Source organism: Vigna umbellata, chromosome 11 (genome assembly GCF_029865625.1).
Source record: "Vigna umbellata cultivar VRB3 chromosome 11, Vumbellata_1.0, whole genome shotgun sequence".
In the NCBI taxonomy this organism is placed as follows: domain Eukaryota; kingdom Viridiplantae; phylum Streptophyta; class Magnoliopsida; order Fabales; family Fabaceae; genus Vigna; species Vigna umbellata.
In genome coordinates, this window is record NC_142175.1 from 19,675,838 (window position 1) to 19,818,972 (window position 143,135).

At 37.7% G+C, this 143,135-nt stretch overlaps 9 protein-coding genes and 2 pseudogenes across 9 annotated transcripts; 5 read left to right on the forward strand and 6 right to left on the reverse strand.

Moving 5' to 3' along the window:
* Nucleotides 1-10,745: 10,745 nt before the first annotated feature.
* Nucleotides 10,746-11,382, reverse strand: LOC148191107 (FCS-Like Zinc finger 8-like). The gene has a single exon (XM_088102471.1). The coding sequence runs from the start codon at nucleotides 11,322-11,324 to the stop codon at nucleotides 10,863-10,865; it is 462 nt and encodes a 153-aa protein (XP_087958597.1). The 5' UTR covers nucleotides 11,325-11,382; the 3' UTR covers nucleotides 10,746-10,862.
* A 13,376-nt stretch (nucleotides 11,383-24,758) lies between these two features.
* LOC124821043 (uncharacterized) lies at nucleotides 24,759-27,462 on the forward strand. Its single transcript, XM_047292848.2, has 2 exons — nucleotides 24,759-26,501; nucleotides 27,076-27,462. Exon 1 carries the CDS (start codon nucleotides 24,822-24,824, stop codon nucleotides 26,493-26,495), a length of 1,674 nt encoding a protein of 557 aa, XP_047148804.2. The 5' UTR covers nucleotides 24,759-24,821; the 3' UTR covers nucleotides 26,496-26,501; nucleotides 27,076-27,462.
* A 6,714-nt stretch (nucleotides 27,463-34,176) lies between these two features.
* Nucleotides 34,177-39,365, forward strand: LOC148191108 (uncharacterized). Its single transcript, XM_088101296.1, has 8 exons — nucleotides 34,177-34,882; nucleotides 34,928-35,344; nucleotides 35,654-36,015; nucleotides 36,103-36,251; nucleotides 36,336-36,835; nucleotides 37,115-37,456; nucleotides 38,150-38,701; nucleotides 39,361-39,365. The coding sequence occupies exons 1-8, from the start codon at nucleotides 34,177-34,179 to the stop codon at nucleotides 39,363-39,365; spliced, it is 3,033 nt and encodes a 1,010-aa protein (XP_087957422.1).
* Nucleotides 39,366-41,588: 2,223 nt separating this feature from the next.
* On the forward strand, nucleotides 41,589-49,975 carry LOC148191109 (uncharacterized). Its single transcript, XM_088101297.1, has 10 exons — nucleotides 41,589-42,294; nucleotides 42,340-42,756; nucleotides 43,066-43,427; nucleotides 43,515-43,663; nucleotides 43,748-44,247; nucleotides 44,527-44,868; nucleotides 45,562-46,113; nucleotides 46,793-46,863; nucleotides 49,786-49,852; nucleotides 49,971-49,975. The coding sequence occupies exons 1-10, from the start codon at nucleotides 41,589-41,591 to the stop codon at nucleotides 49,973-49,975; spliced, it is 3,171 nt and encodes a 1,056-aa protein (XP_087957423.1).
* Nucleotides 49,976-54,913: 4,938 nt separating this feature from the next.
* Nucleotides 54,914-58,020, forward strand: LOC148191110 (uncharacterized). Its single transcript, XM_088101298.1, has 2 exons — nucleotides 54,914-55,529; nucleotides 57,932-58,020. Exons 1-2 carry the CDS (start codon nucleotides 54,914-54,916, stop codon nucleotides 58,018-58,020), a joined length of 705 nt encoding a protein of 234 aa, XP_087957424.1.
* Nucleotides 58,021-67,793: 9,773 nt separating this feature from the next.
* Nucleotides 67,794-69,210, reverse strand: LOC124845586 (protein ANTAGONIST OF LIKE HETEROCHROMATIN PROTEIN 1-like). Its single transcript, XM_088101808.1, has 3 exons — nucleotides 68,626-69,210; nucleotides 68,288-68,533; nucleotides 67,794-68,228 (listed from the first exon to the last, which is right to left on the reverse strand). Exons 1-3 carry the CDS (start codon nucleotides 69,208-69,210, stop codon nucleotides 67,794-67,796), a joined length of 1,266 nt encoding a protein of 421 aa, XP_087957934.1.
* A 5,126-nt stretch (nucleotides 69,211-74,336) lies between these two features.
* LOC148191111 (uncharacterized) lies at nucleotides 74,337-75,785 on the forward strand. The gene has a single exon (XM_088101299.1). It carries the CDS (start codon nucleotides 74,337-74,339, stop codon nucleotides 75,783-75,785), a length of 1,449 nt encoding a protein of 482 aa, XP_087957425.1.
* A 2,732-nt stretch (nucleotides 75,786-78,517) lies between these two features.
* LOC124845585 (uncharacterized) lies at nucleotides 78,518-80,410 on the reverse strand. The gene has a single exon (XM_088102168.1). It carries the CDS (start codon nucleotides 80,402-80,404, stop codon nucleotides 78,779-78,781), a length of 1,626 nt encoding a protein of 541 aa, XP_087958294.1. The 5' UTR covers nucleotides 80,405-80,410; the 3' UTR covers nucleotides 78,518-78,778.
* Nucleotides 80,411-86,878: 6,468 nt separating this feature from the next.
* On the reverse strand, nucleotides 86,879-93,264 carry LOC124845582 (putative protein S-acyltransferase 14). The gene is made up of 7 exons (XM_047322699.2): nucleotides 92,715-93,264; nucleotides 92,097-92,313; nucleotides 91,912-92,003; nucleotides 90,859-90,982; nucleotides 90,699-90,784; nucleotides 90,321-90,386; nucleotides 86,879-87,367 (listed from the first exon to the last, which is right to left on the reverse strand). The coding sequence occupies exons 1-7, from the start codon at nucleotides 92,922-92,924 to the stop codon at nucleotides 87,248-87,250; spliced, it is 915 nt and encodes a 304-aa protein (XP_047178655.1). The 5' UTR covers nucleotides 92,925-93,264; the 3' UTR covers nucleotides 86,879-87,247.
* Nucleotides 93,265-105,995: 12,731 nt separating this feature from the next.
* Nucleotides 105,996-109,081, reverse strand: LOC148191112 (uncharacterized; annotated as a pseudogene).
* LOC148191113 (uncharacterized) lies at nucleotides 106,470-107,974 on the reverse strand (annotated as a pseudogene).
* Nucleotides 109,082-143,135: the final 34,054 nt, after the last annotated feature.

Below are 143,135 nucleotides of genomic sequence, written 5' to 3' on the forward strand. Positions count from 1 at the left end.
GATGGAAATAAAAAAGTTAGAAATATTTCGGTCTTGCAAGAGTTTGAACTTAAGACCATGTATAAACACAACAACCACGATCAAGCTCCATTCATTAATATAATAACACAAATAATTATATTTAACTACTCTTTCCACTTTTTTCGTAAATTAACATTTAAACAATTATTTATTTTATTTTATTCACTTTTTTTTTTCAACACCATTTCACAAAATAATTTATTATTTAACATTCTAAAATAAAATAATTAAATTAAAACATCGTTCTATTTATACAGATCTTACAATGTTTGTCGTTGATGACTCGTTTATAAATACACTGCTTAACTGTTTTTCTCATATAATCTACACGTTAAAATTATTTTGATGATTCATTTTTTAAGTTTTGCTCTAGTTGTTTTTTACAATTAGATTTTAGAGCAAACAGATTCATTGTGAAAAACAACTTGAGCAAAGTTAAAACAAGAATCATCCAAATATACCATTGCAGAGTTTGATCATTTTTGAATGATTCATTTATTAAGTTTTCCTGGAGTTGTTTTCTACTAAACGAAGATATTCACGTCGAATTTGACCATCACTCGCTGTTTACTTTATAAGTTTGTTGGTCATCATAAATCCCTTTTTTCTTTTAAACCACCAATAGTATGTCAAACTCGATAGGAATTCAAAATATTATTTGTCAACCAATTACTCCCTTTTTAATTCTTTTATTATTATTTTTAAACCACCAATTATACGTCGATTTTTGTGGGAATTCGACGTATTATTGGTCAGCCAGAAGACAAAGAGTTACTCCTTTTTTAATTCTTTTTTTTTCTTTTAAACGACCTATAATATGTCAAAGTCTGTGGAGATTCAACGTAAAACACCTTGAACGATTTCTAAAAGAAATTCATTTTTACAGAACATATGTTCATAAATGAAAACAAAAACAAAAGAAAAACATAATAACACTAAACATAGGAAAAAAATGAAAATCAAAGCACGAAAAGATCCACGGTATAGTTAAAATATAGAAATATTTTTGTGAATGAAGGTTGTAGTGTTTTGAAAGGGTGCGAAATCCAAATCTCTCAACCTTTTTCTTTGGATTTGTACCACTCGTTCAAGCTGTTCACCATGACAAAGAACCAAACCACAAGGAAATGACTCGCTTTTGTGAACTTGAAAGAGTTGATAGAAAAACAAAGAAAAATGTTAACATATTGTTACGAGATATTTTATGAATGGAAGTTGTAGCGTTTTGAAAGGGTGCGAAATCCAAATGTATCAACCTCTTTTCTTTGTGTTTCTATCATTCCTTCAAGCTTGTCAACATGACAAAGAATCAAATCACAAAGAAATGACTCATTTTTGTGACCTTGAAGAAGCTAATAGAAACACAAAGAAAAAAGTTAACACAAAAAAACCTTGAAGGAGTTGTTACGAGAAATTTTATAAATAGAGGTGTAGAGGTTATCCAAGTCTCTGAAACTGAATTTATAGAAAATGGAGGTTTTATGGATTGGTTTAAAAGAAAAAAAAAAGAATAACTGCTGGATCCAGAATTAATGGCCCATTACTCCAATGCCTATCACGTCGAAGCCATCAATAGTTGGACGTTTTATGGGTTGGTTTCAAAGAAAAAATAAAAAGAATAATTGCTGGCAAATTAAACATCAAACTCAGAAAGAGTACAAGTTATGTGGTTGGTTTAAAAGAAAAAGAAAGAAATAATAAAAAAGGGATTGAGGCTTTGGCTTCTGGTTGTTCACTAAAACGTCAAAGCCCCAAAAGAGTTCGATGTGTTATGGGGTGACCCTTTGACTTTATGCGCATAATAAAACGTTGAAGCCACCAGTAGTTTGACGTTTTAGGGGTTGGTCTAAAAGAAAAAAATAAAAAGAATAATTGTTGGTTGTTAACTCATTGGCAAGTGTACCAAATCGTATCAACTAATATAAAATTGTAAGACCAGGTATCGATTCCCAAGAGACTCGTGTTACTAAACAATCGTGTAATACCTTAACTAATTAAGAATAAGAACAATTTAAATGATTAAAAGTAAACTGCAATAAAAGTAAACATAAACTTGAATGTAAAGTCTTGATCTTTTGGAACTAAAAGCAAGAATGAATGAATGTGATTGATGATATGAGATGATGATGTTGTTGGGGTTAGATTTCACCTACTGACTTTCATGCATATAAGAACTCGTCTTCTTCATAAGAATGTTAATGTCACTTACAAAATTATTTAAAACCTGATCTCTTGACGTAAAAAGCCTAACCTTAATTATTAGACCTCGATCCCTTGAATCCCTAATAGCCAATTCCGAATTAAGAAAAGAAGCTTAAGACAATCAAATGTTTTATCCCTATCCCTAGGAAATATTCCCTTTGGGTGAAATCCTCCAGATCATGATTCATAAGATATTTCCTAATACTTAAACAAATCAAACATCAAGTCATGAATGGCCATAACAAGACAAGCATTATGAATAGGAGAAAATCATTAACATTTAATGAAAGAAGCATAAATTATTTAAAACATGTTCAAATACATGAAAGTTTAGAGGTTACACCATCCCCAACAACAAATGAGTTTAGCTCTCCATTATCATGGAGAACCTTGGCTTACAATGGAAGAATGAAATTGACATGGAAACCCTAGAAAGAGAAAAGGAAAGCTCCTACATGCCTAATCTTCCTCCAAAGGGTCACAAAATATTGTTTTTGTGCTTCAGCTGCCAAAAGATATAAACCCTAATGTGCAGAGGCCTTTAAATAGATCCAAAATTCCATATGGGCCAACGTCGCCCGCGCTCAACGCCCTAACCAGGGGCAAGCAGGCAAAATTGCGCGAAGAGTGGCGCTCCGCGCCTTGGCTGAGGGCAACCAAGCGTCCTAAATTGTAGCTGACTGGCGCTCAACGCCCCTAGAGGGGGCGCCTAGGCATGCTTGCAAGATCCTTGGCCCTCAGAGCCCTTGTAGAGGGCGTCCAAGCGTTCATGCATGACCACCGGTGCTGAGGGCCCCGAAAAAGGGCAACCAGGCGTGGTTGCGTGACAACCAGCGTTGAGGGCCCCAGAAAAGGGCAACCAGGCGTCCTTGAGCCTTCTGCAGCCTTCTATTCTGGTGCTTTTATTGTCCTTCCTAGGTTCCAACTCCTTGATACTTTACTCTTCTTCCCAAAACATACCAATAACCTACAAAATTGAGGAAAATAGTGATAAAAGTCATTAAGTATAACCTTAATTCACTTATTCCCAAAGTTCAACTAAAACAAGAGTTTAAGCGAGTTTCAAAGTCAAAGAGAGTTGATTTAGTATCAAAATTACATAACAGATAATGGTAAAATCAATCGTTATCACTGGCAAATTAAACGTCGAAGTCCCAATAGAATTTGACGTTTTGTAGTTGGTTTAAAAGAATAAAGAAAAATATAATAAAAAAGGGATTCACCCTTTGGATTTTGGCTGGCATATAAAACGTTCAATATTTGTTATGTTGGACATCAAATGTGGATGGGACTAAAACTATGGGGAAGCAAACCATTGTTTAGTATTTATTTATTTTGAATTGAACGTCAGTTGTTTCCTAAGGTGACGTATGATTCTAAGCTCATTATTTTACATCGATCTAGTTCTTGTGTTGATGTTAATTTATTTTAGATGGCGAGTTGGATTCCAAAATAACGTGGAGCGATTGAATTTGTTTACAAAAATGCCACAAGTTATTGTTAACGTTGGGTGTTCTGTTATTGGATGATGAATGCTTGACGTTATACGAAATTTTTTTACTAGTGCCTTTATTTTAATTCTGATTTATCAAGAACTTAAAATCAGTCAACACTTATCAAAACAAAGTGAAAAAATAATGATTATTGTCGTACTCAAGTTTAGCAATTATTGATAGCCTAAACTAATTCAATCGAACATATATCAACTCATAAATTCCTATAACTATAACACATACTAATTCCTAAAAAAACACAGTATAGCATCAAATATTCTAGTAATGGCTTAATAGCTTATTTTGTCCCCAGTTTTGCTAAATAATGTCAATTCAGTCCCTCGTTTTAAAAGTGTTTGAAATTGTTCCTCACTTATTAAATTTTGCGTCAACGTCGTCCCTTTCGTTAAATAGAAACAAACGGCATTAACTTTTTCTTTCTCTATCTTCTACTCCTCTGAATTCCTCTAAACACAATAGTTTTTTCTAAAGTAACTTTGCAGTACACAAATGAGAAATATCAGCTTTTTTCCTTTCTTTAAATATTGACCACTTGAATCCTTTGTCAGCTATTCCTGTTAGACCCTAGTGCCAGATAAGTTCTGACAAATATGCTCATAGTAAAACTCTTTCATTTTTTTAATCTTGATCAAGCCAAATAAAACTAAATAAACAAAAATAATACTACAAGAAAAGACTTTGCTTTTCCCAGTAATTTTTCCAAGAATTTTACCCTCTCCAAAGTTTCTTTTGCAGTGAAAGAAAACACTCAAAAAGCTTCGAGAGTGATAATTGGTGTGATGAGGAAAACACTCATTTTCCTTAACAGAGCACCCAAGTTTGAAGCAGCTACTCTTGATTATGCAATTATCAAATATGTGAGTGGTTCTCGGGTTTGGCCTGTGCGAAATTGATAACGGTTGAGTTCACCATTATCTGAGATGTAATTTTGATTATAAATGAACTCTTTTTGACTTAGAAACTTGCTAGTTCTCTTGCTTTTAGCTTATTTTTGTGAATAAGAGAGTTGAGGTTATACTTGAGGATTTTATCACTAAATTCCCTTGATTTTGTAGGAAATTGGGATGAATTGGAAGGAGTTACAATATCAAGAAGTTAAAACCCAGAAAGGACAGAAAGAGCACCAAAAGAGAAGACTGTAGAAGGTCGCAGGACGCTTAGGCACCCTTTTCTAGGGCCCTGGGCGCTGGTTGTCTCGTAACCGAGCCCGGAAGCCCTTTTTTGGGGCCCTCGGCGTTGGAGGTCTCACATTCACGCCTGGGCGCCCTTTTAGGGACACTGAGCGCCAGTCTTCGATTATCGTTTCATGCCTGGGCGCCCCTCCTGGGGCATTGGGCGCCACTTCTCCTGGACACCCTAAGTAGGGGCGTTGAGCGCTGACGACGTTGGCCCATGATCCAATTCAGCCTTATTTAAGGACTTGCACGTCCTAGACGGGGTATCTTTTGATAGAAGGGACACAAATTCAGACTATTTCAACTCTCTAGAGGCAGAATTGGATGTGGAAGCTCTCATTTTTGGTTTTTAGGGTTTATCTTACCTTCTCATTCCATTATACATTTAGTTTCTCCTTGACAAGGGGGAACTAAATTCAATTGTTGTTGAGGAAGATGTAATCTCTAAACTCTCATGTATTTGAATTTATTCTGATTTATATATGCTTCTTTCATTAATTATTAGGGTTATTCTCCTATTCTCTATGCTTGTTATGTTTAACTCATTCATGGCATGATTTTTGGTTTTCTTTATTACCGACAAATACCTAGAAACCTAGAACTGGGGAATTTCTCCCAAGAGAACTATTGCCTAGACATAGGGATAGAACGCTTGGTTGTCTTAAGCTTTCCTTCGTAATGCAGAATTAATTATTAGGGATGCAAGACATTGTGGTCTAGTAATTAAGGATAGGCTTCTTTCGCCAAGACATCTGGTTCTAAGTAAATTAGAAAGTGACATTGACATTTAATAAAGAAGAAGAATACTTATATGCATGAGAGTGATTAGGTGAAATCTAAACCCCAACAACATCTTCATCTCATAGTTCAAACATCATCATTCACTTTTCTGTTTATCTTATATTGATAAAAAAATTGCATTCATATTTACTTTCCTCTTTTTACTTTCAAAAACCCTAAATTGTTCTTCAAAGTCCTAATTAGTTAAGTAATTACATGATTGTTTAGTGTCGTGAGTCTCTTGAGAAACGATACTTGGTCTTAGCATTTATTATTACTTGATACGATTTGGTACACTTGTCGAGGTCTTAACAAATTTTTTGCACCGCTGCCGGGGACTCGTGGTTTAAACTATACTTTTGTGTGATTCTTAACTGATTAGATTTTATTTTTTTATTGTTTTTAATTTTTGTTTTTATTAATTTTTTTATCTGTTTGTGCTAATTTGGTGCTCTCGTATTTTGTTCTCTAGTGTATGCAGGGTACAATTCGAACTAGAAGCATGAAAATTTCTGAACCTCATCTTACATGTCTGGACAAAAGTAGAAGAAAAAGGAGGAACAGGACATCCAGAGAACTGTTCCCTTCTCCTGAGACTCTTTTACAGCCTTCACCTCAAAGATCTGACTAGGAAATAGAAGACATGGCTGAAGAATAGAATGGTAGACGTACCTTGGCAGATTATGCAACAGTTAATTGCCCTCATCATTTTAACAGTATTGCAAGGCCGAGGGTTAATGCTGCAAACATGGAGATGAAGCCTGCTTTGATTCAATTGGTGAAGAGCAACCAATTCAATGGATTATCACATGAAAATCCATATGAGCATCTGACCACATTCAATGAGATATGCAATACTATGAAGATCAATGGCGTGCCAGATGAAGCTATTAGACTTAGCTTGTTCCCTTTCTCTTTGGGAGGCAATGCTAAGATGTGGTTGAACTCTTTTCTAGAGAAAAACTTTACTGAGTGGGAAGCAGTAGTTGCAAAGTTTTTGAACAAATATTTCCTACAGTCAAAATTAAACAAAGGTAAACAAGAAATTTCTTCTTTCAGGCAAGGCATGGATGCAACATTAGGTTAAGCGTGGGATAGATTTAAAAGCTTGTTGAGGAAGACGCCTACTCATGGCTTTGATGGACCTATAGTAGTCATTCTATTCCTTGGAGGTCTAAGCTCACAGACTAAATTGATGATGGATGCCTCAGTTGGAGGTAATATCAAGTGCAAGACTCTAGAGGAAGCTTATGAGTTGATTGAAAATTTGGCTACCAATGATAATGAGAGGCGCAGTGAAAGAACTCAACTTCAATAGAAAGGAGTTCTACAACTACGATCTCAAGATGCTTTGTTGGCACAAAACAAGATTATGAATCAACAGTTGGAAACTCTTATGAAGAAAATCTCTCAATTGCCAAAGGAGGTGCAGAATGTTTCACAAGTTCAACAACAACTTTGTGAATTATGTGGTGGAGATCATATTAATGGTCAATGTGCTATGCCAGAAGTTACCCAAGAAGAAGTCAATTTTATGGGTAATCAATTTCGTCTAGGTAATTACAACTAAGGGTGGAAACCTCACTCAAGTATGGGTCAAGGGCAAGTTGGGCAATTCAATAGACCACAACACAATGGAAACAACAACCTTCTTTATCTGAAAGAACTGCAAAGCTAGAAGAGACACTCCAACAGTTCATGCAAGTGTCCATCTTCAATCATAAGAGTACTGAAACTGCCATAAGGAATTTGGAGATACAGGTTGGCCAAGTGGCTAAAACGTTGGAGGAGAAATCTGAAAAGCAGTTTGGGACTAATACTGAAGTTAACCCTAAAGAGGAGTGTAATATTATCATGAGCATAAGTGGTGAGAGGTTAGATGAGAAAAAAATTGAGAGAAAAGAAAAAGTTAAGTTGAGTGAAAAAGAAGAAGAAGTTGAAGAGAGAAAAAGTGAGGTTGAGAGGAAGGAAAAGAAGAAAGAAAAGGGAGAAAGAAAAGAAGAAGAAGAGGGCGAGAGAAAAGAGAGAAAAATTGAGAAATCTCTTTCTTACCCTAAAGATTATGCTAGAAAGGAAAGAGAGAGACAAACAAGGGTGTTTCAAGGATATTTTCAAGAAATTGGGGATTATTATTCCATTGACTGAGGCATTGTACCAAATTCCTGCATATGCGAAATATCTAAAGAAGTTCCTTAAAAAGAAGAAATATATATATGAGGAAAAAATTGAGGTGTAGGGTATTTGCAATGTGATTTTGAAGAAGACGCTTCCTCCTAAAGTCAAAGATCAGGGAAGTTTTACTATTCCTTGCACTATTGGGAATTATGATATAAGGAAAGCCCTAATTGATTTAGGAGCTAGCATCAATTTAATGCCTCTGTCTATGCTGGAAAAATTTGGTGGTCATAAGGTCAAACCCACAAAGATGGTGTTACAAATGGCGGATAGGTCTACCAAGAAATCCTACGGTGTAGTGGAAGATTTAGTGGTTCAAATTGATAAATTGAAATTCCCGGTGGACTTTGTAGTGATGGAGATGGGGCAAAAATCTGAGATGTGTAACAGTTGAGTTTGGGGTTGTGTAACGGTTGAGTTCACCGTTATTTGAGATGTAATTTTGATTATAAATTAACCCTTTTTGACTTAGAAACCTGCTAGTTCTCTTGCTTTTAGCTTATTTTTGTGAATAAGAGAGTTGAGCTTATACTTGAAGAATTTATCACTAAATTACCTTGATTTTGTAGGAAATTGGGATGAATTGGAAGAGCAATTACAATATCAAGAAGTTGGAACCCAAAAAGGACAGAAAGAACACCAAAAGAGAAGGTTGCAGAAGGTTGCAGGACACTTGGGCGCCCTTTTCTAGGGCCCTCAGCGTTGGAGGTCTCGCATTCACGATTGAGCGCCATTTCAGGGACGCTGAATGCTAGTCTTCGAGTACCGTTTCACGCCTGGACACCCCTCCTAGGGCGCTGAGAGCCACTTCTCCTGCAAGCTCGCATGGACGCGCTAAGTAGGGGCGCTGAGCACTGATGACGTTGGCCCATGATCAAATTCAGCCCTATTTAAGGACTTGCAGGTCCTAGACGGGGTATCTTTTGATAGAAGGGACGCAAATTCAGACTATTCCAACTCTCTAGAAGCATAATTGGATGCGAAAGCTCTCATTTTCGATTTTTAGGGTTTATTTGTCATTTTCATTCCATTGTACATCTTGTTTCTCCATGACAAGGGGGAACTAAATTCAATTGTTGTTGGGGAAGATGTAACCTCTAAACTCTCATGTATTTGAATTGATTCCGATTTATATATGCTTCTTTCATTAATTGTTAGAGTTATTCTCCTATGCTCTATGCTTGTTATGTTTAACTCATTCATGGCATGATTTTTGGTTTTCTTTGTTATTGACAAATACCTAGAAACCAAAAACTGGGGAATTTCTCCCAAGAGAACTATTGCCTAGACATAGGGATAAAACGCTTGGTTGTCTTAAGCTTCCGTTCGTAATGCAGAATTAATTATTAGGGAAGCAAGACATTGTGGTCTAGTAATTAAGGATAGGCTTCTTTCGCCGAGACATCAAGTTCTAAGTAAATTAGAAAGTGACATTGACATTTAATAAAGAAGAAGAATTCTTATATCCATGAGAGTGATTAGGTGAAATCTAAACCCCCATCTCATAGTTCAAACATCATCATTCACTTTTGCATTTCTCTTCAATTGATAAAAAATTGCATTCATATTTACTTTCTTGTTTTTACATTCAAAAACCCTAAATTCACTAGTGTAATCAAGGTATACCGCCTCGGTTATTTTCACTTATAGACACCGGTTCTACGACCGGTGCATATTCAGACGAGGTAAAAAGAATGGATTTTTTGGCTCGGTCCTGAACCGAATCAAAAGGATTCAGATTCTGACTCGGTTCACAAACAACCGAGGCAGTAGAGTTTTTTAATTTTTTTATTTTCAACCGAGATCAGTGTTGTTATGTTTGTTTATTCTCTTTGTGGTTAAACTTGTTTCTCTTTTCTGCAATTTTTTTCATCCATGTCTTTGGACAAAATTACTTTGACAAACAAACTCAGATGTCTAAGAAGGGGGAATAGGAAGCAGAGAGAGCAGACGGGAGATCCAAACCAAAATCAGAGATCCAAACCAAAAACAAAAAATCAGAGATCCATTTAGTCATCCACCTGCAAAGAAACAGAACCAAAAACCAAAAATCAAAAACCAAAAAACGCAGAAAAGGGTTTCCGCCATTGCAGCCGCCGTCGCGGGCTGTCTCACCGCACCATCGCGGGCTCTCGCCGCACCGTCCCGAGCTCCCTCGTCGCGCCGTCGCGATCTCTCTCGCCTCGTCGCGCCGTCGCGAGCTCTCTCGCCTCGCCGCACCGTCGCGAGCCGTCTCGCCTCGCCGCACCGTCGCGAGATCTGTCCTCGTCGCACCGTCGCGAGATATGTCCTCGTCGCACTGTCGCCGCACCGTCTCGTGTCGCCTCGTCTCGTCTCGCCTCGCCGCACCGTCGCCGCACCGTCCTGGGGATGCAGAGGGAGAAGCCATCTAGTGAGAGAATGATGGAGTTGAGGGAGAGGGGACTAGAGAATGGGAGGGGTTGCAGGAGAGGTGGGAGGGGTTGCAGGAGAGGAGGGAGGGGATGAGGGAAAGTGAAACGTGAAATGGGAAATGATACATCATATCTAGTTAGGGTAATTTTTTTTTGCACCGGTTCACTCTCCACCGAGGCATATAGTCCTAAAAAAATAAAAAAAAATATGAAATAGCTATACATCTCGGTTCCTGCCTAAACCGAGGCATAAACATGGATTTGCACCGGTTCTTAATGAACCGAAACCATAGGCTCTCTGCAGATTTCAAAATTCAGACGTGTCAGGCAACTTTTAGGCATCGCTTTTGCTATGAACCGAGGTAATATTACTTATATGTTTCGGGTTCCCTTGAACCGAGGCGTATAAGTTCGCCTAAACTACAAAAATGCCACCGCGTTTTGATAGACTTCGGTTTTTCCTAAACTGATGCCTATACCGCGAGTTAAAAAGCATTTTTTACTAGTGATTGTTCTTCAAAGTCTTAATTAGTTAAGTAATTACATGATTGTTTAGTGTCGTGAGTCTTTTGAGAAACGATACTTGGTGTTACCATTTATTATTATTTGATACGATTCCATATACTTGTCGAGGTCTTAACAGAAATCACACGAGTGTATTCCTCAAAGAGTTCCATTTCGCTGGCAGAGAAACATCCCATAAAAATCCGCTGAGAATTAGCACCTCCTGATGCAGATTTTCCCATACACAGACTCCCATGGGAAAAATTTCCCTTCTCTGCTACGAATTTGGATGATTCAGTTGTAGACACTGGAGGAATCTGAATCTTAAGCTGAGATCCAAAATCAACCATTGGACTCTCATGTTTCGAACTCAATTCAATGTGTTTCTCTTCGTCGACAAGAGCATGCACTAGGCCAAGACCAACACCTTTAGAATCCAGTCTGTCCCAGTGACGCTTGTGTTCACTCCCTGGGGTTCTAGGGCTGTTTGTTTCGGACCAAAAAGGGTTCTTGAAACAGGAGAAAGGCTTGCTGTTAAGTATGGAGGTAGGGCTCATCATGGTTTCGGTTTCATGGAAACCTTTCGGAGTGAAATTGGTGAACAACCTCCTCGGATAACTAAAGAAAGAAGACGAAACGGGTTTATACACGTGGGCATATTTTATACACGTGGGTATATTTTATTATAAAAATATGCCTTTAATTATAAAAATATGTTAAATTCAATTCAAACCAGATTTATACACGTGGGCATATTTTATTAATAAATTTATGAAAACATATGCACTTATGTTATTCTGATTGGATTTAATTATTAAAATAAATTTAAAATTGTTTATTGAAAAGTAATTAATTTATGTTACAAATACTCTAACAAAAGGATGTACTGTACAAAAAAATAAAAGAGAAAGAAAGAAAAAGTTAACCCAATTTGTGCATGTTTAACGGAAGGAACGACGTTGATGCAAAATTTATTAAGTGAAGATCAATTCACACACTTTTAAAAACGAGAGACTGAATTGATATTATTCAGTAAAACTGAGAACAAGATAGGCTATTAAACCTTTAGTAATTCTCACAAGCTAGTATTTAGATGCAGTATTTTCAGTCCAACAACAATACTTTTGGTGCAGAAAAATAACTAAAAGAAATTGCAGTACAACAACATTTTTAATGCAGATTTTGCAGTCTAAAAAAACACAAAACAGCAAGAATTCTGGTGTAGATTTTTAAACAAAACAACAAAGCTTCTATTGTACATTTTTAACTAAAACAACAATGATTCTGGTACCGATTTTTAAAGAAAATAGCAAAGCTTCTGGTGCAGATTTTTAAATAAAACAAGGTTTCTGGTACAGATTTTAAAGAAAACAACAAAGTTTTTAAGGCCAAAACAACAAACATTTAGAGCTAAAAACAACAAGCATTTAGAGTTAAAACAACAATGTATTTGGTACAACACTTAATTTCCTTGTAAATATTAACCCTTTAATCCTAACTAGTGTTTTTAGTCTTATTTCATTTATTTTTATTTAATCAACTCTCAATCGCTTGCTCTTTAACCTTCTGAATTAAGCCATGTAACATCATTTTCTACCCACACAACATTTTAGAGACATATTACCAAACACACAAGATCAGTTTTTTTTGTACCACATAATTAAAACATATTATAAATAATAGTCGAGCATACTTGTTCATGGATAACATCCAGTATTGAAAAAACTTCCAATTTCTTTTAAACATTCTCATTTCAATATAATACATAGAACGCTAGATTTCAATTCATGAAGCAACTAAATATGATGCAGTGAACAATGTCTTCATGACTAAACCCAACTATAAACGCAATAAGTCATTTATGAGAAACATAGGATTAACTACTCATACCAATTGATACACTTAATAGAATCAAATCATCAATCCCAAATAATTTCTTTTTCCCTGAACATTTAAATGAATCACATACAAGCAAACAATTAAAGTTATAGTAGCTCCCCATACTTGATTCCAAACTTTTACCAATAAAACCCTTGAATCGAAACCCTTCACACCTCATGTGCTCACAAAACTACGAATAATAAATTTTGAATACGACACATTTACTTACATTATTTTGGCCTTGTTGTCCAATGAAATCCATGATTGCCAAAGAAAATATTGTACAAAAGATATATCAAAATAAATAAACAACAACCACAAACCCGAAAAATTATTTTAAGTGTAAAAAAATAGTAACTTTCCACCCAAAAAACAAAACAACCCCAAAATGATAAAAAAAACAATCCAATATTTAAAAGTGAAAATAAAACCAAAACGAACCACAAAAACTTACAAACGGTGTTTCTTCGTCTTCTGTGGTGGTTTTTTGCCTACAATGATGCTTCCAAACAGCGGTTGCAGAGAAACAAACAGCGAAAAGCTTCAAAATTCACGTCAATGGTATACTTCAAAACAATCGTATGTTCAGCCCGAACGACGATAAAGATAGGTTTTGTCAACGACGACGGTTGAGAGAACATTGTGGGTGAACGACAATTTTTGGACGAAAGGAGTTTTATGGGTGGTAGGAGGCTCTTTCTCACACCTCACAAATCAAAATTTTTGAATCAAAAAATAAACCCACGAGAAGAAAAACCCTCAAATCCCAATTTCATCTAATGCCATGTCATTTTAATTTTTTTTAAATTGTCCACAATGACCAATGACATAAAGACAAGTGTCGGAGGTTTTCAAATTAGAATTAAAATATCATTATCCTTTAAATAATTACAGAATATATAAAGATATGATATGAGAATAAATAAGAAATTTATGTTTATAATATACATATTGTTTCGGTAGATACTTTTAGGGACCGAGAGACTAACCTGCTGACGCGTCTGGGCCGCTCGCTCGCTTCCAAACTCCTCCTGTTGGCCGATCGGTGTTGGCGCAAACCGATCGGTCTCCTTCTTGACGAGGGGGATGTACCTGCAAAAGGTACTCCGACGCCCAAGTTAGGCGTGTGATTTGAAGAGCCTCGGCTCTTGGTTGAATATTTAGTGAATGGTTATCACTATTGAGTATTTGAGAGTCATGTAGAGTAAGTGGAACGTACCTGGCTCTTGGCCCTAGCTTTATATTTATTATTTTCCTCATGGATCTTGAGCTAATATAAGCCCAATAAAATATAAACAGAATAAGATATAAACAGATTACCTAAATATCCGGTTGGTTGTTTGTAACCGCTCGGTTAATATTTCATACTATACATTATGCCCCCCAAGTCCGAGTTAAGCGTTTGGCTTTAGCCGTGGTTAACTATAGGACTTATGAGTTTGAGGGAGGGTGTGTTTGTTGTTCCTCCATGCTCCTCGTGCTCATCATTGGGTTTGACGCTCGGCCCCACGGTGGGCGCCAAAATGTTTCGGTGGATACTTTTAGGGACCGAGAGACTAACCTGCTGACGCGTCTGGGCCGCTCGCTCGCTTCCAAACTCCTCCTGTTGGCCGATCGGTGTTGGCGCAAACCGATCGGTCTCCTTCTTGACGAGGGGGATGTACCTGCAAAAGGTACTCCGACGCCCAAGTTAGGCGTGTGATTTGAAGAGCCTCGGCTCTTGGTTGAATATTTAGTGAATGGTTATCACTATTGAGTATTTGAGAGTCATGTAGAGTAAGTGGAACGTACCTGGCTCTTGGCCCTAGCTTTATATTTATTATTTTCCTCATGGATCTTGAGCTAATATAAGCCCAATAAAATATAAACAGAATAAGATATAAACAGATTACCTAAATATCCGGTTGGTTGTTTGTAACCGCTCGGTTAATATTTCATACTATACACATATATAATATAAATATTCCTCATTATATAGTATTTGCTACTTATATTTTTAATTATACACAAGTTTCTAATTTTTCTAACTTCTAAAAGAAATCCTTGTGTCTACTCTCATTAATGTTGTTTCGAAATCATGTCAAAGATAGTAAAAAACATTTCTTAAATTTGACACTACAAAAAAGGATGTCAGATACACATATATGTATTTGTGTCTCATATGTATCATACACAGGAATGCCATTGAAGAGGAGACGTGCCTGAGCTTCATAACTTTTGAATACTTGTTTGTTTTTGTTTCAGTAGGGATGTGGAGACCGAGATACCAACCTAACAAAACTGGACTGCTTCTTCTTGTGACGCCTATTACGATGCTTCCTCCCTCTCTCTATGCTCTGCTCTCTAGGAGAAGATGGGCTGGGTACCTGCAAAGGCACTCCGACGCTCAAGTCAAGCAAAGGATATCTGATTAATCTTCAGAATAATAATCTCTCTCTTTAATTTCTCTTAGGGGAAAAAGGTACCTTTTTTTCTGTTTGCTTTGCATATTTAAAACAGTAAAATAAACCGTTTACCTGAAAACCCGGTCAGTTACTGGAGTTGACTATTTGGAAGTTATAACTGCTAGGTCGTGTTTGATATTGAGTCAATTATCTCCGCGATTCGTGGTGTTAGCTAATATTTGTAACTGCTTATTCTTAACCGCTTAATCGTATATTTACGATATTGCGCTCTGCACGTCGATCGTCCTGTGTAACGACACAAATGGGCGACTTGTCGCGCGAGCGCTATATGTCGCGACATCACTGTTTGGTTGTCGATCACCAAGTGGTCGACATCAACATTTAAGCGTGCGACCTTACAATCGTGAGAAGGCTCTGCATTGGATATCCTTATTAATTGTCGTCAGGTCGCCTGGGTTATCGGTCGTCCATTGGTGGACTAGGTATCCTATAGTACATGCCCCCCGAGTCCGAGTAAATTAGCATAGCTGTGGCTGGCGAATTGACTAAAGGACGTTGAATGTGAGTTGCCTGGGGAGGCGATGCGCACCGTTTTCCTGCTTGTTTGGGGAAACGAAGAGATGAGAATCGGCAGCCGTTGGATTAAAAAGGATCCTACGGCGTCTGACGATTAAACTGATATTACAATTTTTAGGGTTTCCCGCTTGTTTGGGGAAACGAAGAGATGCGAATTGGCAACCGTTGGATTAAAAAGGATCCTACGGCGCCTGACGATTAAACTCCCTGCTTCCTTCAACACGATTCAGAAAAGGGGTTTTTCACTTTTGCGGAAGAATAGAAGTTGACAGTGTGTGCTGTGAGCGAGATCATCTCTTCTTCATCGTCATCGCTTACGCTGCTACCAGAATTTACCAGGTAACCCTTAAATCTTCTTCGTCTTAGTGTATTGACTGCTGGCAATGGAAGAAAAGGGGCATAATACCGGTGGCGATATGCCGGGGCCGTCCTCGCCAGCGGAATGCCCTGAAGTTACCACCATACCTTATGGTGATGACGCATTTGTGTATGGAAATGTATGTGGTGAGGGTCCAGAGGGACGTGTAATGTCTCCGATTAGCGGGGATGAGTACGCCTGGGTGGCGCGTGAGGTGAAAGAACTTAGAAGTCAGTTTAGGAGTAAGGCAGTTATAGCAAACTGGATTGAGAATAGTTGCATTCTGAGAACCCTAGGGTATCAACCATTTATTAAGTTAATAGCTTGCCGGGATGATGAGAGGGTGTGTTACGGTAGGGAGAATGCTTCCAGTGAATTTTTCTACTGTTATGCTTCGCCGTTCTACGATTTGTATTTGAGATTACCGTTCACAACCTTCCAAATGGATGTGCTGCATACCTTGAATGTCGCGCCTAGTCAGTTGCATCCCAACAGTTGGGGGTATGTGCAGGCGTTTGCTGTGATGTGTCGGGCGTTAGCGATTAGGCCTACCGTAGGATTGTTTCTATATTTCTTTAGATGTCGACCGATCGCGAAGAAAGGGTGGGTATCGTTGATTTCTGAGCCGGGGAATGCGCTTTTAGAACTGTATCTGCAGTCGTATAGGGGTTTCAAGGAAAAGTTTTTTAAGGTGTTGATCACTGAAGTCGGGCAGAGATACTTTTTCAATGGTGAAGGGAACCCCAAGTTCCCATTGTATTGGACGCAGGAACCCTTGAAGTTCACTTCTTGGTCTGAAGATAAGCTGACGATTGAAGAGTTAGAGGCTCTGAGTGTGTTGACCTCGTTGCCACGCCCCTTTTCTTCCCGTTAGCTTATAAACTGCCTTGAGTTCGATGACGCTGAGGCGAGGGTGTTTGGTATGTGTCTATGCTTGTTATTTTTGTAAATTGCTTTGTTGTTGCTGACTGTGCTGGGTTGTCCTTTGTTTTGCAGAGATAATGGGAAGAAAGGGCAGCGGTATAAATTGGTTTCAGTCCATTGGCAATGAAAGGGCGGAAGGTAACCGCCCAGGGCCATCCGCGGGTCGTGCTGGTGGTCAACAACATACACCAGCCCAAACAGCTGAGCCGGCTCCCGTTGTACTGTCGGTGTCGCCTGATGAGACGGTGGTGGTTGAAGAACAATTGAAAAGGAAAAGAAAAGTGAAGGTTGTCGGGACCAGCGGTGAGGTAGCAAAGAAGAGAAAGGAGGGGTTTGGGGAGACAGAGCGTCCCCTCCCACTCGGTGTATGGGATCCCGCCTTTACAATGGGTCACAAGGTTGAGCTGAACATGGACAGCTCGGAAAAGAAGGTTGTGGAGAACATGAGTGAGCAAGAAATAGCCGATACCATGTTGGAAATGACGACACGAGCGCAAATGTTGGCTTGGCACTTGGCCTATGCGTCTGACAGAGGTAAGCTCCGGGTTGAACTAGAGAAGACACGGACTCAGCTGAAAGAACTCACCGAGGTTCATGCGGTATGCGATGCGAAGCAGAAGCGTTCAGAGCAGCTCTTGAGAGAGGCTGAAGTGTTGTTGAATGACTCTCGGGATGCTGGTCTGGCCTTGAGAAAGGAGCGTGATCAGATGTCGAGCGATTTGGATCAGGCCAAGAAGGTAGTGGCGGTAGTGTCCAAAGAGAGGAACGACTGGCGAGCGGAGGCCCTGGATAGTAAAGAGCTAGTGGAAGAGCTGAAGGATGCGATAATGATTGAACATACCAGGGGCTTTCAGAAGGCGCTAAGGCAGGTCGGCCATTTGCTCGAGGTGTCGACTGAGGGGGTGGCGTTCGACATTCAGAAGGATGTGAATGAAGGCCAAATGAAGCCTCTGAATGAGATTCCTGAGGACGCCTTCTTAGAAGCGGAGGAAGATGAAGAGAAGGCCGCCAACGATAAGCAGGGTGAAGTGGCTGTGGAGGCGGTTGGAGATGCTGCTGATGGCACTCCTAACATTGTAATAGATTATGATTTATTATTGGGATGTACATATGAACACAAACTTATGCTTGACTGTGAAACTTTGAAATTTTGAAGTCTTTGAATGTTTGATGTTTAAGCAGGATTTGTCTTTGAATGTTTGACGTTGAAGTAGGATTTGTTGAATTCTTTGAATGTTGAGCGTGTAATTTTGCTGATTTTGCGATTGGTTTATCGTGACGACCGCTAAGTATCAATGTCGAGCGTGTGATAACGCGGTGTATGACCGTCGAGAGTGAGGGTCGAGTAGGGGAATACTGGGTGTTCCAGGGAGAACATCTACCAGAGGGAGTGTATCCCAAGCGGACTGGGTGTTCAAGGGTGAACATCTACCAGTGGGAGTGTATCCTAATTCGTTTATGTGTGAAAGTGCCCGAGACGACGACCCTGGGACTCCACATGAAAGAAGTTATAAATGACACTAAGTAGTAATCAGAATGAAATGTACTCTTTATTTGGAAACGGAACTGAATAATGTTTCAAAAATAATCGACAAAAAATGAATGCTAACTAAAGTAGTATTTAAGGTGAGTGGCATTCCATGTGTTGGGAACTGGTTGTCCATCAAGGAGCTGGAGGCGATATGCACCGTTCGACATGTCTTCTATAATTCGAAATGGTCCTTCCCAGTTGGCTGCAAGCTTGCCGTGCGCTCGGTTCTTCCTGGCCTCTCCCCGCTTTCGCCATACCAGATCTCCACTTTTGAAGACTCTGGGTTTGACCTTGGTGTTGTATCGACGAAATAGCATTCGCTTCTGTGCCTCTGCACGGATGGTGGCGACCTCTCGACGTTCAGGAAGGACGTCGAGATTCATCCGCAACTGTTCTTCATTAAGTGACATATCAGTGATATTCCGCCTTAAGGAAGGCTCACCAACTTCAATTGGGAGCATGGCATCAGTGCCGTAAGTCAGGTTGAATGGCGTGTCCCCTGTAGATCCGTGAGGAGTGCACCTGTACGCCCACAAAACCTCTGGTAACTCTTCCACCCATAAACCTTTAGCTTCACCGAGTCGCTTCTTTAACTCTGTCAGTATGGCTTTGTTCGCGGCCTCTGCTTGGCCGTTTGTTTGAGGATGCTCGACTGAAGAGGTGACATGTTTGATGCCCAAGCTGCTAAGGAAATCTTCTAGCTTGCGCTCGATGAATTGGCGGCCATTGTCGGTAATAATCTTCTGAGGGAGACCGAACCGACAGATGAGGCACCAGATGAACTTCTGCACTCGTTGGGCACTAATGACGGACAACGGCTCGGCTTTTATCCATTTTGTGAAATAGTCGACCGCCACGAGGAGGAACTTGTTTTGCGCTTTGGTGATCGGTAATGGTCCAACTATGTCGATGCCCCACTGAGCGAATGGCCAGGGAGAAACAATACTGTGCAAATCTTCGGGAGGTGCATGGATGTCGTGACCGTGGGCCTGACAGGAGATACATTTCTTGACGAATGTCTCACAATCTTGGTCGAGCGTGGGCCAGTAATATCCTGCGCGAAGAATGCGTGCCCTCAGTGTCCGCTTACCAGAATGAAGTCCGTATATCCCGGTATGCAATTCGCGCAGGACGTAGTCTGCCTCTTCCTATGATATGCATTTCAGCAGAGGAGTGCTATGGCCGCGACGGTATAGGTCGTCGCCTATGTATACAAAACGTGTGATGCGTTTGGAATCGGTCACAATAATACTCTCTCCTTTGTCTTATTTCTCCATAAGATCCTTGATCTTCTGGCGCCAGTCTGTTATGGGTGTCGATACATTGGTGACGAAGGCTTCCACCACAGGACGGTCGAGCGTCATCTTAATGATTGAGGCTAGCTGTGCTCGCTCCTTAGAATGGGTTAACTTAGACAAGAGATCTGCTCTTGCGTTTTGCTCCCTGGGTACATGGATGACGCTAACCTCGACGAAATTTTGGAGCAAGGTCTGAGCCTTGTGGAAATAGCGTAACAGCTGATTATCCTTGACTTGATAGGTTCCGTTCACGTGGCCGACCACCAATTTTGAGTCCATCCTACACTCTAAACGATCGACCGTGAACTCTCTGGCCAGGGATAGGCCAGCAATCAAGGCTTCGTACTCGGCCTGGTTGTTGCTAGCTGGAAATTTGAATGTGATGGCTTGCTCTATGACTAAACCACCCGGTCCTTCCAGGACGACACCGGCTCCTCCCCCCCTTTTGTCGGAGGAACCATCCACACTGAGGAGCCACTTTGTGGTTGAGTCTTCCGGTGCAGGTATTAACTCAGCTGCAAAGTCTGCCAAATGTTGACCTTTGATGGACCCACGTGGCTCGTAACGAAGTCCGAACTCTGACAGTTCCACAGACCAGGAAACCATCCGTCTTGCCAAGTCTGGTTTGCGGAGGATCTTGGCTATGGGATGATCTGTTCGGACTACTACCTGATGGCTCTGGAAATATGGTCGAAGGCGACGTGAAGCTGTGAGCAGGGCCAGGGCAATTTTCTCAATTCGAGAATATCGTTCTTCGGCCCCCTGTAGTGTACGACTGATGAAGTATATCAGCTTGAGGGAGGGTGCCTCCTGTATCAAGGCGGCACTAACAGCGTGGTGGGATGCTGCGATATACAGCTGCAAGTCGGACCCATCGTCCGGTCGAGCCATAATTGGAGGACTGGTGAGAATATGTTTGACAGTGTTGAATGCTATTTCACAATCATCGTCCCAGTGTCGAGTGATGCCCTTTTTCAAATTCTTCAGGATGGGCTTGATATGCTCAGCTAGCTTCGGAATGAATCGGGACAAGGCTGTGAGCCGACCCACTAGACGTTGCACCTCCCTTAAAGTTTTTGGAGCGGTCATGTCGAGTACAGCTTTGCACTTGTCTGGATTAGCTTCAATGCCTCGACGTGTAAGCATGAAGCCTAAGAACTTACCCGTCGGGACACCGAAAGTACACTTGGAAGGATTAAGGCGCACGTTGTACCGTCGGAGTTGGCCAAAAACTTCCTTTAAATCCTGCAGGTGTTGTTCCACAGAATTGCTGCGAATAACCATGTCGTCGACATAGACGTCCATGCATCGTCCTATTTGATGATGGAAGACTTTATCCATGAGGCGTTGATAAGTGGCCCCGGCATTCTTCAATCCGAATGGCATTACTTCATAACAGTAATTAGCGCGTTCGGTAATGAAGGCTGTCTTGCTTTGATCGGGCTCGTACATTGGGATTTGGTTGTATCCCGAGTAGGCGTCGAGAAAGCTGAGTATAACATGACCCGAAGCTCCATCTACCAAACGATCGATGCTAGGTAGGGGATACGAATCTTTGGGACATGCCTTGTTGAGATCGGTGAAGTCGACACACATTCTCCACTGGCCGTTCGGCTTCTTGACCATGACTACGTTTGACAACCACGTAGTGTAAGTTAACTCCCTGATGAACTGGACGTTCAGTAACTTCTCAACCTCGACTTGAATGGCCTTGCGCTTCTCTTCTCCGAACCGTCGCTTTTTCTGAGCGACAGGTCGTGCCTCCCGGAAGATGGACAACTTGTGGGCCATGACCCCGGGATGGATTCCTGGCATGTCGGCGGCCGTCCACGCGAACAAGTCTGCATTGTTCCGCAGTATATGTCCCAGATCATGTTCTTCACTTAAAGTGAGATCCCCGCCAATGCTGGTGGTTTTCGACGCTTCTGCCGTCAATGAAAGGAGTTTGACTTCGCCTTGCGGATGAAGACGTTCGTCTACATTGGTTCGGGGGTCCAAGTCGACCGCCGCTGCCTCTGCTCCTTTCGCCCTTCTAGTTGGTATGAAAGGGGTGACCCTTAGCCCGGCTACATAACACTGTCGAGCTGTTCGCTGATCTGCCCTCACGGTACAAATAGTACCACGTTCTGTCGGAAACTTCATGGCAAGGTGGGGGGTAGACACAATTGCCCCAAACGCATTCAGACAAGGTCGTCCTAGCAAGGCGTTGTACGATGTATTTGCCTCGACCAACAGGAATCGAACTCTAAGTTGAGGTGCCTCCCGACTTGTTCCGAGCCGAGTTCGCAGGTCAAGGTACCCTCTGGTGTCTACTCTTTCTCCTGAGAATCCTACGATTTGTTCGTTAAACGGGGCGATGAGGTCCTCGGATAGGTCCATCTTCTGGAAGGTGGACCAATATAAAATGTTGACCGAACTCCCTTGGTCGACGAGGACCTTGCTGACATCGTACCGAGCTATATTAGCAGTGATGACCATGGGATCATCATGATTAGGGTCGGGTGCATGGAAGTCTGTGTTCGTGAATGTGATGTCAGGGATCGACCTAGATTGTCGATCGACCATATGAACCGACTTCAACTGTCTCAAATGTCTCTTCCTGGCTGAAGATGACACTCCCCCTCCAGCGAAACCGCCAGATATGGTGTCGATTCGGCCTCGGACTGAACGCTCCCTCTCTGTCCGTCGAGGCGGGCTGCGCGATCGCCTGCGGTGTCGATCATCTCTCGGGAGTGATCGTTGGGGACTTCGCCTAGAAGGATCCTTTCGGCGAGGGGTCGCGGCTCTAGTGGAGATTCTATCCTTGATGTAGTTCTGGAGGTAGCCTGCACGGATGAGTCACTCCAGTTCGTCCTTCACCATGTTGCATTCTTCCGTGTCGTGCCCATGGTTCATATGGAACCGGCAGGCTTTGCTATTGTCAGCGTTCTTTGGAGTAGCCTTTCGCCAACGGTCAAGAGTTCGGCGTGCAAGGCCTCTTCAAGCACCCTCGCCCTTGGTGCATTGAGGGTCGTGTAACGATCGTACTTAGACATCCACCCTGACTCCTTTCGGGGTGTTCGGTCTGGCTTGTAGTCGTTGGTGGATCGCTTTGCGGGCTTCTTTGCCTCGTGATTGAAGATATCTTGATGCTGTTTCCTCCTAGAATTACGGTGGTCCTCGATGCGGATGAATTTTGCAATAGTGGATTGCAATTCTTCCATAGATGCTGGAGGGTCAGCATATAATTGTTCTGCAAAATGCCCCGGCCTTAAGCAGGACGGTAGATTGCTGATGATGAAAGTGGGACTGATATCCTTCACGCGCTGGGCCGTCTCGGTGTACCGTTGCATGAAAGCTTTTAGGGTCTCATCTTTTTCCTGCTTGGTATTGACAAGCTCCGCAGCAGTCATCGCCGGTTTTTTATTGGCCGCATACTGCTTTCGGAATAAGGATTCGATTGTTGCGAAACAATCTACCGAATGCCGTGGAAGAGTATGGAACCATTCCAGGGCTTCGTCCTTAAGAGATAAAGAAAAAGCTCTGCAGACCACCGGGTCATTGTCAGTATAGAATGCCATGGCATCTATAAAATTACGTAGATGGTTGTCAGGATCGTCGGAACCACTATAACGTTCTAAGGCTGGGGGAGGTTTATCTGGCATATTCGCTTGCATAATTGCCTCAGTGAACGGAAGCATGTTGGTGAGGCGCATGGAAGTAGGCCCCTTCCTCCCCCCGCCAACAGGATCAGAGGCTTCTCCATGATGGCTTACTTCGTTATCCTCTTGTCTGTTCGAAGCAGACAACTCCGGTGGTGGGCGTTGTGCCCTCAATGCCGCCATCTCCTCCGCCTGTTTGTGCTGGATTTCCTGCTGCTCTCTGATAGTTTGTGCTTGTGCCTCAATCTGAGCCTGCAGCTGCTTGATCAATTCGCGAGTGTTGAAGTCTTCCATTGCTCCGGTGGTCGTTGTTGGGATAGCAAATCTCGGCCCCACGGTGGGCGCCAAAATGTTTCAGTAGGGATGTGGAGACCGAGATACCAACCTAACAAAACTGGACTGCTTCTTCTTGTGACGCCTATTACGATGCTTCCTCCCTCTCTCTATGCTCTGCTCTCTAGGAGAAGATGGGTTGGGTACCTGCAAAGGCACTCCGACGCTCAAGTCAAGCAAAGGATATCTGATTAATCTTCAGAATAATAATCTCTCTCTTTAATTTCTCTTAGGGGAAAAACGTACCTTTTTTTCTGTTTGCTTTGCATATTTAAAACAGTAAAATAAACCGTTTACCTGAAAACCCGGTCAGTTACTGGAGTTGACTATTTGGAAGTTATAACTGCTAGGTCGTGTTTGATACTGAGTCAATTATCTCCACGATTCGTGGTGTTAGCTAATATTCGTAACTGCTTATTCTTAACCGCTTAATCGTATATTTACGATATTGCGCTCTGCATGTCGATCGTCCTGTGTAACGACACAAATGGGCGACTTGTCGCGCGAGCGCTATATGTCGCGACATCACTGTTTGGTTGTCGATCACCAAGTGGTCGACATCAACATTTAAGCGTGCGACCTTACGACCGTGAGAAGGCTCTGCATTGCATATCCTTATTAATTGTCGTCAGGTCGCCTGGGTTATCGGTCGTCCATTGGTGGACTAGGTATCCTATAGTACAGTTTTCTTTTTATATTATCCCTTTGACTTTTTCTAAGATTTAAATTAAATATTTTCTACGTTCTATTTACCTCTAAATATCTAAATTAGTAAATAACTTTGAATTATACTTTTAAAATTTTAAAATAAATCGTGTTATTTGTTATCTTTAAAAATTTCATTTTAAATCAACTTTAACTTAAAATTAAAAATATTTAATAAAAATTAAATATTAATAAAATATTTATATAATACTTATATAAAAGTTAAATATAATCTTAATTTACCGAAGAAACAAATTATTTAGTTTAAAAAAATATGTGAGTAAATTAAACAAAAATAATTAATATAAATATCAAATTAAATATAAAATATTAAGGATGACAGATTATATGTGAGCATTTCATTAAAATTAAAAAAATAAAAAACAAAAAAAAAATCACATTTAAATGTTTAATGTCCATTTGAAGAATTCGATACTATTGTTTGCAGCAAAGATGTGGCTCTCAAGAAGTGTTAGGTTTTCTCTTCTTCCTTCCATTGCCAAGTTTCCTCCTTTTCTTCCAATGCACAATTCCCTCTTTTGCTCTCACTCTCAAACTTCCTTACACGACGACGCCGTCTCACAATTCAATCGCTTGCTTCATCAGCGTCATGTTCCTCCCATCTTCGAATTTGGAAAGATTTTGGGATTTCTTGTGAGGATGAAGCGTTACCCTACTGCTATTTCTCTCATTAAGCAAATGGAGCTCAAGGGAATTCACAATAACCTTGTTACTCTCAATCTCCTCATCAATTGTTTCTGTCACTTAGACAAATTGGCTTTCGCTTTCTCTGTATTTGCCAAGATTCTCAAACGGGGTTATCATTCAGATGCCATAACCTTAAATACACTCATCAGAGGTCTCTGTGATAAGGGTGAGGTCAAGGAAGCCCTCAACCTTCACGACAAAGTAGTAGCACTAGGATTTCCACTCAACCAAATTACTTACGGGACTCTGATCAATGGATTGAGCAAAATAGGAGAAACTGAAGCCGCGATCAAATTGCTCAGAAGTATTCAAGGTCAATCAACAGTAATGTACACTATCATTATTGACTCTCTGTTAAAAGAGAAACGTCCAGAAGAAGCTTATGATTTGTATTCTGAGATGATTATTAAGGGAATTTCTCCTAATGTTGTTACTTATAGTATTCTAATTTATGGCTTTTGCTTACTGGGACAGGTAGAAGTAGCATTTGGTTTCCTAAATGAAATGCTATCAAATAGCATCAGACCAGATGTTTATACCTATACTATATTGATTGATGCATTGTGTAAGGAAAGAAAGCTAGGAGAAGCCAAGAATGTATTAGGTGTGATGGTGAAAGCTTACGTGAAACCTAATGTTGTTAGCTTTAATGCTCTAATGGATGGGTATTACTTAGTTAATAAAGTGAAGAATGCAAAACAAGTATTCAATGCAATGACCCACATGAGAGTGAGTCCTAGTGTTAGGACCTACAATATCATGATAAATGGACTCATAAGGAACGAAAGGGTGGATGAGGCCATAAATCTCTTTCAAGAAATGCACAAAAGGAATATAGTTCCAAATACTGTGACTTACAATACTCTTATTGATGGTTTATGCAAAACTGGAAGAATCTCTCATGCTTGGGATCTTTTTCGTGAGATGCGTGATAGAAATCAACAAGCAGACATAGTCACTCATAATTCCTTGATTGATGGATTATGCAAAAATCATCGTCTAGACAACGCAGTTGAATTATTGAGGGAAATGAGAGAGAATGGAGTTCAGCCCAATATGTACACTGCAACAATACTTATTGACGGCATGTGTAGAGGGGGGAGACTTAAAAATGCACAAGTGATTTTTCAAGATCTATTGAATAAAGGTCACAATCCCAGCATCTGTACTTATAATGTTATGATAAGTGGTCTTTGTAAAAAGGATTTGCTTGATGAGGCATTGACCTTGTGGTCCAAAATGGAAGACAGTGGTTGTTTATCTAATGTTATAACTTTTGAAACAATCATCTCTGCTCTCTTTAAGAAGAACGAGACTGAAAAGGCAGAGAAATTTTTGCACGAAATGATCTCTAGAGACTTGTTGAAATGATGAAAGGTGACACCTTATTTGAATAACAAGTTACATTTGTGTTTGTCATAGAATGTGCATGAATGGTTTGTAAATTTTGTATTAGATGAGTTGGTTTAGGTTGTAACATCTGTTGCTGATGTTTTCCTAGTCAAGGGTTGATGTATTTTTATTTTCTACTCTGCATTTTGATTGCTATGGATCTTCTGTTTCCTTTGACATTACATTTTACTTGTAGAATTTGTTTAACTGATTAGTAAAAAGGTTGAAATCAATGATTTTATTGTATTTTCAAGACCAAAATTGTGATCTCCCTCCTTATGTCTAAAATCTGATGATTTTTTTTTTATTTCCAACTGTTTGATATTCCCCATTCATGTTTGTCAGAGACCAAATATATTTTTTCTTTAGGGCCTTCAGCGTTGCACTTCAAGGAACCATTCACAAAGAATAAGCACACTTACGAAGCTTAGGGATCTTAACCTTGGCAATAATCATCTTCCTGATATGTCTATGCCTAAAGAACTTTTAAGTCTTTCTGAATTCTTGCAATTGCAGAATCTCAAATGTCTATTTCTTACTCTCACTGGATTAATTGCAGGTTCAATACGACCAGAACTTGGTAATTTAGCACAATTGGATACATTGTCTCTCCATAATAATTGCCTAACTGGTTCAATCCATTCTACATTAGGTCTATTAAAGAATGGGGTCAGATTTCATCTTGATTCAAACCAATTTGCAGATATATAACTGGGAAATTTGACATATCTCTTCTCCTTCACTACTGTGTGTTTCTGAGCTAACTTCAGTTTTAATGGTCTCTCAGATAAGCTGTTGCAATTCTCTTCATTGTATTGTTCCCTATAAATCGTGTCAATGGGAGAGGCATAAACAAATGAATTTTTAAGTGGCCTTGAAGAGTTTATGGCTTTTTACTATATATTGAAACGAGAAAATTTTAGCCTCTATCAAAAAGAAGTAAAAAGGGTTTTGTTCTAATTAATGTAATATTATTGTTGATAGGAATTATGCAGTGGGTTATACTAAAATGGAAATTAAAAAGTGAGGGGAAGAAAGAATAGCAGAGTCCATATGCAATAAAGAGTTGAGGTAATTAATTTGATATAATTCGAATTTTTTTGCAAGAAATTACTTGTGAATTTAAAAACACGCAAGAAAATTATTTGTGAAATTTAAATTTGTAAAAAAAAAAGTATATGTTGTTTTTGGATTGATTTTTTGAAACGAAAAACTGCTGTGAATCTTTTTTTGGACGAAAATTCGCTGCGAATATTTTCCATAAACAATTCGCATAAAAAATTTGTAACAAATTTCTAGTGAATTTTTTAATTTCAAGATAATTAATTATCTTTACTTTCCGATTAAAATTCATAAGAAAAATAGAAAAAAAAAACACTTTTCTTAACTTTTGTAAGAAATCTTAAGAAAATATCTATGAAGTGTGGAAAATTCTAGTAGTGATGGAAAGTCATGTGCAAACAAGAACTTGTAATACAAGATTAATTATGTTTTAACTGCAATATTAATATGGATTTTCAATTCATCTTGTTGTAAATTAATAATGACTTTTACTCTTTTTCCTCTTCTTAGCATTGTTAGTGTATGCAATGTCTTATGTACTAAATTCACTTGGTCAACCCATAATTCATGTTAAATCTCTTCTAAAACATTTAATATGTAAAAAGTAATAATATATGACTATTATAATACATTGAATGTAGACCATAACTAATGCGAATTTTCATTGTTATTGGTAATATAATACTACACATTTTCTAAAATAACATATTTATTTAGGTTTCAAATATTCTATTATAAAAAAAAGAATACATATATCATGTTTGTTATAAGTTTTCTTTTATCAATAATCATTGGATATAAGTCTATTGAAGAACTTCATTGTAAATTAATAGTATATTTTTAAGTATTAGAAATTAATGGTGGTTCTCGTTCAGTAACTGTAATATCCCAAAAATATAGCTATAAATTATACTTAAAAGTTCTTACATTTACAATAAAATAAAACACCATTTACAATAAAATAGAACAGTTACAGAAAATAAAGTTAATTCACAGTTATCCTAAAATAACCATAAATTAAAAACTTTACAAAAACATACACTAATACAAATTATAAAAACAGACTGATCGGTCATACAAGAGGTGTATCGACCGAACAGTCCTACAAATAGTGTATTAAACCAAACGGTCCTATACTAACTGCAAAAACAGGTACAAGACCGAATGGTCTTACTCTTAATGAAAATCATCCTCTCCAGCCAGTGCATGCGCTAAAGAACCCTCAATATCTTCTGCTCACACCCACAGGGTGATCATTGTAATGACAAGGACGACCGAACGGATAACATGACAAGACTAGAAAGTAGGGTAAGCTTATGTAATTTAATTAATTCAGTAAAACATATAATTCACATAAATCCGATATAAATCAATAGGTCAATCATGCAACAACCAATCATACATTTCCAACCATAACCATACAGCAATGCATGCAATAACCGACCGCTTTACTCTGACTGTTCGGACTGTATGAATTTTGTGTAGCTACGACGTTTTTACACCCGATGATGTAGTAGTTGGGATGCCCTCAACAGTTGCCACCCGAGGTTAGTCTGTTATACCTCGCCCAAGTTCACCTTATGGACTAGGACCTCCTGTCATTCTCACACATGATTTACTCCTCTCTACTTGAGAATGAGTAATCATAGAATATCACGATAAACGCCAGCTAAGCATAACCACATTCATACTTTACCATTCCATAACCAATCTTGAGATATTCCTCCCTGGAATACTCTTTCATATCCATATTATAAGTATCTCATCATACCTTCACATTACATTAGAATTATCATACCATACTTCAATACCAACATACTTCCTCATCCATCACATTTAAGTATAATCAAACTAAACAGTAAAACAACCACCATTCTTGAACACGACCGAACGAAAAAGATCAACATAACCTATCAACAAGATTGAACGGGATAAACTTTCCCTACATACTAACATGATCAAACGGTCATTTAAGAGTAAGACTCAAGCATGAGTCGAACATAGTTTTAGGGCCGAATATTAGAACAACCGAAATCTAGAGTTAAATCGAACGTTTTCATCTTATGTCGAACACTATCGGCTTAGACTGAACACTTTGTGACTGGTGGAGACCGAACGGTTCATAACAGATAAGACTTAAAGGAGTGGTCGTACACTATTTAGGACCGACCACTAAGAGAGACCGAACGGTCGTTAACAGGTAAGGCCCACCAGAGGCCGAATGTAGTTAAGACCGAACACCAATACCAAACCAAGTACCAGCGCAAGACCGAGCACTACCAAGACCGAGTGCTAGTACAAGACCAAGCACTACCGAGATCGAGTGCTAGTACAAAACAAGCACTACCGAGACCGAGCGCTAGTTCGGAACAAGCACTACCGAGACCGAGCGCTACTAAGGCCGAATGGTCATGACTTGGGAGGACTCCAAAGAGATCGAACCTAGTTAATGACCGAGTGTAGAACAAGGCCGAACGACCAAATCAGTGCATGACCGAGCGGCCAACAGCGAACCCTCAGTTTTATGCATAATTCTGCAAAAACTTAGCTGAATTATGAACACATCAAATTTTACACCTATCCAAGAGTACCTAAATCTTTCTAACATCATTCCAAAGAGTCTCATACCATATTTTAATTCAAATTCTGCATAATCCACAACTCAAAGATCCAAAATATGTTTTCCTACTTCTTACACATTTTAGAAGGACTTAAGGGTTCTAATAGGCCCTAAACAACTTACCTAGATTATCCTTACAAACCGAAACCACTCCTGATACAAATTTCCCCTTTTCACTACTCCACTTCCTCACAATTCATTCGGCACAGTAACTATAATTTTGCAGAACCGAAATCAAACATGGCCACAACAGTTAATAGTCCACAAAACAATACCGAACATACAAACATTCAATTTTCTAATACATACAATCACATCCACCATCATTCTCATATATCATAACCAAATTAATTAAATTAAATAGCTTCCCTTACCTCAAAGCAACTTGACAGATTAAAATTTCTCCACAGTTTTACTAAACCGCAAGTCATCCTAGGACAACCTACAGACTTTGAATCGGTGAAAGGAAACCAACCACCGAACCAGAAACAGAATCAAAACCCAAAAGAAGAGCTGATGAACACATGCAAACAAAATAGTGTTTGCATGTACCAGAAAATACATAAATTCATGAGAATTTGGGAAACAAAACTTACCCACTCTAACCACGAAATTGATCGGTGGAAAAGGAAACCCTTGATCACAGGATCGCCTAGAAAGCTCTGGATCGCCGATTAGACGAACCACTGGTGAGAAATTTTAGAGAGAAGGAGGAGAAAAGATAGAGAATAAAGTTTTTAGAGAAATAGAACGTACTGATATAATGAGCTGAGTGTTTTAAAACTCTATTTATATTGTTAGCTTATTTTAACACTAATTGTTCAATCTCATTATTTTAATACATCTATCTGGTCCTTAGAGTAATCTTTAATATTAGTTGTGTTTATGATTAATTGGATTTTAGTTTAGATGTAATGTAGTTGCAGATAAAGTTATTTGTTAAATTTCGGTAATTATTATTTTAAATAAATATTATAATTTATTGAGCTGTATTCATAATGTTTAGATCTTTTCACTTACATATTTGAAAACGAAAAATATAAAAATAATATTAGAAAAAAATCCACATATTACACTAATTACTGTGAAAACATTGATTTGAAGCCGTTTTACATTAATTACTACTTGAATGGACATATGTAAGACCCTTGATATTTAGCAAAGATAATTTCTGAAATCCTCACCATTAATGCACGCCACATCATTTCTCAGCCATTAAAACCCACTACCTAATCTGATCCCCTCCCTCTCTGTCGTACACGGAAAAGTCGCGCCCATCATTTCTCTGAAACATTAAAAACGTACCAAACACTGCAATGCACACACGCAACCTGTCGCGGGAGAAGCTTCCCATTTCAGAGTTCAGTGTGCAGGTGTCAACTTGGGAGACGTTCGTCGACCGAACGTGAGTTAACACAACTAGAATTTTTGAAAACTCTCTCTCTCAGCTGCACCATTCATCTTCTTCCTCAGAACCCAACCTTTCGTTTTCTCCAACTTCCCTCTAGAAACCTTCACCTTCTCTTTACTGTAACTCATCACCTTCTTCTCCGATCACGTTTCAGAACCGTAGGAACGTTCCTGGCACCGTGAGCTTCAATCCGAACCGAACAGATCCTAGTTCTGTAACCGGTAAGTCACTCGACTCTGGACGTTGATCTGAACGTTTGTTCTGTAGTACATGCAAACTAAGATTCAGTTGCATGCATGGGTTATAGGTCTGAGTTGTTTCTGATTTCTGGTGTTTTAGATTAAGTGAAAGTTGTTGAGTGAAACCTGAGGGTAGAACGCTGTTAGAGGTCGAACAAAACCCTGCTTTTCGGGAGTACACTGCTATCCAGGTAAGGGAAGCTTAGTAATTTAATTTATACTTGTATGTTGTATGTAAACATGATATGAACTGAATGTATGAGATGTATGTCGATTGAGTATGCATGGTCGAACGTTGCTTTACTGAATGAATATGATATATGTTGGTTGAAATGTATGATATGAGTGATACGTATGAATACGAAATATACATGCTTAGGAACGAGAGAATGTAAGTGAAACTTGAATATCAACTTCCCTATGATAACGTATGTCCGACATTAAACGGTTCTCGACCGTTTGGTGTTCTAGTAAACTTCTTTGAATTGGAAGACTTTCATTTGGGAAGGATTTTGGTCGAGCATGAGCTATGTAGGTCTTTTACTTAGAACTTATAATCAACAGTGTCGAGCACCCTTATACAGATCATCCATCTGTGTCGACCGACAGTGTCGAGCATCCTTGAAATACAGATCATTCATCTGTGTCGATCAACAGTGTCGAACACCCTTATACAGATCATCCATCTGTGTCGACCAACAGTGTCGAGCATCCTTGAAATACAGATCATTCATCTGTGTCGATCAATAGTGTCGAACACCCTTATACAGATCATCCATCTGTGTCGACCGACAGTGTCGAACATCCTTGAAATACAGATCATTCATCTGTGTCGATCAACAGTGTCGAGCACCCTTATACAGATCATCCATCTGTGTCGACCGACAGTGTCGAGCATCCTTGAAATACAGATCATTCATCTGTGTCGATCAACAGTGTCGAGCACCCTTATACAGATCATCCATCTGTGTCGACCGACAGTGTCGAGCATCCTTGAAATACAGATCATTCATCTGTGTCGATCAACAATGTCAAGCACCCTTATACAGATCATTCATCTGTAGCGACCGACAGTGTCGAGCACCCTTGATAATACAGATCATTCATTTGTGTCGACCGACAGTGTCGAGCAACCTTCTTAATATAGGTCGTCCATTTGGGTCCACCGACAGTTTCGAGCACCCGTGTTAACACAGGTCGTTCATCTATCTGGTAGTCGGTATTACTTTATTTTGGAACGGGGTAAATTCTTCAGTCTCGTTCCTCACGTTTGTCCTCGTTATAAAGAGGGCTGAAAGTTCAATATTTACGTACTCGGACTGAAAGACAAAAATGAAAATAAAGGTGAAAGATTTTGAATGATGAACATTATATGAGATGATTAAATGTTTATGAATTTTGTACGAGCGTTCCAAGGAGGAACGACTCACATATATTGAATATGGAATTTTGTAAAGTATGACTGTGGGCATGCTAATGCTGGCTTGGTCCATCCTGATATTCCGTGAGACTCATCTTCACGTAGAGGAGAGTAATTCATGCGTGGGAATGGCAGGAGGTCCTTAGTCCATAAGTTAACATGGGCGACGTAAGAAACGGACTAACCTCGAGTGGCAGCTGTCGAGTGTATCCCAGTTACTACACCACTCGGGTGCAAGGACGCCTGTAGCTACACAGATTCATACAGTCCGGACGGTCCGTCTAGAAATAGTTGTTGGATATTTGTTTATTTATTTATGTTGAATCATTCTGGTATGTTTGACTGGATTGAATTGATACTTTAATGTATGAATTAAATTACATAAGCTTACCCTGTGTTCTCTTCTTTGTGTTGTCGATTGTCTTTGTACGTCCGTCTTGTCCTTGCGATGATCATCCATGTGGATGGGAGCAGATGGAAGTGAGCTGCTGGAAGAGGCGCTGGCAGAAGAAATTTCGGAAGATGTTGATCCGGTTGAAGTAGGGATCAAGGTCGAGCCCTAGAGTGCTCGACATGTAGTAGCTGTTAGTGTTTTTGTTTAGTCTTAGAATTTGGATACCGTCGGCTACATTACATTTTGTATTTTAAGCCGTTCGACGTTTTGGACCTCGTATCTTTTTGTAAAGACTGCACTGTTTTAATGATTAATGTAATTAATTCTGATTATGGTTATCACTATATTTTGGGATGTTACATTAGTGGTATCAGAGCAGTTTTGTTCTATAAAAAGGACACTGTAGGATATGAGTGCACTGTGTTTTTGCTGTGTGCTTATTATATGTTTGGTGAGTTATTGTTTTAACTCTTACACATCACTAACGTTCGTTTTTCTCTGGCTCAGAGAACAAATGGCGCCTAGACTTCCTCCTCCTCCACCACCCAATGGATCGGATACGACCGACAGTGCCAGATTGTTGGAAACCGTGATCGAACGGTTGCAACAACAAAATGCTACACTAATGGAGCAGAACGCAGCTGCTTTAAGAAGTCTTGAGGCCGCACGCGAGAACTCCGAAGCTACTCAGAGACAATTAATGGAACTCATTGCCGCCACCAGAGGCACGCCGGGAGCGTCCTCTTCCAATGCTGTTCATCATACCGAGTGGAGTTTGGAAAATTTTCTTCAACACCATCCGGCCAAGTTTAGTGGGAAGGGTCTTCCGGATGAGGCAGATCAGTGGCTGCAGGATATGGAACGAATTTACAATGCTAAGAGGTGTCCAGATGAGAATCGTTTGGCTTTCACGGAGTATTTGCTTACTGGAGAAGCAAGCCATTGGTGGTCGAGCGCGAAAGCTATACTGACGGACGCTCACAGACCTGTTACTTGGGAAGTTTTCAGAAGCAAATTCTATGAGGAGTACTTCCCGGATAGCGTTCGTTTTGCTAAAGAAGTGGAATTTTTGCAACTGGGGCAAGGGGGAATGTCGGTTTCAGAATATACAAATAAGTTCAAGCACTTGGTGAGGTTCAATACTATGGCCACCAGTGAAGAGTGGCAATGTCGGAAGTTTGAGAACGGCCTAAGGAGTGAATTGAAAGTTATGATTTCAAGTTTGTGCATAAGAACGTTTCCTGCCATGGTTGAGAGGGCCAAAGTGTTGGAGAAGAACATGGCGGAAGCTGAACGACATAAGAAACAACAACAAGTGAGTAGGGGACCGATAGTGTCCAGGGGAGGTATGGTTCAGAGGAGGACTCCGTACGCTCGTCCTAGTCAACCATCTCATGCAGGCGGATCACAAGCAATCGTTCCTGTCGGACAGTCTGGACAGGTGAACGTAACTTGTTTCCAGTGTGGGGGACCACACTACCGTTCTTCCTGCCCACAGCTGATGGGAGGAAAATTCTGCACTCGATGTAGAAGAAATGGGCATCTGGAGAGTGAATGCAATATTGGCGGACGCGCTGTTATGAGGCCGCCGAACGCTGGAAGGAACCAACAAGGGAGAGGTGGTCGAGCCCAAGCTGTCGGGCGTGTGTATGCCATTACTGGAGCGGAAGCAGCGAGTTCAGGTACGCTCATCACCAGTACCTGCTTGATTTATGGAAAGCAATGTTGTGTGTTGTTTGATTCGGGGGCGACACACTCCTTCATCTCGAAGGCGTGCGTTGATAAGTTGGGAATAGCTGAGAGCGAGATGCAGTTTGATCTGGTGGTGTCGATCCCAGCAGCTAGTGAGATCAGGACATCTACTGTGTGTGTTAGGTGTCCTATTGAGGTAGAAGGGCATAGATACAAGGTGAACCTCATATGTTTGCCTCTAAAAGAATTAGAGGTAATTTTGGGAATGGATTGGCTGAATACCAATCGCATTCTCATAGATTGTGGAGCGAAGAAATTAATCTTTCCTGGTGAAGTAGAGGAAGTTCTTTCAGTGACGCTCGGTCAACTGAAGGAAGATATTATGGAAGGCGACAGCTGTTTCCTCATCATGACACACGAAGACAGTGAAGTTGTGAACGCGAATGAGGAACGATCGTCCAAGGTAGTGGACGAATTCCCTGATGTTTTTCCGGAAGATATCCCTGGGCTGCCTCCGGTTCGTGAAATTGAATTCACTATTGACTTGGTGACGACAGCAGCACCTATCTCTGTTCAACCATATCGGATGGCGCCTGCAGAACTGGTTGAACTCAAAAAGCAGATTAAAGAGCTAATAGAGAAGAACTTTATCAGGCCGAGCGTATCACCTTGGGGAGCGCCTGTGCTCTTGGTGAAAAAGAAGGATGGCAGCTCTCGGTTATGTATAGACTACAGGCAATTGAACAAGCTGACCATCAAGAATAAGTACCCGCTGCCTAGGATAGATGATTTATTGGATCAACTGCATGGGGCGACGGTGTTTTCTAAGATTGATTTGCGTTCGGGATATCATCAGATCAGGGTGAAGGAGAGCGACATCCAGAAGACTGCTTTCAGGTCTCGTTACGGACACTACGAGTATGTAGTGATGCCGTTTGGTGTGACGAACGCGCCAGCAATCTTCATGGACTACATGAACAGGATATTCCGACCATATCTGGACAAGTTTGTAGTGGTCTTCATTGATGATATCCTGATTTACTCCAAGAGCCATGAAGAGCATGAAGAACACTTGCGGATTGTGCTTGGAGTGTTGAAGGAGAAGGAATTGTACGCCAAGCTGTCGAAGTGTGAATTTTGGATGAAGAGCGTGCAGTTCTTGGGACACGTTGTGTCCGCTGAAGGAATCTCTGTGGACCCGGCAAAGGTACGAGCAGTTATGGAATGGGAAAGTCCGCGTTCGGTCACGGAAGTAAGGAGTTTCGTTGGTCTCGCGGGCTACTATCGACGCTTCATTGAAGGATTTTCCAAGATAGTAGCACCACTAACACAGCTCACGCGCAAGGATCACCCGTTCGCTTGGACCGATCGGTGTGAAGAGAGTTTCCAGGAGCTTAAGCGGAGGTTGACGAGCGCTCCGGTTTTAGCGATTCCAGACACTGCCAAACCATTCGAAGTCTATTGCGATGCCTCTCATCAAGGTTTGGGCTATGTGCTGATGCAAGAGAGACGAGCAGTGGCGTACGCCTCTCGACAACTAAAAATTCACGAGAAGAATTACCCCACACACGACTTAGAGTTGGCAGCAGTCGTGTTTGCACTGAAGATTTGGAGGCATTTCTTGTATGGATCCACGTTCCAAGTTTTCAGTGATCACAAGAGTCTCAAGTACCTCTTTGATCAGAAGGAGTTGAATATGAGGCAGAGGAGGTGGCTTGAGTTCTTGAAGGATTATGATTTCGAGCTACTCTACCATCCAGGAAAGGCGAACGTGGTAGCGGACGCTCTAAGCAGAAAAGTGGTGCATGTGTCGTCCATGATGGTGCGCGAGCTGAGTTTGGTGGAAAGCTTTAGAGATCTAAGGTTACAATTTGAGTTGGAGTCGAACAGTATCAAGTGTTGTAACCTTAGAATATCCAGCGACGTGTTTGAGCGGATCAGAACGAAGCAACGAGAGGATGAAGAGTTAGTGAAGATATTTGATGCCCTCGGTACGGATCAGGCCAAAGAGTTTAACACTGGAACGGACGGTTTCTTACGTTATAAGGGCCGGACGTGCATTCCGAATGATGGAGATCTGAAGAGAATTATTCTGGAGGAAGGTCATCACAGCCGTCTTAGCATGCATCCTGGCATGACCAAGATGTATCAAGACCTCCGGAAATCATTTTGGTGGCCTGGAATGAAGAGTGATGTCGCTCGTTTTGTGGCATCATGTTTAACTTGCCAGCGTGCAAAGGCTGAACACCAACGACCAGGCGGCTTACTTCAGCAGTTGGAGATTCCCGAATGGAAGTGGGATAGCATATCCATGGACTTCGTGACTCACCTACCACGTACGATCAGGAATCATGACTCAATTTGGGTGATCGTGGATCGACTGACGAAGAGCGCCCATTTCCTGGCAGTAAATTTGAAGATGTCGATGACCAATCTGGCCAAGCTCTACATTCAGGAAATTGTTCGTCTGCATGGAGTGCCGTCGAGCATAATTTCTGACCGAGACACGAGGTTCACTTCACGGTTTTGGCAGTCACTTCAAAGCGAGCTCGGTAGTAAGTTGCAAATGAGTTCGGCTTATCACCCTCAGACGGACGGCCAGTCTGAACGGACCATCCAGACGCTTGAAGACTTACTGAGGACGTGTGTCCTAGATCACTTAGGCGCCTGGGATGAGGTCCTGCCGCTAGTGGAGTTCACGTACAACAACAGTTTCCAGGCGAGTATTGGAATGGCACCGTTTGAAGCACTTTATGGGAGGAAGTGTCGAACGCCACTTTGCTGGTTCCTGGAAGGAGAGAACGTGCTAACTGGACCCGAACTGATCCAGCAGACGACAGAAAAAGTGAAGGTAATCCAGGAGAGGTTGAAAACGTCGAGGAGCAGGCAGAAGTCCTATGCCGACAAGAGAAGAAGACCGTTAGAGTTCCAAGCTGGCGATCACGTATTCCTTAGACTGAATCCAACCACGGGAGTCGGCAGAGTTATGCGACCAAAGAAATTATCCCCGAAGTTCGTCGGACCCTATCAAATACTAAGGAAGATTGGCCCAATAGCGTACGAGCTAGCATTACCTCCTCAACTCTCAAATCTTCATCCTGTCTTCCACGTTTCCCAGCTCCGGAAGTACATAGCGAACCCTTCTCATGTTTTGGAGTTGGAAGACGTCCAATTGCGCCCAGATCGAACGTTGGAGTTGCAGCCTGTGCGAATTGAACAAAGCAATACTAGATATTACAAGAAGAAAGCTGTTCGAATGGTGAAAGTGTTATGGGACGCAAGAACTGGTGACTCAACGTGGGAAGTGGAGAGCGCCATGAAGGACTTGTACCCACACTTGTTTACGGGTAAGTTTTTAATTTTCGAGGACGAAAATTTTTGTAGTTAGGGAGAATGTAAGACCCTTGATATTTAGCAAAGATAATTTCTGACATCCTCACCATTAATGCACGCCACATCATTTCTCAGCCATTAAAACCCACTACCTAATCTGATCCCCTCCCTCTCTGTCGTACACGGAAAAGCCGCGCCCATCATTTCTCTGAAACATTAAAAACGTACCAAACACTGCAATGCACACACGCAACCTGTCGCGGGAGAAGCTTCCCATTTCAGAGTTCGGTGTGCAGGTGTCAACTTGGGAGACGTTCGTCGACCGAACGTGAGTTAACACAACTAGAATTTTTGAAAACTCTCTCTCTCACCTGCACCATTCATCTTCTTCCTCAGAACCCAACCTTTCGTTTTCTGCAACTTCCCTCTAGAAACCTTCACCTTCTCTTTACTGTAACTCATCACCTTCTTCTCCGATCACGTTTCAGAACCGTAGGAACGTTCCTGGCACCGTGAGCTTCAATCCGAACCGAACAGATCCTAGTTCTGTAACCGGTAAGTCACTCGAATCTGGACGTTGATCTGAACGTTTGTTCTGTAGTACATGCAAACTAAGATTCAGTTGCATGCATGGGTTATAGGTCTGAGTTGTTTCTGATTTCTGGTGTTTTAGATTAAGTGAAAGTTTTTGAGCAAAACCTGAGGGTAGAACGCTGTTAGAGGTCGAACAAAACCCTGCTTTTCGGGAGTACACTGCTATCCAGGTAAGGGAAGCTTAGTAATTTAATTTATACTTGTATGTTGTATGTAAACATGATATGAACTGAATGTATGAGATGTATGTCGATTGAGTATGCATGGTCGAACGTTGCTTTACTGAATGAATATGATATATGTTGGTTGAAATGTATGATATGAGTGATACGTATGAATACGAAATATACATGCTTAGGAACGAGAGAATGTAAGTGAAACTTGAATATCAACTTCCCTATGATAACGTATGTCCGACATTAAACGGTTCTCGACCGTTTGGTGTTCTAGTAAACTTCTTTGAATTGGAAGACTTTCATTTGGGAAGGATTTTGGTCGAGCATGAGCTATGTAGGTCTTTTACTTAGAACTTATAATCAACAGTGTCGAGCACCCTTATACAGATCATCCATCTGTGTCGACCGACAGTGTCGAGCATCCTTGAAATACAGATCATTCATCTGTGTCGATCAACAGTGTCGAACACCCTTATACAGATCATCCATCTGTGTCGACCAACAGTGTCGAGCATCCTTGAAATACAGATCATTCATCTGTGTCGATCAACAGTGTCGAACACCCTTATACAGATCATCCATCTGTGTCGACCGACAGTGTCGAACATCCTTGAAATACAGATCATTCATCTGTGTCGATCAACAGTGTCGAGCACCCTTATACAGATCATCCATCTGTGTCGACCGACAGTGTCGAGCATCCTTGAAATACAGATCATTCATCTGTGTCGATCAACAGTGTCGAGCACCCTTATACAGATCATCCATCTGTGTCGACCGACAGTGTCGAGCATCCTTGAAATACAGATCATTCATCTGTGTCGATCAACAATGTCAAGCACCCTTATACAGATCATTCATCTGTAGCGACCGACAGTGTCGAGCACCCTTGATAATACAGATCATTCATTTGTGTCGACCGACAGTGTCGAGCAACCTTCTTAATATAGGTCGTCCATTTGGGTCCACCGACAGTTTCGAGCACCCGTGTTAACACAGGTCGTTCATCTATCTGGTAGTCGGTATTACTTTATTTTGGAACGGGGTAAATTCTTCAGTCTCGTTCCTCACGTTTGTCCTCGTTATAAAGAGGGCTGAAAGTTCAATATTTACGTACTCGGACTGAAAGACAAAAATGAAAATAAAGGTGAAAGATTTTGAATGATGAACATTATATGAGATGATTAAATGTTTATGAATTTTGTACGAGCGTTCCAAGGAGGAACGACTCACATATATTGAATATGGAATTTTGTAAAGTATGACTGTGGGCATGCTAATGCTGGCTTGGTCCATCCTGATATTCCGTGAGACTCATCTTCACGTAGAGGAGAGTAATTCATGCGTGGGAATGGCAGGAGGTCCTTAGTCCATAAGTTAACATGGGCGACGTAAGAAACGGACTAACCTCGAGTGGCAGCTGTCGAGTGTATCCCAGTTACTACACCACTCGGGTGCAAGGACGCCTGTAGCTACACAGATTCATACAGTCCGGACGGTCCGTCTAGAAATAGTTGTTGGATATTTGTTTATTTATTTATGTTGAATCATTCTGGTATGTTTGACTGGATTGAATTGATACTTTAATGTATGAATTAAATTACATAAGCTTACCCTGTGTTCTCTTCTTTGTGTTGTCGATTGTCTTTGTACGTCCGTCTTGTCCTTGCGATGATCATCCATGTGGATGGGAGCAGATGGAAGTGAGCTGCTGGAAGAGGCGCTGGCAGAAGAAATTTCGGAAGATGTTGATCCGGTTGAAGTAGGGATCAAGGTCGAGCCCTAGAGTGCTCGACATGTAGTAGCTGTTAGTGTTTTTGTTTAGTCTTAGAATTTGGATACCGTCGGCTACATTACATTTTGTATTTTAAGCCGTTCGACGTTTTGGACCTCGTATCTTTTTGTAAAGACTGCACTGTTTTAATGATTAATGTAATTAATTCTGATTATGGTTATCACTATATTTTGGGATGTTACATTAGTGGTATCAGAGCAGTTTTGTTCTATAAAAAGGACACTGTAGGATATGAGTGCACTGTGTTTTTGCTGTGTGCTTATTATATGTTTGGTGAGTTATTGTTTTAACTCTTACACATCACTAACGTTCGTTTTTCTCTGGCTCAGAGAACAAATGGCGCCTAGACTTCCTCCTCCTCCACCACCCAATGGATCGGATACGACCGACAGTGCCAGATTGTTGGAAACCGTGATCGAACGGTTGCAACAACAAAATGCTACACTAATGGAGCAGAACGCAGCTGCTTTAAGAAGTCTTGAGGCCGCACGCGAGAACTCCGAAGCTACTCAGAGACAATTAATGGAACTCATTGCCGCCACCAGAGGCACGCCGGGAGCGTCCTCTTCCAATGCTGTTCATCATACCGAGTGGAGTTTGGAAAATTTTCTTCAACACCATCCGGCCAAGTTTAGTGGGAAGGGTCTTCCGGATGAGGCAGATCAGTGGCTGCAGGATATGGAACGAATTTACAATGCTAAGAGGTGTCCAGATGAGAATCGTTTGGCTTTCACGGAGTATTTGCTTACTGGAGAAGCAAGCCATTGGTGGTCGAGCGCGAAAGCTATACTGACGGACGCTCACAGACCTGTTACTTGGGAAGTTTTCAGAAGCAAATTCTATGAGGAGTACTTCCCGGATAGCGTCCGTTTTGCTAAAGAAGTGGAATTTTTGCAACTGGGGCAAGGGGGAATGTCGGTTTCAGAATATACAAATAAGTTCAAGCACTTGGTGAGGTTCAATACTATGGCCACCAGTGAAGAGTGGCAATGTCGGAAGTTTGAGAACGGCCTAAGGAGTGAATTGAAAGTTATGATTTCAAGTTTGTGCATAAGAACGTTTCCTGCCATGGTTGAGAGGGCCAAAGTGTTGGAGAAGAACATGGCGGAAGCTGAACGACATAAGAAACAACAACAAGTGAGTAGGGGACCGATAGTGTCCAGGGGAGGTATGGTTCAGAGGAGGACTCCGTACGCTCGTCCTAGTCAACCATCTCATGCAGGCGGATCACAAGCAATCGTTCCTGTCGGACAGTCTGGACAGGTGAACGTAACTTGTTTCCAGTGTGGGGGACCACACTACCGTTCTTCCTGCCCACAGCTGATGGGAGGAAAATTCTGCACTCGATGTAGAAGAAATGGGCATCTGGAGAGTGAATGCAATATTGGCGGACGCGCTGTTATGAGGCCGCCGAACGCTGGAAGGAACCAACAAGGGAGAGGTGGTCGAGCCCAAGCTGTCGGGCGTGTGTATGCCATTACTGGAGCGGAAGCAGCGAGTTCAGGTACGCTCATCACCAGTACCTGCTTGATTTATGGAAAGCAATGTTGTGTGTTGTTTGATTCGGGGGCGACACACTCCTTCATCTCGAAGGCGTGCGTTGATAAGTTGGGAATAGCTGAGAGCGAGATGCAGTTTGATCTGGTGGTGTCGATCCCAGCAGCTGGTGAGATCAGGACATCTACTGTGTGTGTTAGGTGTCCTATTGAGGTAGAAGGGCATAGATACAAGGTGAACCTCATATGTTTGCCTCTAAAAGAATTAGAGGTAATTTTGGGAATGGATTGGCTGAATACCAATCGCATTCTCATAGATTGTGGAGCGAAGAAATTAATCTTTCCTGGTGAAGTAGAGGAAGTTCTTTCAGTGACGCTCGGTCAACTGAAGGAAGATATTATGGAAGGCGACAGCTGTTTCCTCATCATGACACACGAAGACAGTGAAGTTGTGAACGCGAATGAGGAACGATCGTCCAAGGTAGTGGACGAATTCCCTGATGTTTTTCCGGAAGATATCCCTGGGCTGCCTCCGGTTCGTGAAATTGAATTCACTATTGACTTGGTGACGACAGCAGCACCTATCTCTGTTCAACCATATCGGATGGCGCCTGCAGAACTGGTTGAACTCAAAAAGCAGATTGAAGAGCTAATAGAGAAGAACTTTATCAGGCCGAGCGTATCACCTTGGGGAGCGCCTGTGCTCTTGGTGAAAAAGAAGGATGGCAGCTCTCGGTTATGTATAGACTACAGGCAATTGAACAAGCTGACCATCAAGAATAAGTACCCGCTGCCTAGGATAGATGATTTATTGGATCAACTGCATGGGGCGACGGTGTTTTCTAAGATTGATTTGCGTTCGGGATATCATCAGATCAGGGTGAAGGAGAGCGACATCCAGAAGACTGCTTTCAGGTCTCGTTACGGACACTACGAGTATGTAGTGATGCCGTTTGGTGTGACGAACGCGCCAGCAATCTTCATGGACTACATGAACAGGATATTCCGACCATATCTGGACAAGTTTGTAGTGGTCTTCATTGATGATATCCTGATTTACTCCAAGAGCCATGAAGAGCATGAAGAACACTTGCGGATTGTGCTTGGAGTGTTGAAGGAGAAGGAATTGTACGCCAAGCTGTCGAAGTGTGAATTTTGGATGAAGAGCGTGCAGTTCTTGGGACACGTTGTGTCCGCTGAAGGAATCTCTGTGGACCCGGCAAAGGTACGAGCAGTTATGGAATGGGAAAGTCCGCGTTCGGTCACGGAAGTAAGGAGTTTCGTTGGTCTCGCGGGCTACTATCGACGCTTCATTGAAGGATTTTCCAAGATAGTAGCACCACTAACACAGCTCACGCGCAAGGATCACCCGTTCGCTTGGACCGATCGGTGTGAAGAGAGTTTCCAGGAGCTTAAGCGGAGGTTGACGAGCGCTCCGGTTTTAGCGATTCCAGACACTGCCAAACCATTCGAAGTCTATTGCGATGCCTCTCATCAAGGTTTGGGCTATGTGCTGATGCAAGAGAGACGAGCAGTGGCGTACGCCTCTCGACAACTAAAAATTCACGAGAAGAATTACCCCACACACGACTTAGAGTTGGCAGCAGTCGTGTTTGCACTGAAGATTTGGAGGCATTTCTTGTATGGATCCACGTTCCAAGTTTTCAGTGATCACAAGAGTCTCAAGTACCTCTTTGATCAGAAGGAGTTGAATATGAGGCAGAGGAGGTGGCTTGAGTTCTTGAAGGATTATGATTTCGAGCTACTCTACCATCCAGGAAAGGCGAACGTGGTAGCGGACGCTCTAAGCAGAAAAGTGGTGCATGTGTCGTCCATGATGGTGCGCGAGCTGAGTTTGGTGGAAAGCTTTAGAGATCTAAGGTTACAATTTGAGTTGGAGTCGAACAGTATCAAGTGTTGTAACCTTAGAATATCCAGCGACGTGTTTGAGCGGATCAGAACGAAGCAACGAGAGGATGAAGAGTTAGTGAAGATATTTGATGCCCTCGGTACGGATCAGGCCAAAGAGTTTAACACTGGAACGGACGGTTTCTTACGTTATAAGGGCCGGACGTGCATTCCGAATGATGGAGATCTGAAGAGAATTATTCTGGAGGAAGGTCATCACAGCCGTCTTAGCATGCATCCTGGCATGACCAAGATGTATCAAGACCTCCGGAAATCATTTTGGTGGCCTGGAATGAAGAGTGATGTCGCTCGTTTTGTGGCATCATGTTTAACTTGCCAGCGTGCAAAGGCTGAACACCAACGACCAGGCGGCTTACTTCAGCAGTTGGAGATTCCCGAATGGAAGTGGGATAGCATATCCATGGACTTCGTGACTCACCTACCACGTACGATCAGGAATCATGACTCAATTTGGGTGATCGTGGATCGACTGACGAAGAGCGCCCATTTCCTGGCAGTAAATTTGAAGATGTCGATGACCAATCTGGCCAAGCTCTACATTCAGGAAATTGTTCGTCTGCATGGAGTGCCGTCGAGCATAATTTCTGACCGAGACACGAGGTTCACTTCACGGTTTTGGCAGTCACTTCAAAGCGAGCTCGGTAGTAAGTTGCAAATGAGTTCGGCTTATCACCCTCAGACGGACGGCCAGTCTGAACGGACCATCCAGACGCTTGAAGACTTACTGAGGACGTGTGTCCTAGATCACTTAGGCGCCTGGGATGAGGTCCTGCCGCTAGTGGAGTTCACGTACAACAACAGTTTCCAGGCGAGTATTGGAATGGCACCGTTTGAAGCACTTTGTGGGAGGAAGTGTCGAACGCCACTTTGCTGGTTCCTGGAAGGAGAGAACGTGCTAACTGGACCCGAACTGATCCAGCAGACGACAGAAAAAGTGAAGTTAATCCAGGAGAGGTTGAAAACGTCGAGGAGCAGGCAGAAGTCCTATGCCGACAAGAGAAGAAGACCGTTAGAGTTCCAAGCTGGCGATCACGTATTCCTTAGACTGAATCCAACCACGGGAGTCGGCAGAGTTATGCGACCAAAGAAATTATCCCCGAAGTTCGTCGGACCCTATCAAATACTAAGGAAGATTGGCCCAATAGCGTACGAGCTAGCATTACCTCCTCAACTCTCAAATCTTCATCCTGTCTTCCACGTTTCCCAGCTCCGGAAGTACATAGCGAACCCTTCTCATGTTTTGGAGTTGGAAGACGTCCAATTGCGCCCAGATCGAACGTTGGAGTTGCAGCCTGTGCGAATTGAACAAAGCAATACTAGATATTACAAGAAGAAAGTTGTTCGAATGGTGAAAGTGTTATGGGACGCAAGAACTGGTGACTCAACGTGGGAAGTGGAGAGCGCCATGAAGGACTTGTACCCACACTTGTTTACGGGTAAGTTTTTAATTTTCGAGGACGAAAATTTTTGTAGTTAGGGAGAATGTAAGACCCTTGATATTTAGCAAAGATAATTTCTGACATCCTCACCATTAATGCACGCCACATCATTTCTCAGCCATTAAAACCCACTACCTAATCTGATCCCCTCCCTCTCTGTCGTACACGGAAAAGCCGCGCCCATCATTTCTCTGAAACATTAAAAACGTACCAAACACTGCAATGCACACACGCAACCTGTCGCGGGAGAAGCTTCCCATTTCAGAGTTCGGTGTGCAGGTGTCAACTTGGGAGACGTTCGTCGACCGAACGTGAGTTAACACAACTAGAATTTTTGAAAACTCTCTCTCTCACCTGCACCATTCATCTTCTTCCTCAGAACCCAACCTTTCGTTTTCTGCAACTTCCCTCTAGAAACCTTCACCTTCTCTTTACTGTAACTCATCACCTTCTTCTCCGATCACGTTTCAGAACCGTAGGAACGTTCCTGGCACCGTGAGCTTCAATCCGAACCGAACAGATCCTAGTTCTGTAACCGGTAAGTCACTCGAATCTGGACGTTGATCTGAACGTTTGTTCTGTAGTACATGCAAACTAAGATTCAGTTGCATGCATGGGTTATAGGTCTGAGTTGTTTCTGATTTCTGGTGTTTTAGATTAAGTGAAAGTTTTTGAGCGAAACCTGAGGGTAGAACGCTGTTAGAGGTCGAACAAAACCCTGCTTTTCGGGAGTACACTGCTATCCAGGTAAGGGAAGCTTAGTAATTTAATTTATACTTGTATGTTGTATGTAAACATGATATGAACTGAATGTATGAGATGTATGTCGATTGAGTATGCATGGTCGAACGTTGCTTTACTGAATGAATATGATATATGTTGGTTGAAATGTATGATATGAGTGATCGTATGAATACGAAATATACATGCTTAGGAACGAGAGAATGTAAGTGAAACTTGAATATCAACTTCCCTATGATAACGTATGTCCGACATTAAACGGTTCTCGACCGTTTGGTGTTCTAGTAAACTTCTTTGAATTGGAAGACTTTCATTTGGGAAGGATTTTGGTCGAGCATGAGCTATGTAGGTCTTTTACTTAGAACTTATAATCAACAGTGTCGAGCACCCTTATACAGATCATCCATCTGTGTCGACCGACAGTGTCGAGCATCCTTGAAATACAGATCATTCATCTGTGTCGATCAACAGTGTCGAACACCCTTATACAGATCATCCATCTGTGTCGACCAACAGTGTCGAGCATCCTTGAAATACAGATCATTCATCTGTGTCGATCAATAGTGTCGAACACCCTTATACAGATCATCCATCTGTGTCGACCGACAGTGTCGAACATCCTTGAAATACAGATCATTCATCTGTGTCGATCAACAGTGTCGAGCACCCTTATACAGATCATCCATCTGTGTCGACCGACAGTGTCGAGCATCCTTGAAATACAGATCATTCATCTGTGTCGATCAACAGTGTCGAGCACCCTTATACAGATCATCCATCTGTGTCGACCGACAGTGTCGAGCATCCTTGAAATACAGATCATTCATCTGTGTCGATCAACAATGTCAAGCACCCTTATACAGATCATTCATCTGTAGCGACCGACAGTGTCGAGCACCCTTGATAATACAGATCATTCATTTGTGTCGACCGACAGTGTCGAGCAACCTTCTTAATATAGGTCGTCCATTTGGGTCCACCGACAGTTTCGAGCACCCGTGTTAACACAGGTCGTTCATCTATCTGGTAGTCGGTATTACTTTATTTTGGAACGGGGTAAATTCTTCAGTCTCGTTCCTCACGTTTGTCCTCGTTATAAAGAGGGCTGAAAGTTCAATATTTACGTACTCGGACTGAAAGACAAAAATGAAAATAAAGGTGAAAGATTTTGAATGATGAACATTATATGAGATGATTAAATGTTTATGAATTTTGTACGAGCGTTCCAAGGAGGAACGACTCACATATATTGAATATGGAATTTTGTAAAGTATGACTGTGGGCATGCTAATGCTGGCTTGGTCCATCCTGATATTCCGTGATACTCATCTTCACGTAGAGGAGAGTAATTCATGCGTGGGAATGGCAGGAGGTCCTTAGTCCATAAGTTAACATGGGCGACGTAAGAAACGGACTAACCTCGAGTGGCAGCTGTCGAGTGTATCCCAGTTACTACACCACTCGGGTGCAAGGACGCCTGTAGCTACACAGATTCATACAGTCCGGACGGTCCGTCTAGAAATAGTTGTTGGATATTTGTTTATTTATTTATGTTGAATCATTCTGGTATGTTTGACTGGATTGAATTGTTACTTTAATGTATGAATTAAATTACATAAGCTTACCCTGTGTTCTCTTCTTTGTGTTGTCGATTGTCTTTGTACGTCCGTCTTGTCCTTGCGATGATCATCCATGTGGATGGGAGCAGATGGAAGTGAGCTGCTGGAAGAGGCGCTGGCAGAAGAAATTTCGGAAGATGTTGATCCGGTTGAAGTAGGGATCAAGGTCGAGCCCTAGAGTGCTCGACATGTAGTAGCTGTTAGTGTTTTTGTTTAGTCTTAGAATTTGGATACCGTCGGCTACATTACATTTTGTATTTTAAGCCGTTCGACGTTTTGGACCTCGTATCTTTTTGTAAAGACTGCACTGTTTTAATGATTAATGTAATTAATTCTGATTATGGTTATCACTATATTTTGGGATGTTACAACATATATTGAAACATATAAAGTGCAATACTTATAGTAGTTGATAGTAGCATTATATACCTTCTTATGCAACAATTTATAACATGTTTACATAATAATATAAAATTAGAGTTTACACTTTTACTAAATTTTATGTAATTTGTGATTCAGTTTTATTACCTTATTTTAATATTTATAAACACTAATTAAATTTATTTTGATAAAATTTAATCGGTCACAATTTTTCCATGCATGTAATATGTAGACTAATATATTTATAGTTCAACATTATTATTTAAATAATGAATTACATTGAAGTCAGTTGACCCTTGTCTATCTTGTGTATATAAACCCGTTTAAAATTTTTATATCTAATTGGTTCAAATTTTAATAACTAAGTTTAATAAATATTATATTTAATAACAGAATAATCAAAACTAAATATAAATATTTATTGTTATATTTATGTAGTAGTATTTAATTTGATCCTTTCGAAAATTAGGATAAGTTTTTGAATAAAATTGATACACTAATTGTAAGACCCTTGATATTTAGCAAAGATAATTTCTGACATCCTCACCATTAATGCACGCCACATCATTTCTCAGCCATTAAAACCCACTACCTAATCTGATCCCCTCCCTCTCTGTCGTACACGGAAAAGCCGCGCCCATCATTTCTCTGAAACATTAAAAACGTACCAAACACTGCAATGCACACACGCAACCTGTCGCGGGAGAAGCTTCCCATTTCAGAGTTCGGTGTGCAGGTGTCAACTTGGGAGACGTTCGTCGACCGAACGTGAGTTAACACAACTAGAATTTTTGAAAACTCTCTCTCTCACCTGCACCATTCATCTTCTTCCTCAGAACCCAACCTTTCGTTTTCTGCAACTTCCCTCTAGAAACCTTCACCTTCTCTTTACTGTAACTCATCACCTTCTTCTCCGATCACGTTTCAGAACCGTAGGAACGTTCCTGGCACCGTGAGCTTCAATCCGAACCGAACAGATCCTAGTTCTGTAACCGGTAAGTCACTCGAATCTGGACGTTGATCTGAACGTTTGTTCTGTAGTACATGCAAACTAAGATTCAGTTGCATGCATGGGTTATAGGTCTGAGTTGTTTCTGATTTCTGGTGTTTTAGATTAAGTGAAAGTTTTTGAGCGAAACCTGAGGGTAGAACGCTGTTAGAGGTCGAACAAAACCCTGCTTTTCGGGAGTACACTGCTATCCAGGTAAGGGAAGCTTAGTAATTTAATTTATACTTGTATGTTGTATGTAAACATGATATGAACTGAATGTATGAGATGTATGTCGATTGAGTATGCATGGTCGAACGTTGCTTTACTGAATGAATATGATATATGTTGGTTGAAATGTATGATATGAGTGATACGTATGAATACGAAATATACATGCTTAGGAACGAGAGAATGTAAGTGAAACTTGAATATCAACTTCCCTATGATAACGTATGTCCGACATTAAACGGTTCTCGACCGTTTGGTGTTCTAGTAAACTTCTTTGAATTGGAAGACTTTCATTTGGGAAGGATTTTGGTCGAGCATGAGCTATGTAGGTCTTTTACTTAGAACTTATAATCAACAGTGTCGAGCACCCTTATACAGATCATCCATCTGTGTCGACCGACAATGTCGAGCATCCTTGAAATACAGATCATTCATCTGTGTCGATCAACAGTGTCGAACACCCTTATACAGATCATCCATCTGTGTCGACCGACAGTGTCGAGCATCCTTGAAATACAGATCATTCATATGTGTCGATCAACAGTGTCGAGCACCCTTATACAGATCATCCATCTGTGTCGACCGACAGTGTCGAGCAACCTTCTTAATACAGGTCGTCCATTTGGGTCGACCGACAGTGTCGAGCACCCGTGTTAACACAGGTCGTTCATCTATCGTGTAGTCGGTATTACTTTATTTTGGAACGGGGTAAATTCTTCAGTCTCGTTCCTCACGGTTGTCCTCGTTATAAAGAGGGCTGAAAGTTCAATATTTACGTACTCGGACTGAAAGACAAAAATGAAAATAAAAGTGAAAGATTTTGAATGATGAACATTATATGAGATGATTAAACGTTTATGAATGTTGTACGAGCGTTCCAGGGAGGAACGACTCACATATGTTGAATGTGGAATTTGGTAAAGTATGACTGTGGGCATGCTAATGCTGGCTTGGTCCATCCTGATATTCCGTGACACTCGTCTTCACGTAGAAGAGAGTAGTTCATGTGTGGGAATGGCAGGAGGTCCTTAGTCCATAAGTTAACATGGGCGACGTAAGAAACGGACTAACCTCGAGTGGCAGCTGTCGAGTATAATACAGTTACTACATCACTCGGGTGCAAGGACGCCTGTAGCTACACAGATTCATACAGTCCGGACGGTCCGTCTAGAAATAGTTGTTGGATATTTATTTATTTATGTTGAATCATTCTGGTATGTTTGACTTGATTGAATTGATACTTTAAGGTATGAATTAAATTACATAAGCTTACCCTGTGTTCTCTTCTTTGTGTTGTCGATTGTCTTTGTACGTCCGTCTTGTCCTTGCGATGATCATCCATGTGGATGGGAGCAGATGGAAGTGAGCTGCTGGATGAGGCGCTGGCAGAAGAAATTTTGGAAGACGTCGATCCGGTTGAAGTAGGGGTTAAGGTCGAGCCCTAGAGTGCTCGACATGTGGTAGCCTTTAGTGTTTTTGTTTAGTCTCAGATTTTGGAATACCGCGGGCTACATTACGTTTTGTACTTTCAGTCGTTCAACGATTTGAATCTCGTATCTTTTTGTAAAGACTGCACTGTTTTAATGATTAATGTAATTAATTCTGATTATGGTTATCACTATATTTTGGGATGTTACATTAGTGGTATCAGAGCAGTTTTGTTCCTTAAAGGAACACTGTAGGTTATGAGCATACTATACTTTTGCTGTGTGCTCAACGTCCGTTTGATGAATGATTCAAACTCCTTAAATTTGCTAATAATGGTTTTCTCTGCTTCTCAGAGAACTAATGGCACCAATACCTCCTTCTCAACCAACCGAGAGTGATGCATCTGATCACATTAGGCTATTGAAATCAGTAATAGGAGTACTTCAACAACAGAACGCTGCATTAATGCAGCAGATTACGATCGTTTTACAAAGTTTGGAAGTCGCACGTGCAAATTCTGAAGCGACCCAAAGACAGCTGGTGGAGATCCTAGAAATCACTAAGAATATGTCAGGAGCATCCATTTCCTCTGGGAATAAAGAAACCGAGTGGAACTTGGAGAGTTTCCTCCAACATCCTCTATCTGGGTTCAATGAGAAGTATCCCCCTGATGAGGTGGAGAGAGCTAACGTATTAGAGAAGAACGTGACAGAAGTGGAGCAACACGTGAAGCAGCAACAGCAGGTAATGAGAGGACCCAAATCTTCAAGGAATATTACTAATTCAAGGAGGACAAGGAGGACGCCTTACGCTCGTACTGGATTACCATCTTCTCCTAATGGGTCTCAAGCACAATCGTTCGTTGCTGCCACTCGGTCTGAACATCAAAGAACCATAAAGTGTTTTAAGTGTGGAGGACCACACTTCCGATCATCGTGTCCTCAACTAGTGGAAGCAAAATATTGTTTTCAATGTGGGGGAAGCGGACATGTCAGGAACGAGTGCAAAATGGGAGAACGAGCAGTGTTGAGGCCACCAAATGCTGGAAGAGATCAACCAGGAAGAGGTGGCCGAACACAAGTGGGATGAGTCTATGTTTTAACAGACGCCGAATCAACGAGCTCAGGTACGGACATCACTTGCATTTTTCTTGCGGTATGAACTGCCCTACTGTACACTGTTTTATTTATTGTGATAAGGAAGCGGTTCGGTCTGATAATGTAAATGCCAACAATTGGATTAGTTTAATATCCGACCGTGAGATAGATACTTATTATTATATTAGTGAGAGTGCAATTTTCTAGCATGGACTAACTTAGGAGAATACTTCACAAGAAGGGTGTGTCGACGTTCGGTTTCTTTTAAGATTAGACCGTTCGGTAGCAAGAAAGTAACTTTTGCAGAATGGATGGAACCCAAGAACCAGTTGAATGAATTGAACGTTTCGTTATGTAGTACGCATGTTTTACTAGCGTACAAGAATGATAAATCAGAATGGAACATTTGAGAGCATTGCTAGGAATGTTAAGGATAAGAATAATTGTGTGTGGAATTGTTCAAAGCGTGAATTACTGGATGAGCAAAGTACAAATACTAGGGCGTGTGTAAACAGTGATAAACCGAGAGTTGGGTTAGTTGAGAAGTTTCAGGCACTTAACATTATAAGTGATGATACGAACGTTATTAGGGGCTTAGGTTGGGAGTAGGAAGTGAAGCGTTCGGCAGAACAGATCGAAAGTGAGTAATGAGCAGATTTTGAGTTACGAATGGACGGTGTGTTGAAAATTCAACTAAAAGATTTTGTCCTTTATAGTGATTTGGGAGAAGGATTTTTGTAAGGTCATCGCGATCAATTTAGTAGCTGGGTTTATAAGCAGAAGTAACTAGGTTTATGTGTTATAGTGTAACATGTCAAAAGGTAAAGGTAGAACTTTCGAGATCGCACGACGACAGGATAGGGTTACCTAGAACTTAAGCCAATTACCTTTATCGATCGATCATAAGGTCGAGGTACTATTAGAGTTACTGAGGGTATACTGACTAAGAATTTTTGCTTTATGAGCATCGGTTTGAGAACTTAACGATAATGATGGGTTTAACTCCGCAGTAGGTAAGTAAATTGATTTCTTAGAATACAAACTGGTAGCAATTCTGGTAGAAATTTTCAATTCATCTCTAGGTTCCGTGCAAACCATTGAAGAGTAAGTTGGGCATCCGGTTGAAGACTTACTCAGTTATCATTCTGAAGGAATGGCTCGACGAGTAGATCGATTCTGACGTTCGCATATTTGTACGAACGTCTGCTTTGAATCAATTACGGGTCAGATGAAGTTTCGTTTTCTCCAAATGATCAAGAAAATCAGTTCTCTGCCTAAACCTGATATATTTGATACTCTCTTTCAATCACTCGGGAAATTACCTATACTCAATTCTTCAAACAGTAACTGTCAGTTAGAATGAAACTTTTAAATTTTATTCATTTCGTTTCTGGTGATTAATCGTTCGGTTTTCGTTTGACCATTGGTGGTCAAACATTTTTAGCATTCGACTATGAACGGACGTTCGGGTCCCTTGACTGCTCGGTTTCGTTCGTTCTTTAACGTTCGTCATTTATGCCCTTTACTTGAATTTGCTATATATATATATAATTACTTGTCTTAGTTTTCGATAATCAATTTATTCCGGGATATTCAGATTAATCTTTCATGTTTTCTCTCCTCTGTTGCTTCTGTTTATCCGTCTCACACTCTAATCCAATAGTAAAATATTTCAATATTAATTCTTTTCCTCTTGGAAAACTTGTGACTTTTCCTAATAATAATTTCTCTCGTTCGGTATTATGTTACCGATCGGTTAACCTTTCAAAGCCAATGTCTCTTTATTTAAAAGTCATCTACTGGTTCCTTATTTCAGGGTTCTCCTGTAATTTACTATCTTCTCGTAAACATTTAATCATTTCCCAAACATAAACGTTCGTTATAGTTGAAACCAGTCAACATTGATGAATTGTTAAAAACGTGCGTGTGGGACGAAGCCGCTTGCCCTAGGAAGATGCTGCCGAAAGTTCTTGGATTGTAGACGCATTGGGACGGTAGCTTATGAAGATATCATTGCCTTCTCAATTAACTAATCATCATTTAGTTTCTACGCATCACCACTCTTGAAGTATATTGGAGACTCGTCTAATGTGCTAGAGCTAGAAGATGTTCATATTTAGGGATACCGAATTGTATAAGATCCAACCAGTACGTATGGGAGATACCCCAACCAAGTGTTTCAAGAGAAAATCCATCAGATGGGTGAGAGTGGTCTGGAACGAGAAGAATGACGACATTACGAGAGAAGTTGAAGATTTGCAAGGAGAGACAAAGTATTCCCGTATAACAACAGTTTCCAGGCAAGCATTGGAATGGCACCATTTGAAGCTCTCTATGGTAGAAGATGTCGAACGCCACTTTGTTGGTTCATGGAAGGAGAGAACGTGTTAACTGGACCTGAACTTATCCAACAAACGACCGAGAAAGTGAAGTTAATCCAGGAGAGGTTGAAGACGTCGAGGAGCAGGCAGAAGTCCTATGCCGACAATAGAAGAAGGCCGTTAGAATTTCAAGCTGGCGACCACGTATTCCTTAGACTGAATCCAACCACGGGAGTCGGCAGAGCTATGCGACCAAAGAAATTATCCCCGAAGTTCGTCGGACCCTATCAAATACTAAGGAAAATTGGACCTGTAGCATACGAGCTTGCATTGCCGCCTCAGCTGTCGAACCTTCACCCTGTATTCCACGTTTCCCAACTTCGGAAGTACATAGCGAATCTATCTCACGTACTGGAGTTGGAAGACGTTCAACTTCGTCCAGACCGAACGTTGGAGATGCAGCCGGTGCGAATTGAAGAAAGCGATACTAGATATTACAAGAAGAAAGCTGTTCGAATGGTGAAAGTGTTATGGGACGCAAGAACTGGTGACTCAACGTGGGAAGTGGAGAGCGCCATGAAGGACTTGTACCCACACTTGTTTACGGGTAAGTTTTTAATTTTCGAGGACGAAAATTTTTGTAGTTAGGGAGAATGTAAGACCCTTGATATTTAGCAAAGATAATTTCTGACATCCTCACCATTAATGCACGCCACATCATTTCTCAGCCATTAAAACCCACTACCTAACCTGATCCCCTCCCTCTCTGTCGTACACGGAAAAGCCGCGCCCATCATTTCTCTGAAACATTAAAAACGTACCAAACACTGCAATGCACACACGCAACCTGTCGCGGGAGAAGCTTCCCATTTCAGAGTTCGGTGTGCAGGTGTCAACTTGGGAGATTTTCGTCGACCGAACGTGAGTTAACACAACTAGAATTTTTGAAAACTCTCTCTCACCTGCACCATTCATCTTCTTCCTCAGAACCCAACCTTTCGTTTTCTCCAACTTCCCTCTAGAAACCTTCACCTTCTCTTTACTGTAACTCATCACCTTCTTCTCCGATCACGTTTCAGAACCGTAGGAACGTTCCTGGCACCGTGAGCTTCAATCCGAACCGAACAGATCCTAGTTCTGTAACCGGTAAGTCACTCGACTCTGGACGTTGATCTGAACGTTTGTTCTGTAGTACATGCAAACTAAGATTCAGTTGCATGCATGGGTTATAGGTCTGAGTTGTTTCTGATTTCTGGTGTTTTAGATTAAGTGAAAGTTGTTGAGCGAAACCTGAGGGTAGAACGCTGTTAGAGGTCGAACAAAACCTTGCTTTTCGGGAGTACACTGCTATCCAGGTAAGGGAAGCTTAGTAATTTAATTTATACTTGTATGTTGTATGTAAACATGATATGAACTGAATGTATGAGATGTATGTCGATTGAGTATGCATGGTCGAACGTTGCTTTACTGAATGAATATGATATATGTTGGTTGAAATGTATGATATGAGTGATACGTATGAATACGAAATATACATGCTTAGGAACGAGAGAATGTAAGTGAAACTTGAATATCAACTTCCCTATGATAACGTATGTCCGACATTAAACGGTTCTCGACCGTTTGGTGTTCTAGTAAACTTCTTTGAATTGGAAGACTTTCATTTGGGAAGGATTTTGGTCGAGCATGAGCTATGTAGGTCTTTTACTTAGAACTTATAATCAACAGTGTCGAGCACCCTTATACAGATCATCCATCTGTGTCGACCGACAGTGTCGAGCATCCTTGAAATACAGATCATTCATCTGTGTCGATCAACAGTGTCGAACACCCTTATACAGATCATCCATCTGTGTCGACCGACAGTGTCGAGCATCCTTGAAATACAGATCATTCATCTGTGTCGATCAACAGTGTCGAGCACCCTTATACAGATCATCCATCTGTGTCGACCGACAGTGTCGAGCATCCTTGAAATACAGATCATTCATCTGTGTCGATCAACAGTGTCGAGCACCCTTATACAGATCATCCATCTGTGTAGACCGACAGTGTCGAGCATCCTTGAAATACAGATCATTCATCTGTGTCGATCAACAGTGTCGAGCACCCTTATACAGATCATCCATCTGTGTCGACCGACAGTGTCGAGCATCCTTGTAATACAGATCCTTCATCTGTATCGACCGACAGTGTTGAGCACCCTTGATAATACAGATCATTCATCTGTGTCGACCGACAGTGTCGAGCAACCTTCTTAATACAGGTCGTCCATTTGGGTCGACCGACAGTGTCGAGCACCTGTGTTAACACAGGTCGTTCATCTATCGTGTAGTCGGTATTACTTTATTTTGGAACGGGGTAAATTCTTCAGTCTCGTTCCTCACGGTTGTCCTCGTTATAAAGAGGGCTGAAAGTTCAATATTTACGTACTCGGACTGAAAGACAAAAATGAAAATAAAAGTGAAAGATTTTGAATGATGAACATTATATGAGATGATTAAACGTTTATGAATGTTGTACGAGCGTTCCAGGGAGGAATGACTCACATATGTTGAATGTGGAATTTGGTAAAGTATGACTGTGGGCATGCTAATGCTGGCTTGGTCCATCCTGATATTCCGTGACACTCGTCTTCACGTAGAAGAGAGTAGTTCATGTGTGGGAATGGCAGGAGGTCCTTAGTCCATAAGTTAACATGGGCGACGTAAGAAACGGACTAACCTCGAGTGGCAGCTGTCGAGTATAATACAGTTACTACATCACTCGGGTGCAAGGACGCCTGTAGCTACACAGATTCATACAGTCCGGACGGTCCGTCTAGAAATAGTTGTTGGATATTTATTTATTTATGTTGAATCATTCTGGTATGTTTGACTTGATTGAATTGATACTTTAAGGTATGAATTAAATTACATAAGCTTACCCTGTGTTCTCTTCTTTGTGTTGTCGATTGTCTTTGTACGTCCGTCTTGTCCTTGCGATGATCATCCATGTGGATGGGAGCAGATGGAAGTGAGCTGCTGGATGAGGCGCTGGCAGAAGAAATTTTGGAAGACGTCGATCCGGTTGAAGTAGGGGTTAAGGTCGAGCCCTAGAGTGCTCGACATGTGGTAGCCTTTAGTGTTTTTGTTTAGTCTCAGATTTTGGAATACCGCGGGCTACATTACGTTTTGTACTTTCAGTCGTTCAACGATTTGAATCTCGTATCTTTTTGTAAAGACTGCACTGTTTTAATGATTAATGTAATTAATTCTGATTATGGTTATCACTATATTTTGGGATATTACACTAATAGATGTAAAGATATTTCAAAATTCGATTTTGAAAACCAGTATTTATTTCTTCTGGATTTTGAAATTTGTGATTTATTTCTTTCAAATTTCAAAATCCTATATTTAGTTATCTCCAGTTTTGAAGTAATGTAAACACTTCTACCAAATTTTGAAATCGATGAAAACTAGTATAATATATTTAAGCATAAAAATTCATAAATGATTTATTATTAATACTATTAATATATTAAAATTTATATAATAATATTAATGATATAATTTTTCATAATTAATTATTGTAGTAATAATTTATCAATTTTTACTATTTTATTTATTATAACCGAATTTTTCACGGAAAACAAATTGTATTCTTTAAAGAACTAATTTAATTTATGATATTCCTTCCTATTTACTCATTAACAAAATTGATATACTTTCAAATTAATAATAATTTTTTGTATGGTATTGTGACACCGTAATGTTTTTAAGAATTGATACCAAGTTTATATAATAATAAATAATTAGAGTTTATACGTTTAAAAAGTTTCATGTAATTTATGGTTCAATTTTTTTTAACTTATTTTAATTTCAAATACTAAAACACTACTAAATGTATATTAGATTTAAAAATTCCATTAAGAACTTTTTTTCTATTTCTATCTCCATCCAAACTATACTAAATATTTACAAACAAATATAATTGAACAATGACGATTTATCGAAGAAAAGAATAAAACAAAATTCGATATAAAGGTGGGATGGAGATGAACAATAGGAGAGATTTTTTTTTTCCACTTATTAAATATTTAGTTTTGACATTAAATGAAATTTAGATGTACACTGATAAACTTTCTAAAATTTGGAAGAGCATGAAAAAATCCACTCATTTGAAGGGTATCACTTAGAATGAAGTTGTAAGTGTTAATAATTATTTCAAATTTAAGGGTATCTTCACTTGGGGGTGATTGGAGAAGATGATTTGGGAGAGAGTGATTGAGTGGATTTAAGAGGATTTGAGGGTATTTTTTTTTGTATTTATTTGAGTTGATTTGGAGGTAATTGAGAGTGGATTTAGAGGTAAAGTTTGTGAGAATTACTGTAAGATTTGATTGATTTGACAGTTTTTAAAAAATTGTTTAATTGGTATAAATTAAAGATTACCAAAATACCCCTAGGTATTAAATTGATATAAAATGATATTTGTTTATGTTATATTTATTTGTAAAAATGTTTATTAAGAGTAAAAAATTCAAAATAATTATTAAAAATAATTTAAGAAAGGTAATTAAATTATAATTTAGTAAAATGAATTTATTTCAAAATGTAATATTTGTTTTTAATATAATTTAGTTCCAAGTAGTATGAATTTATTTGTTATGGAATTTATTTGTTATGGAAGTGAAATTTATTAATTTTGAATCAGATGATAATAAAACGAAGTTATAATATTACATAACATATTATAAAAACGGGGAAATAATAACATAGAAATATATTTGTAATAGATAATCATTAAATTGCTTGAGTGAGGTTTGTAAGCAATCAATCACATTAGTCAAGTACAACAAAAAATTCATGTTATACACTAACGGAATAGTAAGCAACTTAATCATCAAAACGGTGAAGAATTAAGTTAACATTTTCATTAAGGTGAGCAAATTGTCGATTCATGTCGAGAGATAAGTTTACCAAGTTATCTTCAATATGATGAACCCGCACATGCATTTGTTCCATACCCTACATTCTGTGATGATCAGGCCATTTAACAATTTCTTCAACAAAACCATACATAAAAACATAGCGGGGTTTACTCATAAGAAATTAAAGAATATTAATAATAACAATAATTAAAGACAAAGCATACAGATGCACAAGTTAAGTCATAACCATAATATAATTGGAATAATATTGTTCGATAAAACCCGAACATGGAATAGTTTAATCTTAATACAACTACAAAGCATAGAGTCATAACATTCTAACATTGACCACCCGGTATCATTTTATATAACTTGTTCCACCTCTTGTGTGGTGGAAGTCCCATTAACCTCTTTGTACAAGTGGGGTTTGAAGATAAGAAACAACATTGATCAAGCAAGGTTTCATCGAAAATATTCATAGCACTCAACATTTCATAAATGTCGCTCTCTGTGTATGTGTACGTGGAGGTGCGACGGAGTATTTGATTTTTGTCTTCCATTGCTGATACTTGACGCACAGCAGCATCAGAAATTACACCAAAGTGAACATTTGTTGAGCCGAGGACATCTATGAAACCATCGAGGCTGGTTTTCAACTTATCAAATTGTGAATCTATCGTATCGACCATAGGTGCCTTCCTTTTGGAACCTCGTGAGGATGAAGTTCCTCCAGATGGAACGGATGGCACAAATTGAGTCTGCCCTGGACTGTACTCATCCACGGATGGAGGAGGTGATGGTGGAGTTGGGTCTCTATAGTCGTGATAGTTAGGCTCTTCAGGAATGTAGTCCATATTCTGATTCAAATCAACTTGTACACGAGGTCCAACCCACTGACGACGCGCTTGACGAGCAGTCCAAACACCACTCCCAGTTGCTCGATTCGCAGCCCATAAATCGACCATTAAATCGTAGTGTCTGATGCTATTAACCCTCCACTTGGTTGCAGTTGGCCTTCACTGAAACAACACACATGACACAAATAGTGGTTGAAGTTATGTGTTTCAAGAATCTACCAAATCTAAATTTTTAACAAATATCTGGATGAGATCAGTCCACACTTCGTCCTCAGCTTCAAATCTCATAGTAACGACGTTTCATGCAAATCCACTCAATCCACCAAAGAGGTCATGAACCTCACACCATCTGTCTTTCTGATGACTTGGGCCCAAGCCCAATTAGTTTAGTGTAGTATTTCTTTTACTTTTATTAAAAGCATGTGTAAAAGGTGTTAGGCATGTGCTAGATAGGAGGGACTTTTAGTCCTATATATAGACATGCCACCACCTCTTGTAAGACACTTTTGAGCATAATGAATTGTTATTCTGTTGAGAACACTCCAGAGCAATTCTACCTTGAAAGTCAAGGCTAGAGAATCCAAAGGATCTCCTCTAGTCACCTTCCATTCACGCTTCATCTTTCATTTCCTTTTACAGTTCAGATATCTCTCACCTCCACATAACTATTTTCTACACCACTCTGCACCAGCCGTGTGGATTGCTTACGCCATCACTGCCACGCGAGCTTATTCCCTCACGAGTTCCGTCAGCACAATACCACATCTTCATTTCGCGAAACCTTCATATATGTTCTCTCTCGATGGCTCTCTTCCACCACGAACCACATCGTTCCCGCAGACCTCCCCGTAAATCATTTTCCACCGATTAGTTCCCTTCTCGCCGACTAAAATCACTTCTTTACCGTTCATATCCGCTTCCGCATCAAACCCTAGGTTTTCCACCGAACAAACCTCCAATCCTAGGGTTCCTAGTTCTTCCGCTGCCTCATATGTTTCTCCTTGGCAGAACCTGAGGATTCATGGGTCAAATCGTTTCTTCAGCTGCTTCTCGGTACTTTAGCTCAAGCGAATCTCCGATTTCCTCCTTCTCGCTGATGTGCCTCGAACCGTCGTCTATCATGTGGTATTCAGAGCCTAGGTTAGGCGCGTTCGCTTGAGCTAAGTATCTCGTTTCTCTCTGATATGAGTTTTACGTTTCGTCGATTCTCAAATTTTCGGTCTCGATCTGTTCTCTATTCTTGAGATTCAATCTGTGCGTTTGCTTGTTTTCAAATTTTTTGTGTTGTTGATTATCATTCGTGCAATGTCTTGAGTATTTTACTTTGTCTTGTTCATTTTTTGGTTTCTGTACATCAATTGCTGCTTACAGTAGGTTCTGGTTGAGTCAATTTGTGTGTGCCAGATTTACTTTGAGTCTTTTCCTCATCTTAATCGGTCCAAAATTTTGTTTGAGTCATTTTATTTGAGCATCATATTCTGTTTTTGTCAAAGTCATGTTCAGTTGCTTATTTGTCATAAATTCTGGGTTGAAACCGTGTTTTGATTGAGCTGAACAATCTAATTGAATGTTCCTTATCTGCACTCCATATGAGCTATGACAAACTCACTTAGAGCTCGAGTGCATGATGGATGACATCAGATTCAGCCTTCATTATTTTTGTAGTATTAGTGTTCATTTGCAAGTGAACGAGAGTTGAACTCTGTGAGACATTTGAGCAAGTACCATGTGCATATCATATAAGTAATGACTTGCTTAAGCAATGCTTGGTTGCACTGAGAAAACTCCAGCAGAGTTCAAATTGCAGTTGGCCAATCTGCATTGTCTTGTTTGAGTCTAGTTTTTGTTTTAAAATCTGTTCTGGCATATAGATCTTGCTAGAAATCTTGCATTAACTTCCTCGTGTCGTGTTCAAGCTTCAAATTGTTGTTTTAAAGTCAGTTTCATCAATAAATTGTCAATTGACTCAACAAAACTTAAAACTGGTGGTGTGGTTGAGCTGTTTGATTGCATAATTGGCTATTGCAAGTTCAATTGTCGAATTACTATGTTCTGCATCCAATTTTAATGCAAAACAAGTTTGTTTTGATGTTTTAAACATGTTGAGATAGTTTAATTCGAGTTATATCAGCCTTTGTGCATCTTTCACCTTTTGAAACCACCATTTTAAGTCAATTTTTTTTATGAAGCAAGTATAGTGCAGTACTGACATTTTGATTTGTGCATTTATGATTCAGTTGGATTGTAGTAAGAGCTAGGGTCTGTTGAATGAAATCAAAACAAGTCAAAAAGAATATCTATACAAGTTTAGAAAGCGTTCAGACCTTGTGCAATCCAACTAAGACAAGCTCCAAATCAGAAACTGAAAACATTATCAGTTATGAACTAATTTTGTTGGGGTATTTTATCAAACGTTTTTGTAAAATTCAATACTGGAGTCACTTAACTGTCTCTGATCTAACTTGCTTGTTTTTCTTGCTTTCTTAATCCCCTCTAGAGCAATTCTTAGGTTCATTTTTGAGTGCTTCCCTTCTTGATAGCTTTGCTTCTTGTTTGTCTTTGTTGGTTATCTAGTTTTGTCTGCAATGCATGTGAAATCTATTCTGCCAACTTTTAATTGAAGCTTTTAATTGCTTATTTCATCTGGTCTAGAGTTTCCTTAGTTAGAGTCTGCCCTGCTATTTGAGTGGTTGTCCTGTTTGTCCATCACTTTGCGTTAGCTAACCATTTTCCTGAATTGAGAAATCTGATTCCAATCTGGGTTTTGGATTTGAAAGAAGGTAAGTGTGAATGGTAGCATATTAGGTGGTGGTGATCCACAGGATTCTCTGGCTTAGACTGAAAATTTCATTTGAGTGCCTTAAAATGTTTTAAAGAGAACTCTGGGTGTTGTGAGATTAGCGGCTATTGGCATTTACAAGAGTTCAGTTTCAACTAACCATTTGTTGATTGTTCATTGTGCAGGAAACGAAAATGAGATGATCAGAGTGGAGAGTTGTGACTGTTTAAGAAGTTATTGAAATCAATTTAGTTCATAAATTGTTTGATGAAGTCAGTGAGATATTAAATGCTTGAATGTGATTGCTGATTTGCTAGTGATGCTAATTGTGCTTGTGAATGTTTAAACTGTCATTGCACTCACTTTATTGTCAAACATTGCCTGCTGAATTAATTGATCTACTCACTGTTTGACAGTGAAATGTTGATTTCATGGTTTAATTGGGCATGTTGAATGCTGATGTTGATTTGGTAAGATTTCTTTGAACTTGGTAGATGCATAGGAATTGCAAATAATGTGCTGATGGTTTTATGAGCATTTCTGGAATTGCAAGAACACTGTTTTAAAACTGCCAATTTCTGATTTGCCTCACATTACTCTGTCCATTGATTTGATTAGCATGGTCCACTGATTTCTGAATTAGTTAGGACATTGTTCTTGACTAGTGTGGTCTAATTGTTTCTACCCAGTGTAATTCACTGAGTTGCTGCAAAGGCTGCTCTTGTCATAATCAGTTGTGCATCAATCTTTTTTTAATTGCCAATGTATCATCCAGTTTTAAGAAGTGATTAAAGCACCTAAATTCCAGTTCTGACTTGGTGACTGAATTAATTAGGTGGTTAGTTTCTGCATTGAATTACATCCAATCTAAATCTAGTTCACTGTCCATTTGCACTTGCTGGATTTTGTTGCTGGATTTTGTTTAGATTTATGTGTGCAGAGTTGATGTTTGAGAGTTTAGTTTGAGCAGAAGTTTACTAAGAAAACAACAACCTAAGCACTTCATGTGGAAGCTTTGAACTAAAGGGAGTTTTCTTTTACCTTAAATGGCTTCTGTTTTGATTGAACTGTTCTTGTCATGATTTGTAATTACTTGTAATGTGTGAATTGTTGATGTTGGTCTGAATATCTGTGCAGGTTTTCTCTGTGCAACAAATTGTAATGGACAGTCAATAGGAACCTTTCTCTGCATCAAGTGTACAAACCCAAGAAAGGGAAGGCTCATTTAAGTGTAACTTCCCTCTTCCAATATGTTCGTTAACAGCTCTCTGATCCAACTTTGTACATTTGTGATTGTAGAGTTGAACCCAAGAGCTAGGAGACTCCAACGTTGTCCAGAAGCAACCAAAAAGTGGAGCACTAGATTCTTCATGCGGATTTGAATCAGGACCAGGATTGAAGCATAGCTGTTATTTGTTTTTTTTAATTGTTTCTTCATTTTGATGTGTAATAGACTCTATTGTTAGTTTTCTTAATTTCATTGTAAAAGGCCATTCAAAGTCCAAGTGTCTTGGAAGAGTCCTTGGTGCTCTTTCAACTCTTGGAAAAACTTTTCTTGTTTGTGTTTAAATTTTAGTGTCTTACGTTTAGGGTGATTTAGGTAAAAAGGATTAAACTCTAAGCCTTGTCACATTAGAGTCCGAAAAGTCTCGTCTTTTAGTGTTTAATTGTTGTGATTGTTTGTGAGTTGTGTTCTTTGATTTTAAAAGTGATTTTAGTTTAAAGGATAACTAGTAGTAACCTAAGACATTTCTGGCAAGGCAAGACTTGGTACTTAAGCAGTCTTCATGACTCACCTCTCTTACCTGGGACTTGTCTAAGTGTGAATCTTGTAAGTCTTTTACACTAGAAAAACTTTTAAAAACGAAGATGTCTTGTTATCCATATAGGTCTGCTAGGAATTTTAATTTTGATAAGCAACTTAGTTACAAAGGCATCAAAAGAGAACATGATAAAGCTAGAAGGAAGTCTTGTTCATCTTATGAATTTGATAGGATTGAAGATGATTTGTATAAACAAGCTAGTGAAAATATTCCATTTTTTGGTGATGATATTGGTGCATTAACATACCTAGCTTGGGAAAAGGAAATTAATGACATGCATTCATTCATGGTGAGAAAAAGTAAATATGAATCCTTCTATTCTAGAGATAATGAATCTTATATTCTTAGTCTTTACACTTCTAGTTTTAAAAAGCATGCAAGAGAGTGGTGGGATGATAGGCAATATCATGTTGAGATAGGTAGACAATATCCCATTCATGATTGGAATGAATTGAAAGCTTGTATGAGAAGAAAGTTTGTGCCTCGAGAAATTGAAAGAAACTTAGAACTTATGACAGAGCTTATTAGAGAAGGTGAGTCATTCATTCAAAATTTAAGTGGGTTCTCTCGTAGGGAAAGTGAGTTTCTAGAAAAACTTAAGAGGCTATGGGAAGAGACAAGCAAATATAGAATTGAGAGATTAAAAAGAGAAAAACAAAAACAAGAAGTAAGAGAGAAAAGAGAAAAAGAGAGAAGAGAAAAGGAAAGAAAAGAAGAGGAAGAACGAAAGAGAAGAGAAGAAGAGAAAAGAAGAGAGTAAGAGAAAAGAGAAGAAGAAGAAAATAAGAGAAGAAAAGAGGAAGAAAGAGAAAGAAGAGAAGAAGAGGAAAGAAGAGAGAAAGAGAGAAAAGAAGCACAAAGAAGAGAAAAGGAAGAAGTTGAAAGAATAGAAATGGAAGAAAAGAAAAGGCAAATAAAGGCAACGTCTCCTCCTACCCTAGAAGCTAGATTCTTAAGGGGAGGTTTTCTATTCTCTCACTTTTCTCCATTTATATTTGAATTTTCCAAATTTCACTTTTCTTTCAAAGAATTGGCCACTCCATCTTTAAAAATGTTATCACTTTCAATACATGCAAAGTTCCAACTTGGGTTATGGTTACCTTTATGGTTACCAATAACTCAAGATACAAATAAAATTTCAAATGAAGAAAGGTTTCTTTGTTATATCAAAATTAAAAATTTCAAAATTTGGAAACCTTCTTCTACACATATTCTTTTATATCTCTTATTGGGTCAAAGAAAACTAATTAGAGATATGTTTGATGCTTATTGCAGGTGGATATTTGACCCAAGAGGAACCCTTATGAAGATAACAAAAATAAGTCTTCAAAAGCACCATCAGATTTGAGGACAAATCCTTTCCAAGGGGGAGGGGATGATGACTTGGGCCCAAGCCCAATTAGTTTAGTGTAGTATTTCTTTTACTTTTATTAAAAGCATGTGTAAAAGGTGTTAGGCATGTGCTAGATAGGAGGGACTTTTAGTCCTATATATAGACATGCCACCACCTCTTGTAAGACACTTTTGAGCATAATGAATTGTTATTCTGTTGAGAACACTCCAGAGCAATTCTACCTTGAAAGTCAAGGCTAGAGAATCCAAAGGATCTCCTCTAGCCACCTTCCATTCACGCTTCATCTTTCATTTCCTTTTACAGTTCAGATATCTCTCACCTCCACGTAACTATTTTCTACACCACTCTGCACCAGCCGTGTGGATTGCTTACGCCATCACTGCCACGCGAGCTTATTCCCTCGCGAGTTCTGTCAGCACAATACCACATCTTCATTTCGCGAAACCTTCATCTATGTTCTCTCTCGATGGCTCTCTTCCACCACGAACCACATCGTTCCCGCAGACCTCCCCGTAAATCATTTTCCACCGATTAGTTCCCTTCTCGCCGACTAAAATCACTTCCCCACCGTTCAAATCCGCTTCCGCATCAAACCCTAGGTTTTCCACCGAACAAACCTCCAATCCTAGGGTTCCTAGTTCTTCCGCTGCCTCATCTGTTTCTCCTTGGCAGAACCTGAGGATTCACGGGTCAAATCGTTTCTTCAGCTGCTTCTCGGTACTTCAGCTCAAGCGAATCTCCGATTTCCTCCTTCTCGCTGATGTGCCTCGAACCGTCGTCTATCACTTTCAATACCTTTTGACGATTTTTTACATTATTTTTACTAACATTAACATAACCACAACTATGAAGGTATTGAACCATGTTATTATACGCTTGGGTTGTCCAACTACCGTCAACCCTATTACCCAAACGACTCTCCTCGATCATAGAATGCAAAAGCCTAGCATCCATGTCCTCAGTCCATTTAATGAACTCTCTTGTACCAGTAGATGACACGATCATTTGTCCCTTACCCCTGTCCATATTTAACCTATTTGATAAAGAAAATTTATACAAGTGAAGTAGAGTTAATCATAAAACCAAGTAGATGTCATATTCAAAAAACACAGTCATAATAAAATGATATCAAATACAATACTATTAATTTTCATAATCTCGCCACATTTCATTAGCTATGGCATCCCTAATAGTTGTACCGACCCTATAATCATCTTCTCGAACTTGAGAAGATGACACATTATGCTCTTCCCCTTCATTTAACTCATTATCAACCTCATTAAGCAATGGGTCATCGTTATCAACTCCACGGATAAAGTTGTGTAGGATACAACAAGCTAGAATGATGTCTGTCATTGTCTCCAATCCATAATGTGGTTCACTTCCACGGGGAAACCTTTTCTTCAACACACCAAATGTTCTTTCTATAACATTTCTCAATGATGAATGTCTATGATTAAAGAGCTCATCTGCATTTTGTGGTCCTGTGCGTGTGAATTCTTTAAGGTGATATCTCACGCCTCTGTATGGTGTCAATACTGTGCTTTTAAGCATAAACCCAGCATCGCCAAGATAGTACTTTCATACAATAATGCATAACATCAGCATTTACTAACTAATAAACAACCAATCATAACATCCCAATGAAGACACTTACCTTGGGGGATGACCAACGGGTCATCTCGATCGAGAACATTTTTTAAGATTCTAGAATCAGATGTCGTTCCTTCCCACCCTGCTAGAACGTATGTGAATTTCATATCAAAGTCACATACGGCAAGCACATTTTGAGTTGGCCAATCTTTTCTTCCACGAAATCTCGGAGCATCTGTTCTTGCCACCCTCACACGAACATGAGTACGATCTATGGCCCCTAAGCAATCCTAAACATTCAATTAACAAGTCATCATACAACTGCATAACATGAACATTATTTCATTTCATTATTTTAAAACTGACAGATTCATATGGTTACCTTAAAGTAAGGATAAAATCGATTGTTGTTTAAGACATATGGATGAACGTCGTCTCCTGATGGCTGAGTTAAAAATTCTAATTCTAGAGTTAAAATAGCATTCAACACATCGTGAAAGTGTTTGCTAACCATCGCCCCAGATCGATGAAAGAAAAATGTCACACTTCGATTCTTAACATTATGCCCAATTATATGAAGAAATTGAGCTACTTCTTCCTCCACTGTTGAGCAAATGGCATCTTTAACTAACCTGGTTGTTCTTAGTCTCTCACAAAGATTAATAAATGCCTCTGCACCCATCCGAATAATGTCACGACATCGATTAGTATGCACCAGGTACGACATTAACTGTTCCCTGCGACGGTCTTTGTCGGGAAGGAAAGTGCTAACACTACTTGGATCACTCGAGCACATATTCAATATATTCAAGGCATGACAAACAATGCATAACATTGTTAGTGCAGCCACTGAGGTTGTTAGTTGTAATTGTTGATGTAGCATTGCGACTATATTAAAGTGTACACCAACCACATCGTCGTTTATATCTTCACAGTCCAAGTACGACAAATCTAATTCTTCTTCCATCTATTTTTACTTAAACAAATAATCATACTATAATTAAAATCATCCATTCATATATTCATGAAACATATCTTATTCATGTTATCATAAATTAATATATCATAAATTCATATATAAACAAATTTAACTAATACATTCGTATAATACTAAAATTAAAAGACATATATTTAACTAAAACATTAAAAACACATTCTTATATTTATTAAAAATAAACAAACAATCACACTTATCTGTTGAAGATCTGTGTAGGTGGATTTCCAAGTATGAATTACACAAAACACTCAAACCCCAACCAGAAATGTACTGATTGATTCACTTATTTTGTCTTGCCAAGTTGGATGGTAATTATCTATGTTTTTCAACTACGTAACAGCAAACCTGACAATATGATGATATTAGATCATGCATCAAAAGCAATGTAGAAATTTTTTTTAAATCATAATGTACCTTGAACAGAGTAGATCCAGTTCATGAACCAAACAAATGAATATAGAACAATGAGTCAAAATCTTCAATGTTCAACTATGAAAGTGAATTATCTTGACTGCCCGAAAACCATTCATAAATAACCTTCTACCAAAGAAATAACTTCTGCTTGCTGGACAAAAACATGCACAAAGAACCTTCTTCACCATAACCAACTACTCCGGTCCACCACCTTCAAAATACCAAAACAAACCATGATCAACTTCTTCCCTACATTTATCAACAAACCCGTTAATTTGCTAATGCCCTGGACTACACACAACACACACGGTGCTTTATCAACTTACACCATAGAAGAGCTTGCAATTGAATGTTCAAGCTTGTTCTTCACCACCCTCACAAGATCTGCATCACAAACCATCAAAAAATAATCGTTAGCCCTATCATATTTGAATCAATAAAACTATATCTGCGTTCTTCTCAGCGTCCTCATGTGTGCCCATCCTCCTCCTTCGTCCAGTGCTTCACCTGTCCCTCCAACCTCGGTGCATCCTTCACCAATCAGAAAATTTTGTCGCTGATTGAAGGACCATTAAATGCTGCCTCCATCCTCCATCATGTCTGACACCTTCGTCCACTACTTAAACATGCATCGGATGAGCGTGGCGTCCTCCAACTTCACCGACAACATCCTTCTGACGACACGCTTCGCTCTGCTACCAATTTCTTCATCACATGGCTACTGCACCGTCGACATTCTCCGACTATTCTCCACGCCAAACACTGCCAACAGCGAACCAAACTGGTGCACATGCAGGGAACGAAGATCGGGTGTGTAACCGGATGCAAGCCAACCAAATACCCATCTGGTATCCGAATACGCATCACTGTAATCGGATACCATTTCGCTTGGATTTCTGCATTCACGTGTAACCGGATAGTGCATCTCTGATCCGGATACGCCATCGCTCGCTCTGCATACGTTGAAACTGGTCTTCGTTCTCCACCTTCGCACACTCATCTTATTCATCAACTAATGTGTTCTTCGTCTCCTCCATCGATCCAGCTGATGTCTTCATCTACCTCCATCACCTGTAACAATAAATCGATAGGCACAAGCTGTAAACAACTACTATCAAAACTCACCTTGACTTTCTCTCTTCCAAAACCACTGCAAACACACTACCAGCTCCTCAACTTGCACAGCCAAAGGCTATTCTCGCTTCTTCAATTAACACAAGAACCACCAGACAAGGCTCTTGTAGCTTATGTAATTAACACAACAACCACACCTACCACTATTTAATCCTTTTTCCACACGGTCAAAAGCAATATCTGTACTGTGACTATGCATGCGCGAATCTTCACTGTTCTTGTCTTGTTTGAAGCAAAGCTGGGAACCTCTTCTGCAAATAGCAGCTTTGACTTACTCGCGTGAGTACACAGTGCAGCTACCAATATTATATAAAACATGTAACAGTGGTTCTGGAAAAATTTAAAAGGTGAGGGGCACATGAGTAATTCATGCTACTATCCCTCCAAATCTTCTCAACCTAGCGGGTGACCAAAAAAAAGTGCATCTCGCAAATCAATCACGTTACTTGCACGCAAATACCTTCAAGTGAACACACAATGCATTACTTTCCATCGCTCGATGATATTAGTAAACAGTAAATACCCTCGAAGTGAACACACCCTAAATAACTTTTAGAATTTAGTGGAATATATATATATATATATATATATATATATATATAATGTTTTTGAACAGTTTTTATTTATACCTAAATATCTAGAGAATATTTTCTTTTGTTTACAATGCTTTTAAATTATATGAATTTGAAAACGGATTATTTGTTTTAATAAAAATTCCAAATAAAATATCTATTAAAATAAAGTTGTTAAGATTGTATATATAATATTATTTGTTTTAAAGTTTCATTACAGTTTTATCCTCAAAAGTTATATTTTAATGTTGAAAGAAGAACTATCTTTAAAAAAAAAGTTTTGAAAAGTTAAAAAAGAAAAATGCTTAATCTCTTAAACTATGTTTATAAGAACATTTTGCATACTATCTCTACAAGTTCAAACCACTATAAAAATTATATCATTCATTATCTTTGCTTGATGTCTAAGTTAAATTTCAGTAACTTTAAATAAAATTATCAATAATTAAAGATATATACAAAATATGAATTATTCACACTAAAACAAAAGTATCGTATAATTGAGACATTAATTTTCTATCATTTTAAAATTAAACCCTTTTAATAAAATAACAGCTATTGAACAGAACAAAACCAAACTATAGATATCTCCTTACTACAAATACTTAAATTTTGTAAAACATTTCATTTCATTTATCAATTAATAAATGATATTTAAACACTTAACCTATATTTAAGTGTTTTGTTCCTGCTACTGAACAATAGTCTCAGATAGTTACTTCCTCCACCCAAAAATTTCTTATCTCACCAACCAGAACATCGTTTTAACATTTCATATTAGACGATCTGAAAGGTAAAAATTGTTAAGGTGAAAGAAAGAACAACCTTAGTTTCATGAACCATAGTTCTTTTTAGAAACTTGTTTGGTTTTGCAATCAAATAATGAGAAACTAATGTAAGAGCCTCTTTTCAGAAACTACTGTGAACAACTTTGATTGAACTTCAAAATTTTAGTGACAAGCTCATCCACATTTAAAATTCAGAAACTAGTCTGCAACTAAAGAGTAAATTCCAGCACAAAAAGGGATTGTTATTTCACTCAACCAGAATACAAAGGAAATGTAAGAAGAATATTGCATTGCTTGGGAAAACAGTTCCTATCATTATGGGAACATAAACACATTAGTAGCCCCAGAAACCAGCATCACACTACCTTGGCCTCCATTGCTTCCTTCATTTCAACATGACACAAGCACCTTTTTTAATCATAATGTAACCACATATATCCAACCAAACATCAATCATAGTGTAACCACATATATTAGTCAATAACAGAACAAGACCACCCCAACATCCACAAGTCCAAGTTCTGTTACTTTTTCAGTGTTGTTACTCAGCTAAGCTTCAAAATACACTGATTTTGGTATATTAAAACAGCTTCAAGTAACTTTTATGTTAGATCAGAAGTTTCATACAGTTAAATTGACAACTTGGTTTTTTAGATAAGAACACTGATCTTTTTCAGATTTCCAAATTCTACCGGTATATGACCAGAAATTTTGCTGTTTTGAAAGTACAAAATTGTCTACTTCTCTTATTGGCCCAATGCAGAAGGGACTGAATTTGTGAGTAAATTATTTGATAGATGTAATTCCATTAATTGTGTCAAATTTCCAAGTTATATATCTGCAAATTGGTTTGAATCAACATAAAATCTGACCACATTCTTCAATAGACCTAATGTAGAATGGATTGAACCAGTTAGGCAATTATTATGGAGAGACAATGTATCCAATTGTGCTAAATTACCAAGTTCTAGTCGTATTGAACCAGCAATTAATCCAGTGAGAGTAAGAAATAGACATGTGAGATTCTGCTATAGGAAGAATTCAGAAAGACTTAAAAGTTCTTTAGGCATAGACATACTGTTAGACCGTTATTAGTCTATGAGAGAAGAAAGAAACATAGTTAGTTGGTCTAACTGTTTAGACAGTTAGGGGGAGCGGGGAAAAGCTTTTGAACTTGTATAAATAGTTGTGACTAGTTTGGGGGAGGGATCTTTTTCTGGCCTTATTGAATTGTTGATCAGGACTCATTGTCCTGAGGGGGAGAAGTTAAGCTCACTGTATTCTTTCGGTTGATTGAAAGTGAATAAAAGAAGCATTTCTTTGTCTGAGTGTGTGTTTGAAGAGTAAGGAGTGAGTTTTTCCTAGGTTCTTGGGATAAAGAACCTAACAATTGGTCCGACCTACCGGATCCAATAGGAAGAGAGAATCAGTGATGGACGGACAATTATCGGAGGATAGGTTGGATAACCTGGAGATAACGGTGGAAGGAATTAAAGAGGAAACTGCGGCGATAAGGCGAGACATTCAACGGATGATGAGCGGAGGCCCGAATAATCACGGAGGAGGGTCGGAAAAGGGAAGTACGTCCGTGAATGACAATCACGAGCATCGCAACGGTGGGGGAATGCATCAGAATTGGAGGAAAAGGGTGGAATTACCTGGGTTTGATGGGCAAGAGCCGCACAGTTGGATCAATCGGGCAGAGCACTTTTTCGATATTCAGAAAGTGGCAAATGATGATAAAGTTGAACTCGCATATATCAACATGAAGGGTAGTGCGAGCTACTGGTTCAAGATTTGGAAAGACAAAACCAAGAACTGGTCTTGGACGGGATTAAAGGCATCACTGATCAATCGCTTTGGAGGAGGATCTCGGGGCACGGTGTACGAACAATTAGCAACTTTACGTCAAGAAGGTTCGGTGGAGGAATTCGCCAGGAATTTTGAGGTTTTACTAGGGCAGACGCAAGGATTGACGGAGGAGTTAACACTAGGATTTTTTTTGGCGGGATTGAAGGAAGAGGTCAAGGGCCAGGTACGCATCTAGGCTCCCAAGGAATTGGAGGAGGCAATCAGGGTTGCGAGAGATGTGGAGGACGCGATGATACGAACGCGAGGAGGAGGTTGGAATGGCGTAAAAATTAGTGGGGGAGGATTGCGACCCACAACGACAGTGATTCGCGGAGAAATGGAGCGACCCACCGTTATTAGGTCGAGAGGAGTGGACGGGAGTGCGGCGAATCAAAGAGAAGGGTCGTTGCCGGCGACGGGCCAGAGAGGCGGAAATGCTGGGAGTGGCGATAATCGGGGGAGAATGGTTCGAAATTTGCCCTATCCGGAATTCTTGAAAAGACGAGAGGAGGGACGATGCTTTCGGTGCGGCGGCCCCTTCGCTCCAGGACACCGCTGCGCAGAGAAAGGTTTGAGAGTACTCTTGTTGGCAGAAGACGAGGAGGAGGTGGCTATCGAAGGCGGAGGTGGATCCCCGGAGGGGGATTGCATGGAACTGTCGGCGTGCTCGGCGGAAGGGTTGACGTCGCCGACAACCATGAAGCTCGCAGGGAGAATCGGAGAGACGCCAGTGCTAATTCTCATTGATAGCGGGGCCAGCCATAATTTCTTGAACCGACGGGTGGCAGAGGAGGTGAGACTTCCGATGACCGACACGGCGCCATACGCGATGAGTCTCGGGGACGAACGGCAGAGGATGTCAAGAGGACGTTGTGAGGGGGTACCGATCAACATGGGGGAAACTACGGTGGTGGCAGACCTTTACGTCTTCGAGCTGGGTGGGGTAGATGTTATACTGGGAATTGCATGGTTGGCAACATTGGGAGAGGTGATTATCAATTGGAGGGAGATGTCCATGATATATACCATGGGAGGCAAGAGGATTAGAGTGCAGGGGGACCCAGCTCTGGCCCGACAGCTGGTGGAACCCCAGGAACTGAAGAAGGTAGTGGATGCTGACTCATGGTTCCTTGTGTGGGAAGTGGGGCAGCTGGAAAAACAGAGAGACGACACGTGTCCAGGGGAGCTCACGAGGGAACAGCAAACTGAATTGAAGGCTGTGTTACAGACCCACTGCGAGGTATTTCACGAGCGAGAAGGCTTGCCACCGATACGTGATTTAGAGCATAGGATTGTCCTTAAGAAGGGTGAGGATCCCGTAAACGTGAGGCCATACAGATATTCTTATTTTATGAAGGAGGAGATAGAGAAGCAAGTTGCGGATATGTTGAAGGTGGGGATTATTCGTCCCAGCAGAAGCCCATACTCCAGTCCAGTTATCATAGTGAAAAAGAAGAATGGAAGCTGGCGATTCTGCATCGATTACCGAGCACTTAACAAGGCAATTGTCCCCGATCAGTACCCTATTCCTGTGATAGAGGAGTTTGTTGGACGAACTACATGGCGCCAAATACTTTTCTTCCAAGATAGATTTGAAGGTCGTGTATCATCAAATCCGAATGGGAGAGGAAGATATCTCGAAAACGGCATTCCGCACCCATCAGGGTCACTTCGAATTTTTAGTAATGCCCTTCGGGCTCACCAACGCCCCAACAACTTTCCAGAACGCCATGAACGACCTGCTGCAACCCTTCCTCAGGCGATTTGTACTAGTTTTTTTCGATGATATCCTCGTGTACAGTCGAACATGGGGAGATCACCTCGAACAACTGGGCTCGATGTTGTAGTTACTGGGATAGCAGAAATGGGTAGCCAACCAAAGTAAATGTGAGTTTGGGAAGCAACAAATTGGCTACTTAGGACACATCATATCTGAAAGAGTGGAGATGGACGTGGAGAAGGTACAAGCGGTGTTAGGGTGGGGAGAACCAAGGAATTTAAAGGCTTTGAGGGGGTTTCTAGGCCTCACGGGTTATTATCGCCGATTTGTGAAGGGATATGGGAGAATGGCCAAACCCCTGACAGACTTGCTAAAAAAAGGGAGTTTTGAGTGGTCACCAGCAGCACAGACGGCCATGGAGAAATTGAAAACAGCCATAACCACAGCACCAGTTTTGACTCTTCCAGATTTTAACCAAGAGTTTCAGCTGGAATGTGATGCCTCAGGAATAGGTGTGGGAGCAGTACTCATGCAAAATAAAAAACCTATTGCTTTCTTCAGTAAAGCGTTATCAGGGGGATCTCTGAGTAAGTCAGTATATGAAAAGGAACTTATGGCTTTGGTAATGGTCATTCAACACTGGAGGCCCTACTTATTGGGACGGCGGTTTGTGGTATATACCGATCAACGCAGCTTGAAATACCTGCTGGAACAACGAATCACAACCCACAGCCAGCAGAATTGGATAGCTAAGCTCATGGGTTATGATTTTGACATCGTATACAAGGTGGGGAGCTCAAACAAAGTGGCGGATGCCCTCTCGAGGAAAGCGAAAGGAGTTACGGAAGATATGGAGCTGCAAGCCATCTCACGGCCTTATTGGTATGATTTCTGCGAGGTGTTGAAAGAAGTTGAGGAAGATGAAGCACTGAAAAAGGTGGTTCAGGAGCTTAAGGAGGACCCAAATAGTCACACACCATAAACTCTGGAGAATGGACGACTCCATTATAGAGGAAGGTTGGTGCTATCCGCTACATCTAGTTGGATTCCCAAATTATTGGCCGAATCCCATGTGACCAGAACAGGCGGACATTCAGGAGTGTTCAGGACATATAGGAGACTGGCGCAATCCTTATACTGGGGGGAATGAAGAAAACCGTGATAGGCTTCGTTGCTGGATGCGTAATATGCCAGCAACATAAATATATGGCAGCATCACCGCAGGGTCTACTCCAACCTCTGCCTATTCCTCAGGCAGTGTGGGAAGAGGTGAGCATCGATTTCATTGTCAAATTACCAAAATCTCATAGTTACGATGCAATTTTAGTGGTGGTGGACAGATTGAGTAAGTATGGACATTTTATAGCATTAAAACATCCCTATTCAGCAAGAACATTAGCGAAGGTTTTTGTTCAAGAGGTGGTTAGGTTGCATGGGATTCCGGTGTCGATTGTGAGCGACAGGGACCCCTGTTCCTTAGTATATTCTGGAAAGAATTGTTTAAAATGCAAGGAACACAATTGAAGATGAGTACGGCATATCATCCCGAGACTGACGGACAAACGGAGGTCTTGAACCGCATTGTAGAAGGATATTTGAGGTGTTTCTGCTCTGAGCAGCCCAAAAACTGGAGAATGATGTTACCGTGGGCTGAATACTGGTACAACACTAGCTACCAGGGCGCTGCGAAGTGCTCTCCATTCGAGATTGTTTATGGCAGGGCACGCCCATCATTGAGCAGGTTTATTCCGGGGGAGACAGCGGTGGAAACGGTGGCTCAGGACTTAATAACCCGGGATGAGGCTCTGCAACAATTAAAATTCCATTTACGCAGGGCACAGGATATGATGGTGGGCCAAGCAAATAAAAAAAGGAGAGAGGTAGACATTCAAGTGGGGGATTGGGTCTACTTAAAAATTAGACCCCACAGGCAATCTTCTATGCCTGTAAGGTTACATCCAAAACTTGCAGCTCGGTATTACGGACCATTCCAGGTGATTCAGCAAATTGGGAAGGTCGCCTATCGTTTACAGTTACCTAAAACAGCCAGGATACACCCTGTTTTTCATGTTTCCCAGTTAAAAAAACCGATGGGGGAGAAAAGGATAGAAAGGGGGCTGCTTGCAGAGTTACAGGCTGATGGACCCAGTTATTGGCCAGTGAAAGTTCTAGAAAGGAGAACCAGACAGCAGGGTGTTGAGCCTATGCACCAAGTATTAGTGGAGTGGCATGAAGGAGGAAGAGATGGAGCAACTTGGGAAGACGTGGAAATGATGGAGGATCAATATCCAGAATTCAACCTTGGGGACAAGGTTGCTGAAGGAGGGGGAAGTAATGTTAGATCGTTATTAGTCTATGAGAGAAGAAAGAAACATAGTTAGTTGGTCTAATTGTTTAGGCAGTTACGGGGAGCGGGGAAAAGCTTTTGAACTTGTATAAATAGTTGTGATTAGTTTGGGGAGGGATCTTCTTTTGGCCTTATTGAATTGTTGATCAGGACTCATTGTCCTGAGGGGGAGAGGTTAAGCTCACTGTATTCTTTCGGTTGATTGAGAGTGAATAAAAGAAGCATTTCTTTGTCTGAGTGTGTGTTTGAAGAGTAAGGAGTGAGTTTTTCCTAGGTTCTTGGGATAAAGAACCTAACACATACCATGAAGATGATTATTGCTAAGGTTAAGATCCCTAAGTTTCGTAAGTGTGCTTATTCTTTGGGAATGGTTCACTAAAGGGCAATACTGAAGTCCCTAAAGAAAAAAATATTTGGTCTCTGACAAACATCAATGGAAAATATCAAAAAGTTGGAAATAAAATCATTGATTTCACCTTTGTACTAATCGGTTAAACAATTTCTACAAATAAAATGTAATGTCAAAGGAAATAGAAGTTTGATAGCAATCCCAAATGCAGAGTAGAAAATAAAAATGTATCAACCCTTGACCAGGAAAACATCAGCGACAGAGGTTACAACCTAAACCAACTCATCTAATTCAAAATTTACAAACCATTCATGCACATTCTATGACAAACACATTGTTATTCAAATAAGGTGTCACCTTTCATCATTTCAACAAGTCTCTAGAGATCATTTCGTGCAAAAATTTCTCTGCCTTTTCAGTCTTGTCGTTCTTAAAGAGAGCCGGGATGATTATTTCAAAAGTTATAACATTAGATAAACAACCACTGTCTTCCATTTTGGACCACAAGGTCAATGCCTCATCAAGCAAACCCTCCTTACAAAGACCACTGATCATAACATTATAAAACCATGTGTCAGGCTTGTGACCTTTATTCAATATATCTTGAAAAATCTCTTGTGCATTCTTAAGTCTCCCCCCTCTACACATCCCATTAATAAGTATTGTTGCAGTGTATATATCGGGTTGAACTCCATTTTCTCTCATTTTCCTCAATAATTCAATTGCCTTGTCTAGATGATGATTTTTACATAAAACATTAATCTTGGAACTATAAGTGATTACGTCTGCTTGTTGATTTCTATCACGCATCTCACGAAAAAGATTCCAAGCATGAGAGATTCTTCCAGTTTTGCACAAACCATCAATAAGAGTACTGTAAGTCACAATATTTGGAACTATATTCCTGTTGTGCATTTCCTGAAAGAGATTTATGGCCTCATCCACCCTTTCGTTCCTTATAAGTCTATTTATCATGATATTGTAAGTCCTAACATCAGGACTCACTCCCATGTGAGTCATTGCACTGAATACTTGTTTCGCATTCTTCACTTTATTAACTATGTAGTACCCACCCATTAGAGCAGTAAAGCTAACAACATCAGGTTTCACATGAGCTTTCACCATCACACCTAACACATTCTTGGCTTCTCCTAGCTTTTTTTCCTTACACAATGCATCAATCAATATATTATAGGTATAAACATTTGGCCTGATACTATTTGATAGCATTTCATTTAGAAAACCAAATGCTACTTCTACCTGTCCCACTAAGCAAAAGCCATAAATTAGAGTACTATAAGTAACAACATTAGGAGAAATTCCCTTGATAACCATCTCAGAATACAAATCATAAGCTTCTTTTGGTTGTTTCTTTTTTAATAGGGAGTCAATAATTATGGTGTACATTACCACTGATCGACCTTGAATACTTCTGAGCAATTTGATCGCGGCTTCAGTTTCTCCTATTTTGCTCAATCCATTGATCAGAATACCATAAGTAATGTGGTTGAATCGAAATCCTAGTGCTATCACTTTGTCGTGAAGGTTGAAGGCTTCCTTGACCTCACCCTTATCACAGAGACCTCTCATGAGTGTATTTAAGGTTATGGCATCTGGATGATAACCCCGTTTGAGAATCTTGGCAAATACAGAAAAAGCGAAAGCCAATTTGTCTAAGTGACAGAAACAATTGATGAGGAGGCTGAGATTAGCATGGTCACAGAGAATTCCCTTGAGCTCCATTTGCTTAATGAGAGAAATAGCAGTAGGGTACCGCTTCATCCTCACAAGAAATCCCAAAATCTTTCCAAATTCGAAGATGGGAGGAACATGGCGCTTATGAAGCAAGCGATTGAATTGTGAGATGGCTTCGTCGTTTAACGAAGTTTGAGAGTGAGAGCAAAAGAGGGAATTGTGGATTGGAAGAAAAGGTGGAAACTTGGCAATGGAAGAAAGAACTGAAAACCTAAAATTTTTTGAGAGCCACATCTTTGCGGCAAACAACAATAGTTTGAAATTATTCAAATTTAGGTTTTCTTCCTTTTAAAAGCTTAACTTGAATTCTTTAAATTTTCTTTTGTTTGGACAAATAATTAAATTTAATGAATTTTAATTTTATTTTAATTTTTTATTTGGATAAAAGTTTTTTAATTACCACTAAATTTTAAAAGTTATTTAAATTTGAAATAATTATTAAGACTTGCACCTTCATTCTAAGTGATATCTTTTTTCTCTGGTACTTCCAAAATTTATTACTGTACTTTTGAATTTTGTCACAATGTCAAAACTATACTTTTAACAAGAGTAAAAAAACAATTTCTCTCCTATTATTATCCAAAAAAAAATTTCTCTCTTATAATTATTCCTGCATCGAATTTTGTCTTATTTTTCTCTTTCTCAACTCTTTTTCGTAATAAATCGTATTGTTCAATTATATTTGTTTGTAAATACTTAGTATAGTTTAGGTGAAGGTAAAAATTGTAAAGACCGAAAAATTTAAGAAATTGGAGAAGACAGGTGTATGCGCAGGATTGGACGCTCTGTTTTCATAGTCATATAAATAAAAGTTTCAAAAATTCATCTCATTCTCTGCATGTACAATATCTTTCCAACCTTCTTATCTCTCTTTTCTCCTCATTCTCTCTAGATTTCTTCCATCTCATTCTATCTGTTCAGCAATCAAACCGTGCTTAAGCAATCTAGGAATCAAGGGCTTTCTCTTTCACCAATCAAATTAGAGTTTATAGTTGGTAAGTTTCGTCCTCTTTCATTCTTGTGAAAATCCTGAAACTTTTGAGTACATACAAGCCACGATTTTGGTTGCATGTGTTCATCAGTTTCCTCTTCTTATTTCTGATCTTATTCTTGGTCTTTTGGTTGATCTCTCTCATCAATCGGTGAGCTATAGGTGGTTCTAGGATTTTCTGGTGTAGTGAGCAAAGTTTTGCAGTTGTTGAGCTCTTGGTCCGATTAAGAGGTAAGGGAAGCTAGTTAATTTAATTGATTTGGTTATGATATATGAGAATGTTGGTTACTGTGGTTGTATGTATGTGAAAATGGAATGTTTGTATGTTCGATATTGTTGTGTGGGTTGTTAATTGCTGTGGCCATGTTTGATTTCGGTTATGCAGAATTATGGTTATTGTGCGGAGTGAATTGTGAGAAAGTGGAGTAGTGAAAAGAGGGAATTTGTATCAGGAGTGGTTTCGGTCTGTAAGGATAATCTAGGTAAGTTGTTTAGGGCCTATTAGAACCCTTAAGTCCTTATAAAATGTGTAAAAAGTAGGAAAACAGATTTTCAGTCATTGAGTTGTTGATTATGCAGAATTTGGAGTGAAATCTGGTATGGGACTCTATGGAAAGATGTTAGAAAGATTTAGGTACTCTTGGATAGTTGTAAATGTGTATATGATTCGTGTTTGGGGAATTAGAAGTTGGGATATTAATGTTTAGTTTTGGTAAAGTTTAGCTTGTTCATCCTTCTGTAGATGTTCTGCAGAATTATGTAGAGCTGAGCACGCGTTGTTGACCGCTCAGTCATGCGCTATTAGCCGCTCGGCCATGTTCAATTACTCGGTCTTTAGCTGGGTGCGGTCTCTAGTCTTTCCAGTTCATGACCGTTCGGTCTTAGGTGGTCGGTCTCTTGGTAGTGCTAGGTTTCGTAATAGTGTTCGGTTTGTTATAGGTCTTAACTATTAATGACCTTTTGGTCATGTACTATCTTGATAGTGCTCGGTCATTTACCAGCACTCGGTTTCAGAAGCGCTTGGTCTTGTACTAGTAGTTAGGCTAGTGTGTGCGCTTGGTCTTGTACTAGTGATCGTTCTTGATAGCGCTCGGTCTCGTACTAGCACTTGTTCCTGGTAGTGCTCGGTCTTGTACGGGTACTCGGTTTGTATTGGTGTTCGGTCTTAGCTTGTATTCGGCTCACGTTTGAGCCTCACTCTTTAAATGACCGTTCGGTCATATTTACTCGTTAATGATGTTTTCCGTTTGGTTTTGTTAAAGGGTATTGGTGGTTTTACTGTTCGATTTGACCTTACTATGAAGTATTCGGTCTCTCTTAGTGGTCGGTCCTTAATAGTGTTCGGCCACTTCTTCAGTCTTATCTTTTATGGACCGTTCGGTCCTGTCCTTTGGGAAGTGAGAAAATGTTCGGTGTCCACCATTTACAGGGCATCCGGTCTTGTTCATAAGATTTGTTGATCTTTTCCATTCGGTCGTAGTCAAGGGTTGTGTTGTTGGCCGTTTGGTTTTCTTCTATGAAATGTTATTTTATCTTTAAAATGTTGATTTCATGGTTTGGCTCTGATTGCTTATTATGGTTGCATTGATCTACTATGTATGAGAAATTATATTGGTATTCAAATAAGTTATATGTTTCAAGTAATGTGGAAGAGAATTTCAAGGAGGAATGTCTCAGTGAAAAGTGTATCAAAGTGGTGTTATAGTATGAATATGGGTAGTGAAATTCACGGAGTTCATCTTGATATTCTAATGATTACCAATTCTCAAGTAGAGATGGGTAAGGCATTGTGTGAGAATGACAGGAGATCCTAGCCCATAGGTTCTTGGGTGAGTTATAACGAACTAACCTTAGGTGACAGCTGATGGTTTTCTAGTTACTACACCACCCGGATGCATGAACGACCTCAAGCTACATATTCATACAATCCGGATGGTCAAGTCAAGGGTTTAGTTTATGCATGAAGTATAGTGTTCGGTCTTGTATGCTTATCTGTATTTGCATTGGTTGTAGTTGTGAAATGTATGTATGATTGCATAATTAAATTACATTAGCTTACCCTTATTTTTCCTGTCTTGTCATGTTATCTGTTCTGTCGTCTACGTCTTTGCAATGATCACCCTGTGGGTGTGAGCAGAGTGCGAAGAGGGTTCTCTGTAGCAGGTGCTGAGCGAGGAGTCTTCAACCTCTTAGAATATGACCGTTCGATTGATACATTTCTTGTATGACCGATCGATCTGCTCTTATGGTTTGTATCAGTGTAGGATTTTGTAAATTTTAAATTTCTTGGTTATTTTAGGATAAGTGTAAAATAATTTTTCCTACAGTAACTATTCTATTTTATTATTATGTGATGTCTCATTAATATAGTTTCATACTATAATTTTTGGGATGTTACAAAAATAAGGTGAAGTAATTAACTAAATTTCAAAATTGGGTATGTATTAATTAGTTCTTTAGTATTTGAAATTAAATAAGTTAAAAAAATTAAACAAAAATTACATGAAACTTTGTAAAAGTATAAATTCTAATTTTTTATTATTATGTAAACATGTTATCTTGGAAACAGTTATAGTGCCACAATATCATAAAAAAATTGTTATTAATTTGAAAGTAGATCATTACTAACGAGTAAATATGAACGAATATCATAAATTAAATTAATTATTTAAAGAATACAATTATTTTGGCTGATGAATTCGGTTTTAATAAATAAAAATAGTAAAAATTGATAAATTATTACTACAATATTTAATTATGGAAAATTATATCACTAATACTATTATACTATGAATTATAACATCATTACTATAAGGCTTAATACTAATTTTGGTTCCAATTTTTGTCAATTTTATTTGAAATGGTCCTAATTTTTTTTTAACGTTCAATGTAGTCCTAAAGATGATAATTTGTGTTCAATTTAGTCTTTTTTGCAAATGTAGTTTAAATAGTTAACGGCCAAATGTCCAGCTGTGCAATCAGTGAATGACATGTCATTTAAATGCTGGAGTGGACAATTTAAGACGTAGTGAGGTGGATGTGGCCAATGAGGCCTTCCCACATGTCAGCCCCTTACCCATCCAAAATTAGGGTTTTAGATTGGGGAAAGGGATCTCATGCGCCTCTTCTCTCTTCTTTCTTGCGGTGCAAATTAGGGATGGATTTGTAGGTATGTGAAGAAGCTTGGTGGTGTTGTGGCTGACGAGATGGTGGAGAGGTTGATGATGGTGATCCTTGCGGCTGCACATGGTGTCGCGACATGGTTGCAATTGAACGAAGAAGACGAAGATGTTTTGATGCGCGATGATTGGAGGCGTAATGTTGATGCTTTTCGCGTGGTCACAATTCTGTGTGCAGGTTTTGAACTGGTTTCACGAAGGAGATTGCGACTCTTAATTTTAGGGTTCGCATGATGGTGGCGGCACTAAGGTCTTGCGGTGTTGATGGCGGCGACGACTTGAGGCATTGGTGGCAAGGTAGGTGTTGCTTGTGCTATGAAGAAGAAGTGGCTTATCGTTGTTGTTGTTGTGTCGCGTTTTTGGGTTCCTCTCTACAGGTGCATGTTGATGGTGGTGAGGTAGTGTCGCGGCGGCCCTCCACAATGAAGGGATAGTGGTGGCGCATTTGGGCTTCACGACGACGGGTTGGGTGGGGTTTGATGGTGGTGAGGTGTTGTCCACGTCAACAGTTAAATGACATCTCATTAACTGATTGTGCAGAGTTGGACATTTGGTCCTTAACTATTTAAACGACATTTGCAAAAAGGACTAAATTGAACACATCTTTAGAACTACATTAAACCTTAAAAAAAAGGACCATTTCGAATAAAGTTGACGAAAATTAGAATCAAAATTGGTATTAAGCCTTAATATAATTATACAAGTTTTAATATCATTAATAATATTAATAATAAATCATTTATGAATTCTAATATGTAAATATATTATATTAGTGTTTATCAGATTTTTTTGAAATTTGATAAGAGTATTCACAATATTCAAAATCAAAGAGAAATATATCTTGGATTTTAAAATCTGGGAGAAATTAAAAACAATTTTTGAATTTTTGAGAGAAATAAAACCGAATTTCAAAAAATCTGATGAGTTCCTAGACCAAGTTTCGAAATATGGTATGTATGTGTTAATGTTTTAGTTCTATTCAAAATCTTATCCATTATGCTTATTTTCGAAAGGATGAAATTAAGTATTGCTAAATAAATATAGCAATAAATATTTGTATTCAGTTTTGATTATTCTGTTATTAAATATAAATTATTTATAAATTATAACACGTAAATATATTATACTAGTGTTTATCAGATTTCGGAATTGGGTAGTCATTAAATTTCAAAACGTGAGAAAAATAAATATTAAGTTTACAAATTCGTCAGAAATAAATATTGAATTTTTTAAATTCGTTGATTTCGTAAATGAGATTTCAAAATTGGATAATTTTCTAAACCTAATTTTAAAATCAGATGATTTTCTAGATTTCAAAATTCACTGAATTTCTTAATCTAAATTTCAAAATCCAATATATAAAAAAGACTATGAAGAAGAAAAATTATAAGAACTTAGAAGTGTATGGTTTAGTAAATATAAAGAATACAATAAATATATTATAGTAAGTAGTAATTACTACTTATGTAATTTTATTTTATTTTATATATATTTTGACAAAAGGATAAAACTTTGAACTTGGAAGTGCAAAAAAGAATCCTTGGAGCTGCAAAGAGAAGCTCCGTTTCCCAATGAATTTAGATATTTGGGTCATTCCTCCAACCATTTGGTAGGAAATCTTGTTGTTTCCGATCTATAGAGGAACTAGAAGGTACATATATTACTTTAGTATATAAAACATTGTATACACTAACCATATTAAGAGGAAAAAGAGAAAAAATGGTTATTACACTCATTACTGTGAAAACATTGATTTGAAACCGTTTTTCTTTAATTACTACTTGAATTGACATAGATTCGAACTGCAATACTTATAGTAGTTGGTAGTAGCATATGTACATTCTTCTAATTCCTCCATAGATTTTGCATACTATCTTTACAAGTTCAAACCACTAAAAACCTTATTTCATTCACTATCTTCGCTTGATGTGTAAGTTAAATTTCAATAACTTTAAATAAAATTATCAATATTTAGAGATGTCTACAAAATTTGAATTGTTCACACTAAAACAAAAGTATCATTTAATTAAGATATTAATTTTCTATAATTTTAAAATTAAACCCTCATCAGGATAAAATAACAGCTATTTTACAAAACAAAACCAAACTATAGATCTCTCCTTTCTACAAATACGTAAATTTTGTTAAACATTTAATTTCATTTATCAATTAATAACATATATTTATACACTTAACCTATACTTAAGTGTTTTGTTCCTGCTACTGAACAATAGTCTCAGATAGTTACTTCCTCCACCCAAAAATTTCTTATCTCACCAACCAGAACATCGTTTTAACATTTCATATTAGACAATCTGAAAGATAAAAATTGTTAAGGTGAAAGAAAGAACAACCTTAGTTTCATGAACCATAGTTCTTTTTAGAAACTTGTTTGGTTTTGCAATCAAATAATGAGAAACTAATGTAAGAGTCTCTTTTCAGAAACTACTTCGAACAACTTTGATTGAACTTCAAAATTTTAGTGACAAGCTCATCCACATTTAAAATTCAGAAACTAGTCTGCAACTAAAGAGTAAATTCCAGCACAAAAAGGGATTGTTATTTCACTCAACCAGAATACAAAGGAAATGTAAGAAGAATATTGCATTGCTTGGGAAAACAGTTCCTATCATTATGGGAACATAAACACATTAGCCCCAGAAACCAGCATCACACTACCTTGGCCCCCATTGCTTCCTTCATTTCAACATGACACAAGCACCTTAAAAAAACAATTTCAAAAAAAAAAAATACAAAACAAAACATCATACTAGGTGTCTGTGTAGATGAATCGCTGGGGGCCACATTTACTTACAGGCTACATTGTGTTAGAAAGTGGAAGTAGATGGTTGTGGAGTCTCCCCATGTCTTTTGTCACATGAAGTGAATATATATTAGCTTTTAGAACTATTGGGAATCAAAGTCAGGTTTTGAAGGATAGTCAAGACCTTGTAGAGCTGGCATCTTTCGGATATCCTCATCTGAATATGAAGGAATGAACCAGTACTTCTTGTCCATTCCAAAAACCTGATATCCAACCAAACATCAATCATAATGTTACCACATATATTAGTCAATAATAATACCAGAACAAGACCACCCCACCATCCATAAGTCCAAGTTCTGTTACTTTTTTAGTGTTGTTACTCAGCTAAGCTTCAAATTTCACTGATTTTGGTATATTAAAACAGCTTCAAGTAACTTTTATGTTAGATCAGAAGTTTCATACAGTAAAATTGACAACTTGGTTTTTTGAATAAGAACACTCAAACATAAAGCACACACAACTTCAAAATCAATTCTATTTAGAATCAATTTTACATAATACACTCAACCAAACACACTAAATAACAAGATACGGCCATATTAGAAATAGGCATATGTTAGGTTTCTTGGTGTCAAGAAACGTAGATACGATCTCAGAATAAATACTCACCACAGATTTATGAATCCTCACAGTGAGAACAGTTTCATTGAATGGAAACAGAAATACACTGAAAGCAATCAACAACAATCAAGGGAAAACATTCCCTTACACAAGATAGATCCTGTTTCTGTAATAAAACACCCAACAACCAGAACTAGAACACCCCTCCTTAAAAGACAAAAGTTGTCTAACTACTAATTAAAACTTCCCCTAATTGGTGTTTAAACTCCTAACTACCGTTAACCACTTCATACTAACTTCTATGTTTTATTTTTGCCAAACTATCTAAAAACTGTCTACAAACTGTGTTATACATTACATATCATATCATTACTCGCTGCTGCAATACAACCTTGTCCTCAAGGTTGTAATCTAAAAACTGGTCCTTATCGTTGTGATAACTTCCCATGTGACTACCTCAAGGCTTCCTTTCAGCCGTTGGATTAAACCTTTAAGATGCAAAGATCTAACTTTGACAACATAGTCTTTTGCAAAAGATGCTTAATAAACAGTCTGACTCGGCTTCCAAAATCAACAAGTTTATTACTAGAGTTTGCTAGCAATCGATTTCCATAACTGATAAGTAACCCAAGACAAAAGGGAGGTTGTCCAACTTTCTTGTCCTTCTTGCATAGGGCCTGCCACTTTGTCAAGAAATACTCCGCAACTGGTTTTCTGATGTTGGGTTTACTAGAAACACCAATATCTTGAATTCTTGGATGACTTTTTCCCCGCCCTTCCTTGTTACTGCTGCCATCCTGTCATATAAAATTTCCACACTCCCAATGATAGGGAATGGATAGTTTATGAAAGAAAGAGAAAAGGGAGTAAAGCGGGGGAGAAGCGTTAGGTAGTTATAACTGTATTAGTAATTGGGCGTGAAATAAAGTTCCTATTAAAGAGTTGTTGTATTCTGATATTGGACACTTTTTGAATTGTTTACTGTAAAGACAGGATCACGTTTATCCTGTGGAGGGGACAGTATTTGGCTCTCTTGGAGGTTGTTGAGTGTGCAGTTACTATACTGAATACAATCTCAGAATAAATACTCACCACAGATTTATGAATCCTCACAGTGAGAACAGTTTCATTGAATGGAAACAGAAATACACTGAAAGCAATCAACAACAATCAAGGGAAAACATTCCCTTACACAAGACAGATCCTGTTTCTGTAATAAAACACTCAACAACCAGAACTAGAACTCCCCCTCCTTAAAAGACAAAAACTGTCTAACTACTAATTAAAACTACCCCTAACTGGTGTTTAAACTCCTCCTAACTACCCCTAACCACTTCATACTAACTTCTATGTTTTATTTTTGCCAAACTATCTTAAAATTGTCTACAAACTGTCTAATACATTACATATCCTTTCAGCATACAATTTATATCAGGTAACCTCACCAAATTTGGTTATAGGGTCTACTTTATTATACTTTTATATCTCAAACAAGCTCCCTCATTAGTTTTGGAACCACGTCAGAGATTCTAAAGAACATTTCTTGAATTTGACACTACAAAAGGGTGTCAGATACACATACATGTATTTGTATCTGATATGTATCAGACACAGGAATGTGCCATTGAAGAGGACGTACCTGAGCTTCATAACTTTTGAATAGTTCTTTGTTTTCTTTTTATATCATCTCGTTGACTTTTTCTTAAGATTTAAATTAAATATTTCCTATCTTCTATTTATTTCTAAATATCTAAATTAGTAAATAACTTTGAATTATACTGGTTGAAGACAAATTTCAACTAAACTAAGAATAAACGAAAACTAGTTAAAAGAATTACGAAAATCAACTAGTTTACCTCTAACAATTCTTAACCAGTTTGGAGGGCTGACCAATTATCCCTCAATTTTTAAAAAGTATTATTATTCATTGTAGACACAATATGACCTATAATAGTACAATAGTTGAAGAAATAACAACAATTAAAGGATACAACAGTGTCTATGCTTCCTAGGCAAGGAAGACTAGAATTACATTATAATTCTCAGAAAGTAAGTGTTGTTCTCTCATGTGAATATCAACAAAATGGCAATAATATAGTTTAAGTCATTGCTTGAAGCACTCTATTTTGAAAGAGCTAGGCCTAAGAATGTGGATGAAACTATGTTTCCAACATTAGTTTCAACTGGTTAAATTATAACTACCATGGGAAACATGAACGAAGTTATGGCATAGCCTTTAAAGTTTCAATAATTCAAAGTGGTATGGTCATGTATTGGATACTTTGAAAACTAAATTAGCTTTCTTATTTATAAGTGCAAACTGACATCTTGAACAGTAATTGAGTGTGCTTAGACCTCTGTGCGTGTCCAAGTTTATTTTTCAATGAACACACACTCGGTCATTTGTCAGAATTCTTGATGATACTTTTCCCTTATTCTTTAGTGCTTAGATTGTTTTGGCTTAACGGATTTTATTCAAGTGACATGATTTATCAAACAATACTTTGCAGCCAGCATCAAATTCAACCATAAAGTGACATTTAAAACGAAGTGATATAAACTTTCATTGAGTATATAATCCCACACACAGACCTGCTCAAAATTTTTTCGACGACCAAGGTCATAACGCCATTTTGGAGTAGTTTTCTTCTCATAAGCCTGTCCACAAGGAAGCAAATTTGATCAGTTCCCACTTAATACGCTATAACACAAGGAAAAGTACATAAAATATCATGCAGAGGAATATTGTAAAATTTTGACAACACAGTCTCATTCAAAGCATTTACCTCTGTAACAGAGGGTACAGTTTACTACCAGCAAATCATCATCAATTCAAACGCAACAAAATACTATCATTCAACTACGAGCAGAACAATTTCTTCAGGTAAAACTCAAGATATTCTGGATCAACTTCAAAGAAGCGAGACAGATAACATAATTTTCTGTAGCTTATTTTAGGCAAAAGTTTACCTCAATAGTGGTAGTATTAGCAGCCACCAAAGATATGTGCATGATGAGAAATCCCAAGACACTTAGTGCAAAGGCCAGGTTTAAAACTGCAGGTAATCCAACATAGTTATAGAAATTCAAAGATGGAAACAACAGCTTGAACCATGTTCTGAGACCCTACCAAAAGCAAGAAAAGTTGTAGCAAGAGAGCCAGGTGTTCCAGGGATTTCTCCATCACTAAAGAATGCAATAAAATGTGGCAGTAAGGATGCAGTCACCAGAGTCGTCTCAAGAAATGTGTAGAACTGCACTAAGATTCAATCAAATCATATTAACAAAAGGTAAGTGTTTTGTGTAAGCTGAAATATATATAAATCGAACAAATTTACAAATAGTAACAGGAAAAATATGAAGACTTCTTATGCATAATCATATACTTCATACTAATGTGACATTTATTACAGTGTAAACACAATCAAAGCAATATCATCTTTTTCAAAAGTATAAATGACATAAAAAAGGTTACTGAATAATTAGCCTTAACACAGGTCACATGGAAAACACCAAGCAAATAATGCTACGACCAAAAACGTATCAGTTCTTTGCTGCTTCAGACAGAAGAAGCCACCCAAAGTGACAAATCAAAAGCAATGAAAAAGTATCATAATTAGGGTTACATAATCCATCAGGCCCTAAAGAAAGTTTCTGACAAGCTGTATGGACTACAACAGGGAGATCATAAAACTTCAACTCCTTGTGGCTCAATTATACTAATAACAGTATAGCTTAGCCCATGTCATGAAAAATGACAATTGTCAACAATAATCTTCTTTTAAGCTTACCCACTTTGTGTTGTCATAAATAAGTTCCCCTTAAATCCAACACTATTAGCATAACACCATTAGGATAGTCCAAATTCAGAGCTCCCTCCAATTCAAAATTTGAAGAGAAATAAGTTTAGTATGGCTAATTGGCAGAATATAAGAACACTGCACACTACAGAAGAGGAAATTTTAAACCAGGTAAGAAGTAATTTAGTATGTGTATGTTTCTACTTTCCAACTTAAAAATATTTAAACACTGCGTAATATAAAACAGTGTAGATCACAAGATTATTGGCAAAGCTCTTCAAAGAATCAAAGACATCAAAACATCATTGTATGTCAGAAATAATACAATTGACGCAAGTATTAACCAGATAATGAAACAATAACTCCCGCTAAGGCATCCATACCAAGAAGAGAAGGAAATACTTGTAATTTAGAGCTCCAACACAGTTGACTACCCAGACACAATGGTGGTCCATCTTCAAAACACAGCGCCCACCTGGTATAAAGCCAAAAAAACATCAAACGTTTGCTGACTTATCTTCACGTGGCAATACAAAAAATGGAAACTTTTGCAAGCAATAAAACGCACAAACTGAACAATGGTGGCATCGAGGTGGCTTGAGCTGATTGCACTTCCGACAGTACCGAATCCGTTGATTGGGATCAGCCTGCACGTTACTAAACTCCGTCCCAACCAGCGGATCAGCCTCTCCTCTTTCCTCATCAATTGTAGGCCTCCAGTTAGGAGGAACGCTCCCAGGATCAGTAAAAACAACAGAGAAGTAACTCCACAACAGCATAACCAACTGCTCAACCAAGAGAAAAATTCCAAATTACAATATCATGCCTTAAAAAACCAAACTTCATCAATGCATCAAAACTAACTATACGTCTTTAAACCGCATTCCAGCATCCGACAAAAGGCCAAAGTCAAAATGAATTTCCACGCGCACATTTCCAACATCATGCTCAATTGCTTCTCAAAAATCTCACTTTAGTATCATAGTTAAAGCAACAAACTCTTGCTCATCATATAAACCAAATAAACGATCACGATGCTAACTATTTCCGGCTATGACAAGATAAGGTCTAACAAATTTACAAACATCTCTCATACTTAAACTCAATTTCCCATAAAACAAATCAAAATATTGAAAAACCTAAAGATCAGAAAATTCAAAAACAAAAAACAGCTCTAGAAGCTTACCAAACTATGAAACAAGATCAACACTAGCACGGCAACAAGAGAATCAAGTCCTCCAGCAGACAAAGCAGGGCCAAAATTGGTCAAAACAACAGCATAATAAGTCACACCAACGACCCCAAGAACCAACAGAATCATGATCGAGCCCAATCCTCGCAGGGCAGTGCAGAACTTGAACACGTTCCACGCCATCGTAGCTCCAGATCTATGCATACTCCACAAACCCACCACGATTCAGCCCCAAAGCTCGTTACTTTCCTTCCTTCACGTTGATCCCACAGACGAAACAAGACCCGGTGTTCTGCAAAATCATCAATTTCCTCGAAGGAAACACATGGCCATGCTCCCACCCGATAACCTCGGAGCAGAAAAACTGTGTTTTGAGTCCCCGGGTTCCTTCTTTGTCGGTGGGTTCGGTGAATCTAGGGTTTATGGCGAAAATTGGGTTGAAAAGGGGAGATTTTGATTTTTGGGTGTAGAAGAAAATGAAGAAGGAAGTGAATACAGCACCGGATAAATGAAAATACTGGTTTGTTTCCTTAATTATAATTTTAGTTTCTGTTTTGTTTTTATGTTTGTTTCTTTTCCTTCAAGGCATAACTTTTCACTCTTGTAAAAGAAATTCTATTACAAGAATTGAGACAGGTTTTGAAAAGTGATAAGATATGATTTTAGCTAATAAGGTTGTAATAGTAGAGTATCTCCTGAAGATTTTTTTGGATAAATTATTGCGAATTTTTTTTTAATAACTACTATTAATACCAGATAAATTTATGGAATCATTGATTACTTGTTAACTGATACTATTATTAGTAATTAATATATAAATAGGTGATGAAATATCTAACAACTGCATTAATTTGGTCAAATATCTAGAAGGTGGACATAGGACTTGACAGATTCATATTACCTGAGTGAATAATTCTTCAAGCAGAATAGAAAAGATGGTTCATGGAAGGTGAGTTTACAATTTGTTTGAATTATTGTTTTTGAAATTATAATAAATTCTGTGTTAAGTATAAAAAAATTTTAACCAGTGCATGTGAAATTAAATTGAATACACATACTATACACTTTTTTGGTTACATGGCATGTCATACATTCAATTCAAGTTTAAATGAACTGAAATATTTTGTTTTATAAAATAGGATAAAAAAAATCATTTTTGTAAAAGCAGATATTTTATAGAATATTATCAAATATTATTTTTAAAATTAAAATAACAAAATATTAGTTCAATTAAGTTTAATTAATTATCAAGCTAACAACACTCAGTTCTGATAACTTAATAGTTAATTTGGTATAGGAAATAAATATTAATTAGTTTCTTAAAGTATTGAGTGTTTTGGCTTAAAAAATAATTGAGTATTGAATATGTTTATCTCATCTAATTACTTATATAGAAATTGTTTCTTTAATCAAAGAAAAAATAGAACTAAGTTATTTTTATATATAAGTAAATTATATTCAAATTTTGAGAATTGGAATTGGAGTCAATGATTGTGATGGTGTAACAAATTATTTTTCAAGTTCTCCTATTCCTCCAATGTTAAACATACCAATAAGTTATCTTGAAAAGGAATCCACTTTCTGGAATTTTAGCCTATCTATATAGTAGTAGGATAAAATCACTTAAATGGGTCTGAATATAATTTAAAAAATTCAAATTAAAACTAAATCGATCCATTAATTTTAAAAATTAGTTTTTGAGAAATTAATTTGGAGTTTATTTGAATTGATTTAAAACAAATTGAATATGCAAAATTAATTTAAAATTCAATTTTTGTTTAAATGACCAGGAAATATCTTCTTATAGGAAAGATCTTTCCGGTATTGTATTAAGCTTAAATTTTTAAAATATACATCTAACTAAAACACACAAGTTTACAATGTAGTAACCATTCAACAATTCATACAAAGAAATCATTATCATTATGGCAAAACACAAAGAAACATCCCAAGATGATAATAATACTCATGGAAAACACAATGACCATAAAAGTTATTTCCCCTTACTTCGGTTCCTAGACGCCTCTCCTTCGTGACAACGCTCTCTCTTCTAATCTCCCCTTCCTAGGTTTAGTTTTTTTTTTAATAACCCAAACATAATGCTGTTGAGATTTAAAAACATAAATAAAGTTTTAGGTCCTAAGCTAATTGGATTTTCAGCCCATTAAATATCTTGGTTTCCTTAATAAGTCATACCTGAAACTTCCCATTTTAATTAACACTTCCACATGCACCTCAGTTGCAGATTTGTGAGCAAGGGACGAAAACAAAATTCTTGAGAAAGGCCCGTGCAACAAAGCCATACAAGAACCTTAACTTTTCTTTCTTTTACGTAACTTTCTCACTATTTGCAAAATGCATTCCAAATGCAAGAACTCCTTTGAAATTCCCATGCACATGCATTCCAAATACATTAAATGCATTTTCAAAAACGAAGCACCAAATTCCCCTTATTCACGTTTTCTCTCTCTTTCTACAAGCATTTAATTCTCACACACACCCATTTCTTTTTCTTCGTGTGGGTCCCACCCGGCCAATGGGAAAAATATAAATAGCTAGGAACCCACTTTGGCCAAGGGAGGAATTGAAACCATGACCATGGACCAACCCTCCCTACTGCACAATGTGCAGAATTGGCTTTTAATGTCAATTCGTAGATGTCAGACTAAAAAATAACCAACGTAAATTATTGATCAGTGGCATTTTCGTAAATAAATTGGGCATATAGACGTCGGGGCCCCTCCTACCCGACGTCTATATGTCTGACAGGTAGGTCAAAAGTCATTTTTTCCGTCATATAGATGTCTGATCCCGCCATCCCCGACGTCTATATGCGATTATAGACATCGTCCCCCTGTAACAGACGTCTATATGGTTGACAGGGTAGGTAAAAAGTTAACCTAGACGTCGGACACCCTCCTAACTGACGTCTATATGCGCCAGAATGTGAAAAGTCATTTTTTTCCATTTAGACGTCGGATCCCGCCACATCCGACGTTTATATACACTACGAATATTAATTTTTAAATTGAATGGACGTCATATTAGTGAGGTCCCCGAGTCTAGTCGAGAATAGACGTCGGGCATTGGGGACTCTGACGTCTTGATTCCTGTTAAATCAAAAATCGCGAACTCGCAGTTACGCACACTTCATTGTCTTTCTTCTCGCCTTTTCTCTCTGCGGCATTGCATTTTCAGGTGCGTTTTTATCTCTTTTGAACCGTCTTTTTTAATTTTACTCCGATTAAATTAGTCTTTGATGGATTATGTCCCATTTGAACCGATTAAAATGAGTTTTCGTTGTGTTTTCGTGCAGTTTTTCTCGTGTCTTTGGGTAGCGTAGTAGCACCTTCTCCCTTTGCTAGTTTCCTCGTAAGAAAAGTATGCGTCTTTTGTATCTCTTATAGCATTTCAACCCAAAATCGAACCTGGATCCTTGTCTAGTTCGCATGTCACCGTATTCTTTTTCATTGGTGGTTGGAATGGAACTAGGCAAGGACCCAGATTCGATTTTCGGTTGAAATGCCACAAGAGATCCAAAAGACGCAAGTTTTTCTTATGAGGAAACTACCAAAGGAAGAAGGTGCTACTACGCTACCCAAAGACACGAGTTACTATATACGTCGGTTAATGCCGTGTCCGACCTCTATAGTGCCCTTAGACGTCAATTTTGGTGTAATCCAACGTCTTTGATATGTCCCATTAACGTCACCCGTAAAGACGTCAGATCGATATCTGATGTTAAAAGCCCAAAATAACAGACGTCTAAAGTCCTTTTTGCACTAGTGACACACTTTTACCACTAAACCAAATTCAATTGCTAAATTTATAATGCACAAACTACTATATAAATTATGTTTCATGCGTTTTATGAATTTAACAAAAATAATTATAATTAATTTTTATCTACTAATCCAACACTTTTTAACCCACAAACACAACCATAATTAATTATCTTAGTATTAAAAAATATATAAATAAATAAAAATATTTTATTTTTATTTTCTACGGATCATATATAGATGATGTCTATGCCATATGTGATGATCACCATGAAGGGTTATGGGAGAACGTTCCAACTTGACAATGTATAAATTCAAATTTTAGATGTATTTCAAATTTTATGTTTATTTTATCTATTAATTCTTGCTAAAAATTAATGTTTTGAACTAGGATATGTTAGGTCACACACCATTGATAAGTGACCAATATAAGTTAATTTTGAGAAGAATGACACTTATCTTAAGTTTTCTTAATTCTGTGTGTAACGCTCCAAATTTTTGGATGTCACGGGTTTAAAAAAACTGAATATTATAAACTTTCTTATATCTCGGAAACATATTTTTCAAAAACCTTAACTTTTAAACATGCATAATTTGTTCAAAACATAGCAGTTTCAAAAGCCTTGTCCAATTACATTATTCCAAAAGTAATTAAAATGACTAAGTAAATAAAATAACTACAATTACATTATTTCAAAAGTTTATACCAAAAGAACTTTTTAAAGAAACCCAAATCTTTCTCCCGTCATTTCACGAATCTATCATGCCTCTAGAACATCTACATCATCTGCTCACATATGTTACATTATAAGATCATCGTCGATAATATCATTCGCAAACACACAAACACAAACACGTATAGAGTAAGCTATTGATAAAACAATCATAATAACAAGATATAAACATACTAATTATATCAACAATAATCAAACACCTCATACATCATAGCAATAACAATAAGATTCCCAATCTCTAACATAAACAATTCAACCATAATGAATTACTCGATCATCGATCCCCATCCTCGAACCTTGATCCTCGATCATTGATCACTAACCCTTGATGTCATCACTAACATCTCACACATAGACCCTTGGTTTATCTAGTCATTAACACTTACGCTAACTACTTACTATACCCATCATAGCAATACCATTATCAACATAAAATCACTTGGAGTATCTCCAATACCATGATCATCATCATAGATACACCACCATCATAACTTTCCCAATCATGAATCACACCATGAACATTACCAAACCATGAACTCCATCATGACAAGACTTAGTCACACTCCTGTACCCTACCTCATCGATTTAGCCGCTTCTACAACCCAATCTGTAGCTTCCCCATAAAGGTACACTCGAGTCATCCTTCTTTTGGCTTCGGACTTGTTACCCTATCACACAAGGCAGAACATCTATCCCCCTCACTAAAGAAGATTCAACTCTCGAATACCATTCTCTTTTCTACAACTATTTGCCAAAGAGAATGTCACTCTCTTTTCAACAACCAATGCCAAAGAGAGTCACCCCCTTTTCAACAACCAATGCCAAAGGGGATATCCCTTAAGGGAGCACCTATCCATAAATAGAACCATGATTTACTAGGTACAACAAGTAGATTAATCTCCCATGCCTCATGTTCATTAACCACACACACTCTAGTGCATTCCATCTTCCCCTCAAGCTCAAATCTCAACCACAAATCAACCCTGACCTTAAACACAACTACTAATCTCAATCTTTGATTACCATCATATTTCACAACTCCTCAAGCTTGCTCCACGTCCATTTTTCATCAAAATGCATTATTTCCAGTAAAAATACTCTAGGACAATCGATTATCACTTATTATTCCCGAAACACACCGTGACAATCGATTATCACTTAAGATAATCTATTATCTCAGTGGTTTCATACAACAAATCACCAAAATTCATCACGCATGAAGGGATAATCGATTATCATCCCAGATAATCGATTATTCCCATAATAATCACGTTCTTGTAACTAAAAAAAAAGGTCCAACCCCTCATGTATTAATCCCAAATCACGTGAAAACATGCTTAGACATCATACATGCATTCAAGCACCAATACCCTTGTTACATACACAAATACATACATCACAACACTTGAATCATCCAAACCCAATCATTATACATGTTATACCACAATAAAACCCAATTATGCTACATATGATTATCACCATACTCTTACAACATATATTTGCATGGAAAACCCAAGCATCATAGCTTTGTTCTCACTTAGCATCCAACCCTTTGTTGGGATAACCCAACAAACCATACATACATTCATAGGAAAAACCCATCACAAATATTACATAAACTCTATCCTCATGCATACAAATAATGCATTGTATTTTATTATTATTATCTAGACATAATATCTAATTATATATAATAATATCTCAATATATCTTTTAATTAACTACATAACAATATTCAAGAATATCTTTTAGAATATCTAACAATATCTAATAATATCCTTTTTTTTAATAATAATACATCTTTTAATCTCTATACCCACCAATATTATATCTCCTATTTTCTTTCAACTACTTTTTAAAATAACAACAACTAAATCTTTTAAAAGATTCACATAATCTCTTTTTATTTAATTTCCATATTATTTAATTTTCATGCTTTTCCTTTCTACACCCTTTATTTTAATTTGGGTTAAATATGTTTTTAGTCCCTTAACTATCAAGAGATTTTGGTTTTAGTCCCTATTCAAAAGGTTTGTTCATTTTAGTCCTCTTAGTTTTGAAACTCTTATAATTAGTCTTTAAAATTGAACAACGTTAACTTTTGTTTGATGTGGCAAACGAAGAGCCCACGTCTGATGCCAGCTTTCTTTTTTACTCTCTGCCACATTGCTTTTCTTTTTAGAAATCGGATTGAATGATTGTCACGTTTTGGTTTATGAAATCAGATTAGCATTAGGGTTCTTAACTTACTCTTTTTCAATTGGGGAAAAGTAGTTTTACTCGAAGCATTCTACTCGAAGCATTGTACTCGAAACATTCTACTCGAAGCATTATATCACGGTGGTCGTTGTGGTGGTCCTTACGGTGGTCGTGAAAGAAACAGTGGGTGTGAAAGACAGGCGTAAACAATCAAGGTAAGTTTTTGTTTTTTTTTTCGGTTATGGTTGGTTGGTCCAATTTGGGCGTAAAACGTTGATGTTTGAATGTAGGTCTAGAAATGGTTTTCGATGTGTGTTTGCATCACATGGTTGTTAAGAATAAGGGGCTAGATTATGTTGGAGGAGAGATACACGTGATCAAAGGAGTTGATCCGGATTATTGGTCGTATTTTGAAGCAGTTGGAATAGTTAAAGAATTTAAGTATGATGCAAAGTTCAAGCTATGGTGGAAGGGGTCGAAACAAAGGCTGATGAATAATCTCAGAATACTGAGTGATGACAGGGAAGCACTATACATGGCTAACTACGCAGAGGAGAATAATGAAGAGGTAGAAATATATGTTCAACATGTTCCTAGTGAGGCAGTGGAAGCTCAGTTTCTTACTTGTGGTGAAGAGGCAGATGAAGGACACATATAGGAGATGGAGGAAGAGGTTTCCAAAGTGGGTGATGAAGAGGCTAATTTACATGAGGAAAAAGTGCCTGAGATTGTAGAAGAGGGTGGAATGGGTTTGGAAGAGGGTGATGATGATGAGGAACATGATTCAGATATTAATGTGGCTGTAGAAGAGGTTGAAATGAGTGAGGAACATGATTCAGATTTCAATTTGGTTGTAGAAGATGTTGAAGTGGGTGAGGAAGAAAGTGAATGTGTTGAGCAACAAGATTCACATGTTAATGTGGCTGTAGAAGAGGTTGAAATGGGTGAGGAAGAGGAAGAGTGTGATGGTGGTGAGGAACAAGAAGAGGTTAATTTGGAAAAGGGTGATGGTGGTGACGAACATGATTATCTTCATGAGGAAGAGGAAGGGGTGAATGTGGTTGAGGGGGAAGTAGAAGCTTCAGCTGCAGAATGTCTGGATGATAGTGAAGAAGAAAGAATGACAAATCATGATGATGAGTTTGATGTTGAGAATGATAGGGTGGACCAAGTTCATAGAAACATTAATCCAGTTTTGGATAGATGGAATAGAATGAAAAAAAAGAAGAAAAGTGTGAGTAGAAGAAGCAATGTTGGGGAAGGTTCATTTATAATTAATGAAGAAGTTGGAGACCATGACATCAATGAAGAATACAATAGTGATGAATTGGATTCAGATCTAGATAATGATGGCGGTGTGAGGTTGAAAAGGGGCAAGTTTCAAAAGTATAGATAAGATGATATAAACAAGAACTTCAAATTCGAATTGGGGATGGAGTTCTGTTCATTAAAAGAGTTTAAAAATGCACTAATGGAGCATAGTGTATTAAATGGAAATGAGGTTAAGTTTGTTAAGAATGATTTGAACAGAGTAAGGGCAGTTTGTAAAATCAAATGTGGTTTTCTTATCACTAGTGCAAAAACAACGTATTAACTCGGTTATTTTTGGCTTTTAACGACATATTAGAGACCGACGTCATGGCGGGTGATGTAACTTTTACGTCGAATATCACGAGGTGACGTTAATAGGACAATTTCACGTCGATTATATCGAGATCAGACGTAAACCTAACGTCGACATTGCTACACAACGTGAGGTTACGTCAGTTAGTAAAGAGATTGACGTTCAATATTTGAATAAATATTTATATTTATAGTAAGATTTGTCGTCTTATGTACGAGGGAAGTGACGTAAACGTAACGTCGATGCGGAAGATAATGGACGTAATGTTCACGTCAAAGTTCAAAGAGGACATCAACTTTTGAGTAATATTTGAATAAATATTTATATTTAAAGGAATATTTGACGTCAAGTATAAGGGAAGGACGTAAGGTTAACGTCGAAATTGTCTATATCGGACATTACTGTCGATGTTTGAACGTCAAATGGTGTGTACTTCGACGTTACCTTCAGTGTTTTTTTTTTGGATTTGATTCGATTTAGCTCATTCAACCAAACCTGAAATACAGAAACCAATTTTCCAATGCATATATTATCACAGAATTAATTAATTTAAACCATTCTATCGTCAATTCATCAATTCCAATTAAATAGTAAAACTAAAAGACGCTAATGTTATCATCACAACTTTAAAGAACCCAGTTTTCCATTCATCTATTCACAGTATTCACCTATTCACATTATTCATCTATTCACAATAATCTATTAACAGTTTAAAAGCTGCACAAGTAAGCAAATACTACTATCATGAAAAGAAAAACCTAAAGCTATAGCTATTTAAAATGTTTATTCAAATATCGTGCCCAATCCTCTCTTATCGTCGTTATTACTGAAGTGGAGAATGGAGAGGTAGTGTTGAACCGCTGCATAATCAAGGAAACTTTACTATTATATTCATTTTAATGTCAAAAGTTTATTGATATTTGTAAGATTTTCAAATGTAAATTTTTACCTCAATCGATTCCCCTCTTATTTCTGCTCGGATGATTGCCTTCATACATGACATGATGTAGTAGCCACATGCCCAGGAATCATTTTGCTTATTACACTAAACATGTGAAAGAACTTAGTCAAATGTAATGGTTTAAATTTGACTACGAAAATTAAAGGTTAAAGATCAACGAATTCCAACCTTAGGATATATAATTTCAAGTTGTTGTCCTCTGGTCCTAGCACAACTCTAAACAAATTTGAAACATAAGTTAATAAATTAATATCATAATGAATTGATAAAAATGAATATAATACTTACGTTTGTATCAAGGACTTCAACTCCGCTTTAATCTTCCTATGAAGAGAACAAAACCATACAATTTGTGCTTTTTTTGGAATAATCACCATGAGTTGCCAATGGCCCCTGTCATGTACCAACAACTAGTGAGTTAGTTTATTGATTAAAATTTGATAAAAGTTGACAATATTGGGAAACACAAACGCATCAATGTATGACGCGATATATATCTCTCTGTTAGACTCAGTCATCCATGTTTGAATATATGATTTTCTGAAATCTAATGTGTTTCCAGATGGTTGAATGGTCTGAGGTTAGGGATGGCAAACAAATTCGCGCTCGCGGATATCCGCGGATAAAATCCGTGACGGATAGTTGATACCCGCGGATATTTACTACCCGCAACCCGCGGGTAGCGGATATTTTAATACCCGCTTATAAACGAGTTGGGTGCGGGTATTATACTATCCGTAACCGCGGATACCCGCTACCCGCAAAAAATAAAAATAAAAATTTAATTTATATTTTATTAAGTTAAATTTAATTAAAATTAACATTAATTTATATTTTACAAGATTAAATTTAATTAAAATTGAATTTATATTTATATTTAATTTAATTTATATTATATTTTATATATTTTTTGTAATTCTATTTAAATTATTTTAATAATTTATTAAAATATATTTTTTTTAAATATTTGCGGGTATCTGCGGATATCCACGGGTATCCGCGAGTTTTAAAATACCTGCGGATATTTTTTAAGCGGGTATCCGTGCGGGTAGCGGGTCGGGTAGCGGGTGAATTTTTTTTTGTCGGGTCGGGTTGCGGGTAGACACTATCCGTGCCCGACCTGACCCGTTGTCATCCCTATCTGAGGTTCAAGAAAGCCATTAATTGACGCCCGACCTGATTCAACTACGATGGTGTCCATGTACCTGTAAGAATAAAGTTAAGTATATTTATTAAAGAGTAATAATACTAATATACAAATTCGAAAATAAGAAATAAAAAACTTATATGCACCATAGTTGTATGCATGAAATGTTGAGCATTTTTTCTCCACCAATGATCTCATAAGCATCATCGAAATTAATATACGATGGAACATGGCACTCGAGGCCAAATGTTCTTAACTCCCACAGCATCTCTAATGGTCCTTTTCTCTACTTATTTAATCTGGAGGTTGATAACAGTTGAAAAACTGTTATTTTTCTACTTTAAATTGACTTTAAAGACAACCTTTATGACTTTGAAACTAGCTTGGAATCATGCTTTTGTTTATGTTTCTGAAATAAGAGAGTTGGATGGGTTTTATGCTTGGTTTCCTTGTTTTTGCAGGATTTAAGATGAATTGGATGAAAGAAGTGAAGTAGGAAGAAGTTGGAATCAGAAAAGGAAGTGAAAAGTGCACAAAAAGAGAATTCGTGAATACCGCTCAGTGAAAATTACCGCTGAGTGGCATTCTTGATCCCGTAGTCACCGCTGAAGGGCAAACGCAGCTGAGCATCAATCTGAAGTGTCGCGCTTACCGCTGAGCGCCATTTTTATGGTCTTGGGCTTACTTTTCTGTAATTGTTAGAATAATACATAAGGTCTTAGTCGACCTAGGTAAGGGATCTTTGGCTGGAACGAAGCAGAAACACAATTTTTCACCCCTTGGAGGAGGATTTTGGATGCTCAAGCTCCACTTTTCAAATTCTAGGGTTCTATCTTTCATTCTTTCATTGTTTTTCATCTAGTTTTACCATGAATATGGTGAACTAAACCTTTATTGTTGTTGGGGAATCAATGTAATCCGTTGAAACTCTCATGTATTGAATTTGTTCTTTATAATATATGCTTTCTTTCATTAATTGTTAGGGTTTTTCTCTTTGCTCAATGCATGCTTTATTTAACTCATTCTATTGCATGATTATTGATTTTGTCGATATGGACACATACGCGGAAATCTAGATCTGGGGAATTTCTCCCAATAGTAGTATAAACCTAGAGACATAGGAATATGATGGTTGGTTGCCTTTAAGCTTTTGTGCTATATAATGCATAAATAATTGTTAGGGAGACAAGACATTGTAAACTAGTAATTAGGATTAGGCTTTCTTCGCCGAGACATCGAGTTTAAGGTAAATTAGAAAGTAGCATTAACATTAATGAAGAAAGGTGAATTCTTGAATACATGAGAGTGGATAGGATGAAATTGATAAACCCCAACAACATAATCATTCATATAATTCAAATCACGTGTTTTGCTTCTTCTTTTCCATTGATCAATACATGCATTCATATTTACTTTTTAGTAATTTGCACTTAAAATCTCAAAGAATTGGTTTTACAAGTCTTAGATAATCAACAAATCACATAACTGTCTAGGCCGTGAGTCCTTTAGGAAAACGATACTTGGTCTTACCAGTTTTATTACTTGATACGATTCGGTCACACTTGCCGAGGGTTAACAGAGGTCAATATGGATATAGCATCATGGTCTTTTGCTTCCTCACGAGCCTCGTTCAGAAGTTGAGAAATTGGTTGTTTCTTAGGACGGTAGTCCTACAACTCACATTTACAAAAGTTAGGAATCGTTTAATTATAACTTGAAGATTTAAGATAATAAAAAGAAGAATATAATACCGCTGGTTGGCCAAAATATGGCATGATCATAACCTTAGGCCAAGCTATAAATGTTCCTAAGGCCTCCCCCACGAATTGGATTTTAGATGTAGGAAATGACACTCGAGCTTGGGGGTCTCTTGGATCATCAATCATTACCCGCGCATGAGTGGGCAATAAAGGAGCACCATGAATGGTCTGGCCTCCTGCAATCTGTTGTACCACGGCCACTACGCGCGGAGGATCCTCATCAACCAAAAACTCATATTGAATATTGTAATCAGTACGATCTGTAGTAGAGCATGAGCCTTTGGTGCTCACACGAGGTGCAGTAGGATCATCTTTAAGGGCGTCCTCCTGCTGTGACTGTTGTTGTTGCTCTTGTTGTTTCTGTTGTTGTTGTTGTTGTTGCTGTTGTTGGGTGATCATCGCAAGTTTTTCTTCGAGCATTCTGAAGCGTTCACCCATGCTTTCCTCTAATTCGACTTGCACCTTTTGCCTGATGCTACTCACCATTTCCTGAGTCACGACTTCTGTGCTTCTTGGTTTAGGGCCAAAGTAGTCCCTCAATCCAATTGCTCCTCCAACACCACGCACACGACCTGGACGGTCTAGCCGACATGTGGCTGCTACTAGGAGGTCCTCCCTACCTTGTGCCACAAATGTGCCTTGACTGTATTGGTCAACCAAGTCATCCTACATATCATAATGAAGCTACACACATTAAAAAGTTTATTACATAATTTTTTATGAACTATGGTAATCAGTAAAAAGTTTCCACTTACAATTCTCTGGGATATCTCCTGAGCAGACTGGGATGTAAACTGGTCATTGGACTTTGTCCGTGCAGCCTTCCACAATTCATGTCTGGCTGGAGGAGGTGCTAGATCAGGTGACTCAAGACCTAACTCCACTGTCACTAGTTTCTCATTAAGCCAACGGGATGTGACATCAGGCATCTGAGTCACAGATCTACCCCCTCCTCCTGTCGGACTTGATCCAGAGCTCGTGATACCTGTTTACAAAGTATTATTACATTATAGTTATAACAGACAAAATAAATAAATTGTACAAGTAATTAAAACAATGTTAAGACTCCTATTTATCCCATATGCCTTCATTGTGATCACATCGAGTTGCATGTGTTTCATCGGGTACATCATTGATCTTATTTTCAATGGTTCTTGATGAGAAGGAGCTTGTCTCAAGTATATCTAGAGAGTCTTCATCATCAGTTGTGTGCATGGCTCTGCCTTCCAATACCACTGACCATTTATGATTCACTGGGTCAGTGACATAGAATATTTGTCTTGCTTGACTAGCCATAATAAATGGTTCATCCGTGTAACTCATTTTGTTAAGATCCACCAAAGTGAATCCACGGTCTTCTGTCACCACACCAGAATTACTATCAACCCATTTATACTTGAAAACTGGAACTCTAAAAGTGACATAATCAATTTCCCAAATTTCTTGTATTATTCCAAAATAATTGATTGATGTTGTAATTGGATTCTTATCCTTGGAACTATAAAAGTGTACAGCCTCAGCTTGTAGGGTAACTCCACTATTTTAAACTCTACTTTTATCGTCTTTCTCCTTTGAATAGAACAAGTAATTGTTTATGTAATAGCCGCCGAAAGTGATCACATCAGTGTTAGGTCCACGAGCTAGTCTCAATAGATTTTCAGAAACATTCCGAGTCGTATAAATCTTTGTCTTAAACCAAGCTAAAAAGGATTTGTTATGTTCATTAAGTGTCCACTTTTCACTCATACGTGGATGTGCTGACTTAATTTCATCAATGTGTCGTGAAATGTAAGGAATAACATCCTCTGTGTTGTTTAAAATATACAAATGTGCTTGATTAACTTCTTTTCCACTAACACTTTCAATCCTTACTCCTTGAACTCCCTTTCCTTCACATATGTTTTCATGTCTTTTCTTTGGAAGTCCTATTGGGTCACAACTTGGCATATAACTTGAGCAGAATTCAATGGCTTCCTCTACAATGTAGTGCTCTATAATCAAAGCTTTGGGTCTCAATTATTCTTAACATATCCCTTTAAGATCTTCATGTATCTTTCAACCGGGTACATCCACCTCAAGAAAATCGACCCACATATTCGAACCTCTCTCACTAAATGGACAATCAAATGAACCATGATATCAAAAAATGAGGGTGGGAAATACATTTCCAATTGGCACAATAGTCTGATGGCCTCATTTTACAAATCATCTAACTGTCGAGGATCAACAACTTTCTTGCAAATGACATTGAAAAACAAACTCAAACGTGTGAGAATACCTCTAACAAAGGCAAGTAATATGGCTCGAATAGTTACTGGTAAAAGTTGTTGCATTAAGACATGTTAATCATGAGACTTTAAACCAACCAACTTCAAATCTTTTATAGAAACAAGGCTACTAATATTCGACGAATAACCTTATGGAACCTTCACACTATGTAAACATTGACAAAAAATTTGTTTTTCTTTTTTTGAAAGAGTGTGACAAGCTGGAGGAAGATATGTGCGTCTTCCTATGGATTGCGGATGTAACTCAGAACAGATTCCCATGTCAACCAAGTCTTGTCGTGCTTTCACTTCATCTTTTGTCTTTCCTTTAATGTTTAGTAAAGTCCCAACAACACTATCACATACATATTTTTCAACATGCATCACGTCTATGCAATGTCGCACATCAAGTTTACACCAATATGGAAGATTGAAGAATATTGATCGCTTTTTCCAAATGTTTTTCTCAACAGTCTTCTTTTTATGTTTTTCGAAGACAACATCAATGTTCCTCACCTGGTCGTATACTTCTTCCCCATTACGTGGTCTGCATACTACATCATCCTCAGAACTTCCATTAAAGGCTTTTTTCAATCTACGGTAAGGGTGATTTCGAGGAAGGAATCTTCGGTGTCTTGTGTACACAGTTTTCTGCCCATGCTTCAGTTGAAGATAACTAGTATTTTCTTCACAAATCGAACATGCAAAATGACCTTTAACACTGTAACCACTCAAGTTCCCATATGTTGGGAAATCATTTATGGTGCAAAACAACATTGCACGCAAACGAAAGTTTTCTTCTGAATATGAATCGAAGACCTCGACCCTCTCTTCCCACAACATCATGTATTTTCTCTTCATGCACAACATAGGAGATACATTGTAAATCATCAAAATAACTGGCCATGAACTATGTTTGGTACTTAAGTTGCCATAAGGATTCATACCATCGGTAGCAAGTGCAACTCTTAAGTTTCTCAGCTCTACACTAAATTCGGGAAATGTGTCATCAATGTTCTTCCATTGTGGGGAATCAGCTGGATGTCGAAGAAGATTATCACATTTTCTTCCATCAACGTGCCACATAAGATTCTTCGCATCTTCTTTAATAGAAAACAATCGTTTCAACCTAGGTACTATAGGTAAATACCACATGACCTTAGCCGGTGGACCTTCATTGTGTTCATCGTTATTTCCATCAAGTTTCTTCTTAAATCGTGACGAACCACACGTCAGACACACCTTCATTGAAGCATACTGATCTCTCTACAATACACAGTCATTGGGACATGCATGTATCTTTTGGTATTCCAAACCCATTAGACATAGAATTTTCTTTGCGTCGTAATTATGGATAGGTAACGTGTTATTTTCTGGTAGCATCTCCTTCAACAACTCAAACAATTCCGTGAAACTTTTATCAGTCCCAGTCCATCCGTTTCTTGCTTTCAAACAAAACAATTTCAAAGTAGCCGATAACCTTGTAAAATTGATGCATCCTGGATACAACTCTTGCTCCGAATTGTTCTTAAGACTATCGTATAAATGAGCTCTTCCAAAATTTTCTTCGCCAACGTCACGTACCATTTTGTCTAAATGATCACTCATCGATTCGTCGACATAATCCAAACCTCTTAAAGTTGTTGGCTTATATAATACTTCCCCATGCCAAGTCCAAATTGTATAACTTTTCATTATGCCATAGATGAACAGATGATCATGGATGTTGTCCAAGTCTTCATATACTTGATTGAGACAACGAACACAAGGGCAAAAATATGCCCCGTTCACTGGTTTTGCGTGTTCTTTAACATATTGTATGAACTCAGAAACCCCTCGCTCATACTCTTCACTAATATGACGCTGATGAATCCAACTTCGATCCATACTACTACACTAAACAAAAAGAATCCACGAAAAAAAAACTAACTTACGTAGAGAAACAAAAATAAGTACCTATCATACGTTGAAGGAAAAAAATAAAGTATCATAGTATACGTACACGAACACAAATATCTATCGTTATACATATATCATACGTCCAGAATCGACAAACAAGAACACATATATCATACGTAAGAGATATTGAAGGAAAAAAAAAACCAAACTTGAAATGGTGTCACTGGAGAAGATGACGAAGTTCGCTGACAACGAACGAACAGAAATATCATACGTTGAAGGAAAAAAACTATCATAGTATCGTTGTACATATAGATATCATACGTCCAGAATCGACAAACACAACACAAACACGAGCACATACATCATACGTAAGAGTATTTTAAGAAAAAAAAAACATACTTCAAATGGTGTCACTGGAGAAGATGACGAAGTTCACTAATCCCGTATGAAAAACAGCCTAAAGATAAACGAAAAATAATCGGTCAACCTTAGGAATGTGAACCAAATGACATTACAAAGACAGAAACGACTTAAAAATAACCTTCTTTCTTTATCGCAGTCATCCACCAAGAAGAAAGTTCAAGCAAAAATGGAATCGCAAACAAACAATGAGACTGTGTTTTGCTTTTACATTCAATAAAAAACTTTCACGTCGTATACAACAAAACTTTGACGTTATGTTTAAAAACAACGTCGAAGTCCCAAACAATTCGACGTTTTTGCTTAAAATAGCGCGCCATTTTTATTAATTTTTTCTTAAAAATTGCAAAGGTTTCGTCAAATTTGAAGGGGCTTGGACGTAGTATTGGAAGCCACAAGTTTGTACCTTTTTATTTCTTTTTAGTTTTCTCTTTTGAACACGAGAACATTAATAGAACGTCGAGTTTTGTTGGAATTTGACGTTTTGTTCTTCCGCCTAAAAAGACCATACTTTCGGATCTTCTTTCTTTTTTGCCCTCCCATAGAACGTCGTAGGCTGCCGGGATGGGACGTGAAGGGAATTGAAGTACTTGAGAGCATTAATTGTGTGCTTAATAGAACGTCGTATTCGGTGGGGCTTCAATGTTTTATTCTTTTTTCTTTAAAATCAGAAATGAAATTTTTTCTTTTTACTTCTTCCTTAATCGGTTCATGTTATCAGTGTATTGAAATTTGCACTTTTAAACCAGTGATAAGTTTTTGATCAATATCAGAACAGCATAATCTTCTCTTTTCAACTAGATTAAGGGTTAGTCCACATAAAAATGCAATTAACATTCACAATTCACATATCGTTTACTAAAATAAATCTTCATTTCATTTCAAAGTAAAACCGAAGCAGTACATAAAACCAAAGGTGACTTAATGCCATGATTACAAAATATAAAAAATAAATCCACATAGAAAAGTAGTCCTTATTCTTACGAAGAATATTCCATTCAATCTTCATTAGTTGACTCATCATCAGAATCTTAAGTTTCAAAGCCAATGCCATTCTTGTTTCTCTTCATCTTCCATCTGAAAAGAGTATCTTCAACTCTCTCATCCCTTTCAGACTTCTTCCTAAATTGATCAACAACATATTTCTCAAAATCAGTGTGTGGAATGAAGGCAGTATAATCTACAGCAGGAGTAGGTGTACTTCCAACAGTTAGCTCATCTCTGAAAAACCATCCATTCACAGTCCTTTCCAGCCCAATAGAATACAGACTTAGTATACAAATTTTTTGTGACTTGTTGCACACAAGTCTGACTTCTTGAGATACATCTACTCCTTGGAGTATCAGCACCTGGCTGATAAATACTCCATATGGCAATTTGTGTGCATATTTATGACCTGCAGCGATCATACGTCTTTTAGTACCGCAACCTAGTTGATTGGGATTCTAGTCTTGATAGCATTCAACAGAAATACATCTTTTGTTGACATTCTGTCCTCGACAAATCTTCCAGGCAACAGTAGCCAAGTCAGGACATAACCAATCAGTTAATCCTCCTTCTTTAAGCCATCATGTAGGTACTGTTTATCCACCATGTACCTTCGTGGATATCTTAAGCAGTTTACATATATAGCTCTCTTTGTTAGCCATTTGTTTGACTCAGAATCATGGATATGAGAATCCAAACCTTCAGCTTTCAGTCCAACAATATGTGACCAAACATTATCGTCAATAGTAATGTTAACACCTTTGACCCTTGAGTGAATGACCCCATTTACAACCCTCAGGTTTGTGTAGAAAACCTCTACCAAATCTGGATAGAAATCTCCTTTCATCTGGACAAAATTAGTAAGCCCTTGATATGCAATCCATTCTTGAAAAAGGAATCCTTCTTTCTTGAACAATTGTAGGTCCAGATACTTGTGAGGAACTACATATTTTATAACTCTCCAGAATAAAAACTTTCCTCGAATCTCGTCATCACTTATCCATCCATATGGGTTTGCGTTTCTTGTAACCCGGGCAACCTTCTCTTTTCTTCTAGATGATGATGATGAAGAAGCCATGTCTGGATAGAATTCTTGGAACGTCTTTCACAATCTAGGAGTTTTTAACTTCTCAACTTCGAAGCTTAAAATATACAATGGTTACGTCGAATTTTACTAGGCTTTGACGTACTAATTATCAGCCAGAAGACAAAGAGTTTGACAAGAGAGAAAGGTTACGTCGTATTCTGCGGATATACGACGTTTTCTTCTTCATCCACACACCTCTTTTTCCTTTTTAAAACCTCTCATAACCTCCCAGTACCATTATATTTTAATATAATATTTACGTTTTAAGATAATCTCCCATTAGAAATGCAATGTTACGGATATTCGAGGTTTTCTTCTTCAGCCTCTCACCCTTTTCTATGCATTTTTCAGTTATAAACCTCCCATAACCCACCATTGCCTTTATATTTTAAGATAAGATTTACAATTTTTTTATTTTTATATTATATAAATTTGTTTAAATTTATCTTGTAATATTTACATATTATAAAATATAAGAACGATTTGTCGGTAAAATGTAAAGAGAATAAAATTTTGTTTCTTTAAAATATTAGTTTTATTTCATATCGAAAAGAATAATAATAATATTTTATGAGAATTATGTTTTAGTTATAGATCACAATAATTAAAATTATAATAAATATTTTTATATTATTAAAAGTAATTTGAAATGAATGTTTTAGGCTAAAGAAAATGTATGATTATACTAAAAGACTTTGATTGATTTTTAAATTATAATACTTTAAGTTTGAGAACAAATTAAGTTGACTGATAAACTAAAGGTTAAGATAGAATATTGATATGATCATAGATGGGGCAACAATGAAGAGTTTTCACAGTGACAGCAAGCATAAAAAAGAGTAGAATAGGTTTCATAGACGTGTATTTGCCTCTTTGATTTCTTTCTCTTAGTTCTTGTGAATAAACACTTATAAACTCTTCTTTCTCTTTAAGAACAAGCAATGTGGGACTCTCCATGGCTTGGTCTTAAAAAGAAAAGAAGAGGAAATGGGCATCCTAGGCGTGTAGCATTAGATAGCATAACTAGTTTTCATGTTTTGAACTATAGGAGAACTAGTTGCCTTATAAACCCTTTGGAGTGGAGAGAATTGAGCAATGTGGGACTCAAAAGTCCCTAGAGGAACTGCAGCAGCTGCTGGACGACCTCCACACTCATAAGTCCCACATCTCCTAGATCTTGCATCCTAGCTCACTCCAAAGGTTATATAAGAAGGCTTAGGGGTCTCCTTTTTTGAACCTTACCTTGAATCAATTGAATTTTGAGTTGATTTGCACTTTTGCAATCTTCTTTGAGATAGTATTTTGTCTCCAAAGTCCCTATTTTGGGCAGACCTTATCTTGCTCAAGCAAGTGGCAGTCCTCCTTTGATGCTTATCTTGGAGCTTCCTTCAAGTGGCGCATCTTCAAATCATAAGTTTCCTCTTCCTTAATCTCTTCCATTTTTAATTTCTTTCCCATTCTCTTAAATGTCATTTAGTATATTCTCTCTAGGTATGCACTTCCCCATCAAATATCATGGACAAAAATTGAGATAGCTCAGTTAGAAAAAAATATTCAGACAACTTAACAATAGAGATGCATCACACCAAGTCAAAGATCGTGAAGAGACAGTGTGTATGAAGAATAGTAAGACAGATCTAGACAAAAAATTAAGACATAATGGGTTGCGTCGAAGATTAAGGCAGGTAAAGTTTGACGGTGGAGACTGGTTGGGATGGGCTGACCCGAGCCAAAGGTAGGATAGGGGACTATCTCCTGAATAATAATTAGTATAGGAAATAAAATAAATTGTATTTTTCTTATCAAAGATTAACATCGTTGTGGCAAATATTTCTTTTAGGGTTTTTTAGGTGCCTTAAACATTTATACCTATATATAGGGACACCAAATACATATGTAGACACTTTGGAAGTCATAAATATGCATTTGTAACATTAAGGAATGATTCTTTTGGTTCTTGGTTTACAACTCTGATTCTTATCAAAGATTAACATCTTTGTGGCAAATATTTCTTGTAAGGTTTCTTAGGTTGACTTAAAGATTTGTATAAATGATTAGGATATCAAAAAATACTATGATTAACATTATTAGAAAAACAAATTTGACCCCTCTCATGCATTATTTCTTTGCTTTTTAGTACATTAACAAACGTGTGATCAATATCCAGCCATGTTGTCATTAGTATGACCATAAATAATCATTAAAAACTCATTTGCATTTCTTAATTTATAACGCTTTGAATTGATTCTTTATTACTTAGAATCGATTATATTAACTTAGCAAAATTGAGAGTGAAATTATATGAATATAGAGTGGCACATCAAACTTTTTAACTTCAAGCCCTCCAAATCTCCCAACCTTCGCGGGTGATTGAAAAGTAGACAATTTCTGGGGATCGGGACGTCATTTTGTTTTTAAATGAAACAAACGAAATTTGTTGAATGATGTTTGAACGTCGAATTCAGCGAGGCTTCGACGTTCATACAAGAAGGTGGAGTGTGGCAGTTACTAAGCATAATTACACGATGTACGTCATCAGTTCATCTATAAATATAGCTTGCATTTCACATAATCCCGCCTCCTGTTTCCGTATTGAACATATTAGGATTCATGTTTTTTATCTCCTTTGCATTTTCTTTTCCTTAGATATCTAAGCATTTTTGTTCTTCATATTGCAATTTGATAACTTGAACTTGAAAGTGGTTCATTTATCATCATTTCATATGAAGGAGCCCTTTTAAGTTCAAGTTAACAAAATGTTTTTGTAGTACAGAAAAGGTTAACATTTCTTACTGAAAGGGAAGTGCTTAGAAAAAGAAATATGGTTCACAATATGTTTAATGCTGAAACAATTTTGAGATCTAAAATAATTATATATAAATGTTGTTCAACTTCATCGTTTAAAATTGTATGATTCTTTTTTAAATTGTCCATAAGTTGCACTCTTCTATTAGATTTCAGAGTTATCTTTTTTCTAAGAGATGGTGCAACTTATGGACAATTTAAATTTGGAATCAATTTACACAGTTGACGTCGAATGTCGAGTACCCTCGATGCAAAGACCTGGAGTTTATTCATTGTTCACATCCATTTTTTGTGATAATCGACGTCCTATACCCCCTTAAAACACAACATCTAAAATGAATTTAAACATATTTATTACTTTTTCACTAAATGATGTTTTAACGTCGAATGCGACATTTTGCTGGATCAAAAAGTACATTTCGATGAAGTATATTTGGATATATTTTGTTTTTCCCCTCTTATAGAACGTCGAAGGCAGCGGGGCAGGGACGTGAAGGGAATTGCAGTACAATGGGAGCATTAATGATGAGCTCTTAACTTCACATTAATAGAACGTCTTATTCGATAGGGCTCGACGTTTTCTTCTTCCGCAATAGCAAAAGGTGGCGCTCGTATGATTCTTTTTTCTTTAATATCAGACATGAAATTTTTTCTTTTTACTTCTTCCTTAATTGATTCAAGTTAGCAATGTACTGAAATTTTCACTTTTAACCAGTGATCAGTTTTTGATCAATATCAGAACAACTAAAAATGTTCTATTCTCAACTAGATAGAGGGTTAGTCCACATACAATGCAATCAACATTCACAATTCACAGATCTTTTACTAAAATAAATCTTCATTTCATTTCAATCTAAAACCGAAAGAAACACAGAAACATAGGTGGCTTGCTAGCCATGATTACAAAATAAAAAACAAAAAACATAGAAAAGTAGGGTCTACAATAATTATCAAGAAGATTCCAATGAATCTTCATCATCAGAATCTTCAGTATGATCTTGATCAAGAGTAGGTGGACTTCCAACAGTTTGCTCATCAATGAAGAACCATCCATTCACAATCTTCTTCAGCCCAATAGATGACAGACTTGGTATACCAATTTCTTCTGAACTTTTGCACATAATTCTTCTTTCTTCTTCATATGCATCTACTCCTTGGATTTCCAGCACCTTGTTGATAAATCCTCCATATGGCAATTTGGGTGCATAATCATCTCCTACAACAATCATGTGGTGTTTTAGTACCGCAACCCAGTTGGTTGGGATTCTAGTCTTGATAGCATTCAACAAAAATACATCTTCTGTTGACATTCTGTCCTCGTTCAATCTTCCAAGCAGCAGTAGCCAAGTCAGGACATAAGCAATCATTTTCTCCTCCTTGTTTAAGCCATCATGTAGGTACTGCTTATCCACCCTGTACCTTCCTGGATATCTTAAGCAGTTTATATATATAACTCTCTTTGTTAGCCATCTGTTTGACTCAGAATCACGGATATGAGAATCGAAACCTTTAGCTTTCAGTCCAGCAATATCTAACCAAACATTATCATCAATAGTAATGTTAAAACCTTTGACCCTTGAGTGAATGACCCCATTTACAACCCTCAGGTTTGTGTAGAAAACCTCAACCAAATCTGGATAACAATGTCCTTTCATCTGCACAAAATCAATAAGCCCTTGATATGCAATCCATTCTTTAAAAAGGAACCCTTCGTCCTTGAATAATTGCAGGTCCAGATACTTGTGCGAAACTAAATTTTTTATATCTGTCCAGTATAAAAACTTTGCTCGCATGTTTCGATCACTTATCCATCCAGATGTGCTTGCATTTCTTGTAACCCGGGCAACCTTCTCTTTACCTCTTGATGATGACGATGGAGAAGCCATTTTTGAATAGAATTCTAGGAACGTCTTTCACAATATCGACTTCTTAACTTCATAACTTCTCTGCTTAAAAAATACAAAGGAGACGTCGAATTATAGAGGGCATCGACGTATTAATTATCATCCAGAAGAAAAAGATGTCACATTTTAGGGATATTCGACGTTTTCTTTTCCATCCTCTCGCCATCCTATTTTTCATTTTCCTTTCTAAAACTGATCATAAGCTCCCATTACCATTATATTTCAATATAATATTTACATTTTAAGATAACCTCCCCCATTAGAAATGCAACGTTACCGATATTCGAGGTTTTCTTCTTTAGCCTCCCGCCCTTTTTTGTCCTTTTGTCGATCAAATTTAAAGAGAATAAAATTGTATTTGTTTAAAATATTAAATTAATTTCATATAGAAAATAATAATAATAATATTTTATGAGAATTCAATTTAGTTATAGATCACAATAATTAAAATCGTAATAAATATTATTATATTATTTAAAGTAATTTGAAATGAATGTTTTAGGCTAAAGATATGTATTATTATACTAAAAGACTTTGATTGATTTTTAAATTATAATACCTTAAGTTTGAGAACAAATTAAGTTGACTGATAAACTAAAGGTGTTAAGATAGAATATTGTGGACAAAGTATAACAACAAAGATTCATCATTCCAGGTTAAATATCAAGAAGAGACAGTGTGTATGGGGAATAGTTAGACAAGTGTAGAACAAAACTTAAGCAGAATGGGTTGGGTCGAAGATTAAGGCAGATTAGGTTTGACGGTAGAGACTGGTTGTCCGAAAATGAATGTTCGGAGCTTAAGACAAAAGGTCCAGAAAAACTAACATAAGTTGAAGGTCGGGATGAGCTGACCCGAGCAAAAGGTAGGATAGAGGACTACCTCCTGATTATTAATTAGTATAGGAAATAAAATAAATTGTATTTTTCTTATCAAAGATTAACATCTTTGTGGCAATCTTTCTTTTAGGGTTTCTTAGGTGCCTTAAATATTTGAATACCTATACTTATATATAGGGACACCAAATACATATGTAGACATTTTTGAAGTCATAAATATGCATTTGCAACGTTGAGAGAGGATTGTTTTGGTTCTTGGTTTACAACTCTAATTCTTATCAAAGATTAACATCTTTGTGGCAAATATTTCTTTTAGGGTTTCTTAGGTTGCCTTAAACATTTATACCTATATTGTGGTGTTTCCATCTTTGTCTAATGAACCTCCAGAAAAAATTTAAAAAACTCGAGATGGACGGGCCAGGACATGAAAGAGATGGATCTGTATATTTAAACCAGACCGATCACGACTACCACATAAGCGTTTATAAAAAACTCGAATTTAAAAAGTCGACGACGATCAAAGATCAAACGAACTCTTAAAAAAACTTTTATTGGCCACATTGAAATAATTTATTTTGAATAATTTAACAATTATAATCAGTTATATTTGTATAAATGATTATGATATCAAAAAATACTATGATTAACATTATTAGAAAAACAAATTTGACCCCTCTCATGCATTATTTCTTCGCTTTTTAGTATTTTAACAAACGTATGATCAATATCCAGCCACGTCATTAATATGACCATAAATAATCATTAAAAACTCATTTACATTTCCTAATTTATAACGCTTTGAATCAATTCTTTATTACTTAGAATCGATTATATTAACTTACCAAATTGAGAGTGAAATTATATGAATATAGAGTGGCACATCAAACTTTTTAACTTCAAGCCCTCCAAATCTCCCAATCTTCACGGGTGATTGAAAAGTAGACAATTTCTGGGGATCAGGACGTCATTTTTTTTAAATGAAACAAACAAAACTTATTGAATGATGTTTGAACGTCAAATTCGGCGAGGCTTCGACGTTCATACAAGAAGGTGGAGTGTGGCAGTTACTAAGCATAATTACACGATGTACGTCATCAGTTCATCTATAAATATAGCTTGCATTTCACATAATCCCTGCCTCCTGTTTCCGTATTGAACATATTAGGATTCATGTTTTTTATCTCCTTTGCATTTTCTTTTCCTTAGATATCTAAGCATTTTTGTTCTTCATATTGCAATTTGATAACTTGAACTTGAAAGTGGTTCATTTATCGTCATTTCATATGAAGGAGCCCTTTCAAGTTCAAGTTAACAAAATGTTTTTGTATTACAGAAATGGTTAACATATCTTACTGAAAGGGAAGTGCTTAAGAAAAAGAAATATGGTTCACAATATATTTAATGCTGAAACAATTTTGTGATCTAAAATAATTATATATAAATGTTGTTCAACTTCATCATCTAAAATTGTATGATTCTTTTTTAAATTGTCCATAAGTTGGACTCCTCTATTAGATTTCAGAGATATCTTTTTTCTAAGAGAGGGTGAAACTTATGGACAATTTAAATTTGGAATAAATTTACACAGTTGACGTCGAATGTCGAGTACCCTTGATGCAAAGACCTGGAGTTTATTCATTTTTCACATCCATTTTATGTGATAATCGACGTCCTATACCCCCTTAAAACACAACATCTAAAATGAATCTAAAGATATTTATTACTTTTTCACTGAATGATGTTTTAACGTCAAATGCGGCTTGGAATGACGTACGTTTGGATCAAAATGTACATTCCGAAGAAGTACATTTCATTGGATCAAAATGTACCGTGCATTTGGATATATTTTGTTTTTCCCCTCTCATAGAATGTCGAAGGCTGTGGGGTAGCGACGTGAAGGGAATTGAATTATGATAGGAGAATTAAGGGGGAGCTCTGAACTTCAAATTATTGACGTGAAGGCATGATCTACGAAAACCAGATTCTGGGTTTGGGAGTCGGTTACGTGTAAGGAAGGTATTAGCACCCCACAACGTTTGCCCGAAGGCAGTACCCTTAATTAAATACGCGAATGTGATGTGGTTTTCAAAATGTTTAACTATCCCAAAAATAAAACTCTAAATAAAAAAAAATATTTTTTAGTTTTTTGGGCCTGACAAGAATTGACCTTGCTCCTACGTATTCTCATTCAGAATGAGAAATCAGGGTTACGTAGTTCTCTTAGAGCTATTTGAGAAATTTGTTTGGAAATTGTTTGAAAATTTGTTTCGAAATGATTTTGGATAATTTTGGATTTTTTTTTATAAAAGAAAGAGAAAAGGTTTTTAGCACAAAGACGATGCGAGCGATTACACATGTGCTTAACCTTTAAAATATCTTTTAGTATTTTTTTATAAAGGAAAGAGAAAAGGTTTTTAGCACAAGGACGATGCGAGCGATCACACATGTGCTTAACCTTTAAAATATTTCTTTTGGTATTTTTTATAAAAGAAAGAGAAAAGATTTTTAGCATAATGACGATGCGAACAATCACACATGTGCTTAACCTTTAAAAAATTTTGGTATTTTTTATAAAAGAAAGGGAAAAGTTTTTTAGCACAAGGACGATGCGAGCGATCACACATGTGCTTAACCTTTAAAGTACTTTTTGGTATTTTTTTATAAAAGAAAGAGAAAATGTTTTTAGCACAAAGACGGTGCGAGCGATCACACATGTGCTTAACCTTTAAAATATATTTTGGTATTTTTTATAAAAGAAAGAGAAATTTTTTTTAGCACAAGGACGATGCGATCGATCACACATGTGCTTAACCTTTAAAGTACTTTTTGGTATTTTTTATAAAAGAAAGAGAAAAGATTTTTAGCACAAGGACGATGCGAGCGATCACACATGTGCTTAACCTTTAAAAAACTGTTAAGATTGATGATATTAAGTGTTAGACTGATGAAGACGAGTACTCATATCATTATTTAATTAAATTTTTTAGATTGAAAGTATTAAGTACTAGACGGATGCGAACGATCGCAAGTACTCATACTGCTATTTAAAATTTTATTATTTTCATTTTTTTTACTTTATAATTTTTTCATTTTTATCTTTCATTTTTATAATTTTTATAACATGAAAATAATATTTACGTGAATGTTTAAAACAAGATTTAAAATAGTACATGCATTTACATAAGGGTTTAGTATAGAATAATAATAATATTTGCCTAAAAATAATAATACTATTTACGTAAGTATTTTTTAAAGAAAGGTATGAAGATAGAAATAAATTACTGCTATAAAAAAATACTAAAAACTATTTTTTATAATTTTGTAATTTATCCTTCTTATTTTAGAAAAAACAATATTTCAAGACAATAAAACAAGAACGAACTAAAAACCATATTTAAATATTAAGAAGAAAGATACTGTCAGAAGCTCTATAACCATTTTTAAAATTTTTCATTTTTATCTTTTATATTTTATTTTCACTTTTTCATTTTTGTCTTTTGTTTCATAACTTTTTCATTAAATAATTTTTAATTAAGAAAATGAATGTGTCCCGTAGATATTGGAGTGGCACGTAAAATGAAATAAACAAACCCAAAGAAGAAAAATATAAAACACAAGACACAGGGATGGGGATATCATACAAGGAGGACTTACATGCAATAAAGACCTAATAATCAAACAAATATTAAAAGAAAAAAAAATAAAAAAAAAACAAAAATAAGATAAAACAAAACGTCCAAAAGGAGTAGGGATGCGGAGAAAAAACCGGGGTACAAAGGAAATTCGTTTGGTCAAGCTCCTTTGGGCTTAGGCCCAAACTCTCTTTCAGATCAGAGTAGGGTTTCTTCTTCACCCACCATTCAGAGACAAAGACTCTAGAGCAGCCCTTGCCTCTGCCCCGAACAAGATCACCGCCACTCCTCCTGGCCGGCCAAGAACATCGCCGGCGACAACGCCAACGTTGGAAGCGCCACCGCCCTCTTCCTTTCGCCGGCCTGGTCAACGTCGTTCTCTTCCTACATTAGGTTCTTCTATCCTCTTCAACCGCGCAACACTCACCAAGATCGATAGAGACGCAGCCGCGGTCCACTCTTGTCGGGTTCATCGCTGGTGGCGCATGGAACCGTCGGGGATGTCAGCAACTTCAACGCAACACTTTCTTCTTCGATCCAAATTGATCGCCACAACTCTAGGCACCTAGGTCACCCTGTTACGCCTTTCACCTCGAGCTAGTCGCTGACGACTACATCAACAACTATATTGGTCTCATCGGCTGCCACTCATCATAGTGGCAACGTGCCGCCACTGTCCTTGCTGAGGGCATCACCGGAGCTACCAGTGTCACACCCTTCTTCCCGCGTTTCAGCTTTTATTCCTTTCTTATTGGTTTCCTTTGGTTTTTGGTGGTTGGAGGGTAAAGTGGAACAGGATGTTAACTCGGGCTTCTCTGTTCTTGTTTGAATGCAGGGGAAATAGGAGAGAAGTAAGATAAGAAGGATGAGAACGAATATTTGATTGAGATGAAGATGGTGGAAGGGTGTTGGTAGTAGCCGTAAATGTCAAGATGGCTATGGCGATGTGTGAATATGGATGATGGTTGATGATTGGGTGAGGGGAGTCAAGGTCTAATGGAGAATCCAAGCGGTTGATGGTGGCTTGCGAGGGAGACAAAGGTTGGAGTTTCTATTGCTACCGTGGGCAGCGGCTAGGGAAATGAGTGAATGAGGATGTAGGTTCGGGAATGGTGAGTTTTTGTGATGTGCTTGATGGAGGAAATTGGTTTCTCAGAGGCGAATGATGGGTTCTGTGAGTTGATCTCCCTTTTTCGTGTACCAGACAGAGGCTTTTGTTCTTCTCGGTTGGGCATGATGGAGGAATGTGTTCTTTGCTTCTGAACAGAATCCTTTTGAATCTTTCTTTTCCCTTTCACAGGCTAAAGTCAGAGGACATCTGTAACCACTCTGCAATCCAGCCATCCTTCCCATGGCCAGAGAAGTTCTTTTCATCTTGTAGTAACCCAGCTAGAGGTAGAGTAGGTCTGTGCAAGGATTTACATCCCAAAAATGAGAGATAACGTAGAGGAAAGGAGTGATTTGAGAAAGCTGACTTTACCTAAATTGTGTTCCATTTTTTTTTATTTTTTAAACGTTGGACAAGTTAATTAAAGTAAAGAAACATTTTATTGTTTTTTAAATGTTGAACAAGTTAATTAAAGTAAAGAAAGATTAAAATAACAAAATAAAATAACACTAAATAACAAAAATTAAAATAACAAAATAAAAATAAAATACAAAAGAATAAAAATCTAAAAGATAAAATAAAATATAATATAATATAATATAATAAATCAAAATAACAAAATAAAGTGACGTACAATAAAATGAAATAAAATTAGAATAAAAATAACATAAAATCAAATAAAATAAACAAGATCAAATAAATTTAATCACTATTTATTTAATTAGTTACCCGGACGAAATTGGGTGTTGACAGGTCCATTAGGGTATTTTTATATCCTAGGGTGCGGTTTTGCTTCTATTTTCATATCTACATCTTCACACACACTCTCAAGCATTTTTCTAAGAGTTCTCTCCACTTTTCCCTCTTCCCCCTTTACAAAATCTCTCTTTCACTCACTTTCTCACTAGGGTTCCATCCAAGTTTGGGGTTTAGTGAGAGCACTTCAATTGGGGGCTAATTTCTTCAAATTCCTAAAGCATTTTCATTCATCTAGCATCTCCACCCAAGTAAGTTCAAGCAATTTTAATTCTAGGGTTCTTGAAAGCATGAATTGATATGCACTTAGTAGTTTAAGCATGATTCTTTAGGGATTTTGATTTTTATGCATGATTTGATGAGTTAATTACTGTTTGAACCTATTAAAATGCTTGATTTGGGTCTGGAACTAAGAAGATTGCATGTGGGTGGAGAATAGGACTTTCAAAAAGAGATTTTGAAAAATCTGCAGAATCGCCGCTCAGCGGAAATTTCCCCTGAGTGCAATTCTGACAGAGTTGTTGTTTTTCTTCCTTTGCTTGCTGGTTGGATGTGCAGGTTGCACTGAAGGACTGTGTTTGCCCTCAGCGGTGGTTTGGCATGGTTTTGGGGTGTTGTTTGTGGTTTACTAATAATTAACAACATGTCTTTTGGTTTTATGAATTGTGTTTGATGTAGGGATGGCCTCCTCTTCACGCAAAAGATTCAAGACTACTGCTTCCAAAAGGAAGGATAGGGAACCAGAACACACCCATTCTAGCAACTTCCTTTCTCGCAAGCATGAGAAGCACTTCAAGATTGTCCAAGATAGGAGCCTCCTAATGGAAAGGAAAGCTAGAATGATTCCTAATTTTGCTCCACAATTTGGAGAGCAATTGGTGAGCAAGAATTGGAGATTAGCCACATAACTTGCACCAGCTAACATAGCAGTGGTAAAAGAATTTTACACCAACGCAAGGAGGTTGGGTAATTATCCTGATGAAGATTACTTGAGCTATGTTAGAGGTCACGCCATTCGGTATGATCCTGACTCTATCAACATATTTTTAGATACTGAATGGGTTGGTGAGCAGTGTCAGTTCGCTCTCTACATGGAGGAAGGAACTGATTTTGATGATGTGGAGAGTGTTCTATGTGTACCTAGAGGACACTTCCAGAGGAATAGAAATGGTGCAGTGGTTAACATTAGGAGGACTGATTTAACTCCTCTAGCAAAGTATTGGATGACATTCTCTCATGCCAATATTCAGCCATGCTCCCATGTTTCAGACATCACTGTCAGCAGGGCACTGCTTTTATACTGTGTGCTTAAAGATATGAGCATTAACATTGGCCAGGTGATAGTCAATGAGATACAGGTGTGTGCCAACACTATGAACAGCAAGGCACCTTTGGGACATCCTCCTTGATTACGCACCTGTGTGAGGTAGCTGGGGTGAATACTTCTGCCCCACCATTTGAGAGGCCGAGGAAGCTATTGATGAGGCCTACTACAGACAGTACTGTGGAGGTGAGGAGGCAGCTCAGCCAGTTCCACCACGCCGTCATCATAGAGGGAGAGGACCAGCAGAGAGTCAGGCATCTGCAGAGACTCATGAGGTAGAGCCATTTCAGATGAAGGACATGTACATGTCTCTTATAGATGCCCAGATGCAACCCATTCGCAAAGAGCAGGTGGCCACAACTGAGATGATCATTGGGAGCACACAGGTGGACCATGGATGAGTTTCATAACGTGGTGGCATGGCCAGAGGAGCAAGCCCAGGGTAGTAGAGCTAGAGCAGCTGAAGCTTCAGCTATGGATGATGATGAAGATGATGAGGATGATGAGGATGCATTTGAAGATGCTAAGGATGATGAAGAGGAGGAAGACACAGATGACAGCATAGGCTGATGAGGAGTTGAGATAGCATTTACTGATGGATGCTATCAGCACTAGAGCAAGATCTTTTTGTGCTTGGGAAAAAGAAATATGGTTCACAATATGTTTAATGCTGAAACAATTTTATGATCTAAAATAATTATATAAAGAAGATTTTCAACTTCAACATTCAACTATGTATGAATCGTTTTTTAAATTGTCTTGGAGTTGTCTTCTACGATTAGATACCAGAGCTATTTGATTTCTTATGGTGGAAACAACTCCAAGACAAATTAAATTTATAAATTTGACGTTGAACATTGAGTGCATTGGATCTGAAAGGCTGCTCAATGACATGTCTACGTTTAGTCAGCAAGGAGTTCAGAAGAATCCAAAGAGATTTTTTACTTATTCAGTGAATGATGATTGAACGTCGAATTCGTAGGGGCTTCGACGTTCAGAAAGTTAATGTCAAGTATTGGTGCTCGAGGACATCCTATATCATTATTCATCATAGAAATATCTATGTTTAGTCAGTAAGGAGTTCTTAAGAATCCAAAGAGATTTTTTACTTTTTCAATGAATGATGTTTGAACGTCGAATTGTCCGGGGCTTCGACGTTCAGGATATTGATGTCAATTATTTGTGCTCGAGGACGTGCTATATCATTATTCATCATAGTAATGTCTATGTTTAGTCAGCAAGGAGTCTTAAGAATCCAAAGAGATTTTTTACTTTTTCAGTGATGTTTGAACGTCGAATTGTGCGGGTCTTCGACGTGCAGGTTATTAATCATGTGTAATGCTTTTAAAATGATTTAATTTTGCTACGCGGATCATCTAATTTTTAGCATTTTTTTCTTTTTAATTTTTAATCATTCAATGACACGTCTGACTTTGTGGAGTAGTGGGACATTAATAGTGTGCATTTTCCAACGATATTTTTAACGTCTTTTGTTGGGGATTGGATGTCAATTAGTTCTTATGGTGGAAACAACTGAAATATAAATTAAATTTATACTATTGACGTCGAGTATTGACTGCAAAGGATGCAAAGGTCTGGAGATTGGGTCAAATATTTGTGATCATTGACGTCCTATATAATTATTTATCATAGAATGTCTTCGATTAGTCAGTAAGGAGATAATATTGAATCCAAAGAGATTTTTTACTTTTTCAGCGAATGATGATTGAATGTCGAATTTGGAGGGGCTTCGACATTCATACAATATCAGAATCCAAAGAGATTTTTTACTTTTTCAGTGAATAATGTTTGAACGTCGAATTGTGCGGGGCTCCGACATGGATACGATGTGTCAGTTTCTAATCATAATTACACGATGTACTGTTTTTATAATGATTTAATTTTCGTCAGCGGATCATCTAATTTTTAATATTTTTTTCTTTTTATTTTTAATCATTGAATAGCACGTCCGACTTTGTGGAGTAGTGGGAGAATGTTTCGAACGATATTTTTCACGTCTTTTGTTGGGGGCTGGACGTCAATTAGTTCTTAGTTGAATCAAAAGAGATGTATTACTTTCCACTGAATGATGTTTGAACGTCGTCATTTCATCTATAAATATAGCTTAAATTTCGTGCAATCCTTTTCATCGTGTTTCTCTGTTGAAAATATTAGTATTCATGGTTTTTATATCCTTTGTTTTTTCTTTTCCTTAGATTTCGAATCATTTATGTTCCTCAAATTGCAATCTGCTCACTTGAATTTCAAAGTGCCGCATTCAGGTCTCAGTTCATATGAAGGTGGCCTTTGAAATTCAAGTCAACAAAATGTTTTTTATAGTATAGAAATGATTAAGTTATCTTATTGAAAGGGAAACGCTTAGGAAAAAGAAAAATGGTTCACAATATGTTTAATGCTGAAACAATTTTATGATCTAAAATAATTATATAAAGAAGATGTTCAACTTCATCATTCAACAATGTATGAATCGTTTTTTAAATTGTCTTGGAGTTGTCTTCTACCATTAGATTTCAAAGCTATTTGATTTCCTATGGTGGAAACAACTCCAAGACAAGTTAAATTTAGGGTTAAATATGTTTTTGGTCCCTTAACTTTCAGCGAAAATTGGAATTAGTCCCTCTTCAAAACTTTGGACTAATTTAGTCCCCAAACTCTAAAAATGTGTGAATTTAGTCCTTTTAACCAAATTTTGTTAACTTTATTTGATGTTTCAAGTGCGTTTCATGATAGCATTTGAGTTGTTTACACTGTTTGACACATTTTTGCTTCAACGTTCACTGATAAATGCGTTTGAAACATCAAATAAAGTTAACAAAATTTGGTTAAAAGGACTAAATTCACACATTTTTAAAGTTTGGGGACTAAATTAGTCCAAAGTTTTGAAGAGGGACTAATTTCAATTTTCGCTGAAAGTTAAGGGACCAAAAACATATTTAACCCTTAAATTTATAAAGTTGACGTCGAATATTGGGTGAATTGGATGCAAAGGCCTGGTGATAGACGTCTACTTTTTGGGATCACCGACGTCCTATAACTTAGAGGATTTCAAAAGGAAATCTGCTCTTACAAAACACTTAATCTAAAATGAAGACCAAAGATGATGGAAGACATTATAACCAAAACCAGGAAAAAACAAACAAAACCAAAGGAAAAAGTTAACATGAATTTGGTTGCAGAAGTAATGTAGGATATGTTTTGAAAGGGTCTACTTGAAATTCATAAGTGTTAACTTTTTCTATGTTTCCCACATGCCTTCATGGTTAACAAGGAAATGTCTTTGTTTAGTAAAGGAAAAGAAGGAAAACACAAGAAAAAAGTTAACATGAATTTGATTACCGAAGTTATGTAGGATAGGTTTTCAAAGGGTCTACTTGAAATTCATAAGTGTTAACATTTTCCTTTGTTTTAGCCCTTTTCCTTCATGGTTAACAAAGAAATTTCTTCGTTTAGTGAAGTAAACGAACTAAAACAGTTGAAAAAAGTTAACATGAATTTGATTACCGAAGTTATGCAGGATAGGTTTTCAAATGGTCTACTTATTTATCGACGTGAAGGGAATTGGAGTGGTTGGGACCATTAATTGTGTGAACAGAATGTTACGTCAAATTCAGCTGGTATATGACGTTTTAATCTTCATCCAAAAGCCAAAATTCGCTCCATTTTTTATTACTTTTTCTTTTTCCTTTTAAACTCTCACTTTAACGTCCAAGCTTTGTAGATCTTCGACGTTTTTTTCGTCAGAAGCACCAGAGATTTTTTTTTACTTTTTCACTGAATTTATTTACGACAATGCCACCGGTTATTGTTTATGTTGCCTATTATTTTATATGACGTTGAACGCGTGACGTTGCGCACCCTTATATACACTGAATTTGAAAATCTTATGTACATTGAGTTGTTTCTATATTGATAAACCCTAATACTAAGAAAAATTACCTGGTATCCAAATTCAAATGGCTTCTTCATCACATCGTTCAATAGATAGAGGAAAGGTTGTTGTAGTTGCAAGAAATGTTGATCTGTCCGGGTGGATCAGTGATGAGGAGACTCGTCTAGAGTTTTTTAGGTGGACGAAGTTTAAACATATTGTTCCTCACAAATACTTGAACCTCGACTTATTAGAAATTCGTCGTCCATCAAGTCAATCCTTATATTGTCAAAGTTCAACCTCAACCACATAATAAAACGTCGAACCCTTTATAAATTCGTCCTTGCTGAAATTATTTTATTGTGATATATAAGATTTGTTGCACAACTTTATAAATACTAGATTTGAAAACGCACTCAGTGTTTTGTAAACTGAAGAGTTACAAACCCTAGAAATGTGAAAGACGTTCCAGAATCTGATCAGAAATGGCTTCTTCATCATCATCAAGCAGAAAATGGAAGGTTTCCCGGATTGCAAGGAATGCTAATCGTACAGGTTGGATTAGTGATGAAGACATTCGACGGAAGCTTTTTAGTCTAAGGAAGATTAAAACCGTGGTTTCTCACAGATATGTGAAACTGGCGAGCGTGTTCTATTCCAACTTAAAGATGAGTGATGAAACATTTTGTAACAAAGTCAAGGGGGTTTATATGAAGCTGATCAAAGATGTTTGATTTGGGATTGTCGTTTATCAACCGATCAGCAAACAAGGCTTTCTCTTTCAAATTTGGATTGGTCATCAAGGACTTATTGGATTTACCAAGAGAAAAAATGATGATCATCAGCAAGTCTATCCCATATCTGATTCTTGGAGTGTAAATAAAACAGATTCGACAAAAACTGAAAAAGATGAGTGGGCTAGATGGTTATGCGGTGAAAATAGATTGTATGTCAGAATCGCTCAAAAAGATTCTTGGGGCTCAAGTAAATTGAAAGCTGACTGCAACAGAAGAATATGGATTTTCGTTGTTTGATTTTAATTTTGTAATCGGTGGCTTCTTAAGCCATCTTTTGTTTCGTTGGTTGTAATCATCTTTTGTATGTCAGAATCGCTAAAAAGATTCTTAGGGCTCAAGTAAATTGAAAGTTGACACAGTCATTGACAAAAGACTCTAAGGATTGAAAAATCACCGACAAAATGGAAAGGAAGGTGATGTGAACAACCAGAAAGTGATCAACAATAATTCTGCAACAGAAGAATATGGATTTTCGTTGTTTGATTTTAATTTTGTAATCAGTGGCGTCTTAAGCCATCTTTTGTTTTGCTGGTTGTAATCAATCATCTTTTAAATATTAATAAAATTCTCTTTTGGCAATAACATTAGTGAATGGTGATTGAATTGTTTAAATTGATTAAATCACTTGTATGATTGTAATTGAAATTTTAAATGTTACATCATTACATTGAATATACCATTGCACTCTTTTTGTTTTTTTATTCTTTGAGAACACCAATAGTACCTCGTTTAGTAAAGCTACTCGACCTAATATTAATAGAAAGTTATGAAACGAAGAGGTTAATGTCATTCTTCAAACTTCGACGTATTATTGTCAGTCACATTACTCCTTTTTTATTTCTTTTTCCTTTAAACCAACAATAAACGTCCAATTTCTTGGGCATGTGACGTATTATTCGTTAACCAAAACCCAAAGGTCGCTCCCTTTTTTTATTTATCCTTTTTAAATTCAAATAGAACGTCCAACTTTATATGGGAAAACTCAGTTGGCTGGGCTTGATAAATGTTGTGTTAGAAACGAAGAGATCCACGTCCTATACTGACACCACTAGACGTCCAGGTATATGGGAAAAGACTGTTGGCAGGGCATGATAAATGCTACATTAAAACGAAGAGATACACGTCCAGTATTGACACCACTCGACGTCAACGTTATTTGGGAAATACATAGGGACATCATTTTTCCTTCAGTATTCGACGTAAAACTATTTGAAGGATTTCTAAACGAAATCCATTATTACGTAGGTTATAAATGGAAACGAATAAAGGAAAAACATAATAACACTAAACAAACAAAAAAAAATGAAAATCAAACCACGAAAAGATCCACAGGATTGTTAAAAGGGTGCAAAATCCAAATCTTTCAACCTTTTTCTTTGTTAAAATGAAGAAGGATTTTTTTGAACAGAGTCTGTTTTAAATTCATAAGTGTTAACATTTTCCTCTGGTTTGTTGTCATGTCTTCATCGTTAACAAAGAAATTTCTTCGTTTAGTAGAGTAATCGACAATAAACCAATGGAAAAAGTTAGCATGAATTTGTTTATGGAAGTTCTGTAGTTTAGTGAAGGAGTAGCGTTTTGAAAGGATGGAAAATCCAAATCTATCAACATTTTCCTTTGGTTTTCTATACTCCTTCAAGCTTTTTGTGTCCTTGAAGGAGATAACAGAAAACACAAAGAAAAAATTAACAGATGGAGTTCATAGCAGAAATTTTATAAATGGATGTCTACAGGTTATCTAAGTCTCCGAGACTGTATTTATAGACATCCTCTGTAGGGTCTGTCTTTTAAATGTTTTGAAGGAGTTTTTGAATTTTATGAATGTTGTAGTGTTTGGAAAGGCTTTGGAGTTTTTACAAGTTAACACAAAGAAACCTTGGAGTTGTTAAAAGAAATTTTATAAATGGATGTCTACATAAATAAATACTGTTGGGAAAGGCCTGATATGGGCTTCAATAATAAAAGACAGTCTACTTAAATGATATATGGGAAAATGCAGTTTGCTGCTAGAAACGAAGAGGTTGACGTCAACTTTTTCAGACTTCCAAAGTGTCTTTTTGGTTTAATTCTTTTTTCTTTTAATCCAACAATAAACGTCGGATTCATTAGGCAAATGACGTATTATTCGTTATCCGGAGGCAAAGGTCGCTCTATTTTTTCTTTTTCCTTTTTATTCGTTGGTTTAAAAGAAAAACAAATTATTTCTGGAAAAAAAATGTCGAATTGGTGAAAAAGTTTGACATTATTTGGTTGGTTTAAAAGAAAAAAGAAAAAAAGAAAAAAAGAGGGACTCATGTTATTGTTAACGTTGCCTGTTATGTTATGTGGCCTCACATGTGACTTCCTCCGCTTAATAAAACGTCGAAGCCATGAGTACAATGATGTTTTTTTCGTTTGGTTTAGAAGAAAAAATTAAAAACATATTTTCTGAAAAATACAACGTCGAACGCGAAGAAGAATTGGACGTTATATGGTTAGTTTAAAAGAAAAAGAAAAAATAATAAAAAAGGAACTAAATAACAAAACGTCTAAGCTAGTATAAAACTGACATTTTATGGGTTGATTTAAATGAAAAATAAACAAATACCTGCTAGCTGTAATATACAACGTCCTTCTGTTGTTACGGTAGATGTCATACTAATTAAATCAATATTTAGTATTTATTTATTTTGTATTGGACGTCGACTGCTTCCTTAATGACGTTATGTGATTACGACAATCACGTCCAACCCCAACTTGTTCGACGTTCTATATTACTGCTGGAAGCAAACCACTATTTCGTTATTTTTTATTTTAAATTGAACGTTAGATGTTTCTTAAGTTGACGTTATGTGATTCTAAGGTCACTGTTTTACGTCGATGTTGGCCTTATTTTACGTTAATACATTTTAGATTACGTCGATATGTTTCTTGTTTGACGTTAATATTTTTTAGACAGCGTACTATTTTAGTAAATGACGTGGAGCGAATCAATTTATTTATGATAATGCCACCAGTCATTTTTAACGTTGCATATTTAGTGCTACGACGTTGAACGTGTGACGTTATACGTTGTTTTTGCACTAGTGTATTATGGCTAGAAAGGTAGGTAGCAAGGAAACATTTAGGGTTAAAACCCTGGTTGGACATCACATATGTGGAAGGGTTTTTGGAAACAAAAGTGCAAATGTAAACTGGATTGCACAAGTATTAGTAGATAGGTTTGTAAATGTGGGTAACATGACAGTCAACCAAATCATTGATGACATTAAGAAGTCATTCAGTGTTGGAATCACTACTTGAAAAGCTGGAAAGGCCAAGCAAATTGCTTTGGATTCTTTGGTTGGTGATGGAGAACGACAATATGGTCATCTATATGATTATGTGGGTGAATTGTTAAGAGTGAAGGATGGAACCTTTAAGATTAAAGTCAATCAACCCCAACCAAGTTTGCCACCAAGGTTTGGGTCATTTTATATGTGTTTAGAGGGCTGTAAATAGGGCTTCTTAGGTAGTTACAGGCCCTTCATAGGGGTAGATGGTTGTCATCTGAAGACAACATATGGTGGTCAGTTGTTGGTGGCAGTGGGCAGAGACCCTAATGACCAATATTTCCCACTACCTTTTGTTGTGGTTGAAAATGAATGCAAAGAAAGCTGGATATGGTTTTTGACACTACTTCTGGATGATATTGGGACATTGATTGTCAACGTTGGGTTTTCATTTCTGATCAACAAAATGTATTTTCATTTTCATGATTTCCTATTTTTATTTGGTAGCAATCACATTATGTGTTTTGCAGGGACTAATGACAGTTTGTGTTTTGCAGGGACTAATGACAATTTTTTATCACATTTTGGATAGAGTGGAACACAGGTTGTTCTTAAGGCACTTATATAACAATTACAAGAAGAAATTTGGTGGAGGAGTGTTGATTAGAGATTTTATGATGAGGGCTGCCAAGACCACATTTCAACAGGGCTGGGAAAAGAAAATGGGTGAGTTGAAGAATGTTAACAATGATGCTTACAATTGGTTGCTAGCTATTCCAACTAAATGTTGGTGTAACATGCATTTAGTAGTTATCCTAGATGTGATGTGTGTTGATAAATAATTTGTCTGAGTCATTTAATAGTACAATTTTACTAGATAGAGACAAACTTATCATAACTATGATGGAATAGATTAGAAATTACATTATGAGTAGGTTTGCAACACTTAGAGAAAAATTAAAGACATATCCAGGAGATGTTATGCATAAACCAAGAAAGAGGCTTGATAGGGAAGTAGAAAAGAGTGGAAATTGGATTCATGTTTGGGCAGGGGCTGCAAAATTTGAAGTCACTCACGGCTTTACAATGGACAAGTTTGTAGTTGACCTAAGTAACCATACGTGTAGTTGTTACTTTTGGGATTTGGTAGGAATACCTTGTAGGCATGTTGTGGCTGCCATAAATTACAAATTAGAGAATCCCGAAGAGTATGTACATCCCTATTACAAGAAACAGGTTTATGAAACTTGTTATGGCTCTGAAATTGTTCCAATCAATGGACAACAACTGTGGTGTATTTCTGAATTGGTGCACTATTGCCTCCAATTTATAAAACACCCCCTGGAGGCCTAAAAAACTAAGAAGAAGGGAGCACTAGTGCAGCGAAGGGAAATGACAGCATTTGTTTTTTACAATACGTTTCGGTTTTCAAACCGAGGTATAATTGGGCAAGGTAAAAAGGTTAGGAACTTTTGGTCTCGGTTACAACCGAGGTAATATGTTGAACGATACTGCCTCGACTTCTCCAAAACCGAGGTAATAACCTGGAGCTATGGCAACGGTTCCAACTTGAACCGTTGCCAAAGCGCTAGTTTTATTCCCTCTGAAATAATTTATCGTCCACCATATGGCATCGATTGTAGGTTAACCGAAGCCACATGTAGGCTTTCTACCTCGGTTTTGGTTACAACCGAGGCCTATTCTTCTACAATTTTTTTAATAGCAGGTCTGTTTTTGTGATATCTACTATCACAAAAACAGACCTGCATATCAAAGACAATATATACAACACAGATTCAACACAATATTCAATATTTACATCACATAATGTTTAAAACATAATGTACAAAGTCTAATAACTATAAATCAACATGTTCTAATGCATTTTAAATCTAATAACTATGAACTATTATATAATCTAACTAAATGTTTTGCAAATGCCTTCCTCAGGAATGTAAGTGGTTTCTCAGGAAGTGGAGAAGGAGTCTTGAATCTCTACACAAGACAATTGATATTAATTAGTGTATAAGAATTCCAAATGTTGGAGAAAATCAAAATTCATTAAATTTAAATATTACCGTTTCCTAGTCTCTTGTGATATGGGCACGAATAATGTGGTTCATCCAATGCATTACATAGTATCCGCATTCATATGACCCACTCTGTTTGTTACACTACAATATATCATTACAGTTGTAAATAGTTAGTGAAAATCAGTAGTAAATAGTTAGTGAAAATCATTAAAACAAAAAAACTATAAGAAGGTATGGCTTTAACATATGTCAAACCTTGAGAGCAACTCATGCAAGCTTTCTACCGTTAGCAGTTGATCTCTCACCCAACATCATACGTACTGCAATAGAACTATATAAAAAAAAGTCTTAGCATTCATTTATATAACAAAGAAAGTCCAAACATTGAGGTTCCTACCAATCAACTGCTTGTCTGAGATGTTTGGGAGGAGACTTGTGCAATGAGCAGAACCACAAAGCATAGCTCTCCGGTATGGAAATAACAAGTAGCTACCAATGGTGCCTGAAATTGATAATAACTTAATTGTTATATATTAAAATCACATATAGATCTATATGAAGTTAACAAACTTCACTTACCCAGATATATAAGGAATAAAATATATTTCTTTCCTGCTTCCAAATCTACTGATGAGATATGTTGTGATGTCATCAAAATCATTTGCTTCGTGAATGACTTGGGGATCAATGAACCCATAGACATCATTGTACCCCAAGTTGTTACTGACACCAAACATATACCTAAAATCAAAAATTACCTTTGATATAAGTATACTTGATATATAAATCAATTTTATATAAATAATTGCTCATAGACTTACATCGTCCATAGCTGAATTAGTGTAATATTCAACTCTTGTCTTCCCGACGCAAGCTCCCTGACATCTTGAATATGCAGGTATATTGGGACCTCAGAGCCTCTTCCAAATACATCAGCATCATATTCAACCTTCATAGGCTCATCTCTAATGAAGTCACAAAGTTGCTGCAATGCACCAACAGGATCTTCCTCAGATAAACGAATCTTCTCTTGTTCATGCGTCTGTTGTTACATGGAAAAATAGGATAAGTTCCGACATCAATAACATGTAAAATTTAAAATTGACAAGTGTAAAGTAGAAGTCCATACCGGGTGTCAGAAACCGAACCAACCAAGTGTTTAGGCAAAGCGATAAAAGTCTGGAATGCATGTGCCACAGTGAAAATCTCATCTGTGGACAGAGGAATTGAGGCATCTAGTATGATAATGTCGTCTACTGAGACCTTCACCCCATCCTCTGATAGCTTCATACCATGAACAACAGTCGTTGCCTTAAACATTGTTCCAAAAGCTACCACCATCGTCCCGGTACCATCTAAAATGTATAGCAGACATGGACTAGCATCGTCCATGTCATCCCCTAGGACGGCTGGTGCTGAACAACTTCTTCTCCCGCTTCTCCCTGTTAGAGTAAAGGTTAGATTATAAAAATAATAAATTATTGAACGTAAATGTTTATTGATTTTACCTGTGGGAGGCACAATAGGTTCCTGTACTGGAGATGGCTGCGGGCGCATCCCATAACTCTCAAATTGCTGCTGGAACTGGCGCATAACTCTGTCAGTCACTTCTGTAGTGACTTCATCATACAATTATGTCCTAAGCTCCGCCCTAAGCCCCGCCCTAAGCTCCGTCCTAAGCTCCGCCCTAAGCTTTTTTGAGATCTCTTGTGTCAGCCTTTGTTTTTGTTCTTCGTTGTATGCATATGAAGTCTGACGCGAAGAACTCCCAAAATAATCTCGAATGCCTACTCAGGTACTAGCAGCACACACACGTCCAGGGTGCTCAGGTCGTCCAATTGCAGTAATAAGAATATCCTGGCGACCCTCTGGAGTGAATTGACCTTGGGAGCTCTGCTCAATCAAGGAGTCCTGTAACATAAAAAAGCATCATTATTCTTTAAAAAGTTCAATGTAGTATGTATAATGAAACTATTATTGTTTTATGAATAGTGATAACTTACAATTCTTTAAGATATTTGTCATACAGTCTCAAAAGAGTAGTCCCCTGATGATCTTAAACGAGCCAACTTCCACTTCTCATGTCGAGAAGGTGGAGAAGGAGGCTGGGGGCTACCACCCTCATATGATGGTCTACCTTCTTCCTTTTGCTTGAGGATTTTCTCCTCAAGCTTCCTCTACCCACCACGAGATAATAGGTGGGGGTTCTTATTTTGAGCACTTATTCCTTGTGCTTTGCTTCTTGTTGCATGTCACATATATTGAATTAATTAGTTCATATGATATATATTTGTTAATGAGGAATTGAATAATATCAACTATACTAACTTGTCATTCCTCTAATGTCTGACTTTATACAAAGAGGCGCCAAGTCTCCTCATCAATGGCCTTATATTTTTTACATGGAGACTCATTTTTTTTGCCTCCAAACATATATCTCGAGGTCAACTTAGTCTTAAAACCCCGAAATTTCTCAGCAATACATGATAAACACTTATTTTTAAGTGTTGTGACATTTGGAATGTCAAATGTCCTCTGCAATAAACATAATAAAGTTGTATCAGTACAAATTTATCAATATAAACAAATGATATTAATTAACTTACCAATAGATCGTTCCATATAATGTTCCGATCAACCTCGGACACATGTTCAAAAGATGGAGTAAGAATATTAATCCTATCACGGGCCAGTACTCCAAGGTATGATCTGAAGGCATCTGTATTTGGGTCAGATGCCACACCTATGATCACATTAACATCCACAGGTGTCCTTTCACCATTATTTCTTCTGACCATCGGTTGTTTCAACCTCGTGGGTCCTCTAGTAGGTCTAGATGAGGGAGCCTCATCCCCTGATGAATGTGGGTGGTCAGCCATATATCTGTCGAAATAAATAACAACATAAAATATTAATAAAAGACTTATGTAATATCATATAATTTAACAAAACATGTAATAGGGGTCATATGAAATATTAATAAAAGACTTATCTAATATTAATAAAAAAACTTATACACAAATTTGAAATTCATACATACATAAATGGATTGGTCATATGTATATCCCTTCATCATGATCTGACCGAATTGCATGTACATCATCAAGTAAAGGGTGATAATCCAAATTTGTCGTTGTTTTCAATGAATGGTTGTCAGCAATATGACTATTAATCAGATTGTCTTCGTTAACTTCAATTTGTTTTTTGCCTTGAAAAGTGACATACCAATGGTTAGACGCAGGATCTTTGACATAAAAACCTGAGATGCTTGATGTACCATGATAAATGGTTCGTCTCGATAACCCACCTCTCGAAAATCAACTAGTGTCATACCCGATTTATCTATTTTCACACCACTCTTATTGTCAAACCACTTACATTTGAACAATGGAACAAAAAACTTAGTGTAATCAACCTCCCATATCTCTTCTATTATACCATAATATCTCATTGATCCAAGTACAGGATTTTGATCTTTTGATGTGGAAAATTGGAGCGACTCAGCTTCTAGACTAACTCCACTATTTTATACTGTGCTTTTATCATCTAAAGTCTTCGTATAGAATGTGCAATTATTGATTTCATAACCTGTACAACATATGACATCAAACTTTAAACCATTTGTAAGCCACAACAAAGTCTGAGAAGAATGTGGCTCTTTGTCAACTTCATATTTGAACCAAGACATAAATGTTCTGTTATGCTCCATCAACTGTCATTTCTCTTATTGTCTTGGATTTTTATTTTTCACAATGCCTTTGTGTGCTTCCAAAAAAGGGATCACCTCATCTATATTGTTCAATATATAAAGATGTGCTTGCAACAATTCTTCGTGGTCTTTGGTCACCACATTCACACCTCGGATGCTTTTACGTGTAGAACATTTATTCAACCATGATGTGCGAGGAACTCCTATTGGATTTGTTGAAGTCATGTAATCTGAACAAAACTCAATACTTTCTTCAGCAATATACCTTTCAATCATTGAACCTTCGGAACGATACGGATTTTTAAAGTACCCTTTCAAAATCTTCATATAACGTTCAATAGGATACATCCATCTTAAGTATACTGGTCCACACAACTTGATTTCTCTAACCAAATGAACAAGTAAATGTACCATGATATCAAAAAAAGATGGAGGGAAAAACATCTCTAATTGACACAAGATGATAACAATCTCGCCTTAAAGTTCATCTAACTTTGTAGGATCGATGGCTTTACAACAAATTGACGAGAAAAATGAACACAGCCTGTTTATGGTCTGCGTAACATTTTTGGGAAAAATTCCACGAATAGCCACCGGTAAAACTTGTTGCATTAAGACGTGCCAATCGTGAGACTTCATGCCAACAAGCTTTAAGTCCTGCATCAACACTAAACTTTTCATATTTGAAGAGTATCCTTGTGGTACCTTGATTTTCTTTAAATAAAGCCAAAAACTTATCTTCTCTTGTCTGGACATTGTGTAACATGCAGGGGGCAAATAAGTACGTCTACCAATCTCCCTGGGTGCCAAATCAAGCTATCACACACATTCTTCTTTATCTTCTCTTCTCTAGTATTTTGATTCATGTCAACTAGATCCAAACGAGCATTCACTCTATCTTTTATCTTTCCCTGAATGTTGAGTAGTGTATCAATCAAGCTATCACACACATTCTTCTCTACATGCATCACTTTTATGCAAATGTCTAACATCTAACATTGACCAGTATGGAAGATCAAAGAATATTGATTTCTTTTTCTAAGGGGTCGTTACAGATGACTTCTTGGAAGTTTTCCCAAATACATTATGTATTTTATTAACTTTTTCAAGGATTTGAAGGCCAGTAAGTGGATTTGGTGCTTCGTTCCTCTCTTGATATCCATTGAATGATTTTTTTAACCTTCGATATGGATGATTACATTTTAAAAATCTCCGATGACGCAGATACATTGTCTTCCTTCCGTGTTTCAATTGCTGAAATGCAGTGTTTTCTTCACATATAGGACATGCTTTATGACCCTTAACACTATATCCTGACAAATTACCATAAGCTGGGAAGTCATTAATGGTGCAAAATAACATTACACGCATCACAAAAGTTTCAGAAGCGAAGGCATCAAATATTTCAACCCCATCAACCCACAACAACTTCAAGTCTTCAACTAATGGGCTTAGATAAACATCAATGTCATTTCCAAGCTGCTTTGGACCAGATATCCTCATAGACAACATCATGTACTTCCTCTTCATGCATAATGCAGGTGATAAATTATAAATTATCAAAGTAAATGGCCAACAACTGTGATTGGTACTTAAATTACCAAATGGGTTCATTCCATCAATGGCTAAACCAAGCCTAAGATTTCCACATTCTTGACCACATTGGGGGAATTGTTGATCAATATTTTTCCATTGCTTTGAATTAGCTGGATGACGAAGCAGCCTGTCAATTTTTCTCTCATCTACATGCCATCTAAGGTTTTTAGCATCTTTTGGATTCGCAAACAAACGCTTAAGTCTAGGCACAATTCGAAGGTACCAAACTACTTTCAAAGCAGATCCATTTTTTTTCTATCTGACCATTATCTTCACTATTGTTTTTTGACTTGTATCGTGCTAACCCACATTTTGGACACTTTTTCAAAAATTCAAACTCTTTCCTATATAAAATGCAGTCATTGGGACAAGCATGTATCTTTTTATACTCCATACCCATCGGACAAAAATTTTTCTTCACATCATAATTACGAGTAAGTAGTGTATTTCCATCTGGCAGCATTTCATTCAACAACGTCAACAATTCTGTGAAACTCTTATCAGTCCATCCATCGGTCGCCTTCAAATTCACGAGCCTTAACACCGCTGACAACCGTGTGAACTTAGTTGAACCGACATACAAAGGTGTTTCTGCATCAGTGAACATCATCTCATACACATGAGCTTTGGAAAAATTTTCTACGCCAACATCGTGGATCATGTCCTCTAATTTGTCTTCATCCGGTCGATCTACTTCCATGGAGGAATCAATAACATTTTCAGTTTGGGAGACAGTCGAAAAATGTATTTCTTCGCCGTGCCATATCCATGTTGTATAGCATCGCAGAAAACCATCACAGATAAGATGTTCCCTAATTTGGGTTGTGTTCAAGTTTCTCCCATTCAAACAGTTCACACAAGGACATCTAAACTTCACATCATCAACACTTCTACCCTCATTACGTTGCGCAAATTGTATAAATTTCTCTACCCCTCTCTCATACTCAACACTGATGCGTGGTAAATTAATCCAATTTCGATCCATACGTAAATATTCTACAAAATTACAATACAAAAAATAATTTTGTATTGATCATTTAACTACAAATTGAGGTTAATTCAATTCAATCATACAATCATAGAATTAATAAGCATTGAAATAATCTCATACTCAACATAAAAAATTTTAAAAATAACATTACATAAAATTAAAAAGTTAAACTTTAAAATCATACCATCATACAAAATTATACAATCATACAAAATTTTTCAATGCTACAAAATTATACATATATTATATGATTATCCAATCACATATTCAATCATACATTCATACAAAATTATATGATCCTATTAAAAAGTAAACTTTAAACATTAATATAAGAACTTGATAGTGTGAACAAGCCAATAACAAAGGACAACCCGCGAACGGTAGAAAATTCAACTCTGTAAAATTCAAACCTACAAAAAAAAAATTATTACTTTTACTAACAAAATCAAACATCAAAACACAACAAGAAAAACCAACGAAAAATTACCTCTAAGAAAGAGAATCGTAAAAACCAAATAAAAAAGATGTTTGGAATGATTTTGATCGGTTAAAAAACTTCCTAAACGTTGACGACGGCCATGGCAAGAAGAAAATCCGAATTTAAATGGTGAAAAATGAGTGAAAATGGAAGAAAAAGGCAATGGCAGCTCTCGAGAGGATGCGCTGAAACTGTTTTACGTGGAGACGATGACAATGTTCCTTCGCGTTTTTATTTTTTTAAACTTACTAAAGGTTATTACCTCGGTTTCCACTAAAACTGAGGCGATAAAGGGGATACGGCCTCGGTTCCCCACACAACTGAGGCCTATTCTCTTTAAAAAAACCAAAATAAATATGAAATGACAATTTTGAAATTTTTTTCAACTTTTTTGCTTCGGTTCCTGCCACAACTGAAGCCAAATCCTCTATTAAAATTTAAATTTTATTTAAAGATTTAAATTTGTTTAGATCAGGCTCTATGGCCTCGGTTTTCAAGAGAACCGAGGCCAAATCCCTAACGGTCTGACTACCCCCTTTATGACAACAGACTGCAGATGTGGAATGTCAGCGTCTTGTAGGGGGTTTTGGCTTCGGTTCTGCAGACAACCGAGGCCAAAAGCCTTGCACAAGGATTTTCATCATACAGCTGACTAGTTTGTCAATTTCTTGCAGTGGTTTTTGGCCTCGGTTCTGCAGAAAACTGAGGCCAAAAACCCTGTACAGGGATTTTCATTAGACAGCTGACTGGTTTGTCAGTTTCTTGCAGTGGTTTTTGGCCTCAGTTCTGCAGACAATCAAGGCCATATACCCTCTATGGCATCGGTTCAGAAGCAACCAAGGCCTATACTGTCAAGAAAATTTCAAAAATGCCACCGCGCCATGTTATGGTTCGATTACTGATGAATCGAGGTATAACAGGCGCGGTAATATCTCTTTTTTTTACTAGTGGAGGATGACAAATATGTGAGTCATACAAAATTGTCAAAGAAGAATCTTGTTATGAAGTGTAGCAGCTGCAATCAATTTGGTCATAATGAAGAACATGTAAAAGGGGAAAGAAAAACAAAAAGGTACAAAATCACTTTTTTACAACTTCAGTTATTTACACATTCATAATTATTTACACTATCATGATTGCAATGTGGCTTACTCCATTGACAGAACACGAGGGGCACTTCAAGTGCAGGAGGATCTGGCAGTACATCACAACCTCAACGAATATCCACAAGGGTGCGTATTTATATACACACATTGTAATATTATGATAATCTGACCTTAATTGTGAATTAATTGACAATGAACAAAATAGGAAAACAAATGGTCTTGGTTGCAAGAAAAACAAATCAAATAATATTCAAAACATTGATTCTAATTATTGTAAAAAAATCATATTTTTCTCTTTAAAAAGAGACTAAAGCAAATTATATCAATATATTATTTTTAATTATTGCTTATAATTATTGGCATAATATTGATTCAAATTATTATCGTATTAAACATTCCTTTATCTTGAAACTAATATTTCAAAAATATTTTCTAGTGATGTGTCATGTATTACGTATACTTTTTTAAGGAAATTTATTTTATTATTTTCTTCTTCCTTTTTTTCTTCTTTATCCACTATTAATTATTATTCTCTTATTTTTTATTTTTATTTATTTACTTACCTGAACAAAATTGGATGTTGACAACTACAATTGAAAACTATTAATAAACATTATCCAAATTAAATATTATATTCTCTTAACCTAAATAAAACGAGAAAATATACATTCAAAACTAAAAATTATATATTTTTAGTTTAAAATTATCGTTTATTTTGAAATTATATGTTGGAGTGTTGATTTTTAAGTTATTATGCATTTTTTGAATTGTTGGTGTGCATTTAAATCTTTAATTTTATAATTTTTACGATTTTTCGAACTGTTAATAATATTTTATTCGTTGTTATTCATATTTTAAAATTCAATTTATATCTTATTTAAAAATTTTATTTATTGTTATTATTATTTGAAAATTCAGTTTAAAAATAAATCTAAATATATATGCTTAACTTATCTATCTATCACCTTAGTTAGTTATGTCACATGTTATTTTATACTTTTATCATTTTATAATATTATAAAAAAAATTTCCATTTTAGAAGACACTTTATACGTTAACATAAGACTAGAGATGACAATTTACCTGCGGGCACGGGTATCCGCAGGTCAAATCTGTGGCGGGTAGTAACTATCCGCGGATATTGAATACCCGCGGATAACGGGTAGCGGGTGTTTTAATACCCGCTTCTAAACGGGTCAGGTACGGGTAGTATACTATCCGTCGCGGGTACCGCTATCCACAAAAAATTAAAAAAATAATAATTTATATATTTTTTAATTAAATTAATTAAAAATAAAATAAAATTATATTTTATTAGGTTAAATTT

Excerpts from the sequence above, each read along its gene's own strand:
- LOC148191107 (XM_088102471.1), bottom strand. The coding sequence starts at position 11,324 with ATGATGAGCCCTACCTCCATACTTAACAGCAAGCCTTTCTCCTGTTTC.
- LOC124821043 (XM_047292848.2), top strand. The coding sequence starts at position 24,822 with ATGTTTAATGTCCATTTGAAGAATTCGATACTATTGTTTGCAGCAAAG.
- LOC148191108 (XM_088101296.1), top strand. The coding sequence starts at position 34,177 with ATGGCGCCTAGACTTCCTCCTCCTCCACCACCCAATGGATCGGATACG. Across the intron at positions 36,016-36,102 it reads AGAACTTTATCAGGCCGAGC|CTGACCATCAAGAATAAGTA; the intron begins GTATCACCTTGG and ends CAATTGAACAAG. Across the intron at positions 36,836-37,114 it reads TTGCGATGCCTCTCATCAAG|GAAAGGCGAACGTGGTAGCG; the intron begins GTTTGGGCTATG and ends TCTACCATCCAG.
- LOC148191109 (XM_088101297.1), top strand. The coding sequence starts at position 41,589 with ATGGCGCCTAGACTTCCTCCTCCTCCACCACCCAATGGATCGGATACG. Across the intron at positions 43,428-43,514 it reads AGAACTTTATCAGGCCGAGC|CTGACCATCAAGAATAAGTA; the intron begins GTATCACCTTGG and ends CAATTGAACAAG. Across the intron at positions 44,869-45,561 it reads GAGAATTATTCTGGAGGAAG|GAGAGAACGTGCTAACTGGA; the intron begins GTCATCACAGCC and ends GGTTCCTGGAAG.
- LOC148191110 (XM_088101298.1), top strand. The coding sequence starts at position 54,914 with ATGGCACCATTTGAAGCTCTCTATGGTAGAAGATGTCGAACGCCACTT. Across the intron at positions 55,530-57,931 it reads GTACCCACACTTGTTTACGG|ATGGAAGTGAGCTGCTGGAT; the intron begins GTAAGTTTTTAA and ends GGATGGGAGCAG.
- LOC124845586 (XM_088101808.1), bottom strand. The coding sequence starts at position 69,210 with ATGGAAGAAGAATTAGATTTGTCGTACTTGGACTGTGAAGATATAAAC. Across the intron at positions 68,534-68,625 it reads GATTTTATCCTTACTTTAAG|GATTGCTTAGGGGCCATAGA; the intron begins GTAACCATATGA and ends TTGAATGTTTAG. Across the intron at positions 68,229-68,287 it reads GTAAGTGTCTTCATTGGGAT|TACTATCTTGGCGATGCTGG; the intron begins GTTATGATTGGT and ends ATTGTATGAAAG.
- LOC148191111 (XM_088101299.1), top strand. The coding sequence starts at position 74,337 with ATGGAGCGACCCACCGTTATTAGGTCGAGAGGAGTGGACGGGAGTGCG.
- LOC124845585 (XM_088102168.1), bottom strand. The coding sequence starts at position 80,404 with ATGTGGCTCTCAAAAAATTTTAGGTTTTCAGTTCTTTCTTCCATTGCC.
- LOC124845582 (XM_047322699.2), bottom strand. The coding sequence starts at position 92,924 with ATGCATAGATCTGGAGCTACGATGGCGTGGAACGTGTTCAAGTTCTGC. Across the intron at positions 92,004-92,096 it reads ATGCCACCATTGTTCAGTTT|GTGGGCGCTGTGTTTTGAAG; the intron begins GTGCGTTTTATT and ends GCTTTATACCAG. Across the intron at positions 87,368-90,320 it reads GTCGAAAAAATTTTGAGCAG|GTTTTTGGAATGGACAAGAA; the intron begins GTCTGTGTGTGG and ends GTTGGATATCAG.